The 121,896-nt window shown below is 41.6% G+C and overlaps 4 protein-coding genes across 8 annotated transcripts; all 4 read left to right on the forward strand.

Annotated features, from left to right (window-relative positions):
- Positions 1 to 10,517: 10,517 nt before the first annotated feature.
- Positions 10,518 to 81,178, forward strand: slc24a3 (solute carrier family 24 member 3). Of its 3 annotated transcripts, XM_010892324.4 has the most exons (17): positions 10,518 to 11,022; positions 38,155 to 38,268; positions 66,823 to 66,899; positions 69,152 to 69,226; positions 69,408 to 69,492; positions 69,698 to 69,805; positions 69,953 to 70,023; positions 70,182 to 70,207; positions 70,439 to 70,492; positions 72,688 to 72,815; positions 73,222 to 73,382; positions 73,885 to 74,158; positions 75,110 to 75,276; positions 75,378 to 75,492; positions 76,009 to 76,121; positions 76,844 to 76,909; positions 77,017 to 81,178. In XM_010892324.4, exons 1-17 carry the CDS (start codon positions 10,830 to 10,832, stop codon positions 77,164 to 77,166), a joined length of 1,977 nt encoding a protein of 658 aa, XP_010890626.1. In that variant the 5' UTR covers positions 10,518 to 10,829; the 3' UTR covers positions 77,167 to 81,178. The 3 variants fall into 3 exon arrangements, with proteins under 3 accessions (XP_010890626.1, XP_034148788.1, XP_034148789.1); XM_034292897.1 differs by lacking the exons at positions 10,518 to 11,022; positions 38,155 to 38,268 and adding an exon at positions 38,663 to 38,744; XM_034292898.1 differs by lacking the exons at positions 10,518 to 11,022; positions 38,155 to 38,268 and adding an exon at positions 40,295 to 40,481.
- LOC117594602 lies at positions 70,803 to 72,676 on the forward strand. The gene is made up of 2 exons (XM_034292899.1): positions 70,803 to 72,016; positions 72,056 to 72,676. The coding sequence occupies exons 1-2, from the start codon at positions 70,822 to 70,824 to the stop codon at positions 72,109 to 72,111; spliced, it is 1,251 nt and encodes a 416-aa protein (XP_034148790.1). The 5' UTR covers positions 70,803 to 70,821; the 3' UTR covers positions 72,112 to 72,676.
- Positions 81,179 to 81,474: 296 nt separating the features above from the next.
- On the forward strand, positions 81,475 to 84,484 carry si:dkey-187a12.4. The gene is made up of 4 exons (XM_010892323.4): positions 81,475 to 82,203; positions 82,908 to 83,134; positions 83,250 to 83,409; positions 83,557 to 84,484. Exons 1-4 carry the CDS (start codon positions 81,909 to 81,911, stop codon positions 83,733 to 83,735), a joined length of 861 nt encoding a protein of 286 aa, XP_010890625.1. The 5' UTR covers positions 81,475 to 81,908; the 3' UTR covers positions 83,736 to 84,484.
- A 1,813-nt stretch (positions 84,485 to 86,297) lies between these two features.
- Positions 86,298 to 117,136, forward strand: rin2 (Ras and Rab interactor 2). 3 transcript variants are annotated; one of them, XM_010892321.4, is made up of 12 exons: positions 86,298 to 86,502; positions 97,691 to 97,785; positions 100,398 to 100,489; positions 101,637 to 101,847; positions 102,108 to 102,219; positions 104,003 to 104,075; positions 104,635 to 104,726; positions 107,017 to 108,480; positions 113,840 to 114,148; positions 114,226 to 114,357; positions 114,482 to 114,645; positions 115,219 to 117,136. In XM_010892321.4, exons 2-12 carry the CDS (start codon positions 97,726 to 97,728, stop codon positions 115,687 to 115,689), a joined length of 3,180 nt encoding a protein of 1,059 aa, XP_010890623.2. In that variant the 5' UTR covers positions 86,298 to 86,502; positions 97,691 to 97,725; the 3' UTR covers positions 115,690 to 117,136. The 3 variants fall into 3 exon arrangements, with proteins under 3 accessions (XP_010890623.2, XP_019903151.2, XP_019903152.2); XM_020047592.3 differs by lacking the exon at positions 86,298 to 86,502 and adding an exon at positions 94,649 to 94,682; XM_020047593.3 differs by lacking the exon at positions 86,298 to 86,502 and adding an exon at positions 97,170 to 97,187.
- The last annotated feature ends 4,760 nt before the right edge of the window (positions 117,137 to 121,896 follow it).

Below are 121,896 nucleotides of genomic sequence, written 5' to 3' on the forward strand. Positions count from 1 at the left end.
CAACCATCTGCACGCCATTCTCCCTGCCAGCACTCCGTCCATACTCACCTCATACGCTTTTCTGTTTGACCATTAAACCACCCTTCACTGTCACTTCTCGTCCTTGTCTGCTTTTGGGTTCCTCTCAGGCCCTGACAACAATGAATGTCAGAGCAAAAACCAGTGGAAAAAGCTTTGACATACAGTTGTGTCGAGGCGTAGATCTTGAGAAGGTTAATAAAAAATTGCTACAGCATTGAATGTTCACAGGAACACAGTGGGCTCCATCATTGTAAAATGGAAGAGGTTTGGAACCACCAAGACTCTTCCTAGACCTTGTTGTCTGGCCAAACTAAGGGTGTTGACCATGAACCCATTGGCTACTCTAACAGAGCTTCTGAGTTTCTCTGCAGAGATGCGAGGACCTTCGAGAATAACAACCGTCTCTGTAACACTCCCTCAATCAAGACTTTATGGTTAAGTGGCTGGTCGGAAGCCACATCTGACTAAAAGGCATATGTCATGAGGACAAAGATTCTCTGGTCTGATGAGGCCAAAATCTAATTATTAGGTCTGAATCTGTAAATGGCATCCAATATCTATTTCCATGCACATTCTCTAGCAAGAATGACTGCAGTAAAACAGTAAAACATTTCTATCCTATTTACAGTTTTATTTTTCAGTGGCTTTGGTACTATTATCAATAGTATGGCACAGTGTTTCAAAACGCTCACTAAAAGGCTCCAAACAGATCATACCTGTAAATCATTAAATCCTGCATTCAAAACAACTGATTTTGCTATAATTTGGTTTGTAAACATCTTTCACCACAAAATCAGTGATTCAACTGTACGTTTTTGGTGAAATACAACAAGTACATTCATGAAGTCATCAAAACATAACATAGTGCAATTTTTCAGTTAAGTCAATGTAACAATCAGTTAGTCCAAGACCAAACAATGTCAGACACCGGTTTCAAAATGACTCTTTGAAGTGCTTAAGGTAATCTGCTACAGTTCATTTCATTGTTTTCACATTAGGCCAAACTCTAACTGTACATGACCCATCAAAACTGACAGAAAATAATGTACATAATTTCTGTTCCATAATCAAAAGTGTGATCAATGTAGACTTCTACAATCATTGATGCATTGAACTTTTGTCCTAATCAATTGTAACAAATATTTAGCACACTACAGTATTTTGTGTTAATTCTGTCTTCAGCATTTGGCAATTATATTTTCTCTGTTACATGATGAATATCAGGAAAGATATTTTGGCATTGCATACTTATACATGACATTGGTCACACCAGTGATGTCATGACATGTCTTATCCATGAGCTGTAGGAGGGTGACATGCTCCTGGGGATGACGTTCATAGACCTTCCACCTCTATAATGAAAAGGCCATTATGGGGTTGGGTCAAGGGACAGGAATAAGGGATTGGCCCAAAACCATTCCTGAATCCCCTCTGAATGGTGGAACCTAATGGTTTATTTGGTTCTAAAGTTACCAGTTGTGGTAATTACTTTTATGGATGTACATCATATCTTGTTTAGGACAGTATTGTATGGCACATAGGCAATGCCGTGGTCTTTTGTAGCTCACACAACCAACACCAAGGTTGTGGGTTTTAATCCCACAGAGGTTATATACAAATCTATGGCCTTGTGGCGGGGACTCTGGGTAGTGTTTTTGTACTTTTCAATCTAAATATATTAGGCAAAACAATGTAAAATACATATAGTCTATTCACCAAATGGTTGAGTGATGATCAATTAGGAACAACAAGCATAGTGATAGTTAAAGTTATTTTAACCATAGAGAAGAAAATGTTATCAAAAGTTATGCATGTACTTTGTATGAACATAATGTATTCCAGTGTGAAACGTCTTTCTAAATGTTTTTCTGTACTCCGTCAATGTCAGATGTACTTAGAGTTGTGAAAAACATTGTAAAAACTAGAACCAAATCTAAAAAGCTTCATCTTTTTATTGCAGACCCAGAGATTCTATAATTTTACCCTAATTCTCAAAGTGAAACAGAGATTTGACATAAAAAAAAATGGGGAGTAGCTATGGTAATCATACCAGTGGGGGAAGGGGAAGTGCCATCCTCCTTAAGGGAGAGTCCTCCCTGCTCCCTGAATGCTGGACCTGTGTACCAAACAACATGGGAATCAGCCCACACCGGAAGGTACAGGAGGAGCTCTGGCCAGCTCTCGATGTGGACCACAGTTTTGAGGTAGGTGGCTGCATGCTCCTTGGGGTTGGAGGAGTATGTCCATGAGATGCTGGAAAGTGGCAAGGTTCTTATCAGCGTGTCCATGCACAACTCCAACAGGGGCCAACGTCCACCAACTCCAAGAAGTGTTACCTGGGGTTGTTGAAGGCCACAGACTGCTAAAGCAAAGTAAAAAAACACTGAGGCTGTCATTGCCTTCCCGCAGTCCACCACCAAAACCCAGGCACATGCATTTTTTTGGGGTTGTTTTGTTTTTGCCAAACTTCTAGGCACAAAGTGTGAAGTGCCTTCCAGTGCACTCTGTGGACTTACACATTGGATGGGCCACTGGGCTGCCTCCTGTTTTGGCACTTCACCCAGGTCGCCGACCGCACCCCAAGGCAATGGAGGGCAAGTGCGAAGGACACCAACACAGAAGTAACCCAGTGGTACCTGGTCCTGCAGGATTATAGATTCAGGTGCGGCAGCGGGCAGGGTCTAGCAACGGCCTCTCCTGAATACACACCCTCTGGTTGAGAGCCCTGACCCTCCCCTTGAACCCTACCTGATTGGGCTCTTAGAGGGAGGGAGTGTTTTGCGGCAGTCCAGTCAGTGTCACGCCCTGTGAAAGCGGTTCGGGACCGTGGAGAGTGCACAAGCCTGTCTGTGTGTATTTTTTCTGAAGAATACGACCCAGAATCACGAGAGCAGCCGTTATGGCTGGAAGTCGAGTGCACTGAAGTTAGCTAAGCCAGCCAGCAGCAATTGTGTTTTCTCTTTTGCTTATCGTCATGTTAATGCACACCTTTGGGCATGTTACACTTAATCTGCATTGTGGTAGACCAACTGTCTCACCATACTGAGGTGAGACGATTGGTCTACCACAAACAACACACATTCATAAACACTCAGTTGTCAGAGGAGCCTGGTTTGATGTTGACCGTAATCTACCTAAATTCTTATATGCAAATTATCCAGATATGATTTTTTGGAAACAAAAGGCAGGTGCTGATTTTGGAAGTAGCCTATACTTTATTTAGTTTCTTAAATACCAACTCCATGGTCTCACCCCTAGACAACCTGGGATACAGATGTAGGTTGGTGGTCCTGAAATCTGTCAGTCTTCACCTAGTTCAGGCTAATTATAAATGACCTTCAGACTCCTGGCCTGCCTAAGACTAGACCAAGACAGATGGCTGGGTCTCAACCTGGCTGTGTGGATGAAAAGGCATGTGTGTCTGTCTCTGTGTGGGTGTATCTATGCTTGTCTTTCCAAAAAAGTTGGGATGCTGTATAAAATGCAAATTGAAACTGAATGCAATGATGTGAAAATCATTCATCCCTATATTTAATTGAAAAAAATTAAAACATTGAAAATAAGACAACATGTAAAATTATGAAATTGATTCTTTTTGTTGTTTTTGGAAAAATACATTTTGAATTTTATACCAGCAACACATTTCAAAAAAGTTGGGACAGGGGCATGTTACTACTGTGTAGCATTGCCTCTTCTTTTAACAACATTCTATTAACAACACACTATTTTTCATTTCATAATGCGTTAAATGTTTTCAATTGGGGACAGGTCTGGACTGCAGGCAGGCCATTTTAGCACCTGGACTTATTTACTGTGGAGTCATGCTGTTGTAATATGTGAAGTATGTTGTTTGGCATTGTCTTGCTGAAATAAGCAAGGCCTTCCCTGAAAAAGACATTGTCTGAATGGCATATGTTGCTCCAAAACCTGCATATATTTTTCAGCATTAATCAATCAATCAATCAAATGTATTTATAAAGCCCTTTTTACAACAGCAGTTGTCACAAAGTGCTTTACAGAGACCCGGCCTTAAACTCCAAGGAGCAAACAACAGTAGTGTTGAATTTCTGTGGCTAGGAAAAACTCCCTAAGAAGGTCAAATTTTAGGAAGAAACCTATAGAGGACCCAAGCTCAGAGGGGTGACCAGTCCTCTTCTGGCTGTGCCGGGTGAGATATTAAGAGTCCAATTGGAATAATAAATACATTTCTCTGGGCTAAATCCAGAGTCTATTTGATTTTAGACTAGGTCAGAAGTATGACCAGGTGGACAAGGACAGGGACAGCAACGGGCCCCCCAAACAAGGTAATCCGCAGGTGTGGACCAGGACCTCATCTCCTCCTAAAATGTAAAGCTGGAGGAGACTGAGAAAAGTTAGTAGTGCATTCCTCATATCCCCCAGCACAATAATATAGCAGCGTAACACCTTGGAACTGAGACGGGGGGGTCCGATGACACTGTGGCCCTACCCGGGGGAGGCCCCGGACAGGGCCCAACAGGCAGGAAATCAATCCACCCACATTGCCAGGCATCAACCAAAGGGACACCCACCAACCAAATGGTTCCTTCACAGATTAATGCTTCACAGTGCGCCCATGCCATGTGCACTAATGCACCCCCATACCATCACAGATGCTGGCTTTTGAACTGTGCGCTGATAACAAGCCGGATGGTCCCTCTCCTCTTTAGCCCAGAGGACACAGTGTCCATGAGTCCCAAAAATAATTTACAATTTTTATTTGTCAGACCACAGGACAGTTTTCCACTTTGCCTCAGTCCATTTTAAATAAGCTTGGGCCCAGAGAAAGTGATGACGGTTCTGGATATTGTTTACCCCCATACGGAAAACTCATGCAAAACATATATTCACAAATATAAGAATATGCAGTACTTTAAGCATTTCTCGTCAACACATCAAGGGATTAACCATCAAGACATTATTTTCCAGAGAATCTCTTTGTTATAGTGATTTCAACTAATTATCATTGGCAAAATGGGTAGCAAACCAACATCACCACCAGTCTAGGCCTTATTGCATTACATTAATTACTGTGAAAAAGCCAATTATTATCTTTTACAAACAAGTGCCGATTTGTAAATTCTACAGTTTGTATTTGCCATAATATCTATTAAATACATTGTAAATACAAGTAAAGGAATAACTGATTACAGTCAGTCATCTTCATCTAATAAGGACCTTTTAAAGGCTGCACCGCATGGCGTTGCGTGCTCTCCCCTTCTCCGGCGCTCCACTTCGCCATCTTTTACGCGCTCGCTATCCTCACCATTCTTCTCTGTAAATTCATGATAACACAGTATCATGAATGCCATTCCTCTCTGTAAAAGTACTTCAAAGAAATGACTAGATGACAATGAACACATGACAGGAAACAATACAAATATGGAAATATGTCAGTTAGATGTAAATGCTAAATGCGTATTACCAACTATTATTTTGTCATTTGTGTAAATAAATAAATAAATATGTAAATATATGTATGAAATTTATGGCCATACATTAGTAATACATATAATACATATATTAGTATATATACAAAAAAAATATAGGCAGATATTTTGAAATATATATCAATATATAATACTTCCATGTGTATACCCCATCCTTCTGACAGACCCATCCTCTCCCAATCATGTTACTGACCTGTTGTCAATTGCCCTAATTAGTTGTGTGATGTTCCACCAGGTATATTTTTTTTAGCATTACACAACATTTCTAGCCTTTTATTGCCTCTGTCCCAACCTTTTTTAAATGTGTTGCTGGCATCAAATTCAAAATGGGCATCTCTTTTTCAACTTTTCATATGTTGTCTTTTTACTATTTTCTATTGAATATAGCAATATCATTGCATTCTGTTTTATTTTTTACATTTTACGCAGCATCACAACTTTTTGGGGGAAATAGAGTAAATGAATAAGGGAGTGTTTGTATGTGCATCCAAATGCTATGCTCTGGGGCTCTGTGTTGCTGGTTTCCATTCTCATACTGTCCATCCATGCCATTGTACAACCCCATTCTGTCTATTCTGAGAATAAAGATACCCTACTGTGTCAGATTATTTTACAAGTAGCAGAATAATCTTTTTCTAAGGTATGTGCATGGTTAATATCCAAATGCATGTTTTGTTAATTATCAGGCCCAAGACCCCAGCAACAAATCTGTATCTCAGATGTTTAAAAGGGGTTGAAAGCACTGTGTAAAAATGTTTTGTTCCTGGGTTGTAAGTGTTATTTCCTAATTGCTTATGCCTCAAAAGTATACCCCACAAACTTTGCTTTTGTGACCCGGATAGGAATATTTTTAAATGTACCTATTTAACAGAACATTCCAGATAGATTCATTGCTGAGTAAACTTGGAATAACTTCTAGAAAATGTTAGAACTTTCCAGAAATATAAATAGTAGTATAAATACAGGATTACAACAGCATCAAGACTTTGCTGGATGCCTTGAAGTATGATGAGTTGACTGGGAGGTCATAGGAGACTTCAAAATGGAGGCATCCCTGATGGGTCTCCAAGGCGGTTTTACCAAGTTTCCCTGCTATCTTTGTTTTTGGGACAGCAGGGACACCAAGGTGCACTACCACAGGATGAACTGACCACAGCAGACCGAGTTCTCTGTGGGGAGGAACAACATCAAGTGGGAGCCACTGGTGGACCCCACTGCACCACCACTGCACATCAAATTGGGCCTCATTAAACAATTTGCCAGAGCTCTAGATAAGGAGTCGACAGCCTTCAATTACCTTTAAGACTTCATCCCTAAGCTGTCTGAGGCAAAGGTGTCTTCATCGGACCACAGATAAAGAAGATCCTGGAGTGCAATGAATTCCACAAGAAGCTCACTAGTATGGAGAAAGCAGCTTGGAACAGTTATGTCCCAGTGGTTTGGGGCTTCCTGTGCAATTACAAGGCCAAACACTATGTGGAGCTGGTTGACACAATGGTGAAGAACTACAGCACATGTTCAAGAAGAACATGGGAGCGTACTCGGAGGAACAAGGCAAGAAATTCCACCAGGATATAATGGACTTTCAACATCGCTACCAAGGACAATATAACGAGAACATGATGGGAGACTACATCTGGGGGCAGATTCATGAGTGATTTACAGTGTCATCGTAAATATTGTAAACTACTCACTTCTAAAACATTTGTAGTCATTTCTGTATGACTTTAGTATACATACATCTTCATTTGGATTCATATGCTATTTTTTCCTGACTTTATGTGAATGAAAAGATACAAATTTCCCTGTTTTCTCTTTGGAAATAGGTACATTTTAAAATATCACTGTCCTGGTCACAAAAGCAAAGTTTGTGGGGAATAATAGCCATTTTCTATACTTTTTAGGCATTAACAATTACAAAATAACACTACGCAGGAACACAAATTGTGTTACATAGTGAGGTCATAGTCAGGTGTCATTGTAGTGGGTTGGGTTACTGCCATCACTTCTCAACCACGTTTCCTTTACTGTCCTGTGATGTGAGAAATAAATACACGATACACACAGTGCGAGAGATATTCCTGTTCACTCCACCTCACCCCAGTGTATAGGTATGTACCGCCCCAGAGAATCAATAAGTAGCTGCAAGAACTTACTGATGAGTTACCTTGCCTGAAGGTTGAGGGGAGATATATGCTGAAACACAAAATATGGTTTAACATTAAGTGCTACAAAGACGTATGAACGTGGCAAGAATGTTACTCTCCGTCAAGTCCCTGACCACTTCCTCTTCATCATACCTAAGCATCCGCCCTCAGAGAAGTAGCAATAGACAACCTGAAATCTCAATCTTGTTCAGTACATTCTACCGGTGTTAGCTGTGAATCATTCATGGCAAATTCTTGGCTACTGTCTTTTCTTCTGTAACTCCATTATAGAATTATTGCTCCACTTTTGGGTTTCACTACCCCAAAGTGGTTTGCTATGTTATGTTCTGATAGGTTGGCATGTATATAGCTACCATACAAATGTGAAGATATATATGTATTTAGTAATGAAATTATCTAAACAAGGCTGTCTACAGAAATATAGCCACAACTGAGACACGCATTCACCTACACAGCTGGTCACTTGGATACAGTATGAACCCTTTTAACTGGGTAAACAAAACCTCAGTTTCTATTGATCAAAAGGAGAAAGCTGAGCTGAATTGAACTGAAACCAGGTTCACACAGAATCACAGTTATAGAACAATGCAGGGCTAACAGCACTTCAAAGACTGAACAGGGAGAGGGACAAATAAAGGACGGCCAAAGGGATAGAAAGAGAAAGAGTGTGAGAGATGGAGAGAAAGGGGGGAAGAGAGAAAGATAAAGGAATACGAGAGATCATACACTAGAGATGAAAGAATGAACATCATGGCTGAGAGGGAGGAAAAGTGCACGAGTGAATGAATGCCCAGGAGGATTACAGGGGAAGAGAATAAGAGCGGGATCAACGTGAGGGAAACGAGAGGGAACATTGAGGCTACCTCCCAATGAGGCTAATCTAAACTCTGCAATCTCAGGTTCATCGTGTGTTTAAACCAGACAACCTCCTTGCCACTATGGTTGCAAACATTCTCAAAGGGACTGAATAAAAAAAATCCCTTTCATCATAATAATAGATTCGATTCAATTGTTCTGTGTCCTGAATCACGGCTGTGATGCTCTCTGCAGAAGGATTATGCTCAATCCCCTAAACAGGAGTGTGTGCATGTGTATTTTTGTGTGAGCATATGTGTGTTGTGTATTTGCGTGTGTGTTGTGTGTATGGGCCAAGGGGCTGTTGCTTTAATCTGGCAGCTTATTGGCTAACACTACACTCTCTATCAGAGAGCATTATGGGATAGCTGGGCCAGAGGATGCCTTCCATCCTATGACGACATTTTCAAATATCTCTGCCAATCATACAAGATCATGCTACAACGCACCAAAATCAGTGTTGCCTGTGCTTTAGTTCAGTAATATTAAAACTATATGACCTATTGCACTTAACAGGGGTAAATCTTATTTATAATTTTTATTATTTATTTTTTTATTTAGTTTTTACCATTTTTCTCCCCTCCCAATTTTGTGATGATCAGTTTTGGATTATGGCCTTGCCTCATCACAAGTAAACATGGTTAACAAAGCAGAGGTGTCAAAACGGATCCATGAAGGGCCGAATGTCTGTGGGTTTTCGATCTCACCTTGTACTTGATTGATTAACGAGGTCAGTAATTGGTTAGTTTCTACCTTTACCTGGTTGCTTAGGTCTGAACTGGGAACCAATTTATAGGAAAAATCTAAAACATGCAGAGACTCGGCCCTCCGTGGAACCGTTCTGACACCACTGTTCTAGAGGAAGACATCCAAATCAGAATCACATCTAGAAAATCCTCCCACCCATGTCAAAATCGGTCTTCGTGCTCACTGTAATCAAACTGCTAAAGACTCCTGGCAGTCTTGGTCAACAGGCTGTGGAACAAGTAGTGTCTCCAACCTTAGCATGCCAGAGTGCCTTGCCAGGGATCCAAAACCTACATGGTTCAGAACACCCCTGCCGAGCGTCTCTTACAGTGTGACTGGGCATCAAGCGTCTACGAAATGTTCAAATCGCCTCGAACAAAAGATACAGAGCTTTGTGAACTGTTGAATTGGATGTTGAGATCCAATTCAACAGTGCGCTACGTTGACCACTCCACCACTTGTTAGGCTACAGTTTGTCAACAGTGCTGAGTTGGGTTCACTGTACACTATTCAAAATGACTATATTGGTTACACTGAAACGATGCCTAAATGAAGAAGATTAAAATACATAAAATGATTCAAAGCAAATAGTAACTATGCCAACTGGTCCTGCAGGGATGTTTTAGCAGTACAGTACTACTTGAAGAATCGTGAATCTGGGGATTACATACAGGTCTATTTTTTAAATTTTTTAAAATGACGTTATGCTTTCCTATGATAATTCAGTGCTGTTCGGCCACTGTAGAATATAGCGATCATTATCCAATCTTGCATAAAATAAATCAGCTTTAATCTAACTTTATTAACTGCCTCCAAAGCCAATTTTCTATAGAGAATGAACCTGAGTGACTTGAACATGCACAATAGCTTAAGGGCAACTGGATGGCCGCCCAGGCCTTGGTTAAATCTATGCTCTGGTGTTTTATTGTTGGTTCTATACACAGCTTTCAAGTTTTTTGTTGATAGTCTCTGTGACACCACAACAAAAGAAAAAAGTTGTATTTTATGTTTTTTGATTCAACCCATTTGTGTCCATTGATATAGTTTCTCTAACTCTCACTTCTTCGAGGGCATATCTCTTGGATGTATAGTCTCGACATTAATGTCTCTTTCCCTGTCTGTCTGCCTGTGTGCCTGTCGTTCTATCTTTCCCTTTCTATGTCTGTCTCTTGCTCTCCCTCTCTATCACACACGCACACACACACACACACACACACACACACACATACTCCTCCCCTCTCTCCTCCGCTCTCTCTCTTCAACATCCCCAGCCTCGCTACAGACCGTGTCCTGCGAGAACTGGCACCAAACTGACGCATCCATGGAGCGCTCTGTCCTTTCGCAACATTCACAACGCACAACAACACTTCGGCCTGAAGTAATATAGAAGAGACAACATCGCAACCGACGCAAAATACAAACAAATCTTAACAACATACTATTTTAACCGTTGACAACCCTCCCTTTCCGTTGTGTAACTTTCCGGACCCCACATTCTCCACGCTATCCTCTACTCCTTCGCTTTCTCTGTCGGGTTACCCAGAAACTCTGTCGCCGTGAAAACGTCTCCATGGTAGGGATAGCGTTTGGTATGATGCCCGGGACCGTCCGGGTACGAAGTCGGCGGCTTCAAGTGATGCTGAACCAGCGTAAGACCAAAGCTCGGCGGAAAAAGCGAAAGGAGTTGTTCGGTGGGCAGATGTGCTTCATGGGGGTGCTGCTTGCGCTTGTAACTGGGTTCTCTTGTTTGGCGGAGAAAGCAGGTGAGACTCTCGTTGCCGGAATGTATTCTTAAACAATTGCCGATTTAAGATTGTTTTGGAGAAGATGTTTCATTCGAGTTTTAGCGGCTTCTATACTGTGTTAGATCTGGTTAATTACTGGATCGCTAGGCTATTATGTTTTTGAGTGCATGCGTTTCTTCTGAGTTAGTACTATATCTGAATGTGACGCTTTCGTTTCCTTTAAAATATGGTCGTTGTTATGTCGGCCTAAAGCAAAGATTGTTCAACACATAATGCTCATGTTTGTGTGGCGCAAGAACTCGAGCTACACATCTGCACTTAATCATCCTGGGGCAGCGACGTGCCTGTTTCTCTGTCGCCGAATGTTTTCTGTTCATGCTGGTCTATTGAAAGAAGAACTAAACACGAGAAACTGAACATAATGTGATTCATGATTGATTACCCCTGAAGTGGCGTGCAGTTGGTAGAGCAAGCTACCTGCATAGCCAGGGTTGTTGGTTCTATACCCACGTGGGGCCAGTTAAGGGAAAATGCATGTGAACGTATATGATTACTATAAGTCGCTCTGGATAAGATACGTGCGTCAGCTAAATGACCCCAGTCTTAGTGGAGAAACGTGAAACAATGTACATGAGTATTTTAAAAGCAGGATATAGGTGGCATCTTGCACAATCCACCTTGTAAACTGTGAAGTTAAGATAGCTCATAAAAATAGATTCAAAATGTTTCACATGACATAGCAACGTTTTATCTTTTGAGGAGCAAGCAAAGCTACATTTTAGCGGTGATTGAATGTGTCAAAGAAAATGATGACGCATGACATGGCAGCTCTATGCCTTGATGTCAGATCAATTTAGAGGTAAAGATCAACGTGTTGTTACTGTATTGATGAGACCTTCTCTGATGTGCCTACTTGTCCTTTTAAGCCCCCCTACATTTTATGCTTTATTGTTGAATGGATGATTATAACACTCTTTCAGGCGTACATTAGGCTAAATCATCCCTGATCCGCTGCATTTTTACAGATTTTTGTCCACTGTGGTGGGCTAATTATTTTGCAAAGCGACTGTATGAACGCTGATATTTTCTTTTACTGATAAGACAGCAGTGTTATTGACTGCATGCTTGCCCATTGATCGTGCTGTCTGGTGATGATGAGTCCGAGTACTGTGTACATCATGAGCTCACACGATCAAATAGTGCGTGTGTGTGCCCGTGTGTGCGCGCATTCGTGCCCGTGTGTGCGCACACTGTTAACTCTGTCTACCAAACAACGTCATGTCCCTCGCTCTCTCTTTCTGCTCCATCTGCTCATGTTCTTTCCATTCCTCCCCTTTTTAAAAACAAAGCAATATGCTGTAATAGTTACATAGACAAAGCCACTGGGATTAATATGAGCACAAATGTTTTTAATGGATTTAGTATCTCCTGCTGGTAATGTGCCCTTAACCCCTGTGAGTTGGTTTGTGATCCCTGAAAAAAACATGCTACCTAGATGTCAGTGAAATGGACACAGTTAATGAATGGAGTGGCAACGAGGCACAATGAGCTGTTCCTATGGTCTGCTAGATAATCTCATTGCGTAACACGGTTGTGTTGACCCATACATGATGGCAGAACACTTAAAAACAGCGCAAACCGCGGCAAAGAAGCACTTTATGAATATGACCATGAATAGTTTCGATTTAGAACTTGGTGCAAAGAGAGTGATAGAATAGAAACCAGAGAGGGTACCTATGTCCCAGCGGACTGCACAATGACCAAAGGAGCTCCCCTCTTAAAGAAACCAACACTTGACCCCTCTGTTGTTTAAAACTACTGTCTGGTATCCCTGCTGTCTTTCCTTTCCAAGACACTTGAGCGCGCTGTCTCCACCCAACTCTCTTCTCATCTCTCTCAGAATAATCTCCTCGACCCTAACCAGTCAGGATTCAAAATGGACCACTCCACCAAGACTGCTCTCCTCTATGTAACAGAAGCTGTTCGCACTGCCTGAGCTAAATCTCTCTCCTCTGTTCTCATCCAACTCGGTCTCTCCGCTGCCTGCGACACTGTGTTTATTTGTCTGCTTTGCAGCACTGACCTTTGCCGATAACGAATTCATTGATTAGAATGCACTTACTATTATAGTGTGGTTATTTCACGTGGCTCTTATAAAATGATGCGTGCACTTACTGGAAGTCGCTCTGGATAAGAGCAACTGCTTAATGACTAAAATGTAAAATGTAAATGTAATAACAGAGATGGTGGGATGGAGGGAAGAGTAAACAGGGGAGCGCAGGGAGAATGGTAAGGGCCATAGTGTCTGGAATTGAGAAAAGGTTTAAACTGTCTGGTAAGGGTAGTTGAGAACAGACACATCTACAGATAGTGTTCTACATCGCTTAGCACAGGCTTCTTTAACCTCCAGCCGCCTTAGAAGGCTATTAGTTGGTGCTCGTAAGTTATTGTGACATTATTTGGTTCTTTCTTTGAACGCATTAGGTACCACTTCCCAACTGGTATTACGAATGATAGATTTCCCCTCGGTGACAGGTAAAGGTTCTCAGGTAATAGGTAAATACTGGTTGGTATTTTCAGGTAAAAACTGGTAGGTATTTTTTTTCGGAGATACAAAATGTAACATATAGCAAAGGGGGCGCAATGCTACAGATCTCCTGGAGCTTAGAGGCTAAGCCTCAGCCTGTCACATCCTGCCTGTATGGAGATTACTCATGCCAGGTATCCAAACATCCGTGGCTTGAGATGCAGTCATTGGTTGACTCTAGTCTATAGCTAGCTGCCTAGTTCAAAGACTTCTACTGCAAAGAGGCAGAAATGAACCGTGTGAGGGCAAAAGCAACAAATGTGCTGTTGTGTACATCCTACCACGAAACTAAAATATCCACACAGAAAAGCTTGTCGTACATGTCACATGATTATTGGCAATATTTAATGGAATTATATGCACCCTATTGTTTAAAACTTTGGAGGCACTTAGAAATGTCATGATTTCTAATATTTTTTGTCTGTTAAAATACCATCAAATTGATCGAAAATACAGTGTAGACATTGTTAATGTTGTAAAGGACTATTGTAGCTGGAAATGGCAGATTTTTTATGGAATATTTACACTGGCGTAGAGAGGCCCATTTTTAGCAACCATCAGTGTTTGCTCATCCAAGTTAATGATTTTTCAAGGCTAATTGATCATTACAAAACCCTTTTGCAATTATTTTAGCATATTTGAAAACTGTTGATTTAAGAAGGAATAAAATTGGCGTCCTTCATAGTCTAGTTCCGCATCTTCAACATTAGTGCTTATGGGTTCAAATACAGGCTAAAAATAGGCAGAAACAAAAAACTTACTTCTGAAACTTGATTGTCTATTCTTGTTCTGAGAAATAAAGGCTATTTAATGCAAAATTGCCAAGAAACTGATGATCGCGTACAACTCTGTGTACTACTTTCTTCACATAATAGCGTTAACTGGCTCTAACCAGAACAGAAAGGAGTGGGAGGCCCGGTGCCCAACTGAACAAGTGGACAAATACATTAGAGAGTCTGGTTTCATTAAATAGTACCCGCAAAACACCAGTCTGAACGTCAACAGTGATGAGGCGACTCTGAGATGCTGGCCTTCTAGGAAGATGTTGCAAAAAAAGCTATATCTCAGACTGGCCAATAAAAAGAAATGCTTGAGATGGGCAAAAGAACACAGTTGCTGGACAGAGGGAGATATGTTAAGGACAGATAAATCTAAGTTTGAGGTGTTCGGTGGAGTGCTTGATGTCATCTGTCAAGCATGGTGGAAGCAATGTGATGGTCTGGGGGTGCTTTGATGGCGGTAAAGTGGGAGATTTGTACAGGGTTAAAGGGATCTTGAAGAACGAAAGCTATTACTCCATTTAGCTGCTTGACTATATGGTACATAAGAAGTGCCCATCAAGCCAATCTAACTTGTGGGAGGTGCTTCAGGAAGCTAGGGGGGAAGTCTTTTCAGATTACCTCAACATCTTGACAACTAGAATGCCAAAGGTCTGCAAGGCTGTAATTGCTGCAAATGGAGGATTCTTTGACACAATTATTATTTAAATAAAATATTATTATTTCTAAACTTTTCCATGGCTATATTTCTTTTCCATTTGGTATATTTCCTATTCATACACATTTCATGTATGTTTTCATGGAAAATTAGGAATTTTCGAACTGACCCTAAACGTCTTGAACAGTAATGTATATTTTTAATGATTGACAGTAAATCCCAATCAGTTATAAATTCCAACCAGTAAGAAAAGAAGAAAATGTATGTAGTTAACTAGCAGATTTACATCAGTGATGAGGTTATAGCCCAAACACTTTTCCTGATGTCAGACTTGTCTTTGTACCTGCTCCCTGAGAGAAAGGGAGAGATAGGGAGATTTAGAAGGAAAATTGGTACTAGAGTGATTGTGGAGGAAAGGGAGAGATAGAGAGAGGAAGTGGGAGAGTGAGACGGAAGGGGAAATGAAACAGAAAAGAAGGTACAATTGTGAAGGAAAGGAGTGGTAAAGATGAAGAGGAGATGATAGTGTCAAATAGCTTTGTGGAGAATGGAGAGATTTAGAGAGAAACTTAGCAGCAGCCGCTTTTCTCAGAGACAAAGTGATGTTCACTATTTCTCTACATCTGTTATTCTCTTCTATTTCTCTCTCCTTCTCTCTCTCTCTCTTTTTCTTTCTTTCACTTCCTGTCTTACAAACATTCTCTCTCTGCTCTCTGAGTCTTAGCTGCCTCTGGATCAGCTGGTTTATACAGAAAGCATTGCTGTTCTCCAGCTGCAGTCAGATGCAAACATCTTCTCCTCTCCATCACTTGCTTTGCCTCGCTCCGTCTCTGTCTCTCTCCCAAACTCTATTACTTTCTGTCACTCTATTTGACTTTTTTATCGTTCCCTCTCCCTCTCTCTTCAGCTCTCTGCTTTCTCTTATCTCTTTTCGATTCTTATATTACCTCGCCCGCCCTCTCCAACCTACAGTGAACAATTCGTCTGATCAGTAGGGTGTTGTGTAACAGTCAAAGCTGTGGACACAGGGATACATCACATCAAATCTGTTTCAGTACCTCATGGGGTTAGTTGAACAAGATATGACAAATATACTATAGGTTAAATGTGCCCCCTAGAGACACTTATTAGTTTTGCATTGTGTCCAGTTTTAAGGTTTAAAATTGGGGATGTAAGCTGATCTTAGACCCCTCTAATATCACTGTTCAATCCACTCTACCTGCAGCTAGACATGCCCACCACCATGCTGTATAATATAGCGATTTAACAGCCAGTTGATAGAACAAAGAAGAGAGCTGTGTCCTACACACAAGCGCACACAAGCACACACACAGCTTGTTAGTGTGCTGTATCTACCGTGCTGTCAGCAGAAGGATGGCCTCTATCTGATACAGTATAGCCTCTGGCTCTGACAGCAGCCTTGTAGCGGCAGACATTGGCACTGGAGCCGGGATAATGGGGAAGAAGAGTGTGGGGATGTACAGGTGGAGGTCTAGAAAGTCCCTGGGGAAACAAGCAGTATAGTTCATCCTGCTGCATTTGGTCTACCTGATTGGTCCCACATCACACCTGTATCAGGTGACGACGCCCCCACGCCCGCACACAAACACACGTCACATGCACACCAGTCTCTCTCTTGCTCACACATGCACGCTGTCCGTGTTGGCTGTAAAGGGCTTCATTATTTCAGCTAGTTTCACAATGGTTTGACAGCTGGCCAGCGTCAGATAGCGCCATATTAAGAATGTCCTTCATTAATTAGTTGATTCTCTCTAGGTTGCACCAGGGTCAGCGTCTGGGAAGAACTGCGTTCCCCCCCTCTACATTTATCATTTTAGTCACCTAGGTGGTGCTCCTTTCAGAGCAGCTTAACATATAAGACTTCAGTGCATTTGATCTCTGTCATATCTCTTCTTCTTGACTACTGGGACACCAGTGTCTTCACTGATCTCTTAACCAGACTGACTGTACCCATTGGTTTTATGAATGAAGTTAGATCCTGCTGAGGAGAGTGGTCAGGTATGTTGACCGAGCTAACCTGACCTGATCTAGTGGTTAGGAAGAACTCCAAAAAAGTATTATCCATCCATTGTTTTCTTGTGAAAAAGTAAAGAAACCAAATTAATGTTAGTATTTTCTAGTACACACTTTTCCAACCAAATAATGATATGTCGTACAGTCTGCAGTATATGTTTGTCCTGTTGTTTATAAAGCCTGATGTTTAAAAGCCTGTTGTAAGATGTGTACATTGACTAGATCAGAGAGAGAGGCTCTGTGTAGTTCACCTGTCTGTTGGCCTTTACTCCAGTGCCCTGCTGTCAGCTGAAAAGTAGCCCAGTGGACATTCTCGTTGTGTGGGTGTGTGAGAGGGATTGCTCATGCTTTTGTCATAGAATAATGAGAATTATCATAGCCCCCCAACACACACACAGACACACACACACGCTTGTATTAGTTGTTAGGACCCTTTTGTGGACCCAAATGTAAACATAGTTCTAACCCCTAAACTCCAATCCTAAATTAGACCTTTTCTGATAAAAAGGTCCTTATTTTTCCCCAAATTAGCCGTGGGTTACTATGCTACAGAGCACATCTGGTTCAGAATGACAGTAACTAGAGAAAGAGAGAGAAACTAACACACACCTGCTCTGCTCTCTCTGCTTTTCAAATAGACATGCTCCCATCCCCATTCTGGAATCATCGGCTATTCTCTTTGAAACATGGCAAGGGAAAAGATGTGGAATCTGTGTTAGATTCAGTTTGTCCATTCTACTGTATATTGCAGTAGATATAAAGTACTATAGTGTTTTATAAGCCTCCTGCTAAAAAAGTATATTTTAAACATACTTGACACCTGAGGAAACAGCCTCTCTGTCCAGACTTCCATGATGGCTTCCTTGGCTTCTGGTGGTCCTTAGTGACAGTTGGTGGGTGTAAGACAGTGGTTGCATCGTTATGATTCCCACCATGCTCCCTGACTGTATGTATAGGGAAGGAAGACTTTACTGGATAATCCAACACAATATCATGATCCACTTGAATCACGCAGATTCCAAGTGGACTCAAAACACTAGTGGACTCACTGGTCCAAAGGTGGACAGGTCTGCCAGGCTTCCTTTTTTTTCATATTTTATTTTGCATATATATTTATTATTATTCATGCGCGTGTATAAAACAGAGGGTGAGGACAGGCAGGCAGGATTTAATTAGATTGGACGCAGGGATTGAACCGCAACCTCTGGGCGGGGAGTGTAACCCCCAGACCACAGGCTATGCCCTGCTTCACATATTGATGATAGACCTGCAGAGCTGGTACGTGAGCTCACTGGCTGGGTGCTCGTTTGAGTGACAGACTGAGAAAAGGTAATTTGGACCTTGCTGCTGCTGTGTTTGCTAGCTAGCCACCTTTCGACCAGTGTGGTGAACGTCAACGGGTAGCGTCCTCTGTGTTTGGGTACTCTCTGTGTGTAAATATTAGATTGGCTATCTTAATTGGAATCACAGCTCACTTACCACTGATTACCTGAACTGAGGTAATGTTTGCTTAACTGGCTGTGTGCAATCTTTGGGAATGTGTTGTTTGCTTCATAATTATTATGTAGTCTTTTTAATCATCTGAAATTCATAAACCTGCTGGTCAGTATCTTTTCCATCTCCAGTTTATTTTCTCCATATTGTCTAATTAGTTGTGCAAATTTGATTACATTATCAGTCTAGTGTCTAAAAACTTTTTTTTTTTTACATATGCATAATAATAGTTAACTATATATACTATATATACGTTATAATAATTTAGCAATTAAATTGCCTTTTAGTGTTTCCTCTGCCGTCATAAAAGACAATAGAGTTACTGTTGTGAACATTTGTGGGAGAAATGTTTCTGCTTAAAGGTATCAAATGTAAGTTTTTACTGTGCAGGATTCTATGTAGGGCCCCTTTACCTGAAGATCCACTACAGTGCTGCCCTTTGATGTCATATCACATGGAGAAACTTTGTACAAATGCAATGTAGTAAAACATTTAACTGTGATGTAGTGGAAGTATAAGTTGATAATTTTTTTTTTACCATTTACAGTTTCCAAAAGAAAAGTATTTTAAAGACAACGATTCCTTCCAAGGGAAATATTTTGACACTATTTTTGTCTAGAGTGAAGCAAAAACACCCCTTTCCCCACTCTCTGTAGCAATAAAGCATAAATGCCTGAAAATAAATGCCTTTAAAATATATATGTTAATCTTTAATTATAAGATTGTATACTTAAGTTATATAAATATTTACAGTTTTTTCATGAATTACACTGACACTTGCATTGCTCAAATTAGACTTGGGACAGTTTCGCCAGGTGACATTCTCACCCATGTCCAGTCAGCTGACCCCAACCCAACAATGCTGTATGCAGTTACAATATTTCCCACCTTGAAAGATAAGTCTTTTCTGTAACAATAAGTCTTCTCTTTTCTATAACAAATTGCTTTGCCAAAGTTTGTTATTAAATAAAGGCCTGTTTCAGCTGTAGTTAAATAATAAAAGGAACTCAAGAATCTGAGATTTTGCTGCACTTGTGATTTAGCCTAAACTGTGTTTGCAGCTACATGTCTAGTACATGATAGTGAGTAAAGGGGAACACATAAACAATTTTGTCTCAAGAATACATCATAATAACATTTGATTGTCTGATTAGATTTTCATCTAATATTGTTGTGGGCGCAATTCATAACTGCCTGGCACTTGCCTGGATCATTGGAGCCAGGGTCAGCCCCGAATCCATGGCTATATACCGATTTTCAACAGGATTATCTCTTTTGGATGCAGTTTAAATGAAATTGATGGAGAGAAACACTGAAAGAGGGTTCACGTGTGCGTTGATGTGAAGCAATGATTTTTTGAGTGTCTCAAAGATATATTCTACAAAATCTTTTTCAAAACATTTTTACTTGCTAATGAGAGAATACAGCCAAATTACTGTCAAAAAAAATTATCTGCAATAACATCCTCCTTTTTTAAATGCATCTTAGTCTTAAGAAACCTAGTGTACTTCCATGAACGTCCTTCCTGTTTCACAGGGGTATAGAAACGAGGTAAAAATAACTCAAAATGAAAAGAAGCAAATAGTTGCTGACGTTCGGCAATGGGTACAAAAGAGTTGCTTAAAGATGAATTATCATTATGACCATTACCTGTGTGCTTCATTTCATGCTTCCTATTTTGCTAATCATTTTTAAATAATGCCAGTCCTTTTGGAGGTTACATGCACTGTAATATGCATGCGCTCCATAATGAGCTGGCCTTCCTCAGCCTGGATGTTTAGAAACAGTCATGCAGGCAGCAGAGCAGTAAAGGCTGTGGAGAACACAGAATTTGCAGTTCCATTTCATGTCATACTGTTGTTCATGTAAATAATTGATTTACATTTTTTCTGGTGTCTCTCAGTTATTTCTCTCTGGAAAGTCGTTTCTGGCATTACAACTCTGTAACCCGGTTCCCGCTATTAAACCCTAGTTAAGTCAGCTCCAATGTCATTACTATAATGCCTTTTGATTCTATGGAAGTTCCAGACTATTACTAATTCAGTACCAAATATGCCTAATTAATACTTATGGGAGTTGGTGTAGGAGTTTGCGTAGGAGTTTGAGTGTTAAATCTGTGTTGATTTCTATGCCTGCGAAATCCATATAGGTTATAGTAGTTCTTTCTGAAGTGGGGGATTTGTGCTGCTTTATAGTGCAAGTGGTATTTCTGTAAATATTACAGAGTACTTACGTAGGAGACCATTCATTTCTGTCATTGTGTGAGCAGACAAAATGAGACTAACACACAACACACTTTACATTTTACTCTCATTGTGGTTTTGGTAGAATGAGTGGTTCCCATTCTAAATCATATTTTCTTTATACCTTAACTATAACCTTAACCTTTTCCATAAACCTAACCCCTAATCTGAAAATAGCCTTTTCTCTCATTTGGACTATGAGCTTGTTTACATTATGCTCTATTTTCCAGAAGAAGACTTGAGCTGCTATATTATTTTGTTGTGTAATCTTGCAGATATCGGTAGCTCGAGGCGCCACCTTCCAAGTTAGCAAGCGCCACATTTTCAAAAGAGTTTTGCACGTTTGTTGACAGTTCTGTCAGAACTGTATCAAGTTTCTGTGCAGTGCGCACGCATAGTGTTCGATTTTCCCATGATTGAAGGCCCCAATCCTACACGGTACGTCTCAAACATGCCTGTGTAAAATCACTGGAAATTATTATACAAACCAAGATAAGTCTATCTAGTGTTTGATTCTTTCTAGTGTTTGATATAAACAGAAATCGCATTTGCTTTGTTGGACTTTCTTAGTAGGCAGGAGGAGCAATGTAGTCTTTATTTATTTTCACATTCATTTTGACCGAAGAGTAATTAAGTGTTAGCCAAAGTTTTGTCATTTGAATAACGATTTACTCTAGTGTCAAATTGAGGAAAAACTGTGGGACACTTTTGTCAAGTTAATGCCCTTTCGTTTGAGTTATATTTTAGTCACATCACATTTAATTGCCTCATTAACCTTTTGTACAATATAAATTAGAGTTCCACGTGCACCAACAAGACTTTCCCTACCAAAACGTTTATGCGTGTCCTATCCCATTATTCTATTTCCAGCAGCAGTCTGACAAACACTGAGAAGAATTCTCTGGCCATGTAAATCCTGGATCCAGCCTACATCGATTTTGCACATTTCATGTAAAATGATCTAAATTATCTAAGTCTGAGTCACAAACTCAAAATGAATTATTCACCTGGTTGGTACAGTACCCTTGGCTCCAGAACTGTTTTCATTCTTCATGGCGTGGATTTAACAAGGTGTCGAAGATACACATGTCGGTCCATGCTTGCATAATGGCATCAGACAGTTGCTTAAGATTGGATGGCAGTACATTCGTACTGGGAACAACCTGTTCAATTTCATCCCAAAGAATAAAGATATCTCCATTGGGTTGAGGTCACAGAACTGTGCAGGCCACTTAGTTAACCTAACCGAGGGTTGTCTGACCTGGTCATTTCTTTCCACTGTTCAGTTTTCCTGTGTTGGTTATTCGGTGCCCACTGCATCTGCCACCTGTTGTTTTTAGCTGACAGGAAGGGGACCCATTGTAATGGACCAGCGAGATGTATGTTCTGAGATGCTGGTCCCGCAAACCTTAGTAGCACTGCAGAGTTATTTGCCTGTTTGTGGCTTGCACGATTCCTGCCATTGACCTTCCTGATCAATGAGGACTGCAAATGACTGGATGTTTTTTAGTTTTGTCACACTATTCTTTGTAACCATTCACACTGTCGTGGGTGGGAAGCCCAGGAGGGTGGCTGTTTTGGAGATACTGGATCCAGTGCAAGTGGCATCGACAATGATACCACTCAAAGTCGCTTAGGACACTTGTTTGGCCCACTCTAATGGGCCAAACCCATATCTCAATGTATATCCACCTGCTTTATATAGCAAGACAAAAGTAGTGTCGGTAATATGTGTCATAGCTTTTAAAGTGTAAGGGCTGGAATAAAGCTGTTTTCCCTGAGGAAAAGAGGGACACCTGGCTACATAAAACTGGCTATGAAATGTGGTGGCGAAACTGGGAGGGTAAAGTGGGACAGCGTAGGCAGACTACTCAAGGGAGAGAAACACGGCTGGACTGTTGTTTTGCTGTTACACCCTATACTGTTTGCATGTCAGCCCTCACTCATGCTTCCCCTCAGCTCACCAGCTGATGTGGGCCGATTTTGGTGCGTCCTTCCCACCTCCGAACCGAACGCTGCTGCGTTAAATGTTCCTCATCTAGTTGTAGTTACCTGAAATGGGTCTATTAAGTCACTTATGGTCTTGTCATTCGCCAAGGAAAAAAGGTGAACTGCTGACAAAATTAACACTAGGGTGTCCGTCATCCAATGAGAGCTGGTGATGGATGTGCTGATGAGGGGAGGGGTCAGTGAGTCTATTCCCATTCTGCAGTACAGTATTAACACTGGCTGTGATTAAACACTGCACTGTTCTGCTCCCCAAATACACCCTGCCTAATTTATCATCCCGCCCAGATTAGCACTCTGCATGTATTCTGGGAAGCCACGGGACATGGAGAAGAATAGAGGAAGGAGATGAGGACAGGAGGAGAGGGAAAAGAGGAGGACAGAAGGAGAGAGGGAGGAGAAGACGGGAGGAAAATGGGATGGATGACCGACAGCTGGTTTGAATAGCTCTGACACTGCAGGAGGAGAAACAGAACAGGGTTGTAATTGGGTAAAGATGTGGTGAGTCAAACACAGATACACAAATGTTTACACACTCACGGCATTGTGAGTAATGTAACTAATTCCCAGACTACTACCTGGGGTCAGCCGTGTATGGCTCTGTTAGATGCAACAGACATAGAGGCACAGAAGCATTTGCTGTAACACACTATCAAGCATACTACTACATTCCGTCAAACATGTACTCTTATATTCTATCAAACATGTACTGTTACACAGTATCAAACATGTACTGTTACACAATATTAAACATGTACCGTTACACAGTATCAAACATGTACTGTTTCACAGTATCAAACATGTACTGTGTGCTATAGTAACATACGTCTGGAAAAATTATAAATTATATGATAACAAATGCATATTCTTTCTGTGATTGTACATTCTACATTGCCTGGATATAAATGTTGTTAATAATCTATTAGACTTCATAAGAAAACTGCAAAAGAGAAAAACAATAAAACAATAGGAGACATGACTTGAGCACATATCAAACATGCACTGTAACAAAATATCAAACATGTACTGTTACACACTATCATAAATGTACTGTAACAAAATACCAAACGTACTCTTACACACTATCATACATGTACTGTAACAAAATATCAAACATGTACTGATACACATTATCATAGCATGTTACATAGTTAACTCCTGTCAGGTTTGCCATTGTACAACAAGCTTTGAGATGATACATGTTTTGGAATTCATAACATTGTCAACTGGAGGGGCAGTTTATTGGAAGGGAATATTCAGAACCTGGAGATTACAACCTACTACAGTATCAACGTTATTCACGACATATGTCCAGGTCCCCGGGTCTTCGCCAGATGCCTTCACTACCGTCCACTTGGGGCAACTTGAGCCCTGTTACCATCTGGTGTGCTTGTAGATGGAGATGAATGGGAGGGCTTAAACCTGCTTCCTGTTTTATCCTTATCTGAAAATGTCAGAATTAATGCTACAGTCAGAATTAATGCTACACCCAACCATTTATTTTGGACTTTTATCCCCATAATGAATATCTGCCTCAGGACTTCCTAACCTCTCCTAACTGTCCCTGTCCTAAATCCACCTGGTCCTTTTGATATATATTTGAACACTTGACTAACAAAGCCAACTGATATTTACTCCTAAGGATCTGCTATTCATTTGAATGTAGGAATGGCCATATCTCAGCGACCGGCTCTTTTAGGTTTCTGTCTTGGTTTCACAAGTTCATGAGATCACAATGGAATGGCATATATACTGGAAGCCAGGTCCCATCTGTGTGGAACTCAGAGTCCACACTGACAGAAAGATGCTCAAGGAGGCATGATGTACACAGCCTGACAAAGCCTGACACGACCTGACACAGCCTGACACAACCTGACACAACCTGACACAGCCTGACACCACCTGACACAGCTTGACACAGTCTGACACAGTCAGACACAGCCTCACACAGCCTCACACAGCCTAACAGCCTCACACAGCCTGACACCGCCTGACACAGCTTGACACAGTCTGACATAGCCTCACACACCCTGACATAGCCTGACACAGCCTCACACAGCCTGACACAGCTTGGTACAGCTTGACACAGTCTGACATAGCCTCACACACCCTGACACAGCCTCACACAGCCTAACACAGCCTGACACAACCTGACACAGCCTTATATAGCCTCACACAGCCTGACAAAGCTTGGCACAGTGTGACACAGCCTGACACAGCCTGACATAGCCTCACACACCCTGACACTGCCTGACAGCCTGACACAATCTGAAACAGCCTGGGGCTTATCAGGATCTCCCAGTCATCATCATCAGTCCCATTATCCATCCGTCCTACTGATAGCTAAGTGATAACTATCTCACTATGTGTGAATAAGAGTTCTTCAGCAGAGATTAGCCTGAAGCCTTTGTTAACTTGAACAAAGCAAACACAATCGGAGCATTTCGCTAGCACTTCCAAAGCTAAAGGAAGCCATTAGCTTTTTAATTACTCAGAGCACACTCATCGTCTGCTCTGAGTCTTGGAGGGAACATTAAATGAGTGTGTGTATGTTACTTACTAAGAGGGGTTCTCTACCAGCCAGCTCTTCCCAATGAGAATACTAATTTGCAAGATATTAATCTCTTCAATGGAAGGATGAGGACTGAGACATGCCTTATCTCAGACTGCTCCTTTTTATTAAACTCCACTAATTCAGACAGATTACAGGTAAGCTAAAGCAGTGCTGGATGAGAGACTATTGGGAAAGGTGAAGTTCAGGTCAAACCTTTTTTGGATGATTTGCTCAACTGCATTTATCTGAAGTCTGAAGTATGGGATGCTGTTTTTACAGGGTCTGCTCTGTAAACGTATAGCTGTGCTGGGGTGTAGTTTCATTATGTATGATCAAAACTCTGGGAATTCCTCATCACAATGTTCATGACCTGGACATGTCACATCCCATTTGTATTTGAATCTACAGAATGTGATTGGTCGTTAAAGGGATAGTTCTACAATTTTTACGTGTCCTTATTTTAATTCTTTATCTGCTTCTAGTTTTCCCACTGTTTTTATTTATTTATATTCTTTCGATATAAAAGCATGTTATAAAACATTCTAAAACACGTATTTCAACTCAAATTACAGTACATCAAAATCTTATCCTGGATTATGTCTCTGCATAGAAGTCTTTTATTTATTCCACTTGACCCATGAATCCATATTTGCATATTTTGGTTGTTATAAACAGCATCATTCAAACATGGATTTATTGCACAGTGGAGACATTATCCAGATTAAGATCCTGATGTAATGTCAGTTGGTTTACTGTATTTAAGTGCGTTTTATAACATGCTTAGACACATTTTTAGAATGCATTGTGGTCATCCACTGCAGGGGCCAGTCTAATCTTCCCTTCAATATTCTACCATAAAAACTGAAACATTAATAAAGATGAACAGAAAATGTTCAAATGAGACCACATATAAAAATCTGTGAAATTACCCTTTAGTGCTTGAGCCCAGATGAGACAGTACCCTGCCAAAAATAGAAAACAAAATAAACAGGCTCTGTTGTAAAAATGCTGGTAACTATTGGGCAACCATTGCTTTCAGTTAGTTCTACCCAGCAGAGTTGGGTTGAGGTATGGACCTGGCTGCTGGGTAAATTTGACTGATTCTGTTTGGTTGTGAGTTAAACCCAGAACATTTTATAATATATATTTTTTGCATTTTTGCATTCCATACAGACAAATGCTCACACACACCCAACGAAGAGACACAGTATAAAGACAGTTTTGAATGTAATAATCCATTTGAATTGCTTTGCAGAACATCACAGACATACATTTACAGTCCGTTGTGTTGGACAAAATGTCATTGTTTAAATTGAAAATAGCACTATAAAATATGACATACATTCCATATAATATTTTTTTTATCTCATATGAAGACAATATTACATTCTTGGGAAATATAAGAAGCTAATTAGACTGTTTAGACTTAACAGAAGATGACATATTTAATCTTTCATCACTGATGAAGACAGAAGTACATTCTGAGAAATTTATTCTGGATTCCCAATCATGGCTAAAACGCGCTTTAACGTTGCGCCCCGCTTAAAATGATCTGACATGATCTTGAGTGCTTGTGGACATCTGGTTTGATTAGTTCTATTGCCAGAGAACAGAATGGGGAGAAAACAAACCTGCTTGGATTGTTGTCGGGGGCTGATGCTTTAAACACCTGCTAGTCTCCAGAGCTGTGTAGAGGATTGTGGACATGCAGTCACCAAGGGTGTGTGTTTGCTTGTGTGTGAGATGGAGCAGATGCCTGTATGTAATTATGTTTGATGCTTCTTGTCTAGTCTGCCATGAGCTCCACAGGAGAGAGAAGGAGGATTGTACAGAGCCTGTATAGCCTATGAAACTTCTCCCCCACTGTGGGATGCATCTCCTCAAAGCCTGTGTGTCTTGATGCTTCTGATGGTGATTTAGACGGCCATTAGAAACCCTTCAAACTGACAACACACTCTCTCAGACACACAGTGGGAGGGCTGCTGACTCCGTCAGCTAACGAGCTTATTATCGAACCCATTGAAAGAGAAAACACTAGTAAACTGCCATTTATTCATGCCCTCAGATTGGCCTGTATTTTTAAGCCAAGGCTGCAGATCATGTGATAACAACCCAATCCCGCTCCAAACCCAGACTGGCCCAGCCTCCTTGAAACTCTGTTCCCTAGAGCTAAAGGTCACAAACACGTACAGTATGCTCATAGCCTGAGTTTTTTATTTGATACCTTGATGGCCGCCTTGTTAGCCAATGTTTGCAATGTAAAAAATGTATGGACATTACATTTCTATTTAGATTGCTTGAAAGTGTCTTGCTTGTGTTTGACATGCCGTCTTTAGCTGCGTGTTACTTTTTCTCACATTTCTTGTTTTTGATTTAACCAACCTGAAATATCAGTTAATGTTGAATGCAGGCAATTGCTGAACTGGCCAAATAACTAAATGTGGCCACTAGATGCAGCACCTGTGCCACTCCAGGAACAATCAATCAAAGACAGGAGTCATCCCCAGCCTAAAATCCTAAAGAGTAAGCAGTGTAGATGTTGAAGCACAGTGGGTAGGAAAAGAAACTACAGACGCCTGAAGGGGAGCAAGACGAGGCCCCGTTCCTCTTCTGGTTGTGCTGGGTAGAGGTTGTATGAGTACATGGCCATTAGCACCAGATCGCACGTGAAGTTTAAAACGTTCGGAAGACCAGCAAAATACACCTCAGGAGCCAAGAGTTGTCAGGTGGTTTCGATATGCACAGGTGTATGTAGTGTGCACCCTCCACTGAGCATTGCTCTGTATAAGAGCATCTACTCATGACTTGAATGTAATAAGTAAGCTCCCTACCACATTTTATAGAAAAACTGCAAGCAAGTGACAATGTACGGCATTATATTAGGGTCAATACATCTTTTCTGACCGTTCAGAAGAAAGATGTATTGCCAGCAATCACGTTTGTGTCTTTGTACCTATGAATGTGGTTTGGAATTCAAATCTGAAACAGGAATACATTTGATTTGGCTGTAACAATTAATGGGGGGCAAGTGTAACTGTTGTGAAACGGCTGGTCAGTTACAAGGGGTTGCAGAGGATGTGAGACTGTTACGTCTGTGTGTGAGAATCACATGTGCAGACGTTCTGGACATTGAGCAAATGGGATGAAGGCTCCAAAGAAGTCATTCCCGTGGCCACTCTAAATTTTACTTAATGTTGATGTATCTTTGGCCACCCAGAATTACTTAATTGGTCTCTGTGGTTGCCTTGAAGGATGCTGCTTCTAATTTTATCCGAAAATGTTCATCCCACTTAATTTGATTAATTAATGTGAGCAATGGCTGCTGACGATTCCTAGAGGCATACAGAGCAGTGTCTGATCAGCCTTGTTATGTTTATGTTTTCATGTAACCGGTGGTGTCGAGACGTTGATTACATCTGTTACATTAGCGAGTGGACGTTTTAAGTTAACAATACGTGTGAAATAGGTTGTCTCTTCCAATCTAATTGAGCTTCAGGTCAGGAAATCAACCAGGGCACTTCGGGTCTTCGTCATGCACACATCCAGTTAGAGCATGTGCCTTGCCATCACAGAGGAAGAAACAGGTTTGATTCTGAAACGCCAAATGAGGGCAAGTCTTCCTTTACCTGTTCAGTTGATTTACATGCCTCGATATGATGGACATTGTATGTCAGTGAAGTGAATACCTGATCAAAGTCTAGTTAATTACTCACAAGGTATTGTATGTGTGTGGTAGTGTATTCATGGCAAGATCAAAGATCGTGGTAAATTGTGGGTAGTTTCAGATTAACAAGTGTAAAGGCAAGTATACATTTACATTGTTTAGCAACAGAAACTTCAGTTGTGATCCATGAGAATCGGAATAGACTTTGCAGTTAGGGGCTCTGCCTCCAGGCTTTTTAGGGATTCCCCCTATACTATATATCTTGTGTTATAGTCAAACAATTTGAGCTTGAAGCGTTGTATGCTGTTGGTTTAATAACACAGTTTGCAAAGCTTTATCTTCAAAGCGATGTACTGTATGTGCAGCCGTTCTTAAGGGAGTGATAGACATTTAATCATTTGGTTGTATTCCTGAACTCGCTAATTTGTTGACAAGTTGAATCAAGTGTGCATGCCCCTGGAATTTGAAAAACTGGCGGTTCCTGTTGAGAGGTTTGTGAACCCTTTTTGTTCTGTTCAAAGTGAGCAACTCATAATCAGTAGCCTTGGATTCTCTGTGTCGTCTTTCCACCAGCTATGCAGATGCATCCGCTTGTGTGAAAGAAGTCATATCACATGTAAGATACATCAGAGGCCTGCATTATGGCACTTGCCCTTTTGCTGATTTTCCTCGCTCCAGGGATCTGAAATGAGCTCTAATCTGACTGGATAGTCCAGATGAAGACACACATGCCTGGGATGTTAATGAAGATAAACTACCTGATTAAGCATGGCAGGACAGGAGCCAGGAGGGATGGATGGGTAGCCAAATATATCCCCACCCTGGCTCGTTGTAAACCCGTAGGACTGTAATGGGGGAAGGGTGAAACACTTAGGGCAGAGGTCTCAAACCAGTTCCACGGGGGGCCATGTGTCTGCAGGTTTTTGGGTTTTCCTTTAAATTGGTTCCCAGTTCAGACCTAAACAACCAGGTGGGGGTAAAAATGAACCAATTAGTGACCTAATTAGTCAATTAAGTACAAGGTGAGAGCGAAAACCTGCAGACACTCGGCCCTCCGTGGAACCGGTTTGAGACCTCTGTCTTAGGGTGTTATGGGTCAGTTTACTGTTACGGGGTCATTCTAAACCTATTGGACTGTTATGGGGTCAGGGTGAAACTCTAGGAGTGTTATGGGTCAGTTTAAACCTACAGGACTGTTACGGGGTCATTCTAAACCTATTGGACTGTTATGGGGTCAGGGTGAAACTCTAGGAGTGTTATGGGTCAGTTTAAACCTATATAACTGTTATGGGGGCAGAGTGAAACTCTTGGACTGTTTTGGGTCTGTTTAAACCTATAGGACTGTTATGGGGCAGGGTGAAACTCTAGGAGTGTTATGGGTCTATTTTAACCTATAGGACTGTTTTGGGGTCAGGGTGAATCTCTAGGAGTGTTATGTGTCCAGAGTATAACACTGTTCTTTGCAGACAGTGTTTTGCATGATGCCCCCCTAGACATCTGTAGACAGTATCTTGAATGCTGGGACCATATATATTTGTACATAGTGTCCTGAATTCTGGGCACCCTAGATTATACACAGTGTGTACTCACTTGATCACTCACTTGACCTCAGGCAGCTTTGCAGGAGCCCGGGGTGCCTGAGGGAGGCGAAAATAGTAGGACATAGAAATAGTGAAGTCATGTATGAGTATATTGAAGTTGTGATTTATAGAGCAAGAAATATATGTTATTGATGTTTGCAAAGCATTTCTGACATTTATGTTAATTGCAATAGTATTTCATCCATGTTCAGCAATGGCAGCAATATTGTGTGCCTGTGGCCTCCTGGAGTGCAGCGTTGAAAGATAAATTCCCACTGAAATGAGTGTGTCGGGGGTATTTGCGTAGTTTTGTGTGTGGTGGGTTTTCAATGTCAGGTTCAGATTAAACTGCAATTGAAGACATCAAATTACAAACAGGCATCAGTTGATTAAAAATAATTATATGATGTGTAGTGGATTTCAACAGTGTGTGTCCATATATGTATGATTATGAATGAGAAAAATACTGAGTATATCACAAAATATACAGACTCACAGTGTATCTGGATAATATTGTTTTTTGAGGTCCCAGGAAATTCCTATTGCTTCCCCACTCCCCTTGCGAGGCTGGTCAATTTGCCTCTTCCATTATTTCTATTTTAAAGATCAAATCAACGTTTATTCATCATATTTACACAATAGAGCGGGTGGCAACGGTGCAGTGCAATGTTCATAGTGCCAGATAAAAGTTAAGCAATAAAGCTGATCAAGAGATATAGCAACACATTCCATGTTGACGCCGTCTTCTTCTTATTATATTCTATTGCTGTACTTCTACTACTACTTAGAATGATGTACCTATTAATTGATCTTTTAGCAATCACCCATATTAGCCTTTAATTCAAACATCAGGTTTCATAATTATCTACACTCACCTAAAGGATTATTAGGAACACCTGTTCAATTTCTTATTAATGCATCTAATTATCTAATCAACCAATAACATGGCAGTTGCTTCAATGCATTTAGGGGTGTGGTCCTGGTCAAGACAATCTCCTGAACTCCAAACTGAATGTCAGAATGGGAAAGAAAGGTGATTTAAGCAATTTTGAGCGTGGCATGGTTGTTGGTGCCAGACGGGCCGGTCTGAGTATTTCACAATCTGCTCAGTTACTGGGATTTTTACGCACAACCATTTCTAGGGTTTACAAAGAATGGTGTGAAAAGGGAAAAACATCCAGTATGCGGCAGTCCTGTGGCCGAAAATGCCTTGTTGATGCTATAGGTCAGAGGAGAATGGGCCGACTGATTCAAGCTGATAGAAGAGCAACTTTGACTGAAATAACCACTCGTTACAACCAAGGTATGCAGCAAAGCATTTGTGAAGCCACAACACGCACAACCTTGAGGCAGATGGGCTACAACAGCAGAAGACCCCACCGGGTACCATTCATCTCCACTACAAATAGGAAAAAGAGGCTACAATTTGCACAAGCTCACCAAAATTGGACAGTTGAAGACTGGAAGAATGTTGCCTGGTCTGATCAGTCTCGATTTCTGTTGAGACATTCAGATGGTAGAGTCAGAATTTGGCGTAAACAGAATGAGAGCATGGATCCATCATGCCTTGTTACCACTGTGCAGGCTGGTGGTGGTGGTGTAATGGTGTGGGGGATGTTTTCTTGGCACACTTTAGGCCCCTTAGTGCCAATTGGGCATCGTTTAAATGCCACGGCCTACCTGAGCATTGTTTCTGACCATGTCCATCCCTTTGTGACCACCATGCACCCATCCTCTGATGGCTACTTCCAGCAGGATAATGCACCATGTCACAAAGCTCGAATCATTTCAAATTGGTTTCTTGAACATGACAATGAGTTCACTGTACTGAAATGGCCCCCACAGTCACAGGATCTCAACCCAATAGAGCATCTTTGGGATCTTTTGGGAGCTTCGTGCCCTGGATGTACATCCCATAAACCTCCATCAAATGCAAAATGCTATCCTATGAATATGGGCCAACATTTCTAAAGAATGTTTTCAGCACCTTGTTGAATCAATGCCACGTAGAATTAAGGCAGTTCTGAAGGCGAAAGGGGGGCAAACACAGTATTAGTATGGTGTTCCTAATAATCCTTTAGGTGAGTGTATATCAGTCAGACCTCCATAAGTGGTCTGTTCGAGTCTCACAATCATTTTCTGTTTAGCATTTTTATCTCTAGTTTGTGTGTTGTGTGGGCGCGTGTGAATGGATGCATGTGCTTGTGTGTTTATATCACAACTCTCCCTGGTACCAGCAATGGCAATTACATCGCATCTCCATAGAAACTCCAGCTCTTGGGAGAATTATGGCTCATTGAACAGGTAAAGTCTATTCTCCAAAACAGATAATCGCAAGATGTACTGTTTTGCTACCGTATCTGTTGTGTTTCCAGTCCCCTAACATGAAGAGTGTGCTCTGACTGGTCAGTGCTCTTCCAGTCTAATTGGACCTGTGTATTGAAACAGAGTCACAGAGGGAGCCTTCTGTGTTTTAGCACAGAAGGTGAAGTGGATGGGGAAGGAAGGGAGTGGGACATGGAAAAAAAGGGAAGAAGCGAGACAGTGGGCTTCACTGATAAACCAAGAATGAAATATGCACTTAAATATGCACTCTGGTAGGAAAAACTCCCTAAGAAGGCAGACATTTTGGAAGAAACCTAGAGAGGACCAAGGCTCAGAGGGGTGACCAGTCGTCTTCTGGCTGTGCTGGGTGAACATATTAAGAGTACAAAATGTAATAATTAATAAATGCATGTGGGCTGAGTCCAGAGTCTATTTAAACTTATTCCAGGTCGGAAGCATGACCAGATGGACAAGGACAGGGACAACACGGGGGAGGGGGAGGTGATAGCACAGTGGCAGCTGAAATCATCATGTATCGTCTTGATCTGCAACACAACCAGGAGGACTTTGGACAGGGACAACAACGGGTCTTTCAAGCCAGGTACTCCTCAGGTATGGGTCAGGACCTCATGTCCTCCTAAGTTTAAAACGACATAAGACAGGGAAAATTTGTAAAATGCATTCCTTATACAGTGGGGAGAATAAGTACTTGAACACTGCCGATTTTGCAGGTTTTCCTACTTACAAAGCATGTAGAGGTCTGCTAAAATTAGGTACATGTCAACTGTGAGAGACGGAATCTAAAACAAAATCCAGAATTATTTGCATTTTATTGCATGACATAAGTATTTGATCACCTACCAACCAGTAAGAATTCCGGCTCTCACAGACCTGTTAGTTTTTCTTTAAGAAGCCCTCCTGTTCTCAACTCATTACCTGTATTAACTGCACCTGTTTGAACTCTTTATCTGTATAAAAGACACCTGTCCACACACTCAATCAAACAGACGCCAACCTCTCCACAATGGCCAAGACCAGAGAGCTGTGTAAGGACATCAGGGATAAAATTGTAGACCTGCACAAGGCTGGGATGGGCTACAGGACAATAGGCACCAGCTTGGTGAGAAGGCAACAACTGTTGCCGCAATTATTAGAAAATGGAAGAAGTTCAAGATGACTGTCAGTCTCCCACGGTCTGGGGCACCATGCAAGATCTCACCTCGTGGGGCATCAATGATCATGAGGAAGGTGAGGGATCAGCCCAGAACTACATGGCAGGACCTGGTCATAACCTGAAGAGAGCTGGAACCGCAGTCTCAAAGAAAACCATTAGTAACACTACGCCGTCTTGGATTAAAATCCTGCAGCGCACGCAAGGTCCCCCTGCTCAATCCAGCGCATGTCCAGGCCCGTCTGAAGTTTGCCAATGACCATCTGGATGATCCAGAGGAGGAATGGGAGAAGGTCATGTGGTCTGATGAGACAAAAATAGAGCTTTTTGGTCTTAACTCCACTCACCGTGTTTGGAGGAAGAAGAAGGATGAGTACAACCCCAAGAACACCATCCCAACCGTGAAGCATGGAGGTGGAAACATCATTGTTTGGGGATGCTTTTCTGCAAAGGGGACAGGACGACTGCACCGTATTGAGAAGAGGATGGATGGGGCCATGTATCGCAAGATACAACCAACCGCAACCACCCTGAATGAGGGCTTAGTATTGCCAGCGGAGTACAGCCCAATTGCACAAGTGCGCAACAGAGAGTCAACAACAAGCCAGTGACTCCGCCCCTGAATGTCATTGGAGGGAGGGCATCCCAGTGGCGATGAGAGCCCACCTGGCAAGACAGCAAGGGTGGACAGTAACAAGCCTTTCTGGTCACCTTCACGCCCCTGGGCCAGACCACACTTAATCATAGACCGTGCTGTAGAGATGAGTCTTTAGTAGACACTTGAAAGTTTGCACTGAGTTTGCATTCCTAACCTTAATTGGCAAATCATTCCATAGTAGTGGAGCTCTATGAGAGAAAGCCCTGCCTCCGGCTGTTTGTTTAGAAATTCTAGGTACAATTAAAAGGCCTGCATCTTGCAATCTAAGGATACGTGTAGGTATGTATGGCTGGATCATTTCAGCGAAGTAAGTAGGAGCAGGTCCATGTATTGATTTATAGGTTAACAATAATACCTTAAAATCTGCCCTAACCCTAACAGGCAGCCAGTGTAAAGAGGCTAGTACTGGATTAATGTGTTCAAAGGATTTTGTTCTAGTTAGGATTCTAGCAGCCGTGTGCAGCAATAATTGAAGTTTATTTATTGATTAATCACGGTAACCGTAAAGAACACTGCAGCAATCTAATCTAGAAGTAACAAAAGCATGGGTTAGGTTTTCTGCATTTGTTTTTGATCGAAAGTTTCTGCAATTCTTGCAGTTTCGTAGATGAAAATAAGCAACTCTTGAGACATATTTTATATGTTCATCAAAGGAGAGGTAAGGGTCAAGGGTAACGCTGAGATTTCTTACAGTTTTTTGGGATACGACCATGCAGCCGTCGAGGTTCACAGTGAGATCTGCTAACAACGCTCTTTGTATCTTGGGTCCTAAAACAAGCATTTCTGAGTTTAAAAGCAAGAAGTTCTCTGTCATCCACTTCCTAATATCTGAAAAGCATGCTTCCAAAGTATCCACACATATGAACGGATATCTTTCAGATAAATAAGATTTAAACCAGGCTAGAACATGTCCACATAGCCCAATATGGGTCTCCAGTCTCTCTAAGAGTGGGGGTGATCAATAGTGTCAAAAGCAGCACTAAGATCAAGAAGCAACAGGACGAATGAGGAACCTTTGTCTGAGGCCATTAGAAGGTAATTCGTTACCTTCACAAGTGCAGTCTCAGTACTATGATTGGGTCTGAAACTGGACTAGAGCATTTCATAAATGTTATTTGTCTTCAGGATGGCATTCAGTTTTTGGGAAAGACATTTTTCTAAGATTTTTGAGAGGAACGGGTGGTTCGATATTGGCCCATAAATGTTAAATATGTCAGGATCCAGCTTTGATATTTTTAGAAGAGGCATAATTTCCGCTATTTTTAGTGAGTTTGGTACACATCCAGAGGAAAGGGAGCAATTTATTATGTTCAACATTGGCCGACCTAGCACAGGAAATAGCTCCTTAAGTAATTTTGTTGGAATCGGGTCTAGCTGACAATTTGTGTGTTTAGAAATCACCATGTGTCGAGCGATACGGGATCAAAAAATTTACAGTGTCCCCATTATCACCTGGTCAGGGAGGTTCAGGACATTCTCAGGACAACTGAGATTTTGGAGACTATAACTATTTAAGGAGGAGTCAGTTATTTGTTTTCTAATGGTGATGACTTTTCATCAAAGTAGTTAATGTATTCATTACAGCTAAAGTGAAGACCCACTTCTCTTGTTGAGTGTTGCTTTTTGTAAACTTTGCAACTGTATCGAAGAGAAATGTTGGATTATTTTTGTTCACCTCAGTCAGGTTGGAGAAATAAGCTGATCGAGCAGATGTGAGTGCTTTGTGGTATTGTAGTGTACTGTCTATCCAGGCTAGTCTGAATACTTCCAACTTGGTGGAGTGCCATTTTCGCTCCATATTTCTGGAGACTTGCTTGAGTGCTCTAATATTGTCTGTGTACCAGGGAGCAAGTTTCTTTTGTTTTTAGTGGTTCAACTGTATCTAAAGTACAGTGTTGTGTTGTGTTTTGATCGTTTGCAGATTTATTTACTCTGTCGTTGATGAGCGAGCTTGTAAGAATATCAAGAAATCTATTTGTAGTCCGAGAATTTATCGGACTACAAATACAGGACCCGGGGAACATTGTGTATGTCCCGGGGGGCCTGTAAATAGTAGCTATGTGAAACGATTAATCAGCCTGGTTAACTTTCATGAGTAAAACTTCAAAAGAATGAAAACCAGTGATGTGTCTGAGAGTTAATTTGTATTTACTGTCATAAATATTAGCAACACCCCCTCCTTTTCGGGATGCACGAGGGATATGATCACTAGTATAACCAGGAGGAGAGGCCTCATTTAGGGCAGTGAATTAATCAGGCTTTAGCCATGTTTCACACAAGCCAATAACATCTAGTTTATCCGAGATTAATTAATTTACTGCAGCTGCCTTTGGAGCAAGGGATCTAACATTTAGGAGTCCCATTTTGAGATGCGATGTGATTGTCATTTTTATTTGTGACCGAGGTGGAGGAAGGCTTTAGTACCAACCCCAGATTTGCAGCTACGTCGGTGGCTCTGCCCCCTGGTAAACAGTGTACGATCGCCGGCTGATTTTTAGTCTAATACAGAGGATAATGGAATCGCCGATGACTAAAGTTTTCAGTTTTTCCAGGTCACTGGTAGAAAATGCCGGCCGATCATTCCCCTCCGAAGACGGCTCGGGCCTTGACTCCGACTCCAGTGGGGAAAACCTGTTGAAAATCTCAGTCGGCTCTAGGCAGCGACACAGGTTGACGGCATTCATTCCTAGTGACCAAGAGAAAGTTATTGCCCGGCTGCAGGAGCTGTGCCGGGGGGCTAAAAACACTGTTGTTTCTTCCTGGTGGCACAGACGCAGTTTTTTCCATTTGTACACTAACATAATCCTTGCCTGACATTTGCGTCTGAAGCCGTAAGGGCTGTTATTAGCGGACATTGCCAAAATTCTAATGTCAGGCCCTGTTGCATCATGGGAACTGCGCTGAATTGAAGGCGGTGGCCTGAGGACATGGTGACCCAGTTGACTGAGCCACCGGAATGATCCCCCCAGGGATCCTAGAGCCGGCCACTGTGGACCTTGTTTCCGTAGGAACGGTCCTAATGATGTCACCAGCACTATGTCTCGTCTTATTCCGACACATCAAGCCAGGAACGGTTGGAATTGGAATTTGCAGAGTGCTGGTAACTTATAATGAGAATGTCCTCCTCGGGATTCTTCTGAAAAACGCATTATTCATAAACCGTGCCGGGCGAGCTCCGATCCGTCCTCACGGGAATAGATGATCACGTGTGTTGTATCTCATGGTCATGGTGGTATTTCTGTACAGTATGTGGCATGGGATGCATTAGCTCTGTTGTGAAAGCTCTGTTGTGAAAGCTCTGTTGTGAAAGCTCTGTTGTGAAAGCTCTGTTGTGAACCTTGTTGCTTCACAGGTAACGGTGATTTTAACAATTAACGCTGCCTCTTTTCTTCCCAGGATACGATGTCTCTAGCCCTATTACTGATGAGGGGGCGAGATGGGAGACTCGGAAACTACTACAGGAGTCTTGGGACAACGATACAGACCCGTCCAAAAACTGCACCGAGCCAGGTATGTCAGGCCCGCATTGGAATCAGTGATTCAAGGGTTTTCTGCCAGGTTGGTGAAACTAGTTCCAAAATTCAAGGTGGCGGCACTTTTTAATACGTCATAATAAACTGGGGAGGTTAGGTGGTGCTGTTTTTCGCACACACACACACACACAAAGACGTGTATATGTACGGACATGCATAAACACTCAGACACACACACACACACACAAACTAGAGCATCTCCAATTCCTTCATTCATCCGCCAGTGCGGTGTATGTTGTTTACAGGGATACATCTTGCTGCATTCGGTCCTGTATTTGTCCTGCAGAGGCTGTGATATGTTGGTTGGTCTATCATCCGTGTATTAAACCAACAGCTCACAGAGATTCCGTAGAGGAGTAAAACTGAAGCTTTCGGATCCGCTTGCATGGAGTCCCGAGGGAAGACTGGTGTAGATGGGGAAGGAAAGTGAGGGCTAGCGGGTTGAGAAATCAGGTAGGGAAAGTCTTTCTGACATTCACGTTGTAGCTCTGGCTGTCTTTCTGCTCTTTGAGCTCGGGTTCATTGCAGGGGTCAGTAGAGTCTGTGGTGGAAAGTTAGGGGTGTGTGGGTGTTGTTTTTTCCGTGGGTGTGGGTGTTATTTTTTCCGTGGGTGTGGGTGTTGTTTTTTTCTCCCGTGTGTATGTGTGAGAGCATTTTTCTTGTGGAATCCTGGGGCTTTACTAGATTGTGCTCCTGCCAAGCGTTCTCTTGATCTCACTGTTAACACACCGCCTCCCAAAACTCACCCCTGTCCTAAATACGACCCGCACACACCCACACACACACACCTAAGCTGAGCCCACACACCCTTCCTCACACACAGACAGGCACGCACAGATGCTCACACGCTGCAGGAAGCTCTTTACCCTGTTGCCTGCTTCCTAGCCCTGCTCCCCCTGACTGACTTATATGGGAGTTATATTTAGACAGAAATACTTAACAGCCTGTTTCCGCTTAATCACGTTTGGCCCCCTGAAACGCTGTCATTATTTTAATAAAGATTATTCCTGCTTTTCTGCACAAAGGAGCCAGTCTCTCAGTCCCTCTTCATCATTTAGTCACTCTCTCCCACTCTCATTCTCTCAGTCCCTCGTAATCATTCTGGCCCCCCTCTGTCTTTCTCTGTCTTTCTTTCTCTTTTCTGCTAACAGACGTTGCCCTGCTTGCTTAGTGACACCCGCTTCCACATTATTTGGTTCATATGGAGGCTCCGACTCAGGAGGTCTGTCTGTCTAGCACACACCCTCCTAAAGACTAAAAAAGACTCTCACCAGTCAGCACCACTGAAAGTTAGCTATTATGCCATGCAAGAGAGGACATGTCAGGTTGGTATAATGATCTCTCAACTTGGACCTGTAGGCCAGGCTCTACAGAAAAGTGGAGCTCATATTTATGACACAACAGTAATAACTATCTCAATATCCAGCTCCTTCTTCTCACTCAATCCAGTCAATTTTTATTCATCATGAAGTAAATGGTTAGTTATTCCTTTCTAGAGCTTTTCCATCAGAGGACACAGAAGGACACAAAATCACACAAAAATACACTAACCCAGGTACACAGATGAGCACACAAGCACCACACATGAACACACACACACACACACCCCGCCTGCTTCACTGCCAGTGTGTGAGTTTTTCCTGTGTGTCAGCTGCATCCATGCTGACTAGAGGAGCTGAAACTGCTAATTGTTTGTGTTGTTTCCATTGAACCATGTAGATACGGGGCATTAGAGGGATATTTGTTTTACGTGGACCTTATTCAGTTTTGGGGCTTCTGTTTCAATGATGGTTAGGTGTATTTGATACATAAATCGGTCACTCAAACTAACGGCAGCAAGTCCCAGTCTCATGGTATCCAGTTATTGATAATGGCCTTTCAATAGCAATTATTTGCCAGCTCTGGAAAATCAACGATTGTGTCATTCCTCCTCCGAAGCGCATCTGGCCAAGCCGTTCTGCGTCATAACGCTGCTCGTTCACCGAGAAACCCAAGTGGTACCAACAGTTTGGAGAAGAGCGCTGCTCCGGGTTATACTCACAGTTGGCTGGCAAGCAGAAGAGCTGGACGGCAACACGGCATCCCTATCGCCATCCCTCCCTCCGGCCTGGACGTAGCTGAGGAACATCGGAGCGTTGTGAGGCTGCACTGGGACACAGGGCCGGGGAAGACACTGTGTTAAACTCTGAGGTAGTTCAGCAATGACTGGTCTGCGCTGTGCAGCCCTTGACTTGAACTCAGAGAGCTTGTTCAATTACACTATTTTCTCTTCTCACACACACCTCTGTCCATTTTTCCTTCATTATTCAGGATGTAGTGTGGTCTGGCTGTGTCGGTCTCGGTTGGATTCGAGATAATTATGTTTACGTCCACTACATTCTCGTCCTCATTCACTGCAACCAAAAGGCAAAAAAAATGTTTTGCTCTCTGAGTGTGTGTGTGTGTATGTGTATGTGTCACACAACTCACTGTGACACATCTCATGATAGTTAGCCTTGCTTCCCTTCACTGCGCTGACTAATGTGACATTTAAACCTGACACACATACCCCCAACACACCCTGCTTCACGCACGCACACACACACACACGCACATTTTAGGTTTTACTATCCTTGTGGGGCCCCCAAAAAGTATTCCTATCCAAAATCAGATTTTCCTTAATGCTTAACAAAACAATAACACCAAACCCCTAACCATAACTGTAGCATCAACTAGAGGGGTTTCTAACTGGACTAACCTATGCCCCTTACTATTCCAGGCAGCACATTATATGGGCCAAATTATCACGCACCGTCCGACCCTCCTGTTATTCTGAATGCTTTCTGTGTGTCTCTCATTTGAATGTGTGTGTTTTTGTGTTTGTCCTTTCCCTATTAGAAGAGCTGCAATAACAGCTCCTATCATCACACATATTACTATTGACTGAACCTGAACAGTTTTTCAAGATACTTTATATTGTAGTGTGTGCTGGTAATACCACATGCATGCGTGGAGCAGACGTATTTTTGTTTTCAAATTGGCATAATCTTTAAGTATCTCCAAAGTGTCCCTGTTGTAAAATGGTTTATTCATGCAATAGTACAGGAAATATATATTTATTCTCGACTCACCTCAGCAGTACATTTGTTTTCTTCCCCCATGGTTCATCAGACAAAGAACAATTTGAGAGGCACACAAGTCATGTTCTGCTCAACAGCATCCCCCAATGACAGTGTGCTTTCCCCAGTGGTTAGGCTTTCCATTCCCCCTGAAGAGGATATTCTGAGGTTGACGGTCCTGTGAGGGAAAACAGTACTGGAAGTGCTTTTCCTATGTGTCTACCTCCACGAAAATGTAGTGCGTGCGTTAGTCTACACGGCCTCGTCCCTGCCCACGGCAAACCTGTCACTCCGGTAAACCTTACAAGCATGTCACAGCCTGGTGGGGAGGGAAGTTACGATGTCACTTCCCATCGCATCACATCCTGCAAGAAATTAAAAAGTAGGAGACAGGAAAGACACGCAGGAAGCATGCAGAATGTCCACCAGGAGGGTCTGATGGTGTGCGACTCTTTGGTTGTGTGTGTTGTCTGGAATAGCTAGCTGAAAACTAACAGTGCTTGTAGGTAAGTAAAGTTTGAGACCACCCTAGTTGTAGGGCTCTAGTCTAGAAGTGGCTTGGAACAGCAGATGTCTGTTCAAGGAGCGTGTGTGCGTGTGTGTGTCTGTGTGTCTGTGTGTCTGTGTGTGTATGTAGCAGGGTGTGTTGTGGTCTGTGAATGTGTGTGTTTTTGGCTTAAATGTCATTTTACTCAGCACAGTGATAGGAAGCAAGGGTAGCTATCTTGAGAACCCATACCAATAAAGAGTTTAGCTCTTGTGTTTGTTAACATTCAGTTTTGGCAATTGGACCTGATACAATGCCTAAACAGATTAAACCCATATATATCCGATGCCTTTGCAAGCTGAATGCGGTCTTTCATCGCACTCATGCAAGTCATGCATGCATGACTGATTAAACAGCCTCTCTGGTGGCTGTATGGCACCACGTGACCTTGGTCTATATACCGTTTTACTGTGTCACTGGAATGTCTCATTAGGATTTCCTGTCGTGATCTGTTATTAAAGGAGAACAATAAATCACAGACACTCACATGCACCGTCTCTCCTTTATGTTTTCTCTTTTCTGATGGAAATCAATGTTAATTGACTGTAGCGTGGTTCAGTCCGGCAGGTCTTGGGAGAGTAAGATGCATTACCAGCTAAAGAGGCCTGAGGGACACCCCTTCACTGGAATAAATTGAATTCACCTGCAGGTCAACTTGGAGGTGTCTGGCTACACTAAACCTATTGAATCTTTTAACTGAGCAAGTTCCATTATGGACAGAGAACCTAATTCACAGTGGAAAATACTTTCTTAATGCTAAACTGTCTACCATGTCATTTTCTTTAGAGCTAGATGTAAACCCAGTCTGAGGTCTGCATAGTTATTGTTTCCACTCCACTTGGTGCTGGAGAAGAAGCTATGCCCTAGCTGTCAATGTCTCTAATATAAACCATCTCCGATCTAACACACACACACCTATGTTCATGCATTGAGGGACAATGCATCTCTCCACGCAGTCAAGATGTTTATTGTTATGGCTTGAACTTTGACACCTCATGTTCTTGACAGAATTACCTGTGCAAAGACTTTCTGTCTTCTTCAGTTTCCCTCACTCTCTTTTGAGGACTTGTGATTTCCTCTCAGATCAGTGTTTGTGCTGCCTGTGTGTGTGTGTGTGTGTGTGTGTGTGTGTGTGTGTGAGGGTGACAGATTTAAGGCTTTAACAGTATTCTGTTCCCCTGTTAAGACGAGTCAGCAGCTCCTATCAGGTATGCACACACTGGCTGATGCACTGAATAAACCCCTCATTCCCCCTCTGGTTACCATGGCAACCTGCCATGACCCTAGTCTCCTGCCAGGATGTGTGTGTGTGTGTGTGTGTGGACACAATCCTCTCTACTGCAGAGTGCCAACTGTGCATGGCCGCAGCTGTGTGTTACTCACGCATCCAGGCATTCACTGTATCTCCCTCTGACTGAGTCTGTCTACGTTCACTGTATCTCCCTCTGACAGAGTCTCTCTACGTTCACTGTATCTCCCTCTGACTGAGTCTCTCTACGTTCACTGTATCTCCCTCTGACTGAGTCTGTCTACGTTCACTGTATCTCCCTCTGACAGAGTCTCTCTACGTTCACTGTATCTCCCTCTGACTGAGTCTCTCTACGTTCACTGTATCTCCCTCTGACAGAGTCTCTCTACGTTCACTGTAACTCCCTCTGACTGGTCTCTCTACGTTCACTGTATCTCCCTCTGACTGAGTCTGTCTACGTTCACTGTATCTCCCTCTGACTGAGTCTCTCTACGTTCACTGTATCTCCCTCTGACTGAGTCTCTCTACGTTCACTGTATCTCCCTCTGACTGGTCTCTCTACGTTCACTGTATCTCCCTCTGACTGAGTCTGTCTACGTTCACTGTATCTCCCTCTGACTGAGTCTCTCTACGTTCACTGTATCTCCCTCTGACTGAGTCTCTCTACGTTCACTGTATCTCCCTCTGACTGAGTCTCTCTACGTTCACTGTATCTCATTTTGATTGGTCTTCTCTACATTCACTACATCTCCCTCTGACTGGTCCTCTCTACATTATAGAGGCAGAGCTTAAATGGATGCCATGCGATTGGCCCCCATGGCAGCCAATCAGAGGGGCCCATAAGCTAATCTTACAGTTGAAAAAATTATCGCAAGCAGTGTAAAATGAAGTTATGATTTTTTGCTAGAACCTGTTTTTGTTGACATTGAAGTGATTAACATCTATATTTGTTTTGTTATTCCATAATGCATTTGTATAATCGACCAATATGCGAATGTAGGGGTGTAACCAGTGTTGCCAAATACAGAGGTTTCCATGTGGGGTTGTATGGAAGAAAAAGCCTTTGTGCTGTTTTTATGTGCAGCCCGCCGGTTGATTGTCCAGTATATTGTCAGTGATATATGGCAACCCTGGGTGTAACGGCGTATCTAGTCGGCTCATTTGCTAAGGGTTTGAACTGTGGAAGAGAGCTAACTTAAGTAACAAAACATAAAAATGGAACGGAGATGTCTGCCACTCAGAGGAAAGAAAAGCAATACATTATACAAATTAAATATAATAATGTGTGCTCTTAAGAGAGGTCTTTAGTAAAGTTGTTGACCAGCCGAAGAATGAGAAGATTTATAGATCTGATATTACAATGACGGGAGCAGCATCGCAGCTTATAGCGAAGATGGAAATACAGTTATGATCCAGGTCCAACAGTTTAAGTTTTTTTTATCTTGCAGGTACATATTGTTGTAGCCTAATAACACGCTTCTGTTCATCATGGTACATAAAATTCACATATTTTGGGGGGAGATTTGTATAAAATGTAAATTTTATCTGCCACTATCTTATAGTTGAGAAATCAGGTAGCAGTAAGATTTAGGGCGGCATACGTGGCTAAAGTTTGCACCCATGGGAGAAAAAGCGAAGTTCTGCCCCTGCTACATTCAATATATATACCTCTTACTGAGTCTCTCTACATTCACTACATCTCCCTCTGACTGGGCCTCTCTACGTTCACTGTATCTCCCTCTGACTGGGCCTCTCTACATTCACTATATCTCCCTCTGACTGGGTCTCTCTACATTCACTATATCTCCCTCTGACTGGGTCTCTCTACATTCACTATATCTCCCTCTGACTGGGTCTCTCTACATTCACTATATCTCCTTCTGACTGGGCCTCTCTACATTCATTGTATCTCCCTCTGACTGGGCCTCTCTACATTCACTATATCTCCCTCTGACTGGGCCTCTCTACATTCACTGTATCTCCCTCTGACTGGGCCTCTCTACATTCACTGTATCTCCCTCTGACTGGGCCTCTCTACATTCACTGTATCTCCCTCTGACTGGGCCTCTCTACATTCACTGTATCTCCTCTGACTGGGCCTCTCTACATTCACTGTATCTCCCTCTGACTGGGCCTCTCTACATTCACTGTATCTCCTCTGACTGGGCCTCTCTACATTCACTGTATCTCCCTCTGACTGGGCCTCTCTACATTCACTATATCTCCCTCTGACTGGGCCTCTCTACATTCACTGTATCTCCCTCTGACCAGGCCTCTGCTCTCTACATTCCACCTTCGTGTATGATGGTGTGAGGGGCAGCGGGGATAAACATGTTTTTCTGTGGACAATGAAGTCATATTAAATTACATAATATCCCATACGTCTTTGCATAAATGCCACTGGTCATATTATTCAGTTTATTATTAAAGCTTAGGAATATGCGCTATTGAAAACATGCTTTACTGTACTTTAGATGTGTTTCACCCGTGGGGGAGGTTTTCATTCCAATAACTGCAGTAGGAAGGTGAGTTGAACAGGGTTTGAGTACCTGTGCATCTCTGATTTGAAGACATGCTGTACTATAATTGTGAAAGATCTCTCATGTTCTCTCTCTCTCTCCCTCTCTCTCTCTCTTTCTCTCCCACTGTGCATGCCCCCCCCCCCCCCAAGCCAAACTTAAAATAACCCATACAGCTATTTCCAGTCGTCTTTATGAAATCCCATCCTCCAGATCACATGTGCATTGGTTCATTGTGTGCATTACAGCGTCGACCACTTCTAGAAAGATGTCCAATCACCATCGCAGCTCTGTTTGAGCCGTCAAAGCCGAGGAGCTAGATCAGATCACAGTGATTATGCAACACCCTGAGGCTCAGTGCTGGCCATGATGTCACCGTTAGGGGAGCGAGGACAGGGGAATAGAGAGATTATAATCTAATCCTATGGAATAAAAATGCACATTAGATGTGGTCATTATTACACATCTCTGTATCTGACAAAACAGAAAATCTAATGCAACAAGCATGAGCTTTGAAATTATCCTTAGGTTAACATACTGTAAAATGACCAGTATACCAACTGTGTTTTATGTTGCTTGATGGTGGGAAATAAACTAGTCTGAAAGAAAAGTGAGGGGAACAGATTAGTCTGCGCAAAGCAAGTGTCCAGTATGCAAACTAAACCATATTCCAAACACTTCTTTTCTATTGTACCAAAGCGACGACTGAGAACAAAAAGGACTTTCAAGGGCAGCCTTCCTCTGAGCATCTTCAGGAGTATGGTCTGATAAATAGACACAACTTTGTAGAAATAATTAAGAGCGGGCTAGTCCACAAAAAGTTGCATTCGGGTAGCCAAATAGTTGACTAGGACCATTCAGCTCAATCTCCTACAAAATGGTGTGTGTCTGTGTATGCGATTCTATGCTTGTCTGCCTGTCCCATAAAAGCATTGGCAAGGCATTTGATTTGCGTCAGCTGTTATAGCTTATCTCTATGAACAATGTTTTTAGTTTCCAAGCCTCTGTAACTATTGAAATATCATGTTCTTACATGTCTCCGCGTCAGCTCCTTGCCGTGTTAACTCTAAAATAGATGAGGGGGACTGTCTAACTTATTTAGCTTTTTGGAGGGACGTGATTTTAGTTTTTTTTCTTGTTTACCTTATGCATTTAGCAGGTTTAACAATAGATTTTATAATTTATAATGTATGTGTTTAACCCTAATTGGGCAGATTTTGGCTAGGATACTTTGAAATATGCAGGTTCAAACAATTGCCTTTATGGTAAATTGTTATTTAAAATATGCTATTGGCCTCCATGCTGATTGGAAAGTTAATGACATATTCTATACAGCAGTGAACAAGCACTGGCCTTTCTTTCCAACCATTTCATCTTGAAACAATCGAGTATGTCAACACAATGAATCGGACTCTACAAAATTAGAAGTAACATTATAACAACATTTTTACAGTTCTCTTATAGTTTTTTTCAGTTGCTTTGGTACTATTATCAATAGTGTGGCGGATCATACCCGTAAATCGTTAAACCCTGCATTCAAAACAACTGATTTATGCTTTTGTTTGATTGGGAATGATCTTTCACCACAAGATCAGTGATTCAACCCCTAGGTTTTTGATGAAATCGAAACATAACATAGTGCAAGTCTTTCAGTTAATTCATTGTAACAATCAGTTAGTTCAAGACCAAACAATGTAGGTCACGTGTTTCAAAATGACTCTTTGAACTGCTAAAGGTAATCTGTTACAGTTTATTTCACTGTTTTCACATTACGCAAAACACTAACTGCATCACAATTGACAGAAAATACTTTCCAAAATGTCTATCCCATAATCAAAATGTAATCAGTACAGACATATTCTACAATCATTGATGCTAAAAAAGTTACTTTAACTGCAACATGTTTATTTTTTCTCAATTGTAACAAATACTATCAGAAATAAATCAAATAAATGTCAATGTTTAGCACACTACACTCATTTGCGTCAATGCTGTCTTCGGCATTTGGCCATGACATCTTGTCCATGTCACAATGAATATCTTCATTTTCACATGCACTGCAGGAAAAATATTTTGGCATTGCAAACCCAAACGTGACATTGGTCACCAGTGATGTCATGACATGTCTTATCCATGAGCTGTTGGAGGGTGACATGCTCATGGGGATATGTTCATAGACCTTCCACCTCTATAATGAAAAGGACATTATGGGGCCGGGTCAAGGGACAGGAATAAGGGATTGGCCCAAAACCATTCCTGAATCACCTCTGAATGGTGGAACCTAACATTATCACACAGTTTCCTTGAGGAACTCAATGAGGTGTGCAGCCACTTCATTTTAAGACCCAAGAAGTGTCTTATGTCCTACCACCCCATCTTCAGATGTGGGGGATGCGTATCACACATGGATACGTATCACCCATGTTGTCCAGGCACATAGACAGTTGCTCATTGGTCAATGATATTGCACCAACACTGTTGAGTTTTGGCTCGGTAGAAGCCTGCTTTATCAACAGATGTACTTGTGATGGTTCACAGCAGCTCAGTTTGTAGTTTTGACCCTGTTCTGGGGCTCTCTGATTTATTCTTCCGCCTTGCTGTCTGTTCTGCTCAATTTTGAAAGACATAGCCAGTGTTCACATGGTTTATATGGTTATATGGTTACCAGTTGTGGTACTACTATGGAGGGCAATCATGTCTTGTTTATGACAGTATTATATTGTACATAGGCAATGCAGTGGTCTTTTGTGGCTCACACTACCAACACCAAGGTTGTGGGTTTGAATCCCACAGAGGTCACCTACAAATCTACAGCCTTGGGGTTGCTCAAGATCAAGTTCAAAAGTTTATTTATCAAATGCCCCGAACAACACAGCGTCATCCTGCAAAAGGAAATTCTTGTGACATGGCACTCGACGGCTACGTAGTGAGAATTAAGAGATATATAAAGCTAAGATATAGCAAAATTACAGCAAATATATACATAACAATGTAAACTAGCAGCAATTTAAAGAGGAATAGGATGGGGAATATGAACAATATGGGTAGAAGTATTAAATGTTATACAGTAGATACAATATGAGTGTAATATGCCTATGAATGGTACATACCAAGGAATATTCAGTATACATTGAATGTACATTGAGAGACATTAGAACATCTAGAATGTTTGTGTGTTATAAGTATGATCATGGATCGGTGTTGCTGGTTGAGGAGCCTTATGGCCTGACGGAAGAAACTCTTTGTGAGTCTGGAAGTGCGTGCCCCGATACTCCTGTAGTGTCAACCAGACGTCAGCAGTGTGAACAGACCATTGCCTGGGTGGCTGTAGTCTTTGATGGTGTTTCGTGCTTTCCTGAGGCATTGTGTGTGGTAGATGCCTTGCATGGAGGTGAGATGGCAACCGATGATGCGCTCCACAGACTTCACCACCCTCTGGAGCAGCTGCCACAAAAAGCAGTAATGCATTCAAAGAAGATGCTTTCAATGATGCGCCTGTAGAAGTTAGTGAGAGTTTATACAGACATCCTAAACTTCTTGAGTCTCCGAAGGAAGTATAGTTGTTCATTGGGCAGTTTTCACTGCCGAGTACGCTTTTCTGGACCAAGTGAGGTCATCTTTGATGAAGAGGATTCTGTAATCAGTCTGAAAGTTGTAGGCAAAGCTATGTAAAATACATTATACAGTATATTCACCATATGGTTGAGTGATGATCAATTAGGAACAATGAGTTTAGTGATAGAAGAAGGCATTTTAACAATAGAGAAGAAAATCATATTGATAGTTATGCAGGTACTTTGATTGAACAGTCTGGATGTTTTTTGTACTCAGTCAGTGTCAGATGTACATGTTTATAGTTAAAAAAGGCCTTTTTCACTGTAAAAAATAAAAACTACCATTAAAATTATAGACTGATCATTTGTTTGTCAGTGGGCAAATGTACAAAATCTGTTGGGGATCAAATACTTTTTTCCCTCACTATATATATTCTAGATTCATTGCACATAAAATGAAACATTTCAAGCCTTTTTTGTTTCAATCTTGATGATTACGGCTTACAGCTCATGGAAATGTCCAGTATCTCAAAATATTAGAATAAAAACTGTATAATACAGAAATGTCGACCTGAGAAGAGTTCTAATCAGCTAATTAACTCAAAACACCTGTGAAGTTTTCCTAAGTATGTTAATTTATGCACTCAATACTTGGTCGGGGCTCCATTAGCACAAATTACTGCATCAATGTGGCATGGCATGGAGGCAATCAACCTGTGGCACTGCTGAGGTGTTATGGAAGCCCAGGTTACTTTGATAGCGGCCTTCAGCTCGTCTGTGTGGTTGGGTCTGGTGTATCTCATTTTCCTCTTGACAATACCCCATAGATTCTCTATGGGATTCAGGTCAGGCGAGTTGGCTGGCCAATCAAGCACAGTAATACCATGGGCAGCAAACCAGTTACCAGTCGTTTTGGCACTGTGGGCAGGTGCCAAGTCCTGCTGGAAAAGCAAATCAGCATCTCCATAAAGCTTGTAAGCAGATGGAAGCATGAAGTGCTCTAAAATCTCCTGGTAGATGGCTGCATTGAGTCTGGACAAAAAAAACAAAAACACAATGGACCAACACCAGCAGATGACATGACAGCCCAAACCATCACTGACTGTGGAAACATCCCACTGGACTTCAAGTAAGTTGGATTCTGTGCCTCTCCACTCTTCCTCCAGACTCTGGGACCTTGATTTGCAAATGAGATGCAAAATGTACTTTCATCTGAAGTAAGGACTTAGGATCTGAGCAACAGTACAGTTCTTTTTTTTTTACTGTTTCTCAGGTGAAAAAAACTGTAACTTCTAGATTAAACATGCTGTCAGCTTATTTAGTATGGTTATAAAGGTTTTAACTAATTTGAACCATTATACGGCCAGTAGTGCAGTTTTATTAACCATATGTAATCAAAATGTATATCACAAGTGGAATGAGAATAACAAAACTCACATTTAGGGAAACACAGCATATCGTACACTTTTATGACATTAATTCAAGTTGTTTGACATGTTATAATTTAAACAAACATAGGTGAACAAATGGATACATTAAAGGTTATGGTGTGCAAACAAAATTCACTGAGGCATAAATTGCTTGCATGCTATCTTTACAGGGTAATGCAATACATTTTAGTGGATGGCCTATCTACTGAGGTTTTATCAAAAACAATGTATAAAGAGGTTATATCACATATATACAATAGTATAAGACAGATAGGTGTCATATTAAACTTATCAACAACTCATCACAATATCAACAGGTAGTAATGGGAAATAAGACACAGAGCTGTGGTTTATCAAACAATATAGAGTTGTGTGACTATACTCTGCGGAGTGCTTAAGAAAATGCCCTTGACTGTGGTAAATGTTCTCTATACTACAAACCCTAGTGCCTTACTGCTTAAATATATCAGCAGGTTGTATTTAAACAACTTAACCAGTGGCTTTCAAACAGGCCTACCATTTGAGTGAATGAAATCATGCAATTAGTGTGCATGTCATATATGTCCAGTTCACCTGTAAAGTGTCTCTCATTTTTTCTCTCCCTCTATCTGTCTGTCTGTCTGTTACTCTCTGTCAATTTTGTTTAAAGGACTTGATGGGATTAGGAAACATTTGTTCACATGGCCAAATTAAGTGGAAAATGAACACATTTCAAATATTTTAGTGTTATCTATGTGCAGTGTTGTAACTAAATAGTTAATATTATGACAAGGGAAACTACAGTAAGTATGCAGATGAATAACGCTGGGGTTTACCATTTTGTTTGTGCTCCACTGGTCTTTATTTTTATAATGGCATCACAAATCTTGTTGCGGTGATAGGACATTGCAGCATTTTGCCTAACAGTATATAATTTGTCTCTAATGTGGGAATACATTTGTCAGGAGATCAGGAAGTGTAGTATCATTTCCATGGGGAGTGTGTCGAGCAGTTACTGATGCATTTTTTGACTGTGTATTTAAAGTTTTGGCCAATCTAGCGTTCCAATTTCATTTCGATTTTTGGTTGATTCTTTTCAGTGTGCGAAATACAGTATTTATCATTTTGTTTTCTCATGATTTGGTTGTGTAAATTGTGTTGCGGTCCTATCCAGTAGGATTTAGGGCTCTGTTCACAAACCCAAACTGACACCACAGAGCCCATAACAACTGGCTTGGGACAACTGGTTTCTCTCTGTCTTCATCTCTTTGAATGTTAAGGATTTGTTTTGAAGGTTTGAAAATTCATTTCCATTAGGTGGTTGTGAAAAGTAACAGCTTTGTTCTGGATTTTGGATCATTAGCGGGCATAGTCCTAATTCACTTCTGTATCGTTTTTTGGAGGTTTACAATTGTACTCTGAGGATGCTTTTACATAACTCTGCATGCAGTCTTAATTAGGCTTTGTTCTAGGTTTTTCTTTGATAAGTAGACTCCGGACCTCACAAGAGCAATAGTTTCTTTAACATATAATGTTTTAAGCCAGATCCTAATTGGTATGTCTAGTTTGACATTCTTTTTGATGGTGCAGAAGGCCCTTCTTGCCTTGTCTGTGAGGACGTTCACAGCCATTGTGATGTGACACGTGTTGATGTTTAGGCTGAAATAGGTGTCTTTATTTCTTTGCTTTGTTTCTCTCTCTCTCTCTCTCTCTCTGTCTTATTTTCCACAGACCTCTAGCATGCAACCTTTCCTTTACAAGCATTCCACCTCCATAAATGTGTTTGTAATTTAAGCACTAGGACTGTCACACAATCTCTCCCAAATAACAACTCTGACACATTACAGTAAATTAGGATGCCCATCACCCTTTACTCCACACTGCCTTCAGGGGAAGCACTTTTACATCATATGCCCATTTATGGACCAGTAGGAAACTATGGAATGACACAAGAGGCCCTAAGGCACTGACCTAAGGTAAATTTAGTGTTTTGCTGTTTGTTTTGTAGTAGTCTTTGATGTTGTATTATACACCAGGACACAATTCGTTTTTTTCACGTAAGCTGAGATTTATTGGAGCTGTACAGTACTTATTCCGTCATTCATTTTTTATTTACACACTTTCACATAAGCCTATCTTATTTTGAGCAGTTTTTTTACACAGTGGGAAAATAATCCTGCAGCAACCTGTAAAGTTATCTGTTATATTGATTATCAATGATGGACATCTTATGTAATGGGTTTTTCCTTATGGCAAATCCAATTCAGATTTAGATTGGCATGAATACACCATACTGTAAGTTGGTCTTTCCTGTCATGCAGGATCATATCTACAATAACTTGATGATTGAATCAGATAAATATTTCCTCAATAGTCTCTATTGACACATAAATAGATGTTTTCATCCAGTACTGATTGGGAATACAATTGAGGTATCAAAAGACAACCTAATCCCACCTCTACTGTAAGTAACAGCATTTAGACTTGTTTTTTTGAACACCGTTCGACTGTTTACCTGTGGCCTGGGTCAGTGGAGGGACCTCAGCATCCTCATCTCTTTCTGCCCACGCTGGCTGGTTAAATGCCAGGATGACTATGTAAACGTTCACTGTTCCCCCTAGCCAAGCGCTTCGCCCCGTCCAACCTCCTGACAACGCAGTCAAACGTGTCTCCTCAAACACACACAAGTCGGTGCACAATGGTCCTCTTTCGGTCTCTCCATCTTGCTCTTTCTGCGTCTCTTTTAAACGGACACACACACACAATCCCTCCCGGTGGCATTAGCTGATCTGACACCTGTGTTGCATGATTTATGATCCCTTCTCTCTCTTCTCCATGTCAGAAATAGCTGTTTTTCCATGATTATGACACCCCTGGGGAACAAGCCTCCTTAGGGACGGAAACGCTGTAACTTCCGACGAGGCGTGAGTGCCTATTTCAGGCTTGTGCTGCAGGAGCTAGAGCAGCTAACCTGTCGCCACGGAGACATTGACGAAGTCAGCTCTCTGGGTGGGGATGTCGTTTTATGTTATGCGAGGCACTACTTTAATTAATATGCTCCATTGAGAAAGACGTGAATCTTAATGCTTTTGGAACGTAAAATGAATATTTTGTTGAGACCTGCATATTACGGATTAGATTAGCTCACAAAATATTGTCATCCTCTGGAGTTGGATGGCACCTTGCCTAAACATCGTTGAAGCTCACCTAAACATCAGACTGTTACCTGGGTTTCCATGGATGACTAGAAGACTACAATCATAAATCCTCTAGACTTTGAAAAGATGATGCGTCATCACAGGAATGAAATGCTCCATAGGCCAGAACGTTGAGTACATTTATGTTGAGTAGGGATGTACCAATAAGAAAATTTATTTTGGTCTGATACCAATTTGCTTTTATCAAATGCCAATTCAATCATACAGTACAAAAGTGATGCGAAGCGTGCTCGCCTTCAATGCAGAGTTGCAAAGAGAAAGCCATAACTCAAACTTGCCAATAAAAAGAAAAGATTAAGATTGGCAAAATAACACAGACACTGGACAGAGAAAGATCTTTGCCTATAAGGCCAGCATCCCGAAGTCGCCTTTCGCGGTTAATGTTGAGACTGGTTTTTTGCAGGTACTGTTTAATGAAGCTGCCTGTTGAGGACCTGTGAGTCTGTTTCTCAAACTAGACAGACTCCTACTCCTCTTTCTATTCTGGTTAGAGACAGTTTGCACTGTTCTGTGAAAGAAGTAGTACACATCATTGTATGAGTCCTTCAGTTTCTTGGCAGTTTTATGCATGGAATAGCCTGTAATTGAACCCATTCTCACTGATGCTCCAGATACCAAACTTTTTATTGTTGTTTTAACCAACAAAGCAGTTTTCAGGCGGTGTCCAACATAATTCCAACATAAAACCAATGATCAATTAGCCATTTAAATTTAAAAACTTGGATTAGCAAATGACATGCCATTGGAACACTGGGAAGAGAAGGAGAGCTTGAAGACACCTAACTGGCTGCTCCTCTCTCCCCTCTCCTCTCCTCTCTCCTATCCCCTCTTCTCTTCCCTCATCGCCCTCTCTTCTCTTCCTTAATATGCTCAAATCCCCCACCATTCTTCTTCCCGGTTCTGCACAGTTAGAAGAATGTCTGACACATTAGGTAATGCCACCCAGTGGTTTTTAAGCACTTTTAAAGCAAATGAAATGCAACCACATGTTTCTGTGTAAATGTTTTCAGGAGCGTCATGGAGAATGGTTGGTCGTTGGGAATGTAAGAGATGGGAGACTTTCAAAGGCTGGCTGTGTGTGTCCATTTTGGTGTGTGTGTGTGTGTGATGTTGGTGGTCACTCTTGTCTCATCTGAAGATGCTCATATGAAGTGGTCAGCTCCATTTAGTGGATTATATGTTATACCTTCTGTAATTGTTTAGCTAGTATTTTTTAAGGGTGAGTGGTGGATTTGTGCTTCACTTCACGTCAGTCCATCTTAAATGACCTAGGGCCCAGAAAAGGCATCAGAAAATGGTTTTTGCAAGTGTTCCTGAGCCCATGCAGTGATTTCCACTACAGAATTGTGTCTGTTTTTAATGCAGTGTCGTTTGAGGGCCCGACGATCACGGCCATCCAAAATAGTTTTTCAGCCTTGTCCCTCGCATAAGGAGATCTCTCCAGATTCTCTGAATCTTTCATGATATTATGTACTGTAGATGATGAGATTCCAAACTCTTTGCAATTTTACATTGAGAAACGTTATTCTTAAGTTGTTTCTGTTTGCCCACGCATTCTTTCACAGAGTTGCGAACCCCTCCCCATCCTCACTTCTGACAGACCCATCCTCTCTGGAATGATCTTTTAATACCCAATCATGTTACTGACCTGTTGCCAAGTGACCTGATTAGTTGTGTGATGTATTCCACCTGGTTTAGTTTTTTAGCTTTACACAACCTTTCCAGTCTTTTGTTGCCTCTGTCCCAAATGTTTAAACATTTTGCTGGCACCAAATTCAAAGTGTGGATACATTTTTCAAGAAACAATAAAATGTCTCAGTTTCAACATTTGATATGTTGTCTTTCTACTATTCTCTATTGAAAGTAGTGTTTAAATGATTTGCACATCATCGCATTCTGTTTTTAGTTGCATTTTATGCAGCGTCCCAACTTTTTTGGAAACAGGGTTGTACTTATTGTTAGGTTGTGTTTATAACCCCTGTTCCCTGAGTGAAGGAACAAGGTACAATCAAACCTTGAAAAGACAATGTGAAAACGTTAACCCTAACAGAGACCTAAAGATGCTAAAAATACCGCCCAACCATCTGGTGCTGTATCTGTTCTCCCCCACCCAGGGAAGCAAGGTGGTGGACATCATTTCTTGTTTCCTTTCGTTCAGCCATTGGTAACAACACTATGGGTTTCAGCCTCTCCCTCCCCAAGCCGTCCCGGTGGTCACTTGACCAGATGGCTGCTACCCTAAAAGCAGTGCATATGCCACTGATCCACATCATGCGCAACCTGCGTTCCACCTATCCAGCCTCTACCCGCAACCCTACGCACCAGGTTGGGAACCATGACAGAGAGCAGAGCAGAGTCCAGTCTAGTTAGATGTAAACTCAATTGCTCCTCCGAAGCAAACAGGGTATTTGAAAAACATAACCAGCTCACCGGTTGGACCTTCCACAAGCCACATTCATAGGTTTCAATACTCCAGCCCTTGCACGTGACACAGCAAGGTCTGGTCGACATGGCTGTCTGCACACAGGTAATCTTTTTCAGCTAGTAAATTCAGTCAAAAATGGCTAGCTAATGATGCAAACGTTAGCTAGCTCAAATTCAGTTGATACCCAAGCAATCTCCCTGTAGCTAGTTTGCTGACATTACACTGCAGTTTCAATCTGGTGAAATGAAAATGATGAAAATGGGTTGAACTACCAATTCACTTAACATTAAATCATCAGCACCCATTTGGGAAGCACTGAATAGAATGCTCAGCTGGACAACCCCAGAACACTGCAATGCGCCACACCTGAAGTGATGTGTTTGCTTGACTGCCAACAGGTTATGTTATAAGTCTCGTCTACCAGGGTTAGCCAGCATTGTGCTCTGTGTTAGTGAAAGAGCAATTTGCATCACTGGAAATATTTTTGCGAGTGTACACTCCCAGTGATGTAATTTGATAACGGAAACGTTATTTAGTAGTCCCTCACACAAGGCCAACTTTGAATGGTATGTTTTCCAGGCTTATATGCGCTTGTGCATAAGACCTCTATTGGGAGACCAGATTGCAGTGACTGTACCAGCCGTTCCGGGCCCAGACCCAATGGCTTGTTACTGAAGTAGAGAACACATGTCCATAAGTTCCCTAATGCAGATTGGTGATTTTCTGTTGACCCATAGCCTGCTTATCTGAGCCATGTGCTTGCACTACTAGTCCTTGCGCTGTCCGATCTCACTTCAGCACCCACAACGTTTAACCAAAGGTGGCACACCGCAACCACAGACGTAGCCATACGCTTCCACATGGCCTCAACTGTGAAGAAAAGGAGAATCTCTCAATGAAATCAACAGTAGCATGAATTTCACCAAGCAACTCTGAAAAGGAAAGCCTGTCTGCCAGAAAGCTATTAAGCTCCTCTAAAACGTAGGTTGGCACACTAAGATGAGGGACCAGGCTCCCTTTAGCCCAGTACACATCAACCAGTTTCTCTCATAATAACTGTATTTGTTTGTTTGGGCAGTTGAAGTAGCAACAAACAAGACAGCAATCATGAGCATAGGTTTCTGAATGACTGAATGCGCATCCACATATTTAGATATTCTAATGGCTCAGGCCATATGAAAAAGTCTACACACTCCTCTTAAAATTTCAGGTTCTTGTGATGTAAAAGAATGAGACAAAGATAAATCATGTCAGAACTTTTCCACTTTTAATGTGACCTATAATGTGAACAATTAAATTGAAAAACAAACAGATTTTTTTTTTACCTAACAATAACCTGGTTGCATAAATGTGCACACCCTTAAACTAATACTTTGTTGAAGCACCTTTTGATTTTATTTCAGCACTCAGTCTTTTTGGGTGGGAGTCTATTAGCATGGCACATCTTGACATGGCAATATTTGCCCACGCAAAAGTGCTCCAAATCTGTCAGATTGCAAGGACATCTCCTGTGCACAGCCCTCTTCAGATCACCCCACGGGTGTTCAATTGGATTCAGGTCTGGGCTCTGGCTAGGCCATTCCAAAATGTTAATCATGGTGAAGCCATGCTTTTGTGGACTTGGATGTGTGCTTTGGGTCGTTCCTCTTCATCTTCGGCTTTGTAATGGACGCCTGAAGGTTTGGAGCCAAAATTGCCTGGTATTTGGAACTGTTCATAATTCCCTCCACCTTGACTAAGGCCCCGTTTCCAGCTGAAGAAACAGCCCCAAAACATGATGCTGCCACCACCATGCTTCACTGTGGGTATGGTGTTCTTTGGGTGATATGCAGTGTTGTTTTTGCGCCAAACATACCTTTTGGAATTATGTCCAAAAAAATAACTTGGTTTCATCAGATCATAACATATTTTCTCACATGCTTTTGGGAGACTTGATGTTTGTTTTTGCACACTTCAGCCGGGCTTGGATGTTTTTCAGCCAAGGCTTCCGTCTTGCCACCCTACCCCATAGCCCATTCAAATGAAGAATTGGGAGCTGTTGTCATATCTAGCACACAGCCAGTACTTGCCAGAAATTCCTGCAGTTCCTCTTTGAAGCCTCCCTGACCAGTTTTCATCTCGTCTTTTCATAAATTTTGGAGGCGACGTCCAGTTCTTTGTAATGTCTCTGTTGTGCCATATTTTCTCCACTTGATGATGACTGTCTTGACTGTGTTCCATGGTATATCTAATGCTTTGGAAATGATTTTGTACCCTTCTCCTGACTGATATCTTTCAACAATGAGATCCCTCTGATGCTTTGGAAGTTCTCTGCGGACCATGCGTTTTGCTCTGAGATACAACTAAGAAAATGTCAGGAAAATCCTACTAGAACAGCAGAGCTTTATTTGTGATTAATCAGTCACTTTAAATGATGGCAAGTGTGTAATGACTTCTATTTAACATGAGTTTGAATGTGATTAGTTTATTCTGAACACAGCCACATCCCCAGTTATAAGAGGGTGTGCAACCAGGTTATTGTAAGGTTTTTAATTTTTCATTTTTCCCCCTGGAAGATTTTAGTTAGTTTTTCAATTGAATTGTTCACATTATAGGTCACATTAAAAGTGGAAAATGTTTTGACATGATTTATCTTTGTCTCATTCTTTTACATCACAAAAACCTGCCATTTTAACAGGGGTGTGTAGACCTTTTATATCCACTGTATATACATCAGTTGGAAGATATTTTATTAGATTGGTTAATAAGAATTTTGAAGAGGGTCCTCATCAATATCATGCTCATCTTTATCAAGGTCCTTAATAATTCTGGAAGGCACTGTATGTTTGAAAAACATATTTAGTAACATTCAAAGGCATGTGTGGCCTAATGTTGTGTTAACAAATCTCTTGTGAACAGAAAAAGGGGACATTTGACCCATAGAAAATTAGAGAGAGACTGGAGGTCTTCAATCCGCCTCCAATTGCATCTTTTATCAGGTATGGTGCCAGAACTTAATGCTGTATCTGAACAATTACGCAAGACTTTAGTTTGGGATTAACTAAGATTATGTTTATACAGTTGGTGGATTAGAGCTATGAAAGGATCTATGAAAAACTAAATTTCCCAGCTGCCCCAACACAACAATGCTAGTGTGATGTGTGCATGCATGTGTCCATGTGTGTGTGCATAACTGCAAGCCTAGATCAAATCAATGTGTATTTATAAATTGCACATTTCAAACAAAGCTAGTTCAATCTAATCTGTTTCACATGAAAGGAGGAAACTATGAATAGGTGAACCGTGTGTGTGTGTGTTTGCATTCTGTGATGTAGACAGCTAGCTCAGCCAAGTCTCTATAACAACACACACTCCATCTTCACATCACAAAGGAAAACCAACCACACCACAGGGTGAAAACCATCAGTTGTCTGTAACTGCACTTAATGTGCTCTTTTCTACTGCCCTTAAAAAGAGACCTCTTTAATATACAGAGGATTGGAAGGAATTGTCTCTCTCTGTCCCTTTATGTGTCTCTCCCCCCATCTCTTTCTCTGTCCCTCTCTCAGTCATTATATGTGTCTTTCTCTCTGTCTTTTTCTCTGTCTCTCTTTTTCTCTCTGTCTCTCTTTTTCTCTCTGTCTCTCTCACTGTCTCTCGGTAACATACAGCCTTATGTAATCACTGTGATGCTGCTTATGTAAGTAGAGAGAGAGACAGAGAAAGAGACTGATAGAGACAGAGAGAGTGATAGAGACAGAGGCAGAGACAGAGAGAGAGAGAGAGTGAGACCAAAAGTGTCTCTATTGTTCCTCAGCAGCCCTCTGCCCCAAGCAAGTCATCCCAGCTCCCAGCTCAGGCCAATCCTGCCTGATCCAGTCCAGATTTGAGTCAGGGATTTTAGGTGTGTGTATGTTTGTGGTGGCAGACATAAGCATGGATGCGTGCTCATGTGTTTGTCATGTTAGGCTTAAAACAGAATAGATTAGAAAAACAATACTAACACAGCATTTGTCATTGTTGTCCTGCTAGTGTATCTGCATCGTGTGTAGAGTAGGCTGCATCTGGGTTTTGAATTAAGTTGTGATAAATGTTTATACAATTTTCTTGTAATATGTACAATGATATTATGTTTGTCCTTCATACATTCAGTTCTTTCAAGGGGACGTCCTGCCTGATCATCCACCAACTCGTGAAATTAGGACGGATGTGGTCAGTGTCCACACACATAAACACACAATCACACACACACACAAACTCTCATTACAATCATAAATACAGTGTCGTGAAAAATATTTGCCCCCTTCCTGATTTCCTCTATTATTGCAGATTTTTCCACACTGAAAGGTGTCACATCAGGTAAACACAAAATTCACTGTTGATTATAATTGTATTTATTAAAAGATAACAGCTATCCAACACCAATTGGTCCTGTGTGAATAGATGATTGCTTCCTTGAAATTAATAACAGTTTATACCATGTTTAGCAGCAACAACTGTAACCAAACACATCCTAAAATTGAAAATAGTCTTGGCCTACTCTTCTTTACAGAATTGCTGTAATTCTACAGCAACAGGTTGTCGAGCATGAACTGGCCGTTTAAGGTGCTGCCACAGCATCTCCATCGGGTTCAAGAGCTTGGCCATTCCAAACCTTTAATTTTGAGCCATTCTGAGGTTGATTTACTCTTGTGTTTCGGACCATTGTCCTCCTGAATAACCCAATTACACTTCAGGCTCAGATCATGGACTAATTACTGGACATTCTCTTTCAGAGACAAGAATGTATGGCTCCTTCAATAAGTCTTCCAGGCCTTGAGCAAGCAAGCAAATGTATTTATATAGCACAATTCATCAAAGCAATTCAATGTGCTTTACAAAGAAAAAGAAAAACATGTAAAAATACAATAACATAAAAATAAATACTCAAATGAAAACATCAAAACAACATCATAATAATAAAAAATAGTAAGAAAATATGAAAATAAGAAAAACAGGATAAAAACATAGGAAACTATAAGGCTAAACAGTGTGGTGATGTTTAAGTGCTCAGTCATAGGCACGTGAGAAGAGAAGTGTTTTTAACCTGGATTTCAAAATTCTAAGATCTTCTGGTAGTTTATTCCAGTTGTGTACAGCATAACTGCTAAACACAGCTTGACCATGTTTAATTTGGGCTCTGGGCTTTACTAGCTGACCTGTGTTTATGGATCTAAGAGTCCTGCTTAGTTTATATTCTTCAAACATATCAGAAATTTATTCAGGTCCTAAACCATTCAGAGATTCATAAACTAAAAGCATCACTTTAAAATCTATTCTGTACCTGACTGGAAGCCAGTGCAAAGATTTAAGAACCGGAGTTATGTGCTCTGTTCTCTTGGTCCTGGTTAACATGTTAGCAGCAGCATTCTGAATGAGCTGCAGCTGTTTTATAGTCTTTTTGGGGAGTCCAGTTAAGAGGCCATGTATAAGCTTCTGTCTTTTTGGGACACCAAGCCTTTGATTCTGGCTATATTTTATAGAATGCTGTTTTGGTGACCATTTTGATAAATGTTAAATGTGAGGTCTGAGTCTGTTAGAACACCAAGATTACGCACTTGATCCCTGGTTTTAAGGGCCAGAGAATCCAACTCTTTACTAATACTTGTTCTTTTATTTTTGTTGCCAAACACAATAATCTCTTTATCTTGGTTTAATTTTAGAAAATGTTGGTTCATCCAGGTATTAATGTGCTCTATACAGTGACACAGAGAGTCTATATGTTGTCATATGGTTCTAGAGCTATATATGAGTATCATCGGCATAGCTGTGGTAGTTAATGTTGTTGTTCTGTAGAATTTGGCCCAGAGGGACCATATAGAGATTGAACAGAACTGATCCCTGTGGAACTCCTCTTGTCATACCCACCCTATCAGATTCATGATTACCAGTGGTGACAAAGTAACTCTGGCCATCTAGATAAGATCTGAACCAATCAAGGACTGTCCCGGAAAGTCCTACCCAATTTTCCAGCCTATCTATAAGTGTTTTATGATCTACAGTGTCAAATGCTGCACTGAGATCTAATAGAACCAGAACTGTTATTTTATCAGAATCAGCATTCAGCTGTATATCAAAACTTTAATCAGGGCCGTTTCAGTACTGTGTTGAAGTTGAAGCCTGACTGAAATTTGTCTGAGACTGCTTGAGATCACAAAATTGCTGAGTTGATTGAAGACAACCTCCTCAATGATCTTGGCTCTAAAAGGGATATTTGATACAGGTCTATAATTGTTCATTATAGATGCATCCAGTGTTCTCTTTTTTTAATAGGGGCAATCACTTTTTCGCTTTAACTAAGGCGGCAATCACTTTTTCACACAGGGCCAGTTATTTTTGGATAACTTTTTTCCTTCAAAAAATAGAAGTATCATTGAACATTGAATTTTGTGTTTACTTGGGTTCCCTTTGTCATATTATGATGATATGAAACCATTCAGTGTGACAAATATGCAATAATAGAAGATATCAGGAATGGGGGAATAATTACTACTGCCTCTGAGGACTCAGTGGATTGGATTCTAATTCTGAATAAAAAAGATTTCCAGATGACTCGGATTACAGGAGTAGTTTGACTGGAGAGGTGAACCGTAAAGTTATACTGATGTTACCCGCTGTGCTCTGAGACAGATTTTGGAGTAGATTTGTGTGAATGTGAGTTCACGTTTTACTAACCTAAAAAGGGGACAGAAAATCCCCACAAAGCAAGTAAGACAGTCTAGGGCAAAACCTACATTTAGGCGGTTAGTATATAGAGTTAGGGGAGATAAGGATGTTGAATGAGAATATCTTTCTCTGTCCACAGAAGGATAGAGATCTCACAAAAGTGTGTATGTGTCCATTCGTGTGTGTGCGCGCCCATGTGTATACAAGTATCTTGTGTAATGTTCTTTAGAGTAAAACCAAATCGTATCATACCTCTAATGGTTTTTCACTGAAGACGCAACAGCTGTTGCTCCTGTAACATCCATTACGCTATTTTGTGTTGTCCTGAAACAATGTGATTCTCCCTAGCCCTGCTGCTACGTCCTACAGACCAGAGGATTACACATGTTCCAGTAAGGCACTATACCGCAAACCAGACTGCAGTAGGTACGGTACATTATGTATTTAGTAAGGGACAGGGCACTTAATGCTATTACCGTGGCATCAGACTGTTCACAGAATATATGATGAGACTGACTACAGCCATGGTGGCTGTACAACTGTTACCACGTAGGGAGATGGGTTCCATGGTCTTAAACTAAGTACCATAATGTATGCGGATGTGAAGCAGTGTCCTTCCTGCAGGGGTGTTTTGTCTCGGCGCTGGGCACCTCTCCAGTCTATTACAGGACTACACACCCTCTATTCTCCAGCCCTGCACACTCACACCTCTTAGGGCTTCATCCTGACTGGAAAACACATAGAAGTCATGTTTCTCGAGGTAGAGTTCAAACCTTTTCGTGTGTTCCTTCTTCCTGGCGTTGTGGTGCTCAGCTGGGTGGTCGTGGCTAGTGTGTTTCATCCCCGGACCACCCGTGCAACAGCCTAAAGGTTCACGCTTGACTCTTAAGTCGCTGCAAATAAAAGCATCTGCTAAAAGGCATTTGTGATTGTTATTGTGGTTATCATTATTCTGCTTCAAAACTGTTTGAAAACAACATAGTACAAAGTGCCATGCTTAATATAGCTTGACATAATCTTACAAAAGCTATTGTCAATGAGCGATTCATTCGGTAGATTCAGGGATTCAATGAACCCAACCCCGGCTATGACCAAGAATCATTGAACCTAACTCACCTGGACTGACCTAGTACATAATAAGACTGTGATTGGGATGGAAGCTACAGCATTTTGTTTATCTAAGTCTCTTGGCGGCTCTCATTTCAGTGTTTGTGTTTGTCTGTTGTTGTCGATGTCGTTGATTTATTGTTGTTGGTTTGTTTTTGTTAGTTGGAGTACGGTTTGGGTATTTAAAATGAGCCGCACCCGTGTGCCTGTGTGTGTGTATTTATATTTGTGTGTGTGTGTGCATGCGTGCGTGTGTGCGCGTGTTTGAGTGTGTCTGAGTGTGTCTGTGAGTATAGTGGAGCCATACTTATTTGTTGCACTGTTGGCAGACATTTGGTTGGCTGCCTGGCTCCATGAATGATAGCCCTGTATAGTGATGGGCAGCAAAATGGGCACTAGCCTTGGCACTGGTAGCTTTGTCTAATTCCAGTCTGTTGCTGTTCTACCAACTGAATAATACAGTAGTGCCCACTGGGAGAATGTCTCTGTACAGGGATGGAGGAACAGAGGGATTTAATGCACTTGCTGAGAGACACGCAAGGCTGTTACTAAGATATAATGTCTTACAAACCTCCTCAATTTCCTCTCCCTACATACATACAGTGGGGAGAACAATTATTTGATACACTGCAGATTTTCCTACTTACAAAGCATGTAGAGGTCATAGGTACACTTCAACTGTGAGAGACAGAATCTAAAACAAAAATCTTAGAAATTCACATTGTATGATTTTTAAATAATTATTTAAAAGTATTTGATCACCTACCAACCAGTAAGAATTCCGGCTCTCACAGACCTGTTAGTTTTTCTTTAAGAAGCCCTCCTGTTCTCAACTCATTACCTGTATTAACTGCACCTGTTTGAACTTGTTACCTGTATAAAATACACCTGTCCACACACTCAATCAAACAGACTCCAACCTCTCCACAATGGCCCAGACCAGAGAGCTGTGTAAGGACATCAGGGATACAATTGTAGACCTGCACAAGGCTGGGATGGGCTACAGGACAATAGGCACCAGCTTGGTGAGAAGGCAACAACTGTTGCCGCAATTATTAGAAAATGGAAGAAGTTCAAGATGACTGTCAGTCTTCCACGGTCTGGGGCTCCATGCAAGATCTCACCTCGTGGGGCATAAATGATCATGAGGAAGGTGAGGGATCATCCCAGAACTACATGGCAGGACCTGGTCAATGACCTGAAGCGAGCTGGGACCACAGTCTCAAAGAAAACCATTAGGAACACACTACGCCGTCATGGATTAAAATCCTGCAGCGCACGCAAGGTCCCCCTGCTCAAGCCAGCGCATGTCCAGGCCCGTCTGAAGTTTGCCAATGACCATCTGGATGATCCAGAGGAGGAATGGGAGAAGGTCATGTGGTCTGATGAGACAAAAATAGAGCTTTTTGGTCTAAACTCCACTTGCCGTGTTTGGAGGAAGAAGAAGGATGAGTACAACCCCAAGAACACCATCCCAGCCGTGAAGCATGGAGGTGGAAACATAATTGTTTGGGGATGCTTTTCTGCAAAAGGGACAGGACGACTGCACCATATTGAGGGTAGGATGGATGGGGCCATGTATCACAAGATCTTGGCCAACAACCTCCTTCCCTCATTAAGAGCATTGAAGATGGGTCATGGCTGGGTCTTCCAGCATGACAACGACCCGAAACACACAGCCAGGGCAACTAAGGAGTGGCTCCATAAGAAGCATCTCAAGGTCCTGGAGTGGCCTAGCCAGTCTCCAGACCTGAACCCAATCGAAAATTTTTGGAGGGAGCTGAAAGTCTGTATTGCCCAGCGATAGCTCCGAAGCCAGAAGGCTCTGGAGAAGGTCTGTATGGAGGAGTGGGCCAAAATCCCTGCTGCAGTGTGTGCAAACCTGGTCAAGAGCTACAGGAATCATATGATCTCTGTAATTGCAAACAAAGGTTTCTGAACCAAATATTAAGTTCAGCTTTTCTGATGTATCAAATACTTATGTCATGCAATAAAATGTTAATTAATTACTTAGAAATCATACAATGTGATTTTCTGTATTTTTGTTTTAGATTCCGTCACTCACAGTTGAAGAGTACCTATGATAAAAATTACAGACTTCTACATGCTTTGTAAGTGGGAAAACCTGCAAAATCGGCAGTGTATCAAATACTTGTTCTCCCCACTGTACATGCTCTTAAGTAGTGTGGTCACATCAACTACATCGCACCCTTGGCAATCTACTCTCTCATTCTCTCTCGCTCGCTCTCCCTTTTCTCAGCCCGCTCTCCCTCTGTCTCCCTCTGTCTCTCTCTGTCATTGTCTCCCTCCCTCTGTGGGGCCTTGTGGGTTCCTGTGAGTTGACACACGCTGTGTTTTGTGGGGCCGTTTTGTATCATGATGTGCTGTGTTGTACAGCGTTGCATTGGGGCACTGAGGGCCAACTGAGGCTCACTGACTCACTCAACCTCTTGGCTGTTCAGAGGGAGAATGTCACTGCACATTGCGCACGTACAGCCATCAACGCGCACATAGAGCCCAAACACACACACGCCGCAAACGGGTGCACATGGCTCCACGCAGGAATACACGCCGACACACACTGGCACGCCATGGCTATATTTAGGTCCTGTCACTCAAACGGACTCGGCATGACTGTGGCGGTGCACGTGTCTCTGCTGCAGTGAATGAGACGTTGTTCCTCCCCCATTTAGTAATGTGCATTTTCTGTTTTCTCCACAGCGCTGCACGAGTTCCCCACTGACCTGTTCACCAATCAGGAGCGCACAGAGGGAGCAGTGGCCTTGCACGTCCTGTTTGTGAGTGCCGTTCTACGCTCAGCACACACGCAACAAAAAAACATCTACAGTACACGCGCCAATACAAAAAATTACACACTATACTACACACACCGCTGCCATTACCTGCTTCAGTCTGACTCTTTGAAGTCTGTACTGCAAAGTTACCATACATTTAAGAGCAGAGGCCTCTTTCATAGCACAAAGCTGACTAGCACAGTCTCGGTTCAAGCCTTGACTCTGCCGCTAGCTGTCGGGTGGCCGGGAAGCCCAATGGGCGATGCTAATTGGACAGTATCAACCAGGAATGTGGGAAGCATTGTTTACAGTTTAGCAATTTTGCCTGAAAATCTGATGCAGAGCAGTTTACAGTAATGCATACATTTTAAGAAGCTTGGTGAAGCGCGCTACTCAGTATGTACATTCTTCTCTATAATTTAGCTATCGGCATAGGTGTGTGCTGGGAAGAAGGCAAAATAAATGATAAACATAATCAAGAATAACAAGCATTAGTACATGGAGGCAACAGAAAGGATGGCTGTTGGATGGCGATTTTCTGAAAATTGGCTTAGCCTCAAGGGAAAGCTCGTTCCACTATTGGGTGCAAAGACCGAGAAGAGTTTTTACTGGGCAGATCCAGAGCTGCCTCCCATAGGAAAATGGGACAGCTAAAAGCCGAAAAGTGGCTGAACAAAGAGCTTGGGTATGGATGTAGGTTTGAGCATTGCCTGAAGGAAGTGAGGAGTATCTGCCCTTGCTGCTTTGTTGGTAGGCACCATGGCCTTGGAGTGAATTAAATTTAAACTGAAAGCCTGTGGAGTGAGAGTAGTTGGTGACATGGGAGAACTGGGGAAGGTTGAGCACCAGGCACGGTGCAGTATTCTGAATAGGTTGCATGGGGTTTGGTGTCACACGACGGGAGACTAACCAACAATGAGCTGCAATAATCAAGACATGGATGGATTAGCACCACTGCATCTTGAGGTTGAGCTTGTGGTGGTGGGCCGATATCCAAGCAGATATGTCAGCCAGACATACAGAGATGCGTGTTGCCATCTGGGTTTGAGTAGAGTGGAAAGAGAAGAACAGTTGAGTTGTCATCCACATAGCAGTGATAGGAGAGACCAAGTTAGGATGTGACAAGGCCTAGAGGCCTGGTGTATATAATCAGAGAGGAGAGGGCCTAAAACCAAGCCTTGGGGAACACCAGTATTAAGATCCTCTCCAGGTCACATGGTAGGAGAGGCCTGCCAGGTGGGAAGCAATCTAAGCGTGCAGAGCCCAAAATGCCCAGATTTGAGAGAATGGGATTTCCGGGTCTCATCGCACTCTAGTGACTCCCTCAGTTGGCTCAGGGTCTGCAATGCTGTTTTAAAAACCTTTTATTGGACACAGCAAGTAGAGAGTTTGGTGAACACATTTGAGCTCCCCAAATTATTTATGGATGTGCCCTATTTTTTTCCGCTTTGTTAAAAAATGCGGAATGGAAAATATGTGTTTCATAAACAAAATAAAAGTAAGCCCAGTCTCCCACCCAGCACTGCCTCCCCACCCAAGAAACTCCACATACCACCTCAGGACTAATAGATTCTCTAAGACATCCAAGAGAAGCCTAGTGATTCCAGATGAGTAGCCACGTAGGTTAAAGAACAGGGCAAAGCAGTGGAGTAGTTTTACATTTGTCATGTATCATGGAATATCCTATGCAATTTGGTTTTTAAATAGTCTAGTCATTTAAGACCTTGTATGGTATATGATGGTCTTTTAAAATTGAACAATTACAAATGTATTCCAAGCTACAACACCTGCACAGCTAACCGAATGAATGTGGAAAAAGGTGAATGGCTTGGCATGGATGCCTTGGAAGAAGGCATGGATGCATTGGAAGAAGGCATGCCACAATCTCTAACTCTCTCAAATCCATTGGGATTTGCAATTAGACAGGGCCATGGATAATGATTTAAATGATGAATTTTGGCGAAGGGAGGAAAATGTGGTGAAAAGGGCTGCGGCCAAAAGAAAAAACTGCATTGTGTCTTTAAGACAGTTGGTAAGCCTCCATGCAGGGTTTGTTTCTGGCTTCCTGGCTCGCCAGATGTTGGACAGAAGCTTAGCTGGCAGCTTAGGAGACTTTCTCAGAAAAGACTGACACGTTGAGCTGAGGAACTCTAACAATGCACCACACGGAGGGAAGGTTTCACAGGACTGCAGAGATCATTGTGTTAGTTGATGCATGTGTATTTCAGACTGTGTGATGTCTCCTTCCTTTCCAGGCTATGTACATGTTCTATGCACTGGCCTTGGTGTGTGATGACTACTTTGTTCCCTCTCTGGAGAAGATATGTGAGGTAAAAATGTAATATACTATTCTATAAATGACTTTGAGTCCATTCATTGGCGGTGGATTTCAAGGACACAGTTCTCCTTTGGAAAATGGGTTTTCTGCTCACCCTCTAGGTTTACCTCCCTCTGTCGCTCGGCCATCCTCTCATTTACTTATCTTTCTGTCTCTCCGTCTGTCCGTCTCAGCGTCTCCATCTAAGTGAAGATGTGGCAGGTGCAACCTTCATGGCGGCGGGCAGCTCAGCTCCTGAACTCTTTACCTCCGTCATCGGTATGATGCGCACAAACGTAGACACCTTTGGCATTGGACACCCACATACCTCTTTCGTCCCTTTAATCATCAGTCACTCTACGTTTTAATGACTGACAGTGAAGTGCACTGCATTAGTCATGTCCATATTTAACATGTGCCAGTGTGTATCCCTCCATGGCTGACTATAGTTTTACCCTGGGGTCTTTTCTGTGTCCCTGTGCAGGTGTGTTCATCGCTAAAGGTGATGTGGGGGTAGGAACGATTGTGGGCTCTGCCGTCTTCAATATTCTCTGCATCATCGGAGTCTGTGGAATATTCGCTGGACAGGCAGGTTTCTGTACCTTGGCTCATATAGGCATGTGTGGACATACACGCACACAGGAAGAGATGAATACCTAAGGTTGAAGTGTTGGCTCGTCCACTCTTGCTGACTCTTTTCTATTTTCCTATCTTCCTCTCTCTTTTCTCTCTCAGGCAGTGCATCTGTCTCGTTGGTCTCTTATGAGAGACTCCGTCTACTACACCCTGTCCATCACTGCTCTCATAGTGGTGAGTGAGCGCAGGCTGAACACACCAAACTAGTCAACTTAATGTGGAATCTATTCACTGACGTTTAGGTGCATCAGAGGAAAGTGAAACCACAAGCATTTTGCTGTCCTTCCAATTGTCACATGTTTTCAGTAGCGTTCTTATTTTTTTCCTTACAGTTCATATATGATGAAAAGGTTTCTTGGTGAGTACACCTTTCAGTTTCTTGTGTACAGTACGTATGTCCATACATTATGGGTGTGTTTCGCAGAACATGGACAAAGCCTAGTCAGGGATAAAAAATTCAAGGACAGTGGAGAAGTCTTATTTTTTAGAAGTAAACTTGGTTTATTTAAATCCATGAAATTGACCCTATGTGTTGCAGTGCATAGTTCTAAGATCTGATCAATTGAATCCCTTTGTGTGTGTGTTCCAGGTGGGAGTCACTGACACTGGTTCTGATGTATTTTGGCTACATTGTGATAATGAAGTAAGTCTGTCTGAAACCACCAATACCAAACATCAACATGTAAAGAGGCTTGAAAACAATTTCATTTTTCCGGAGTAGAGGTATAACATTTAAAATGACGTCATTTATCTTGAGTAGAGGTATAACGTGTAAAATTACATCATTTATCTTGAGTAGAGGTATAACGTGTAAAATGACGTCATTTATCTTGAGTAGAGGTATAACGTGTAAAATGACGTCATTTATCTTGAGTTAGAGGTATAACGTTTAAAATGACGTCATTTATCTTGAGTAGAGGTATAACGTGTAAAATAACGTCATTTATCTTGAGTAGAGGTATAACGTGTAAAATGACGTCATTTATCTTGAGTAGAGGTATAACGTGTAAAATGATGTCATTTATCTTGAGTAGAGGTATAACGTGTAAAATGACGTCATTTATCTTGAGTAGAGGTATAACGTGTAAAATGACGTCATTTATCTTGAGTAGAGGTATAACGTGTAAAATGACGTCATTTATCTTGAGTAGAGGTATAACGTGTAAAATAACGTCATTTATCTTGAGTAGAGGTATAACGTTTAAAATGACGTCATTTATCTTGAGTAGAGGTATAACGTGTAAAATAACGTCATTTATCTTGAGTAGAGGTATAACGTGTAAAATGACGTCATTTATCTTGAGTAGAGGTATAACGTGTAAAATGATGTCATTTATCTTGAGTAGAGGTATAACGTGTAAAATGACGTCATTTATCTTGAGTAGAGGTATAACGTTTAAAATGACGTCATTTATCTTGAGTAGAGGTATAACGTGTAAAATGATGTCATTTATCTTGAGTAGAGGTATAACGTGTAAAATGACGTCATTTATCTTGAGTAGAGGTATAACGTGTAAAATGATGTCATTTATCTTGAGTAGAGGTATAACGTGTAAAATGATGTCATTTATCTTGAGTAGAGGTATAACGTGTAAAATGACGTCATTTATCTTGAGTAGAGGTATAACGTTTAAAATGACGTCATTTATCTTGAGTAGAGGTATAACGTGTAAAATGATGTCATTTATCTTGAGTAGAGGTATAACGTGTAAAATGACGTCATTTATCTTGAGTAGAGGTATAACGTGTAAAATGATGTCATTTATCTTGAGTAGAGGTATAACGTGTAAAATGACGTCATTTATCTTGAGTAGAGGTATAACGTGTAAAATGACGTCATTTATCTTGAGTAGAGGTATAACGTGTAAAATGATGTCATTTATCTTGAGTAGAGGTATAACGTGTAAAATGACGTCATTTATCTTGAGTAGAGGTATAACGTTTAAAATGACGTCATTTATCTTGAGTAGAGGTATAACGTGTAAAATAACGTCATTTATCTTGAGTAGAGGTATAACGTGTAAAATGACGTCATTTATCTTGAGTAGAGGTATAACGTGTAAAATGACGTCATTTATCTTGAGTAGAGGTATAACGTGTAAAATGATGTCATTTATCTTGAGTAGAGGTATAACGTGTAAAATGACGTCATTTATCTTGAGTAGAGGTATAACGTGTAAAATGACGTCATTTATCTTGAGTAGAGGTATAACGTTGTGTACTGTTCCTTGTTCTTTTTTTCTGTATCAGTGTAACTCTTAACATTGTTTGTGTTTCGGTTCAAACATACTGCTGTTTTCTGTGTCTAAGTTTAATTCCAACATTCCTGGTTTTGTGATTAGGATTAAAGGGATATTTCAGTTTGTAGCTTGTTAAACCTAATTTCTCACTTACTTTGTGTTGGAGCATCATCGAGACAGTTGTTTTGTCTAGTTGCGTGCACAAGCCATATAAAAAAAAATCTGTAAACATCACTAGTTGAAAATGGACTTTTATTTTATTTTGGCGTGTCACGTGACTGCAGTATATGTCTTGTGCACACAACTGGACAACCAAAACAACTGTCTGGAAGCTTCAACAAAAGTACATGGAAAAATTATGTCTAACATGTTAAAACCCCAAATATCCCATTAACTCTAACATTGTTGGTTCTGAGTGTCTAGATTTAACTCTAACATTGTTGGTGTTGTGTGTCTAGGTTTAACTCTAACATTGTTGGTGTTGTGTGTCTAGATTTAACTCTAACATTGTTGGTGTTGTGTGTCTAGGTTTAACTCTAACATTGTTGGTGTTGTGTGTCTAGATTTAACTCTAACATTTTTTGTGTTGTGTGTCTAGGTTTAACTCTAACATTGTGCGTTTCCTGGAGAGGTGGAAGAAGAACCCATCCGGCCTGGGGAATGGCACAGCCAGTAACAATGACCTGGGCGACAACTGTGATGCCACCGTTGTCTTGCTGAAGAAAGGTACACACTTTTATTAGTCACACCCGTTATAGCAAATACCAATGATTAACTCCAGTATATAAGTGATTTAAATAATGTACAAATACAATTCCAAACTACAGAAAACAGTAAACAGGACATAATAGAAACAAGATAGAACATGAGCTGTGTTGTCAATGTACATTTTATGGATGCATGAATTATAAACCTTAACTTTTGCTATTTTTTATGTAGCCATACTATATGGTACATTATGGATGCATAAATTATAAACCAGAACCATAAATTATGGTTCTGCCATACAGATGTCTGTGACTATATGTCTGTCTAGGTTTGTCTCATGTCTTTCCATCTATCTTTTCTTTTTTTCCTCTCTACTACATTCTCTTTTACTTTCTCTCTTTCTTTCCCACTTGCTGTGCTTTAGCTAACTTTCGTAGAAAGCCATCGGTGTTGATGGTAGATGAGTTACTGTCAGCATACCCCCACCAGCTGTCCTTCTCTGAAGCGGGCATGAGGATCATGATCACCAGCCACTTTTCTCCGCGCACACGCCTCACCATGGCCTCACGCATGCTCATCACTGAGGTACGACCATCAACACACACACAGATAACCAGGGCCACCTGCATGCTCATCACTGAGGTACAACCATAAACATACACACAGATAAACAGGGCCAACTGCTTGCTCATCACTGAGGTACGACCATAAACACACACACAGATAACCAGGGCCAACTGCATGCTCATCACTGAGGTATGACCATAAACACACACACACACACACAGATAAACAGGGCCAACTGCATGCTCATCATTGAGGTATGACCCTAAACACACACACAGATAACCTCATAACTGAGGTACAACCATAAACACACACACACAGATAACCAGGGACACCTGCATGCTCATCACTGAGGTACGACCATAAACACACACAAACAGATAACCAGGGCCAGTGGCATGCATGATTGGGCTTCAGTTTGCTTTGTGAGAATGAAATGGTTCTGTTTGTACAGCGTACTTATTCTGAACCTAAACCTAATTGGTACAGTGTCATGATATGTGTTCCTGCATTTGTGCAGCGACAGCGTCTGATCAGCACCCGGCCATTCACTAACGGAGACTCAGAGGTCACAGTTAAGGTCGCCAGCAGGCGGTGCCTGGAGAATGGACTGGGCGGACCAGAGAGGGGCGTCAATGGTCGTCGTGGTCACCATGGAGAGGACGACGGGGGAGAAGTGGAGGCAGATAACGACACGGAAAACGAAAATGAAGACAACGAGAATAATGAGAACGACGAGGAAGAGGAGGAGGAGGAAGGAGGAGAAGGGCCATTTATACCCTTTCACGTCCCAGGTACATTTCTCATAACATAAACAGGTTTTGACACAAATGCTGTCTCTCTGAGTTCTCTTTATTGTGACTCAACCACCCGAAGACAAGGCCACAGAGTTCTGTTTAATCGCACAAGCTCCAGAATGGGCGCAAAGCCGGACAGGAAGATCTTGTCAGTGACTCAGTCCACTCGCGTCGGGAATGGTGGAAAGCCTAACACGACCCGATGAACCCTCTTAGCGATGGCATGGGGGAACGAGGGTTAAGTCAGGGACTCAAGCCCCGTGATAGAACTTAGGAGACAGTATCCCAGTGGAGAGAGGGGACCACCCCAGGTAGAGAAAGCATGGGTGTTTTGTAGGTTCAGTGACTTACACCTACAGGGCCAGATTCTTGGTCACGGTCCCTGCTGAAGAGATGCGTGTTCAGTAAAGACTTAAATCCGGGCCTTCAGCTGTTTGTTAACTGTGTTTGTTAAACGGTAAAGGGCCTTCATTAAGTGAGCATAGCATACGTACAGTATTGGCGGGACCAATTCAGAGAGATAAGTAGGAGCAAATCAAAATGTAGTGCTTTGTAGATTAGCAGTAAAACCATAAAACCAGCCCTAGCCTTTACCAGAAGCCAGAATAGACGGGTTAGTACTTAAATAATTCTTCCAACCTTATTTAGTTGACATTTATTGAATGTCTCTTCCGGGTATCCGGAGAGAGTAATGGTCAAAATGTTGAAATAAAAGAATATTATTATTATTTTTGGACAGTTTAAAATGTTTTCAATTTTACAGAGATAGAACAAAGCTGATCTTGACATTTGTTTTATATGTTTTATATATTAGTCCAAAGAAACATCAGGGTCTGCAGTATTAATGCTGAGGTCCTTAGAATATTGTACAATATTGTATTGGGTCCTCTAAACTAGCATCTCTGTCTGGGTTTAAAAGTAAAAACATTTCTCCTTCTCTCTCTCTAGCGGGGTGCTGTAATAAGATCAAGTGGCTGTTGGCCTGGCCTCTGTGCCTGATGTTGTTCTTCACGGTACCTAACTGTGCCATCCCTCGCTGGGAGAGGTGGTTCATGGTGTCTTTCATCACCTCCACCCTATGGATTGCCGCCTTCTCCTATATCATGGTCTGGATGGTGAGAACACACTTTCTATCATGAATACACACACACGTACAGCTAGCCAGATCGACACACCCAGACCCATCATACACACATCTGTGTGTTTTTTCTTCCAGGTGACAGTGATCGGGTACACTCTGGGTATCCCTGATGTCATCATGGGCATCACCTTCCTGGCAGCCGGCACCAGTGTCCCTGACTGCATGGCCAGTCTTATAGTGGCACGGCAAGGTGAGGACACAGTATCACCAGGGCTGTTTTGGCCTGCTGCTCACATCGCCCAATGAACAGTCAGACACCCAGGAGCCAAAGACATCCACCTTGGCTGTGTTACTTGCAACAGTGAAGAGCCATGAGGTAGAACTGGAGAGTTTGATATCTGGCTGGCACCCTGCCCTCTTCCAGCGTCCCCCCTGAATGAGTCACAAATGGGAGGGACGTGGATGGAGGAGTGAGCGGCGTGGCCCCTTCCTCCATCCTTTTATCTGTGTTTATTCTGGCTCACCCCATCAAATATGAATCTGTCTAAGAGAAAAGGGAAAGGCATTTACTGACAGGGTCTGTTTTGTTGTCATTGGGTTTGGGGTGATCAGAATAACTCAGCGAGTCAGAATTCTTTATTGATGTCACCGATGTTGACCGACTTCTCTCTCCCTCCCTCTCCTTGGTTTGGTCCCTTTTTTGCTATCTCTCCTCTTTTTGTCTGCTTCATCCCTTCCTCTCTGGCTGTCTCTCTTGGTCCGTTAGGTCTTGGGGATATGGCTGTGTCTAACTCTATAGGCAGTAATGTGTTTGATATCCTTATTGGACTCGGTCTACCCTGGGCCCTGCAGACTATTTGCATCAACTACGGCTCCTACGTAAGTAACACAGCGTTTCTCCTAGCGCTGGGTACCTAACAACTTCGCTACCTCTATCAGCAACGCACACTCTAAACTGACATGAGCCACCACTTTGACCCTTACCTGGTCCGGCCATTTCTGTGAAAGCAATATTGATGTTGCTCTATCATGTGAGAAATGACACAATTGATCTGCCCAGGACCCGTAAGGCTCCTGTCAAATTGTACCACTGTTATGTAGGCTGTGTCTAAGCACGGTACCAGTCAGTCGTTTCATGTTCAGGCAGTCATGGGAGTGTTTTTTTGTGAGCTCTGTAGATAAACATATCTTCCAGCTTGACATGAGAGCCAGGCTCCTAACAGCAGGAAGAGAGGTGAAAAGTAGCCGTCAGCGGTCCGAAAGAAATACAGCACTCTGTGCACCTGTAACCCAGTGTATTAGAACCCCTCTAGATCAAACACACATGTGGCTGCCAAGGAATGCCTACAGAAATCTGTTCCCAGGAGCACACAGGCAAGCGTTGCTGCCTTGTTATTTTCCTAGTGTTGAGTATTGCATGATTATTTTCAATGAAGGCGTTTACTGTGTGCGTGTTCGGGAACTGAGCTGTCCACTGTGGGTCTAGTGAAGGATTGAGATTCGCACGGAAAAGCTGAACTGTATTGAATACATTGCAAAAGTGCAGGTGACGCAAAAGTGATGGAAATCGCTTTAACTATGAACTGTTTTTCATCCCTCAGATTAAACTGAACAGCAAAGGCCTCATCTTCTCAGTGGCCCTTCTGCTGGGGTCGGTGTTCCTCACGGTGAGCGCCTGCGTCATGCTTGTCTTTACCAGTTAAATGAAACAGACTTGACATCGCAGTGAGACAACAGTAAATACCATGTCCTTCTCTTCCCACCTCCCTATCAGGTCCTGGGTGTTCACCTGAATGGGTGGAAACTGGACCGTCGCCTGGGCCTCTTGTGTCTGCTTATGTACTCAATCTTTCTCTGTTTCTCCATCCTCATCGAGTACAACATCTTCATCTTTGTCAATCTGCCAACCTGCAGAGACCGTTGAGATCCACTTCTTAATTTTCTTTCTTGTCCCTGTCTGTCCTTGAGACGGTCCTTCCCCTTCACGTTTGGAGACAGTTATGTCCCATCTCTCCTGGAGACAGTCCTCTTTAGGAGAGATCAGTCTGCCACTCAAATATTTTTTATTTTTCAAAGCATAGCATTTTTATTTTATTTCGTTTTTGTCTTTATGGTCGGTGCAATATGGAGTGGTGTGTGTGTGTGTGTGTGTCTGCCCACACATATGTGTGTGCGTGTTAAAACAGGTTGATAGAAAACACATGCAAAAACACAAACTGACTGGTAAAAACCTCTCACACAGTACAGAACTTGTGGACAAAGCTATCATGTTCGACTACTGTCTGCTTTGATGTGAATATTTAGTTTTTGATTTTTTTGTAAAGGTTATTGAAACTGCATTATATTCTAAAGTGTGATCTTGCTGATATTTTATAATGTAATGTGTTTATTAGCTGCTAACTGGCTTAGAGAAAGCAGGTCTGATGAGAATTGATACAATCTACTGGAATAGTTCTGTTCTTTGAACAATATTTACAATTCTTAGTGTTGATCCAATCAATGGAAAGGATTTCTTAAGGTGAATGAACCATGTGACTTGATGTAAATAGTTGGCTGAAGACAAATGGTTAAATATGACTCTTCTGTATACGCACACACAAACCATGTTTTTCAGCAATGGTATCAACACCAATACACTTCTGAAACCTTTTTATTAAATCTGGCCAATGAATTTTATATATGGATTGGATGTCAAGAGAGGGCATAAAGTTTCAGCAGAGGACATGATAAATGCTCAGTTTGGTTGGTCAAGATATGCTTTGTTAAATATATCTCTAAAATATATAATGTGCAATGAAATAAGGAGAATTTCCCTTTTTTCCAATTTGATGTTTAATGGTTCCTCAGCCTGATAACAAGTGTATGTTAAGAGATAAATGAGTAAGAGAAACTGTTATCCATGTTTCAGGTTTTTTATACAGACCCATTACAAACTTCAGCTAACTTTCGACATGCTCAGTTTTGATTGCCCAGATCACCTGAAATTAACAACTAACCAAATATGAAGTTGATTTCGTGTGTAATACATTACTAATAAGATTTTTTTAAACATGCTCATACAGTCTGAAAAGTTCCATAGAGTTTTATCTAGCGGTGGCTGAAGTTTTTCATGGCTGTTTAAAAATAGCTATACCATTGATTAAAGTAGGCTGGCCCACAGACTACTTTCAGAGCAAGAACCATTTAACATTCTGCAAGAGAAATTATGTTTTAATGAGGGGCATGTATTATTTTTTCCCTGTGTAAATGCACCCAGACAGATATACAGATTATATTTATTAATGTTTTATTATTTATTTTCAACCATAACCAACACACCTTGTTTTTGAAGATTATTTTGGGCCTTTTGTCTGCAAAGCATAGAGTCACAAATACTGCTGGGCATGTTGTGAAACTCAAGTCTAAAGTCAATTTTGGGGTGAACATCCTTTCAGCATTCAACTCTTGCAGTGGAGTTCTGAAAAGTTACTTAATGGTGGACTTGATTTAGATTTTACCATACATAGATAGAATATTGTTGTCCTTAGCAGAGAAGCTGCATCTATATTTGCATTGAAGTATATTATATCTGGTATCTGTCCAAGATGGGAGCCAACCTCAGATTCAAAGACCATCAGTGTCCCCTCTTGATGATTATCAGGACAATCTCTGGGTAAAATGAAGCAGGCATTTGTAAAACAACGAACTCGTTCTTTCCACTCATGGAGCTCAAGAGACAGATATGTGCTGCCACCTAAGGGCATAACTATGAACTACAGCAGAATGTTGGTTTCCTACATATTTTCTCTATTCAAATTAACATTTACCAAATGTACTTTGCCTAGCTAGTCTTCCTGTTTGAACAATTATTATTTTTTGTTCTGACTGGAGCACAGTGTACTAATGAGTACTCCCAGCCAGAATTATCATTCATAGAGTTAGAGATGCACTTTAAATAAAGCATCTGAACTTTGACATTAATTGAATGTGGTTGGGGTGGTAATTTGTATGTTTTCTTAAGGAATAATGTTTTATGTTCGTCAAAATGGTTGTGCAACATTTAAAGGAATACTTCTTTATCTTTATGTTTTTTTCAGTTACTCAGTTACCCGAAGTCATTACTAATTTGTGGATACCATTTGACATTCTCTCCATATAGTTTGAATTACCTCTAGTTGTAGCTTAGCTGTGACTGAAGATAGTTGAGATTTCTGGCTGTAATTTCAAGCTATTAGTTAGCTTACGTAAGCACGTAGTTAGCTTGCCCAAGCAAGTCTGGTCCAAAATAGTTCGTTTTATTTCCCTGGTTTTGTGAAGAGCCGACTAAGTATCCACTAAAGACTTACAGCAGTTGCACTAAGATAACCAAATGATACCTACAACATTCTTCAAATGATATGCAGAGAAGATCTAACCTTATCCATGACTTTGTCTGACTTTGTGTACGTAGGACATAGAAATATCCCTTTAAATATATGCTTATTTCCTTAGCACCCTTGGTTTAAGGGAACTCTTCAGGTGGTGTATAATAGAACTTCAGGTGATTCTAGGACACTAATCACATTGGCTCTTGAAAATGTATTATATTTATTACACCACAGTAAACATATACAGCAGGTTAACACACCACTATTTGTTGGAACTTCAAGAGCTGATATGTTTATTTTATTCATGCAAATAACATTTATTGAAGATGAAAATAATGTTTTATCAACCCTTTTGAGAGACTTGTAAAAACAAATTTAATGGACCAATCGCACAATATATTGTTATGGGGTAAAAAAAAAAAGAGAATGTACAAAGTATTGAAATTATTTAGCATTTATTTTTAAGAATGTTTGATCATTTATTATTTATTTGCCTTGGTATATGAGTAGTTATGTCAAAGGAAAACAGGGTTTTAAAATGTCAGATTATTTATAATGCAATAATTGAGAGCTTTACAGTGTAAATGTTGTTTTTTCCATTTTTGTTTGAAGGCAAATGGCAGATTTTCAGATGTTACATATGTTGTAGCATTTCCCTCTACTATTAGAGGGGAAAGCACCTTCTAGGGCAGAATAAGGTTAAGTGGTTTACACAGGTCTGCCCTGAAAAGCTTGGAATTAAAATGGGACTGTTATCTAGATATCTACCAAGCAAGCCTACACATCAGTGGCTCCCAATTGTATTATTTGGTAAATATCTTATAAATATCCCTATGCAGCATTCAATACATTTAGGTAAAAAAGAAATCTCCATTGGCACCTCATAATTAGGCCATGTTACCGCTTACAATGGGGTCAGATATTGTATTGAGCTGCTATTCATTTGTCTCTACGACAGGGTCTATGTTTGATGACGATTAAGTTCTGAAAACAGGTACTATGTTCATGAGCTTGCAATTGACCAAACTATGACCAAGACTCTCATATCTGTAAATGAGCTGTCTTAAAAAAAAGTCATATTTTAATAATTTGTGATATTCACATGGTGATATATTATTTATGTACATAGATCTACTGTACATACATGTATTTATGTACAGTATGTGTCTTAAGCTATGTATCTGTTGAATATATTTTCATAGACATGATATTAGGCCCCTCTTGGTAACCTCCTCAGTCCGTTGTTTGGTTGTGTTTGAGAATTTGATTATATCACCCTGTCCTTTGTTAGCTCGCATGGAAACATTTTAATAAAACATAATTTACAATAATTATAATGTAATTTGAATTAAAATGATATATTAAAAACAGCACTGGATACTGCAGCTGAACTGGACCTCATAGATGACTGTATGGTGTTGCGTATAGGATTGCTGAGTTTGATAATGTAATGTTAATCAAATGACACAAGGTATGCCTCCTGAACTGGGAGATCTAAACAAAATTGTTTACTCTGTGTACCAATGTAATTTCAGATGTAATTTAGAATACTTCTGCTACTTGAGCATAAAATAAAAATGCTTAAGGTAATATGTGTATCCCTTTGTTGCTTTTTCATCACTTCTGCAAAAAAGCATTTATTTTTACAAAATCGACTATATAAATTTAGATCTAACAGAGAAATAGTGGGAGTGGGAGTTAAGTATTACAAAACCATAACAAAATAGTTAATTTTAAATGTGTAATTTCTCAATGAATACAACCCCTTCCCACACACACACTTGGTAAATTATCACACAATGTGTTTGTACTCGGCTCTTGACATTGTTAAAACAAATATTAAGAAAAAACATTTTGCAGGCTACTCCCACAGTCAAGTACAAGTACACGCGGTGCTCTCCAAACTCATTGCTGGCAATACAACTTTCTAAGTAATCGGAGAACATTCTTCATCACTACATCTCATCGTCTACAGCGTTTCATTTTACGTAGCCTAGCCTACAATATCATGAAGTATCTTTCCAAGAACCAAAACACGTTCAAGGTAAACAACTAACGCGGTCAACCCGTGGGAAAGGAATTTAGCATAGTGTCTCTTGGTAAATGTAGTTCTTTTGGTCTTACCAACGTTCTCGCAACATTATTGTGACGTTGCTGCAACGTAATTTTGTGCGCTAGCCGTGGACTGTTCGACAACCACTTCCGTGTTTTCCACTCAGAACGTCCCTTTTGCGTTTACCTAGAAAGATAGAAATACATTGTAGAAAGGTTTTTGTTGGTTAAAACTAACGTTAAGGAGATCGACAGCTTCCTACATTTCATGGAGCATAATAATGGAGACACTTCTAGCTGGGCAATGCAGCAACGAGTGGAAGGTTTGGTTAACAAACACATGGCAGACATAGCACTAGAAACACTCCAGCAGAGACTATCAGCTGTGACCGACGAAATGAATAATCTTGCGGAACATGTTTCAAAACGCTCGGAGGATATTGCTAAAGATGATATTCCAAGACGCACCGATGTCAACTTTAACGTTGAGTCGCTCAGTGCCACGTTTAGCACGGGTGCTGTTGGTGAAAAGTTTTTGATGCCAACAACCTCATCACCAGCAGGTAACGTTTATACCAGATTTACCAGAGTTTAAAGTGAATTCCTCAATTTTGAACCTTCTTGAAAGTAAAAGGGAGCGAAAGAAAATGCAAGACAGTATTTAGATGTATCCAATCAGATTTGCAGGCGGAGTAACACTGCACCCCAGACTACATTCATAATTGGCTGAAGAATATGAGAAGCCTTTGACACACATTCTCCGGTTTATATTGATGGTGAACACAACTAACTCGAACTAAGTACGTCATTTCCAAAATGTGATACCAAATAACAAAGACAAACACAACTTTTTAATGACAGTCTAATCCTTGATTAGTGGGCAATAACTTCAAAATAAAGTACTGAAATTAAAGCAAACTTATTGAACTAACTGTGAATTCATTATGATAAACACTGCATTAACAGGCACAACCAACCCAAAAATTATTTCATAATTAATGTAATGTAAAAATATTAATCAAAATACTGATTTCAAAAAAATATATATATTATTAGTTTAACCAACATTCAATCGACCTCAGAAAGACCAAAAATCAGCGACATTCCATGTCGATTCAGTGAATTGTTTAAATTCTAATTAGCAAAAAAATAAATAATAATCCAACACAAACAACACAATTAGTATCCCACTGAAATGTCAAATAATAATCCCTTTCCTGCGATGTCCTGTGCCATCCCAAATCCGTTTCCATCCCCTGTTGCTCAGAGACGGCTGCACAGCGTAAAATAATCTCCCTGCTGATGGAGATCAAGGAGGAGCAGCAGAGACAATGGGCTGTGTTGAGGGAGCTGCAGGCCAGAGTTCAGAGCCAGAGCTTTCCAGAGGTAGAGGAAGAGGTGGAGGCTCTTGACATCGACATCCCCCTGAGGACCATGGAGCAGCTTGACGACACTGAGAGGCACCTGGAGGATTCTGGAGCACAGAGGAGAATGGTAAGTGGACTACATGACCTACAAAGGCTCAAACCAGCGACACGCACGTTACCTACTCTGGTACTGTAATACTGATAATGGTGTGCGTGTCTGTCTGTAACACTGCCTCTGACAGGTGTCTCATCTGTCGCGAATGGGCGGGGCTACGGTGGATGATGCAGTACGAAGGCTCATGCAGGCGGTGCTATCTTTTGCTGTGGGCTCCGAACTCAACTGGGTGGGCCGTGGCCAGAAAAGGAGCTTCAGAAACACCCGCCTCCAAGGAGTTCTCTTCCGTAAGAACCAGTACCATATATACTTGGAGGGAGAGATGGGTTGTGCGAATGTCTTAGTACAGTCTCAATACACGCAGAAAATAGACGTTTGGAAAGTAAACCATTGAATTGGGGCACAGCACTGACTGTATTTCTCTATTACTATAGGTGCTCTGAAAAGAACCCCAGTAGGCAAAGAGGCCACACATCATCAGTTTGCAGATGTGGTAAAGAAATGGCTGCGGTTCGCCCCCTTCAGACAGGGAGGGAGTGGTCGACGGCATTACAAACCACCTGAGTTCATGTGTCCAAAGGAATGTGTAGGTCTGCCTGCACATCCGGAGTAACCCACAATCATCCTATTTAAATATTGTAAATTCCACTGTCCACATGTCAGTATTTTTCTAAGTTTGTAACATTGCGTAAAAAAAGGAGAAATGTCATTAAAATGTGAAAACATGCAGGAGGGCCCATGTTACTTCTTGGAAGGGCCTGGGATTTACTTGAGTAGCTTAGACCCCTGCAGAAATATGTAAAACATTTGCACTCAAAGTATAGACCTCACACAGTTCTCAAGAGTCTGCCTTCAACGTCTAGACTACTGTAAAGACCCCATTAACTCATTAACATCACACATATGCCTGTGGTGGTGGTAGGGGGTAGGTTATCACGGACCAGTGTAATACCTGTGTAATTCATTCAAAGCAAAAAAAATTCCCTTTTGATAAGTTCAAATTAATGCTTTGAAAATATTGATTAGAAAGCTTGCCTTCAGTCTTTGACCATGGTAATGAATATTAGCAAACATGGATAAGTATATACTGGATGTTAATTGACCTCTATAGCTAAAGATATTCTATAGACATTACAGTTAATAGAAGGGCTATGGTATTTTCATCTTCATGAAATCGGATGCTTCCTGGTATTTCAAATTACTTTTGTGCAAAGTGTTTTTCATAATTGGCTCATTCAAAGGATTTGGAGTGAATGTTACAGAAGAAAGTTACTGTGTTAAAAGCTAAACTGTCAATAAAATGTTATTACTTGTAACAGCCATTATACATTGTAAATGTTAATAAATACATATTTGAAAATACTTGATTCACATTCATTTGTTCCATTCATTTGTATTAACTATATTCACTGATTAAAAAATTAAGGGAACACAATCATAACAGTATGACACCAAGTCAATTAAACTGCAGTTTAATCAATCTGTCCAGGGAGGAAGCATAAGCGATTGTGAATCAATGTCACCTGTTTTGGTGCAAATGAAAGTGACAATAGGTGCACTGGAGAGGCAACAGCAAGACAACCCCCAAAAAGGGGGTTATCCTTCCTGGTGGATTCTTAAGTTTTGCATTTTGCTAGTGTCCTTGTCACTACTGGTAGCATGAGGCAGTAGCACCAGCCCATTCAGGTTGCACAAGTAGTCCAGCACCTCGAGGATGGCACATCCATACGTACCTTCGCAAGAAGGTTTGCTGTGTCTTCCAGTACAATCTCAAGGCATGGAGTAGATACCAGGAGGATGGGCCGTTACATGAGGAGAGCTGGACAGGGCCATAGAAGGGCATCAACCCAGCCCCAGACCTGAATCCAATTGAGAACCTCTGGGATGTTATGTATCAGTGCATTCGACGCTGCCAAGAAGAGCCACAAACGGTCCAGGAGCTCACTGACGTCCCTGATCCAGGTCTGGGAGGAGATCCTCCAGGACACCATCCGCCATCTCATCAGGAGCATGCCCAGAGGTTGTCAGGAGTGCATACAGGCATACACACTACTGAGTCACATTGTGAGTTGGTGTGATAAAATTCACGCAAGTTGGAACAGCCTGTGATTTCTATTGTTTGCTTTGATTTTTGGTGTGAGTTTGAATCCAGCCCTCAATCGTTTGGGGATTTTGGTTTCCACTGACTGTTGTTATACTTCATTTTGTTCTTAAGGTATTACACAATTTACAGTAAAGGTTTTGATCTTTAATATATTTCATTAAAAAAATTAAGGGAACACTTAAATCACACATCGGGTCTTCATGAAGGAAATATATTAAAGATCAAAATCTTTACTGTACATGGAGTAATTTGTTGAGAACAAAATGATGCAACGATGGTCAATGGAAACCAAAATTGGAAAAACGGCCAGAATCCCAGAGATGCCCCTACACATTTGACATTGAGACCGGTGTTTTGCAGGAACCAGTTTGCGCTGTTCTTTCAAGGAATCAATTTCTTGGCAATTTCACCCATTTCTCAGAACAAGAGTAGACTGACGAGTTTCAGAAGAAAGGTCATTTTGAGCCTGTAATCCAACACACAATTGCTGGTTTCAGATACTCAACTAGGTTAAAGGCCAGTTTTATTGTTTCTTAGTCACCACAAATGTTCATCTGTGCTTGGATTAGCAAACACAACAAGCCTTTGGAACACAGAACTGATGGTTGATATGTATGTAGGTATTCCATAAAAATCTGACGTTTCCAGCTATAGCCATTTCCAACATTAACAATGTCTACACTGTATTTCTGATCAATTTGATGTTATTTTAATGGACAAAAAAATGCTTTTCTTTCGCAAACAAGTACATTTCTAAGTGACCCCAAACGTTTGAAGTAGTAGTAGTTTGTATCCTCAAGATATTATGTCAGAGGGTTAACACTAATTCTGAAAATTATTGCAAATGTATATCATCATAGTTGAGCCTTCGCTAGCCGAATGAATAGTATTTTTTTTAATTAAGTAAACAGGAAAATACCCTTCTAGAAAGTGAAGAAAAACAAACAGGCATCACTACAAACCGTGCGATCTCCTGCCCAAATGCCCAAGTAATTAATGGAAAAGACACGTGACGTGAAAGCCAAATTGTACTTTTGTTCCTCCTGGAGATGTGGCATGCGCAGAGGAGGAAGAAAAGAAAAGAATTGGAGGAAATCATGGACGGAACGTATTCGGCAAAGGAGCCTAGACAACTTTTCAACGACAAACAATGAATTCCCCGTCATTTCAGTGACGCAAAGTGACTTATTACTTCAAAATGAAAGACAATTATAAACATACCCCAGGCCTGGTTCTTTAGGCGTTTATTTCTGCAGACTGGACACGTCGGAAAGAGGTAGGCTAAGTTTTCATTGTGTTGACAGCTTGCGTGATCGAAGGGCTCAGTTCACAACTTTTCCTAAAGGTGTTTCTAGATTTACATGTCAACAAGCGTAGAAATGCAATGTTTTTACATTGACTGCCTGTTTTTTAGTCTACATTAGTCTAAATTGTTGTTCTCGAAAATACTTCCTACTTAGGTTACTATGCCAGGATAGTTTATTCTTGTGTTTCCCAGCTCAATGATTTGAGAATGCCAACAGTAGTTTACTCATTTAAACTACGGACAAGCACACATGATTCAACCTGTCCACTAATCACATATTCCATATGAGCGGAATCAGAAGTATTAGCTACAACCATTTTTTTTGCAATTGGGGCTGCGGTATCCAAGGACTGGAGTGGAAATATAACACTTGGGCTAACACTTAAGGCACTTAAAGTATGTACGGCAATTTGCGTATTCAAAGTGTGTTTTTATATTTTACATGAATGGTAGTTATGTTATAACCTAGTTATTCAACACCTGCTGCCTGCTGTGTTATTTTGGAATAATCGACGAGATGCTTCAGTAAGGGATAGCGATTTGGAGACGAAACCGTACTGTACTCACATAATATTAATTACGTGGAATGCAGGCTCAAGGGTTGGGAACTCTCAAATACCTTGTGTATAGGCCTGAAGCAAAAAGAAAAAGCTTTAGAAAAGCTTAACTAGGGTATCAAGGGATATGAGTTGGCTAGCCAGTTGTGCTGCTATTAACGAGGGACTACGAGCTGGTCTATGCAGTACACAGGTATATATTGATGTAGGCCTGGTTTATTAAGCCTTTATGATATGTGTATGTGTGGAATTTTTCTAAACAGTAATTGTTTTTGAAAATACAATGTATAACATTGCACTAAACAAAATAAGCATTAATTCAATGAAAGCTAGCATAAACTAATCTGTGTTTATGTGGCCTCCCTTAGAATGTATGCAGTTTGCTTTGCTTGATTGTTGTGTAATTTGTTAAGTAGTCTTGTGGTCATTTCTTTTTGCGGGATTTGCCATACATTTATTTTTGGCTTTCACTGCGTTTTCGGTCTTCAACTTGCCCAGTGTCCTCAAATGACTTTATGACATTTCTTGTAACCTTCCCATATGATATCAGTTCCCCAACAATACATTATTGTTCATTTGCATTTTGTATTTTCACTTTTATTTGTATTTATGCTAATGTTATGTAGTGTTTTTGCAAGCAAATAAACACTTAATGCCCAGATAAATAAAGTGGTCAACCAATTAATTTTCTGTTTTAAAAAGTATATTTAAATGTTTCGATGACCTCCAGACCCCTAGATTTTCCAAACTAGACTGAAAAATTGTTTCTTTTACCACAATCATCTGAATTGTTCCACTTTCTCAGAAATCTTTTTTTATTTTGTTTTCCAGCTGCAAACTTGCTAAGGTGCTAGATTTCCAGTCTCCTCTGAAATATGTAAATATGCTTATGCTTGGCTTTGGTGGGTAAAAATTGAAGCTATTACGTAGGGCTTTAGTCACAGTCAAGGAATTTAAGAAGTGTGTCAAGACTGGCAGATCATTACTTAGCTAATGCCCCCCCCCCCCACCCACCCACCCAGTCTGTAAGAGAACAGGTTCCCTGTCTTCAAAGCTCCCTGCAATAGAGATTTGTTCTAAATCACATGTTGTCAAGGTTACAGTGTAGCTTAGGATGGGATTGTGGATTTTCTTGGAGCAGGGGGAACCAGGGTCCTTGCTCTCTGGGAGTCTTAGTTGGTCACAGGAAAGGTAATTACACACACATTTCTGATTATTGCATGCACAAGAGAGCTTCATTGTGGAATAGAGAATTGGCCTGTAGATGTAATAAGGCTGGACTTCCCTAGTAATTAAATCATGATGGTGGCATGATATGGTAAAATGTGGTCTGGTTGCAAAACAAATATCACAGTGAAAAACTTTGTGTGCAATTTCAAGCAAACTGAATTATGACTTTATTTTTCAAACCATAAAATAATACAATTAAATGGACCAGATAGTTTTCCTTTTTATTTTCAAATGTGATCTTTGATAAACTGCAGTAAAATAGCAACCACTAAAGACAACATGAGTCAAGTTATGTTGGACCTAAAACCAAATGCTGCATTCCACAATATTGACCCAAAATGTCAAGCATGGGGAAAGTAGTTGAATGTTTTTGGGGATGGCTTGCTGTATGAAGACATTTGAGGACTTGCCATCATTGAAATACAATACATTCTAAAAGAGAATGTCGGGAAAACCACCCCTGAACTGAATCTAAAGCATACCTCGGTCATGCAGCAAGATAAAAGTACAAAACACACATGCAATTCTACATCAGAATGGCGGAAACTAAATACATTTTAACTTTTGGAACAGCCTAGTCAATAGCCAGACCTTATCTTCTTTAAAGCGTTGTGACAGGACCTGAAACATGCAGTTCATGCTAAAAAAAACTGAGAGAAGAGATGGATGCAGTCAGAGAGTAGAGAGAGAGAGAGTTGGAAAGGTGACCTGGTTTTCAGTCTTGCTTTAACCACTATATGATAGAACGAGAAAGAAAAAAGATAATCTGTACACTCAGCTGTACCACAACAATGTTTACATAACAATTGGTGACCAGCGGGGCAGTGTGTTGTGGTGGATGATTGGTTAATAGACTAAACTGATCACCACAATCTCTGTCACCCAGGGAATTTGTATTATTTTTCTTAGTGGCTGATGAAGGATAAGTTGGACGTATTGTTCCACCAGACCTTGTATTTGGTCAGAAGAGTCTGTGCACAAAAATCATCTTTTCTAGCTACTTATGTGAACCTTGACATTTACTTTAACATTATCCTGTTTTGATAAACAGTACCACTCCAAAGTTTGGAATGACCTACTCATTCAAGGGTATTTCTTTAGTTTTACTAGTTTCTACATTGTAGAATAATAGTGAAGACATGAGCTATGAAATAACTCAAATGGAATCATGCAGCAACCAGACATTCTTTGAAAAGATAGAATTACATTTCATATTGCACAATTCTTCAAAGTAGTCACCCTTTGCCTTTGACAGCTGTGCATCTTTGCAATCTGTCAACCAGCTTCAGGAGGTAGTCACCTGGAATGCTTTTAAATTAACAGGTGTGTCTTATTAGAAGTTAATTTGTGAAATTAATTTCCTTCTTAATGCTTTAGGGTGGGTATACGGAGGGTGACAAGGTAGGGTTGGTATACAGAAGACCATCATCATGTCTGTACGGTAGTAGTCCATATCACGGTAAGAACAGTTCAAATAAGCAAAGAAAAATGACAGTCCATCATTACTTAAAAAAATTAAGGTCAGACAATTGCTAGATAATTAAGATTCTAGCAGCCATGTTTAGCACTAATTAAAGTATTTTTATTGTCTTATCAGGGTAACCGTAAAGAAGAGCATGAGCAATGGTGCAATCTTGAAGTCACAAAACCATGGATTAACTTTTCAAACAGGCCTTTATGTCAGAATGCAAGAAAATAACCTGAAGGACACCAATTAGAAGGAGATACTTGCTTTGGCCAAGGAACATGAGACATGAAGATTAGCACCGTGGTGTGTGACGCTGAGTTGGTGAATGGATGATCTCCGCATTTGTGGTTCCCACTGTGAAGCATGGAGGAGCTGTGATGGTGCTTTGCTGGTGACACTAGGAGTTCATTAGAATTCAAGTCACACTCAACCAGCATGGCTACCACAGCATTCTCCAGTGATACACCATCCCATCTGGTGCATGCTTAGTGGGAGTATTATTGGTTTTTCTAAAGGACAATGACCCAAAACACACCTCCAGTATGTGAAAGGGCTATATGACCTAGAAGGAGAGTGACGGTGATGGTATACATTTTAATTGGCCTAAATTAAAAGAATCTCAAATGATATTTGACATGTAGTCATTCACCTGCCCCATCTGCTCACCCCAGCTAACTGCTACTGTAGCTGTGCCAGCCTTGTGTAGGAGAAACTAGTCTGTTCACATTTGAAGAAACAACAAAAGGAACCAGACAAGCCTAGTTCGGCCAGCCCACGATTAGAAGGGGATGAATGTTGTTGAATCCTCACTGGATTCGAACCTGGGTCTCCCATGTGAGATCTCTAACCACTACGCTGTTTAACAAGGTGTAGTCAGTCGGTCAGTCAATCACTCATTAAGAGACATTCATTCTTCTTGGCCAGCTCCACTTACGCGGTCCAGCAAAAAAGCAGGGCAGTCAAAGTATTTTCTCGATCAAATGCACTGAATAACACAGTGTCATTCTGAACAATGGCATGCGGCATCTACGCAGTAAGAATTATGAAATATATAAAGCAAAAATATAGCAAAATATATACATAACAGTGTAAACTAACAACAATTTTAAGTAGAATGGGGAATATGAACAATATGGGTAGAAGTATTGAATATTCTAAATATAAGTGTAATATCCCTGTGAATGGTACATTCAAATATTATAATGTACATAATGTACATATGTATATAGAAAGACATCAGAGCATTTGGAATGTTCATGTGATGAATGAGAAGCCTTATGACCTGGTTTTGAAGACTTATGGCCTGGTTATGAAGCCATATGGCCTGGTTGAAAAGCCTTATGGCATGGTTATGAAGCCTTATGGCCTGAGGAAAAAAACAGTTTGTGAGTGTGTGCCCTGATGCTCCGGTAGCGTCAACCAGACAACAGCAGTGTGAACAGACCATAGCCTGGGTGGCTGTAGTTTCTGATGATGTTCCATGCTTTCCAGAGGCATTGTGTGTGGTAGATGCCTTGCACGGAGGAAGGGTGGCAGCCGATGACACGCTACCTGTCTCACCAAGACTCTGCTTGCCTGGACACAGTGAGGTCATCTTTGATGAACACAGCGAAGGAACATGAAGTCAGAGACTCCACTTCAGCTCCATCGATGTGTGTGGGGGCATGACCCCCCCTCTGCCACTTCCATGATCCACGATCATCTCCTTAGTCTTACAAAAGTTGAGAGCGAGGTTGTATTTCTGGCACCATGTAGCCAGGATCGCTACTTCCTCTCTTTAAGCGTTCTCATCATTGTTGGAGATGAGACCCAGAATGGTTGTGTCATCCGCAAACTTAAGGATGATGTTGGAGCTGTGTGTGTGGCCGCGCGTTCATGTGTAAACAGGGAGTAGGGGAGGGTACTTAGTATGCAGCCCTGGGGGGCTCCGGGTGCTCAGGGTCAGTGCAGAGGAGGAGAAGTTGCCCGTTCTCACCACCTGGGGTCTGCCCGTCAGGAAGCCCAGGATCCAATTGCAAAGGGAGGTGTTAAGTCCCAGGGTCCTGAGCTTAGGAACATGCTTAATGGGCACAATAGTGTTGAATGCAGAGATGTAGACCACAAACAGCATCCTTGTGAATGTGGGAGAGGGCGGGGTTAGTCGCCAGGGTGATTGGCACCGTTTGTAGATCTATTGGGGTCAAATTGAAAGGGGTCCAAGGTGTAAGGAAGGGGGGAGCAGATGTGGGTCGCTCGAAGTACTTCATGATGATGGAGGTCAGTGCTACAGGGCAATAGTCATTCAGGCAGGTGATGGAAGGTTCAATCAGTACGGGAACAATGGTGGTCTGTTTAAAACAGGTGGGGACGGCAGACAGAGTCAGGAAGAGGTTGAATATCGTCTTATTGTACAACCACACTGTCTTTTCCCAGAGCAGCCTGTATTTCTCCTGAGGTTACTTGTGTGTTTCTCTTTGTATCCTAAACAAATCTTTTGGCAGTTTTGGCTGAAATCTTTCTTGGTCTACCTGACCTTGGCTTGGTATCACGAGATCCCTGAATTTTCCACTTCTTAATAGGTGATTGAACAGTACTGACTGGCATTTGCAAGGCTTTGGATATCTTTTTATATCCTTTTCCATCTTTATGAAGTTTCATTACCTTGTTACGTCTTTTGAGAGTTATTTTCTGCTACACATGGTTCAGTATCTAGCCACGTGAGAGCTGACAATTTCATTGACTGTACACAGACACTACTTGGAATAAAAAAAGTCACCTTGTGTGTCTGTAACGAGGCCAAACATTCAATGGTATGTAAACTTTTGATCAGGGCCATTTTGGTGATTTCTGTTATAGTTATGATTAAAAAAGGAGCCAAACATTTATGTGATAATAAGATAATAATAACATATGTTCAATTTCCTTAAATAAAAGACAGTCATGGTCAGTCATATTTTCTAAATCAATGCCACAATTTCTGCCAGGGTATGCAAACTTATGAGCACCACAGTAGGTGTTGAGCTCGTTGGGGCGAGAGGCGGCAGACTGGGCATCACTGCTGTTTCTTCCTTTTATAGTCTGTGATGTGCTGCAGTCCACACCACATGTGTCTCGGGTCTGAGCTGTGGTTGTTAGACTCCAACTTGTAGTCTCTTTTGGCATCTCTGATGGCCTTCCGTAGGTCGTATTTGGACCTTCTCAGTCCCCGGGAACTATGGGCAGAGGACCGTGCTCTGAGCATAGCACGGACTTGACCATTAACCCAGGGCTTTTGGTTTGGGAAAGTCTGAACATTTCCCCTTGGTACGACATCATCGATGCACTTAGAGATTCATGCTGAGACAGAGTCTGTGTATTCATCAATGCAATCTACTTTAGTGTTATTGGCTCAGTTTGTCTTTAGCGTTTGCACTCTAACTTCCACAGGTTGGCTAGAGGTGTAATACCTACATTAATTTCAGGACTTACTTGAATTACCTAATTCATTTTTAATTAATAAAACAAGCATTAAATTCAAATGTACTAATCCTTCCTATCGTTTTAGAAGAAATAAACATCCAACTATTAGGTATTTTGTTTTGTGTACATGTCAAGTCTCAAAGTCAGATATATAACCAATTGCACGTGTCATATAATTAGGCACGCCTTCCATTCTTTTGTGTACAAATTGTGCAGTATCTAAAATGAAGCGTTGACTAAAGAAGCGGGATTCCACTTCGCTAGTTAAGGTTGCGTCGTTGCACATTCGTTCAAAGAGGCTTCTTTAGGGTGTTGTTAGCACCACACCCTGGAACATTTTCACTCCCTCAGCTTTGGAAAACTTGATCAAGGTTCTATCTCAGGTCCCCACAAGGATGAAAAGACTAACTTGTGTGTTTGTGTGTGTATGTGTGTTTGTAACAGGGATTCCTGTGTGCCTGTGGCTATGATAAGACCTCTGATTGAATAGCATCCAGCCCAGGGGGTGTACTTGTACATCAAGCTGCCTCGTGCTACAGGAACAGGAGGCTCCGTTGAGGCTTGTGCTTCTTAGCCGGTGGAGGTGACTTTCTTTGCAAACAGAGACACACCCAAACCAAGTGGTGAAAGCTCACTGAATCTGTACATAGTCACGTTTCTTTGTATGTGTGTTATGGGCTTCTCTTTTGTTTCTTTCTCAAGACAGCTTTGTGCTGTATTTTATGTGTGTGATACTGAATAAAACAAATAATTGAATACATAACCTATCAGGCTACCAATGGCTTTAATAGGCGCCCTATCACAAATGTGTCTTTTCTGCTTCAGAGCCAAACATTTTACATCTTGGCCACTCATCAGCTATATCAGCTGTCATCGGCTCTACAATTTCATGGATCCTTTTTACATTTGCTATGTCTTTGGAAAATCACACTGCCTTCAACAATAAGGGATGAAGAGAAATACTCGGAGGAATAAAAAAATGCATTGCTATTTATGTCAATCAAATCACAGGCCACATTTGAACAGAAATTGTATGTTCGCATGAGACCTCAACTGTAGTGTAACAATAGGCTATGCACTATATATTGCATCATTCTCACTGAGGGTCACCACATTACTACTGCTTTGATTTGTCGAACATTAACAACAAACAAGTATGAAGGAGTGAATGTTATAAAAATGACTAAAAAGGTTAAAATATATTGTCATAGTGTATGATCATATGTAAAAGGTATATTTATTTAAACCCCTAAAATGCATATATGTAAAAAACTAAAATGCGAGAGGTCACAAATAGTTTGATAATCTTAATGATTTTCACTTAACCTGTGACCTCACTGTGTTGACCTCATCGTGATGACTGGGCTGTCTCTGTGAGCTGGGTCTCTGTGAGCTGGGTCTCTGTGAGCTGGGTCTCTGTGAGCCGTAACTCCCTGGGATGCACCGGAGTCTTGATGGTGAGGCCTGGTTGAGCAAAGAAGAGAAGAGCGGGTTAGAGGGGGGTTGTTCTTGAAGATTCTTTGGCTGTGTTGACCTCACTGTGTGGTGAGGTCAACTTAGTGTCTTTTACAGGACAGTTCAAATGAGTGGAAGGTGGATGTTTCTTGGAACGTTTTGAGTCTTTCAGGTCCTCACAAGGCGATGTCTTTGCAGGTGTTATAGGCCAGCCTGTTGTATGTGTAATGATTTGGCATTTTATATAGGTCACTTACATTTATGAAGTGCTTGAAAAAGGTGCAAAATAGTGCAGTTTATCTTCCAGTATAACTTCTGTAATAATTGGATTGGAATTAACCTGAACCCTGACAGTGAATATTGTTTTGCCACTCTTAGCCTGTTGTATTCTGACTATAGGCCTGTCGTGTTAGTTACTTTTTTATACTCATTCATGAGTTTTGACTCATAGTTCAGGTTATAAATGGCCATTTACTGTAATTAGCAGCACAATTTATTTTTGCTTCAAATGTCAGCTTCTTTCCTGTTTACTCTGCCCTTTGTAGTCTGTGTGTGTAATCTTGGTTCTGCTATTGATGTAAGGACCCTAATCCACAAAGATAGTAAACCCTGTCCCCACAAGAAACAAGGTGCCAGTCCCCACAAGAAAAAAGGCTATATCCAGATTGTCGTTTGGAAACAGGTTTCATTGTAATTTTGCTGTACAGCACTCTTGCTCATTCCATGCGCCACATCACAACATAAATAACACCACATGCAGTTTAAATCTGTCTATTCGAAAGATGTTCAGATGTTGACGGATTTTAATGACAGCCATGCTGAATGGAAATCAGTTGCAGCAGAAGTAAGATACCAGATTTATTTGTTTCCTGAATGTCTGTCTCATTGTAGATTGGTGATAAATATTCAGTCATCTAGCTAGCATACCATTTTGGGTATGAAAATGTTCTTTGCAAAATATACCTGAAGTACATTCTCCCGCAATTAGGGCCATTAGTTTTGTTGCAAAATTGGCATAATACATTTATTGATAGAAACACATGGGCTGGATAGAAACGCTTTTTATTGTCAGAACAAAGAAAATAGGCACTAGCCATTCCATACAGTTGGCATGCAATTTTCATGATTTTCAACCACTTTTTCTGTCCTGTGTTGATTTACTCACTTTCAACTACTGTCCATTTTGGAGTGCTAAAAATGCCAAAAAATTTGGAACCATTGATTATAAGAGGCATGAAGTTCTGGCCACTGTTGCTCTTAGAGAATTATCTATACAATGAAAGCATTTTGTACCCATTAGTGAAAGGATGGATTTTAGGTGCTGGCGACTACTTTGGTTGTCTGAGCAGTGTGAACAGAAACTCAAGGGCTTGGCGGATGTGCTTCAGAGGACGCGTTCAGTTGTCCCGCCTTCAAGTTCCCTTGTAGTTGCTGGGATAAGACAGTTGTGATTGTGTATTAAACATTATGAAAGACATACTACAAAAATACATCTGTGATGTATTTAAGAAGTTGACTTTTAAGAAGAAAGAAAACTATGAAAAAAATGTAATTGTTTATCAGCTTAATCTTTTCAAAGCCTTTTTTGCTTAACTGTAACAAGGGGGCAATCATTCTGGAGGGTACTGTAGGTTGTCTTCCGTTCAGGGCTCCTATGCATTTGTTTAGCTAATTTGTTGACTAGCTTGCAAAATCAAGCTTTTTGGTTACCGCAGAGACTTGTCAACCCCCTCTTGAATCAAGTGTGAGTAGCCTTTTGAGGTTTAGTCTTTATGAGCTGGGTTTAGCATTTTGCTGTCTTCTGCAATGGTTATCAGAAAGTACTCTGTTAGCATTTATTATTGTAACACATATATATATATATATATTTGGAAAGATAGCACCCCTTGTGTGTACTGCCAGTAACACACTCTGGTATGGTAAAGGAGTTGTCTGAAGGTAATGGAAATCTGGATTCCTCTCAACCTTAACCTCCCTCTCCCTCCCCTGGTATTTCCTGAGGAATGCACCATAACATGGATATCTGACTCTGTTTTTCAGTTTCTTTTTCTGACCCGACAGCTGGGTCCATACAACAGCATGCTATGATTGCCAATAGGTCTGGCCAGACGCAGGCAACCGAGAGGGAAAGTCTGGAGTTGTGTGTGTGTGTGTAAAAGTAAGAGAGTGCGTGTGCTAAAACAGCCCTACTCATCGGCAGCAGATCAAACAAAGCTAGCATGGGCAGCTGCATATGTTTTCCCTTGGTTTCCCTAGAAAAAGCAAAACTATCCGTCACCATTTGGACTCGTACAGTAGCCACTAGCGGTCGCTGTGACGACAACATAAAGACAGATGTTATCTTCGGCAGGGACAACACAGTACGCCTGGTTAGACCGCCGTGATGACACTGTTTCATTCTCATATCATCTCTGGCCCACTTGAAGGGTGTGTAGGGAGGCTGTATGTCTTGGAGCTGGGCAGTGGCAGTGTCAAGATGAGGGTGTGATTGGATCTCAGCCTTCTGGGTCAGGCATGGTTTGTGTGTTAACACTCATACGAGTTAAAGTTTTTTTGTTTTAGTGTGTTGTTTATTTTGTTAATCACCTTGTCTGATTGCTTTCTCGATTCTAAACCTTTCTTTTTGAATAAGTCCTGCGAGTTAACTTAAATACATTGGACCATGTGAAAACTTGCCATTTAAAGGCAAATAGCCAGGAGAGTAGTCACCTTTGTATAGCAGCTGAGTAAATGTTATTTTGACAGGATTAAGGAGAGGCTGGACAGGGGTCTTTTTGGGGTGTTGACTGGGAAGAGTGGCTGGAGGGATTTCTCTTTTCTGCATGAAATTTAGAACATTGAAGGGGGTTTCTGAAAGTAATGTAATGTAATGTGTATTTGATAAATTGTCTGGGTTCTGGGTTATATATTATACCTGGCTGTAGGTTTTTGAATTTGCACTGGATGAGCTCAATTACAAATATAAATATGTCTTACAACGCTAAGAATGACACATCTTTCTCCCTCACAGAGAAAGACAGAAAGGACAAACGACAGGGGGATAGCATGTCCAGCAGCGCAGTCATCCAACCCAGCCAGGGGGACCAGACAGGGAGCTTCTTCAAGGTATGGAGGGAGAGGGCGAGTTGAAGGCAACACAAACAAAGGAGAAGATTAGGGAGGAAGAGGTGGATAGGAGCACCCTGGGAGGAGCCTTCCTGAAACTGTCCTTGTGGTTTTTGTTCTGTTGTTGCCAATCCTTCCATTGGTGCTCATAACAGCCTGTTCTAGTAGTTTTGTCTGTTAACCCCTTACACTCGTGGGAATTGGACTGTGTAGCTAAATCTAAGTGTTTCTTCCACAAGGTAAAGGCAAAGCAGATGAATACCATCGTAACAATGTGAAGGGAACCATGTGGAGACATTGGGAAAATTATTAGAACAATGGCGATAACGGTTCACCTTTTAAATAAATAATTCCAACATTAGACTTGTTTTTATACTGAAATTGCTGTACTTGTACTGTACATTTTCATCCATCGTCTCTCTTGTAATAACGTTTAACAAATGCGAAAGAGACGCTCTTCTATGGAGAGACAGATGTTACAGGAGGAATGCAATGACTCAGACCAAGGCCCGTGTCCCCAGCCAGGCACGTCTTATGGCTGAGTAAACAGTGTGCTATCTCACTGTGGGTAGAGAGCATAATTATAGACCTGAACACTCCACTCCCACCACTGCCATCCCACCCCTCCTCAGGGTTCTAAAGAGGCTACACGATCTACCGACTCCAGATAACCTCCGACTATATATCCTCTCTCTGAATGGGGAGGTTAAGGGATTTGGGAGATAAATGGTGTGGTGTGGGGGAGGTTGCTTGGCTGTTTGAGATGGGGCGGTAGGGCACGCTTGTATGGTCTGGGGGAGGGACGAGTCCACCTTAGCTAGTGTAGGCCCTGGGAAATATGGATGAAGACTGCTTATCACTGGAATATGAACATTTAAATGACAGAATTTAAGTTAAAATTAGTGAGAGGCTGAAACAACAAACCGCTACTTCATGTCTGATAAAAAAAATAAGAAATTACCCATCTACCGATCACTTCCCTTCTTTTTGATTCTTTCAAAAAAATAAACTCCATGGTCTAAGTCAAGTCTGTGATTAAAATGCAATCCTTTCCTGCAGGGGTTTTATTCATGGGGGACAGAGGACGGCTTAGTCATTCATTAGAAAGCACAGACTTTTGTATGCATCTCTTGCTGTAGACTAGGGGGCCTTGCTCTTTTATAAATCGCCTGAAGAGGTTTGTGAGTCAGTATTTTTGGCCTTATCAATTGAATCTTGCATATTGACATGGTGTGTCCAGGCTCACAATAGATCTAGTCACTATATCAGTAGGAAACATTATATATTTACAGCATTTTACTTTTTCTTTGCGGATCCTTTTTGCATTTGCAAAGGTTTTGTGCCTTTTCAAATATATTTTATGAGGCATTGGATTAGATATAAGGTTTGTTGTATTACAGATATCATATGGAGCATTTGTAGCGTGCGCTATTTGCAGAACTCCTGGTAAATGTGGCATACTGACTGACTGTCTTCCTGTTTAGCTGGTGCCTAGTACAGGAGTAATTTTCAGTTCTCTTGGAAACTATTAAGCTTGTTTACACAGGCGGACGGATTCTGGATGTTTGTCTAAATATTGGCTAAAGAGATCCGAGTGGCCAAAAGAGAAAAAGAATGTTACAGAATAATATTACGTTTTCTTGAGAGTTAGTCACCTGCCTTTTAACTTTGCTAAGTTACACAACACCTACTGTATGTTACATTGTTAGTCATATTATTTGGAAACTGAAGTGACACTTGTCCTTGTGAGTGTGTGCAAACATGCACTTCGCCAAAGACGTAATTGAGCAATCAAATATATATTTTTTGCATCATGTGAAATTAAAACACCCAGTAGTGACAGTTGAATTTGTTCAGTTCTAATGCCATACTATAACCAACACACCTTCAAGATGAGTAGAAATATGCACACTAGGTGTATTTCTGTTCTAATTCCCTACATTATCTGATGTAGTTTAAGCATAGAGGATGCTTTTATTCAAAGGAAGTTGTTTTTTGTATGAGTCGTTTGTCTATGTCATCAGTTATCTTTTCCCTGGGTGTGTGTGTGTGTTCAGCTGGAACCTTGTGAGTGAAAACCTAATGGTTACAGAAGAACAGACTCCGCGGTAGCAGTAGTTTGTGCTTTGAGTCCATCCATTTCCCAGTAGTGAGAGATCCAGTCAAGTGTTTACAGCAGTGCCTTCTGCTGGAGTTGCTGATGTCTGTCCACAACCAGACAGGTGTTTGTTCTGCATGGCTGCATTTATTTCTGCTCATCAACTTGTAGTATCAGCATTCGATTTTCAGACTGAAGGGCGTAATGTGTCTCATGATTTTTGTTTCCAAATGAGCTTCCTCTGATTTTCTCTGTTTCTCTTTCTTTGAAGGCCCACTGGCAAAGGGGAAGTGGGTTTTTTTTCTGACAAGGCTGGACACACGCACGCACACACACACACACACATACTGGAAGGATAGTAACTTGTCCTTAGCTGCTGAATCTGCAGGAATATATGGGAAGTTGAATTATAAGCAAGTACCAGAAACACGCTCATCCTCTGTCTCTGTTCTTTGTCTGAACATGTTGTTCTCAGTCTATCATTATGGACCCACTCGTTTTTCTGTCTCTGTAGCTGATTGACTCATTTGCCTGGGAGATCGGGACTCTGAAGAAAGAGATGGTGCAGAAGGCTGCGAGAGACCCAGAGCCTGACACACTACAGGGGTATGTGTGTGTGCGGGTGTGATCCATAACTATGCATTCATGCGATTTCCACCTCTGAGGTTTTGGGTAAAACATCCAAATGACAGTGTTACAACTGAGGTTATTTGTAGGCATTTCCAGGTTAGGTTAAGGCATAAAGATTGTGTTATTGGGATTGATGTTAAGGTTAGGTTAACGTTGAGATTTAGGGCTAGCAGATAAGGAACATGGATTTCTGGGTTTAGGATTAGGCTTTAGGTCACCTGAGTGTGTGTGTTAATGCATGACTGTGAGCTTGCAAAGCATGTTAGTCAGTTTGTCTATTTTCCTAATGTTTCTGTTCTTGTTGTGGTGTGAGGAGTTCTTGTATTACTTAGCCTCAAAACTAACCTTGGCTATGCATGTTAAAGAGGGAAAAACAGGAAGATATTAAAATAGTTATTGTTTCCTTGAGGAATAAATAATCCCCTTTCTGGACACTTTCCATTTATTGACTGTATTGTTACTAGATGTTTGACAAGGAGGATTGATGATAATGAGTGTCAGTTTTGTAACATTAAAGTTTGAGTTTATGTGTAGTTCCCTGTGTCCACCAGCAAGTGGGGATATGTGCTCTGGCCATTCTCCTTAGCTAGTTTCATGATGTCTTGATGGGTTGACATGACATCAGAGGGATCTAGGTTTAACTGGAAAAATAGTCAGCTATCAGCAATTTTCAAACGAAACATCAAGCATGTTTAAATTCAATTGTGGGTTACAAGAAAGAAAAAAATGTTGGTACCTGACTTTAGGTACACGATGACCATGCACAGTATACTCTATTAACCTTATGTCAGGACTGCTAAATGACCAACTATGCCTTAACGTGTTGATTCACTTTCACTGGCATTAAGAAAAAACTTGCAAATTGGCCTTAATCACAGGCTTAAAATACAGACTGACTCATTCAAAGGTTTTCAGTTGATTTAAAATCGCTGTAGCCAAGTTAACTCTACGATGGGTCATGCCTAAGAGCAGCTCTTAGCCATTGTATATTCTCCAACCTGTAAACATACCACATTCTCTCATGCCTTATTGATTAAATATGCCATGAGGTTTATCCAATCAGCCTCCAGGACCCAAACTGCCCGTTTGTCCCATTCTAATTCAGTGTCTTCTTCTCTCCAAGGCTGGATGTGGAGTTAGGGGGTCTGTTCTTCCACGCTCCTCCCAGTGTCGGCTTGGGTGCCGGGCCGGCTGGAGCTGGGGACTCGGGCTACCAATCGATGCGGAGCAGGATGAGTGTGCTGGACCGGCTGGTGCAAACACACACTGTGTGGCTGCAGCTGGGGCTAAGCCATGCCGAGGCCACGCGCATACTGCTACCACAGCCCACCGGGGTAAGACCTCAGACACACAGACTGTGGTTTATTTTACTGCCATTCTCTTGTAGGTTATAGGAGGGATACAGCAAAGAGTTGGTGGCTGCGTTAGCTGGACTGGAGAAAGAAACTCCGGTTTCCGCATCAATATTCAAAGACAGCCTTACAGTCTCGCGCGACGGAGGACCTGGCACCTATAACGTAGAATTGCTTGTTATTGCCCCGTTTCACAGTTTTTACTGTTTCAGTCTGTCAATGGGTTTTTCCTCTGACTGCAGACGTTCCTGGTGAGAAAGTCGACCACCCTGCAGAGGAAGGTGATCTCTCTGCGGATGAGCCTTGACTCTGAGACGCCAGTCAAAGACTTCCCTGTTACGGAGAGTCAGTACAGTAAGGACATTGCCTGTTCATTTCTGTTTTGTTACATTTATGTTAACAGCACTTCTAGTTTTGCAAAGCCTTATTCCACATTCCAATGCCAAAAAGTGTTTGTACTCTCTCTGATTTCCTCTATTATTGCATATTTCTGTAATTGAATGTCACAGATCAGACCACAATATCACTTTTTGGCCTCAACACTGAGCACAAACACCTCATATCCTCCTGAGAACACCATCCCAACAATTAAACCATGTTTTCAAAAATTTCGAGATTCACAGTAAAATGTGAAGAAAAACAGAATGCAATGATGTGCAAATCATTTAAACCCTATATTCAATAGCAAGTAGTACAAAGACAACATATCAAATGTTGAAACTGAGAAATGTTATTGTTTCTTAAAAAAGATATGCCCACTTTGCCAGCAACACGTTCCAAAAAATCTGGTACGGGGGCAACAAAAGACTGAAAAAGTTGCGTAATGCAAAAAAACAACATGCTGGAACATTTCACAACTAGTTATGTTAATTGGCAACAGGTCAGTAACATGATTGGGTATAAAAAGAGGATCCCAGAAAGAATGAGTCTTTCAGAAGTGAAGATGGGGAGGAAGGAGCGCGCAGGAGTTTGGGGATCTCATCATCTACAGAACATATCATTAAAAGATCCAGAAACTCGGGAGAATTCTCTGTACGCCAGGGACAAGATCCAAAAACTATTATTGGATGGCCATGATTTTCAGGTCCACAACCGGCACTGAAACGTTGCTGCCTTCCATGAGCCCGAGCTCATTTAAAATGGACCGAGGCAAAGTGGAAAACTGTCCTGTGGTCTGATGAATCAAAATGTGAAATGATTTTTAGGAATCGTGGACGCCGCATCCTCCGGAACTAAAGAGGAAAACTGCCTGCAGTCCAGACCTGTCACCCACTGAAAACATTTGGTGGCTTATGAAACGTAAAATATGAAAAAGGAGACCCCGAATTGTTGAGCAGCTGAAATACTATATCAAGCAAGAATGGGAATATATTTCAATTTAAAAACTACAATATTTTGTCTACTCAGTTCCCAAACGCATACAGAGTATTGTTAAAAGAAGAGGTGATGCAACACAGTGGTAAACATGCCCCTGTTCCAACCCATTTTGAAACAAAATGGGCATGTATATTTCCAAATACAATAATATTTCTCAGTTTCAACATTTGATATGTTGTACTATTTTCAATTATTTATAGGGATACATGATTTGCACATCATTGCATCCTGTTTTTATTTGCATTTTACACAGTGTCACAATTTTTTGGAAACAGAGTTGAAAATCCATTTTGATTTCATCTTGTAACAATAAACATGTTTGAAAAGTCCAAGGTGTGTTTTCCTTTGAGATGTATGTATGAGAGGTGTGTTCTCCCAGACAACAGCCTGCCAGGTTGTCTGATGTAGCCTGGTAGATGTGAGGGCCTGTTACAACTTGTACTCGGATTACCTATAAATGGTTGTATGTGTTTGCACACTGGGCGTAGGTTAGCTTTCTACTAGCTGGCGTCTACATTTAACCCAATTCCACTAAATCTAAACACTCCCTCTATCTCACATCTACCATACATCCATAAATTCCATACTCCCATAAACCCCAATTATCTTGCTACTTGAGATAATGCTACTATCTCCAGTCGGTCTAATCCTGTAGGAACATTGCCATGTTTTTGTTCTAATTCTGCAAACACAGCTTCTCTCCTGGTTGAAGAATGAAAATGGCACTCAGTTCCATAAATATAAATGTCTCCCTTAACAGTGTTCTCCCTGGAGGGATCGGGCCTCAGCTTCGCAGACCTGTTCCGTCTTGTGGCCTTCTGTTGCATTAGCAGGTAGCAAACATGAAACTTAAACCAAAAACGTACTCATCTTAACAATAATAATCTATTTCTTAAAAGCTCAGGTGGTAGTGAAAGAAGCATGAATCACTTCAAAAGAATATAATTTACTAGTTGCCTTACCACTGGTTATTGCATGGTTTCTATATTATTGTTTTCTACTGAAAGGAGATTTTGTGTGCCTGGCTAAATGGTATCAGTTCTGATAATAGGAGCCATAATTCAGCTCACTAAACACTGCTGGTGCTTTTTTGCCCTAATGCTGTTTTGCTCAAGAGCATAGAAAATATGCACTTCCAACTTGTGTACATTCCCTAAAATACAACAGGATAGATTTTAATGGCCCATGGAAGTGGATGAATCTCTGAGATTTGCCACACACACACACACTCCCAGAACCACACAGGGGACAACAACTAGTTAGGGAAGGGCTGTTTGATCACCGCAATTAATGATACGGGACGAGGATTACTTCCTTCTTCTGTCCATTTTATCTCTGGCTTCTGCGTGTCACTCTCACTGATGTCCATCTTACAGACTGACTCTATTTCAGGGATGTCTTGCCGTTCACTCTAAATCTGCCTAAAACCATCTCTGCAGCCCAGACGCCAAACGACTTAGAGGAGGTGGCCCACCTAGGAGCAGGTGAGTGTCCACCAGCATGATGCGTCACATTTGTATTATGAGTGCATTTCTAAAGATGAAAACTGAATGAGGGTTAGCCTCACTCTGTTGCTATGGCCATTGACTGGCTGCCAGTCAAATTTAGTATAAAAGAAACATCTTTTACTTTTGGCCTAATCCCTAATCTGTTCTGTGCAAAACCAAGCAGATTATTTTCCCAAGGCTGTTGTCGTAATACCCATTCAACACATTCTCCAACTTAAACTAGTTAAAGCTCAAAATGGCATGGCTTGTTGAGTCACCCATAGGGACAATGCCTCTCTGAAACCCAAATGTGTGCTGCTCAGCTGGGCACATGATCAGGAGAGTACTGAGGCTCTGGAGCCCCCGAGTAGGCCTCACTGGAGGCTTAAACCTCAGACTTACTCATGAACCATTCTCTCTCCGATGTGCTTTCCTTGCCAAAGCCGTAATGTCCCTCTGCCTGGCTGCCTCTGAAAGAGTGGATGTATATACTAGCCTCTGGGACACACTGGTTGGATAACAATCTTTCTTTGGAGCGGTTTCAAGTGATGTTCACACACAACAGACCTACTGTATAGCTTTCCCCCCTGAGGAAGGTGAGGAGAGTGCATTGACACGTACACAATGCTTTGGTTTGTGTGTGTGTGGAGGTAGATGCGCGTCAGTGTAGGTTCACATGGATTTGAATGACGTTGTTCTTTGTGGCCAATGCCTGAAATGAGCAGTGTGTTTGTGTGCGGGGAGGCTGTCCCGCCACTGAAACATGACTTCGGACAGAACAAGAGACCGTTCTGACGTCTGCTCGGTAACCATACCTGTGACGTGGTTATGGTTCAGTACAGTTGGGTTGTGTCCATCTTCAGAGACTGGTGTCTCTTTCATCTGTCGCTGTCTGTATGTTACCATCTGGTTAACACACCAGAAACATCTGTATTTCTTGGTTGAACTTTAATGTTTAGATTCTTCTCATCTCAATGCAGACTTTACCTGGCCACAGTTTTAAGACCAGGAAATATTTCGGATTAGGTTTGATCCTCCCAGGGCCAGAGATGCTTTACCTGGATGGGGATTTCCAATATAACCCTCTCCTCCCCTCATCTCAAAATCCACCATTAATAACTGTTTTGGAAGTTACTTTTTATCCAAGCCGATACACTTCTCAGAAAACGTTTTCAATAATATTTCCCAGAACACAGGACATCTGAAATGGAATGCTGCTGTGCTAGTTTGTTGACAAAGAACAGAGTGTGGAACGGGTGGAAATGTACATTTTCACAAAAGGGCGAGGGCTGGTTCAGTGGAAGGGGAGGGACAGAGTGCACCATTGACAGTCCGCCCCCATGCACTGATCAGCATGTGTGAGTCATTACACGGTTCATGTGTGTGAAAAACAGCAGAGAGGCTTCGGACGGGACAGAGGCAGCAGTGTGCTGCTGGAGGCTTATCTCACACTAGTACAACTACAGCAAGCTTAAATCAGAGTTGGGTCTTTGTCTGCTGTAAGTGGATGTGAGTACACTAAGTCAATGTTTCTCTAGCACTGTGACATGACTTTGGCTGTGTCTGGTACGGCTTTCTGTCTGGTGTTTTTCTAGAGGGTCTGTCTGAGTTTGCTCTGTCTGCCACTGTTTGAGCTTTTCAGTTGGATGTGTCTTATATAGCATTAGTTGAGATCTTCCTAGACTCATTGTTTGGTAATTGGTTGCTATGTTGGTGGCTGTGACCAGTGGTGTCTAGTGCTGTTCATCCTAAGTCTTACAGTTCAATCCTACTAATTGGAATGTTTCTGTGTTGGCGTTATGCGGACAGGTGTATTTGTATTTATGGGCATTCTTGTTAAAATGTGTTCATTTAAACAAAGTTAGACAGCGGCTGCATGTTATGATAACCATTGCTTGATTTCGTTGATGTTGTAATGAGAGCAGCAGACGACTTAGCTAATATCTGAACGGGAAAAGTTGCTAGACCGATCCCTAAGCTGACAGGGTCAAAAACCTTGTTCAGTCCTTTCTTTTTTCAGTGATTGGTATTATCAGTGTAGCGTCTGTTTGTCATTTTAATACTTGCTCCTTTGTGATTTATATTATACTGTAATACAATGTCATAATGTTATTCTGTTTTTACTCTGTTAGATCAAATCTGTCCACTGCGGAGTGTGTAAAATGGTTGTGAGTTAAAGTGTTAGCATTACATTGGCCCAATGTTCATGTAATCGTGGTGTTATGTTGCAATAACGATTTAGCATCTGATTGATCAGATTCCCCTCTCTCCTGTCACCACCTGACAGGGTTCTGGGACTCCGAGCTCGGCAGACAAAAGAAAAGCTATGCCTCCTGGTCGTCCGGGACGAACCCCCAGCGCCAGTCACCCAGCCTGAGGCAGAGGTCCGTTACCACCCCCCTGGTCACCCGCACCCCGTCCCAGCTGGAGTGTTCCCAGTCCAACGGGGCTCTCTGCTTCATCAACCCCCTATTCCTAAAGGTTCACCACCCAGAGGGGGTCAACCAGACCCATCAGCCCTGCGCCTACAATGACCCACACCGCCTAAACGACAGTACCACAGCTGAAGTTACAGTTGTGCAGCAACAACAGTATTGTACCAGGGACCCGGGGCCCCTTGGCGACGGCACCTGCGGCCCTGTGCCCCACAGCCCCGGCAGCAGCCCGCAGAATCATGACAACGGGGGCATTGTAGGTGTAAGCCGCTCGAACAGCGTGTCGCGCCCCCCGCCTCCTCGCCCCCCACCTCCGCGCAGTGTCCCCACTCGCCCTGCCCCCCTCGGACGCCAGCTCAGCATGCCTCAGAAGATATCCTGGGTCAACACCCCCAAGGAGAGGGAGAAGGGCAGTAGCCTTCTGTCCCGCCTGGGCTCCTCGCTCAGCATCAGCCCTTCCTCCTCTTTCCTGTCCTCCTCCCCTCCTAAGAAGCTCAGTATCAGTGCCCCCATCTCCATCCCCCTGTCACTCTCCTCTCCCACGAACCGGCTCAAACCCACACAACCACCCGACATCGACTGCCACCTGGCCCTTGATGACCGGACTATTGAGAATGCCATATCTCTCAGCCTGGCCAAGATGTCACTGAGAAACGCCGACAGCCCCAGTGACCACAGAGATCCGGCCCCGTCCAATGTTGAGGACGAGGGAGGAAGAGATGGAGGACGAGGGGACAGTGTCCAGCGCCTTAGCGACATGAGCCTCTCCACCGACTCCTCAGCCGACTCCCTGGACTTCTCCCAGGGCTTCTTCCCCCCCCTCCCTGAACCCAGCCCGCCGACCACCGACAACCTGGCCCTGCCCCCCCTCAACAATGCCTACAGCAGCATGGAGGACGAAGACGACGACGATGAAGACGAGTTGGGCGCGAGCCCGGAGAGCGACCAGGACCTGACCGTCACCCCCCCCGGGCTGCGCGGCAAACGAGCCGGGGCCATGGTCATCCAGCGGGCCCTCAGGGGCCACCTGCGGAAGATGAGCGGCGTGTTTAACTCACTCCTGACCCCGGAGAAGCGGGCCGTACGGAGAGTCATGGAGCTGTCCAGGGACAAGGGCTCGTACTTTGGGTGCTTGGTGCAGGACTATCTGAGCTACCTGCAGGAGGGCGGGGGCAGCCAGGTCTGTCAGTGTCACGCCTCGGGCCTGGAGCTCCTGCAGACACTGCGCCAGTTCATCACCCAGATGAAGAGCTACCTGTGCCAGAGCTCCGAGCTGGATCCCCCCATACAGTCCCTCATCCCAGAGGACCAGATTGGTGAGTAGCACGGGCGCATCTACATTGTCTTTTTATTGTCCTGTTTAAATAGAAGATGAACTTGTTAAGAATTGTTTTGAAATGAAATACTCACAGACATTTTTTGTGAAGCGTCATATTTGAGTTATAACATACTGTTTAATTGCCTACTTGCCAACTCAGCCAAGGTCAGAGCAGCTTAGTATACAACTCAATTTGAGTTGGGTTTTGTGGTCAGTATTGTTACTGTCCTTAGGAATGTACTTTAGAAGAGATGTTGTGATTGGGCAAGTCAGGTTACAGACAAACCAGTCTAACAGTGGGTTAGAGGAACTTGGAATACTTTCCTTCATTGGAGACAATGGAGTGTTTTAAAAGTTTTAAGTCAGTTTAAGTGTTAAACTTTGATACTGTGCAATGTCAATATGACTGTATACATTTCAAGGGGAGGGATTTAATTATGGTTATTCATTGCAATTTGCATGAATTAATTCATAGTTTTTTTGGGAGGGTCAAAAAGTGTCTTTTGTTAAATTGTGAAAACATTGTCAGTTTCAGCTGATGAGTCTATGAGCTAGCTAATGGGAACCAACCTGTTCCCAGTGGTTAGAAGACAATAACAGTATTGTAAATCAGTGACAACCAGGAAGTGGCTTTCATCCTAACAAAACCATTCTGCTCGACATCATTAATCAATCAACAATGAGAGGCACATGCCGTACAATGCTCCTAGTTCCAGAAAATATGGATAATTTACAACTTTAGGACTTAACACATATTATTACTATTTTCTGCCATGTTTGGTACTGAAATTATTTCACAATGTTTTTGTTTTTGCTGCACAAAGTGTTTTCAGCTTAGCTGAATGAATGGTCTCTCCAGATGTGCTTCAGTGGCTGTTGACCAAGCAGACAGACCTCTCCCTCCACCACCCTGGCTTCTCTTTTCTCCTCCTATGCCTTCCCATCCCTCTGCCAATCACAGGCCGAGGCTTTAATGCGAGCCCCTAAATCTTCCTGCCTGGTTTTCTCTCCCTCCCTGTGTGGACAACCCTTGCATGTGTCTGTGGGGATGTGAGGCCGGAGCGTGGAGAGAGGGGATGGGGTGACTGGGTGAATGGGAACCTTGTGTCCCCTGAACTCACATGAGCGTACTATTTCTTCTTTTGGCATCATTTCATCGCTCTGTGCCAAGTTGAGCAACAGCGGGTTTGGAAGCTTTGTTTACAAGCCTGCACCACTAGAACAAACGTAGGCACCTCTGGAAGGATTGGAGTAACGCTGTTGGCCATGGGGCTCGCTCCGCCTCCGTCAGGCTAGGGGGAATTCTCACCGTATTAACACCATTCACTCATGACTTCCTGGTCAGTGTTGATATGGGACAAGGTACAGGGAAGTGTTGGCGGGAAGTCCGGTAAACCTGTCGTCGGGCAGGGTTCTGAGGAAGTAAACAGGGTCCACGTCAGCCACAGCCTTGACCGGGGTGACGGATGGGCTAACCTCTCCATGCTGGGATGTTACACGGCTATTCATACACACTGGGACTTTGGTCAAACTTTGGCAGGAGTGGTGGGTCTGGAAATAGTCCTTTTCATGTGTTTGCGCTATTAGACCTGGATACAGTCGTATGCTGAAATGAATTGGCCACACTGTCAGGGGATTTCTGTTTGAGCTGTGCACTCGTGTTTTGTTTTCCGTGCTTACGCACATCAAGACTATGTGTCACTGTGGTTGGGGACCACAGTATGGCGTAGTGGTGTGGGATGTGTGAATCTATTCACTTCTCCTTTCCAGCTCTCTCTCTGTCTGCCTGCCTGCCTCTTAGTTACAGCAGCAGCTTCACGTAGCTCGGCAGGGACCATGCTCCGGGTTAGATCCGGGGGTGAGGGTGTTTTCATGGGGAGATGTTGATTTGAAGCGGAAGGGGTTGTGTACTCAGTTGTGTGCTTGTGGAACGTGGCTTGACTATAGCTGGCAACAACTTCCTGTTAAGTGGTCTGGCTCCTCTGTGTCTCACAGGCCCAATCCCAATGTCCCCCCTAAACCCTAAGCCTTGCACCCTCACAAACTTAACTGACATCACCTGGTAAGTGATTGAGTACAAGAAGCAGTAAGGGCTCAACATGCTGTAAATAGTAATAGGGCAGCTCTTTGGACATGTTGCACATTATTGTGGGTTCAGGACTTTTTATTTTACTGTTTTAGAATTTATCATCATGCCTTCATATAACAAACTTCACACAGTTCTGGCTGTATGAACCATCAGTGAGCTTTGGGTTCATACTTTTTCTAACCATGTTAAAGTCAGAGTTGGTTGCTCCTTCCGTGCTTGTTTGTTTAGCGTTCTTCTTCTTTCCTCTCAAATAAGGAATGTTTCGCACCCCTCTTTGTGTGCTCAGGGGTCTGACAGATACCACTCTAAAGAACAGATCAGCATCAAGTGTGGATTCTCATAGCACGTCCTCTTGAAACACTTAAGATTAGGATGTATCTATATCCTTTTCTAAGGCCTGACATTATTTTGAGTTATTTTAACATCCACAGAGATTCGCTGGTGATATAATGTCCAGACGTGGACATATATTCCCATTGTGATATTCCTGTTTACTGAATCAAATAATATGAGGATGGATTCCATTTGTTTTGTTGTGCTGAAGATAGTTTGTGGTTGTGGTTATTTTGTGAGTAGCTGATCACTATACTGTAAACCTGCCACCTGCACACTTGAGAGCTCACACTCCTGACTCACCACCTGATCCATAACCCCCCGCTAGGCCCTACAGGAGTAGGTTGCACAATAGCCAGAAGCAGTTCTCACCACTTGAGTGAGCCCACGGTATCTCAAGGTCTAGCCAGACACGAGTCTGTGCTTTGAGGACTGCACCTTTTTCAGTTTATTTCTGATGAACGATAATGTGGAATTTTCTGCAGTACAGCCTTCTTTATGAACATTAGCCAATGTCTGGCCCTTCTGGAACTCAGGGAGTCTCAGCCAACTGAACTGTGTAAAAGATGGTAATGATTGCAGTTGTTATCACCAGTAATAAAACACAATGCTACATGATAGGCTGTATCCAGAGGTTGCAGATGCATGCTTCAAAGCAGAGTCGTCTAAAGCAATGTTTCCCAATCCTGGTCCCCGGGACCCAAAGGGGTGCACGTTTTTGTTTTTGCCCAAGCACTCACAAACCTGATTCAAATGAAAGACCTGATGATAGGCTGATTACGTCAATCAGGTGTGTGAGTGATAGGGTAACATTTGAATCAGGTGTGTGAGTGGTTGGGTAACGTTTGAATCAGTTGTGTGAGTGGTTGGGTAACATTTGAATCAGGTGTGTGAGTGGTTGGGTAACATTTGAATCAGGTGTGTGAGTGGTTGGGTAACGTTTGAATCAGTTGTGTGAGTGGTTGGGTAACATTTGAATCAGGTGTGTGAGTGGTAGGGTAACATTTGAATCAGGTGTGTGAGTGGTAGGGTAACATTTGAATCAGGTGTGTGAGTGGTAGGGTAACATTTGAATCAGGTGTGTGAGTGATAGGGTAACATTTGAAACAGGTGTGTGAGTGGTACGGTAACATTTGAAACAGGTGTGTGAGTGGTTGGGTAACATTTGAATCAGTTGTGTGAGTGGTTGGGTAACATTTGAATCAGGTGTGTGAGTGGTTGGGTAACATTTGAATCAGGTGTGTGAGTGGTACGGTAACATTTGAAACAGGTGTGTGAGTGGTTGGGTAACATTTGAAACAGGTGTGTGAGTGGTTGGGTAACATTTGAAACAGGTGTGTGAGTGGTTGGGTAACATTTGAAACAGGTGTGTGAGTGGTAGGGCAAAAACAAAAACGTGAAGCCCTTTATGAAACACTGGATTATGAAACACTGGTCTAAAGTATGTGAACACATTACAGTGAAGGATAGCAGAGGCTACACTTAGACTTTTAGAAGGTATTGTATGGCTGTGTATGCATTCATGACCTTCCTCACTGGGAAATGTACACTGATCCAGACTGATGTCTTGGAACACTGGTACTGCTCAGATTTTAACCACTTCACTAGAAATACAGGCACCTGGCTGACTCTTTTGAAAGACAGTATGGACTTGATATCCAAGCAGGTCAGTTTGTTTAAATTGATTGCCTGGAGTCTGGTTTCACTTTTTGGTTACAGCGTTTACTGGAAAATTATAATTCAATTGTCACAGTCTATTTTTAACCACCTGTCTAATCTATTCATTGTTCTTATGATGATAAAAAATGAGGAAGAAAAACGTAAAGTATCCATTTTCTCAGAGCAGGTTCAGATATCAAGTTGGAACTGGAAAGATTTCCACAGGACAGTAGACTGGCACAAGAAAAGGGATAGAAAGAGAAGACATGTTAACTCAAGAGAGCGCAGAATGAAGGAATGGATTTAATCACAGCGTTGGAACTTGAATTAAGCTGTGCCTCAGTCAGACTTCAGATGTCTTCTGTAGAATTCTGCTGAGTTTGCCCCATTCTACTGCATAGTCAGCACCAGTCTCTCTTGCTCTACCTTTTTTCTCCTTCCCCCATCTCTCTCACGCTTTGTCTCACACCACATCTCTCTCTCTAGCTAGGTTTCCATTTAATTAGCAGTAGACTTTCATGCAAATATACTGATGGTAGTTTCCCACTAGTGGAGTTTTTCCACCAAACTGTAGATAAAAAGCAGGGTTCTAACATCTCACACTAAACCTACTATTTTGCTTACATTTTCATAATAAATACACACCAAAAATAGAAAATTTTTCCATCCCATTTTGAGTAACAAATATTTCAACTCTGGTCTTGGAACCTTTGCTGTAGTCAACAGCTTGCAGGTCGGCTGTCCTGTATCATGAGATCGTTATTAGATAAGTGGATGGTTATTGCGATTTCACGATAGGCATCAATATCACCTCCATGCACTTCAATCAGCCTGTGAAGTATTCAACTGTGTTTTCAGAAGTTATAGGCACACAGAACTATTATTCTGTGGCTCCCAAGTTCACTTTAATATGATGGTTATTCCATCAAAATATGCGCAGAAAAGAGTTTCCATCACTGTTTTTCGCATAATTACATTTGCAGACCAAATTAATTCACCATGTGAAAAGACAAAAACTCAACAGAATTTGACTGAAAAAGTCTCCATTAGTCTACCATACGGCATGTTTATTACAGTTTGGGCTCACTGCATTTAGCCTGTTTGTATTAGACTCATAGGAAATGGGAGATCATGTCTCCTTTGAATGAGCTTGTAAAACCTGAGGTATGCATAATAACCCGCATCTAAACCCACTCCAACCAGAAACCTAGTAAGCAAACGCTTCTGTTCTTCATTCAATCAGAGTGGCCCTTGTTTGTCCCTTTCCCCTATACAGACTACGTCTTAGAGAAGGCCATGCATAAGATCGTCCTGAAGCCCCTGAAAGGCATGGTGAGTGGGGCCCTCCAGGAGTTCCAGGTCCGCAGCGGGGCATGGAAGATACTAAAAGAGAACCTCACATTGGCCAAGGCTCGGCAGCCACGGGAAATGGGCGTGGCCGACACCCTCCCCCCGGATCCGGTTGCCATAGAGAAAATCCGGCACAAGTTCTCAACCATGTGTAAGCTGTACTCCCCCGAGAAGAAGGTGACCATGCTGCTGCGCGTCTGCAAACTCATCTACACCATAATGGAGGACAACTCCGGTAAGTGCAGGGAGATCCCATCGGGTGTGGGGACATACTGCGTACAGGCTGTCTCTGATGGGAACACTGTGTTTCAGGTCGGATGTACGGGGCGGATGACTTCCTCCCCATGCTGACCTATGTCCTGGCCCAGTGTGACATGCCCCAGCTGGACAACGAGATCCTCTACATGATGGAGCTCCTCGACCCCTCTCTGCTCCACGGAGAAGGTACCGAGCACGTCGGTCCCTTCTTGCTCAGTTTGACTGTAATGTTGGTATGAAGTGAGTGTCGGGATGTCACATCGGTGTCAGCCTGCAGGGGTGTTTAACCCCCATGTTTCCTCTCATCCAGGTGGCTACTACCTGACCAGTGCATATGGTGCCATGTCCCTTATAAGGAACTTTCAAGAGGAGCAAGCAGCTTGTGTTCTTAGCTCTGAAACCCGTGACACACTCCACCAGTGGCACCGTCGGCGAACCACCCAGCGCACTGCGCCCTCTGTTGACGACTTCCAGGTAACACATGCAGAACACTTCATCCCTTCTAATAAATACAGGGAATGTTCTGTCATTTAATTGGCTGTGTTTTCTGTGTAACCAAATAACTACAACCAACTATGAATAATGAATTTTTTATAAGAATATATTTTTTCAAACTAATTAAATAAAGGCTAGACAATTGCTGCGGTCATTCAATGGTGGCACTATGCTACAGCAAATTCAATGTCACCTGATCCCAGCAAAAATATGTTTCTGCCCATGCGCACTTTGAAGATGACAAAACAGTTCACATTTACTTTTCAATACGCAAACAAAACAAATAATGAATTGAAAGTCACAACCTCATAGCAAAGTTGATATTTTTACTTAGTTGCCTTGTTTTTTGTACAGAGGTGACAGCAGATTTGAGTGTATAAATTAGATCAGACTTCTTTCTCGAGCTGTAAATGATCAATTAAATGGTTTCCACAACATAAAAATGTATCTTCTCAGTCCTTCTATGCATAATTTCATCTAAAAGTAAAATCAAAAAAATCCGCACCAGATTTATTTTTTGCTCAAGAACCCTACTTGTTTTATTTTCCTCAGAACTACCTGCGGGTGGCGCTCCAGGAATTGGACAGTGGCTGCACAGCAAAGACCCTGCAGGTGCAGCCCTATGCTACCACTGAGGAAGTCTGCCAGATCTGCGCCTACAAATTCACAGTTCCTGACCCTGAAAACTACGCTCTGTTTCTGCTTACTGAGGGCTCCAGCCAGCAGTTAGCCTCCGATACGTACCCTCAGAAGATTAAAGCTGAGCTCCACAGTCGACCCCAGGCCACGCCTTTTTACTTCGTCTTCCGTCGAGTGGCTAACCTCAATGACCTGGCCGTGACCTCTCTTGACCCCCAATCCAATCTCAATGTTATACTTTCCACAGACTCTAAGCCAGACCTCACTGACATAACTCAGACCCGTTTGGACCCCCAACCGAACCTCAACCTAGGTCTTAGTCCCAGTCTTAGCCTCAGTCTACCCCCCAACCAGCACAAAAGCAGCAACTCCATATCCATCTGAGAATGCTCACCTGTAACCCAACAAAACTGGAATGAGCTGTATTCAGCTGGTCTGAAGTACGCTGAAGTGGGCCTTACTGGTTTAGGCTGTGCGTGCTGAGCTTCTCCATAACAAAAATCCCCCTTTGTTTATGTTGTGTCTCACAGGATATACTCTAAATAGAATGCTCCGAGTACAGGGACACGGCACATGGAGGCAAAATGAACTTGCAGAGAAGATGAATATAGAGGCTTTGAGATCATATTGTTACAGACACGACTGAGTCGCTGTGGTCGTGCTTCATAAGTATCTGAATGGGTAGATTCAGGGTGAGATTTTAGTGTGTCATATCTAATGGTGATAATTAGACAGAACACTAATCTCAGATCTGTATGAAAATCTCCAAGCAGTAGTGCCTTCACAGCAATTTCTTTCTGGGTTAATGACTGGGTTCAGCTGTTGCATTGTAATTAATTTCAAAGGTTGCAGTTGCTGGCAAACTGCATTGTGTGTTTTTATGGAATATTGTTATATAATGGTATGTTTTTCTTCTAAGTAAAATGTTAGAAGCAGGCATTTCTGCCAGTGATTTTTTGTTTATGACTATCCAGGAGATATATCTAATACTTCATTGCTAATCTTTGAGTTCAACAATACAGTAGTTTTGATGTGTGATCATTAGATGTATGATGGAATGACTTGGTCTATGGCACCAGAGTCAAAGGTCTGACAAGGTCATGAAATATTGTACTACTGACTAATATTAAACGTAGGCCTAAGTTGCCTCACGAACTTGTGAAATTTGAAGTGCAATGTCTCAAGCTGGTCTGAGATTAAGCACTAACACACCAACTTTTTTTAGTTTGGATTTCGGCTCTTGGCTGGTAAGATATTGAGCGCTGGGTGCGACAGGGCATGAAAGAAAGATTTGTACGAAGAAAAGAGTTGCTAGATGGAAAGAGAAGGGAACGGAATGAGGGAAAGAGAACTGACGTATTGACAGAATCTAAAGTTACTTTAGACAAATGATATGTTATTAATGTTTCACTATCAGTACTCTTGTTTACATGAAAACATTCCTGATGCTGTAGAGAGGTAACAGAAAAGTTTAAGTAGCCAGAGTGGTGTTGTTAAACTGTAGCATTATTTTTAGAAACATTATGTAGCCTATAATGTTAGTTCAAATATATGGAAATATGTTAAACTATTTGGGGACTGTAGAGGTGTTATCCTGTTTGTTTTTATTGACTGTAATACAATTACTACTCTAACAAGATATTCAATCTTATTTTGAACACATTTGAGTATTTATGTATCTGTGCTGGGATTTTTCACAGATGGCTATTTTTCATGTCATATTGCTGTCTTCACAGATCAACAAGACATCTCTATGTGTTCCTATGTTAAGGACTGTATGTAGGTATCATTGAATTATATTATTTTGCACTCAATAAATGTTGGTCATGGATTTGTGTGCGTGTGTGTTTATAATTCCAGAATCTGACTTTTTATCTGAACATAACCCACAATCTAAAGGCGTGTTAACCTATTCTGTTATCTGTATTTTATTAATGTTTTTTATTGTTTCAAAACATTGTTGAAAAATAAATACATTTGCCGAAAAGGGTATTGACATTATTGTATATAAAAATATCCGTAGCTTTTTGCGTGTACACTAAATCTGCAGTAGTCTGATGTTTTGCTCCACAACCAACATTGTCAAAACGTTGCAGAAAACTGGGGTCACTTGTTATAGTCCCTTTTTTGCATTTCTTTGTCAATTAAAATAACATAAAATCGAAATTTTCCACATGTACATTCAAAACCCTATATTTTCTGTCCCAGGTGGGGCGGTGGTGGGGGGTGGGCTAAGCCCCAAATGTATTGTGATTCTAGCAACGCCTCTGAATGGCTACATCATTAAATAGTATCCGCAAAATACCAGTTTAAACGTCAAAGAATTGAAGGTGACACCGGGATGCTGGACAATGACCCAAAGCACAGCTCCAAACTATGCAAGAACTATTTAGGGAAGAAGCTGGTTTCAGCCACAGTTACTCAGCCACAGTTACTCAATGTGTCCCCCAGGGCTCAGTACTTGTTCCCCTACTCTTCATCATCTACATCCTTCCCCTTGGTCAAATCCTCAGTCACTTTTTTCCATTGCTATGCTGATGACACACAAATATATCTAGCCACCAAATCTCTCACCAACCCACCTCTGACCCATATTGAATCCTGCCTGACAGGGCTCAACCTAACAATGGCCCGCTGGCCCCGGGCCAGTAAGACCTAACATCGGGCCAGTAGACAAAGACAGTCACTGGACTGTTAATGTATATGTGACACAAAAAGGCAATTATTTTGGCCCATAGAAAATATGCTTGGCATGTGGATTTTGTCATTTACCAGTCCCCTTGGCAAAAAGTTAGTTTCGGACACTGTTGACAACCCTGCGGCTGCACCAATGAATGTCTACTGCTGCGAATGAATGAGGTGACGTGTAGCCAAAATAAAAACGAATTACGATCGCCTTGTGAAGTGGAAGAAACCATTCACGGACAACAGCCATGACATAGTCTGTTGAATACGGATAGAGAAACCATACAGTCAAATCTTCATTCTTCCATCTTCGCAACATGTTCATTTTGTGAAGTGTCTGTGGGTCCTGGAAAAGCACTATATAAACATAATGCATTATTATTGACCTTTTGTGGGAGCAGCTTGACCGTATGGCACATAAGAAGTGACCATCAAGCCAATCCAACTTGTGGGAGATGCTTCTGGAAGCATGGGTGAAATCTCTTTAGATTACCCCAACAAATTGAGAATTAGAATGCCAAAGGTTTACAAGGCTGTAATTGCTGTAAACTGAGGATTATTTGACTATAGCAATGTTTGAAGGACACAATAATTATTTAAATTAAAAATCATTATTTCTAACCTGGTCAATTACTATATTTTCTATACATTTTTCATATTTCTGATTCAAACTCATGTATGTTTTCATGGAAAACAAGAACATTTCTAATAGACCCCAAACTTTTGAATGGTTGTGTACATATGTGTGTATATATATATTTATATATGTATGTATCTACAGTGCCCTCCACTATTATTGGTACCCCTAGTAAAGATTAGTAAAAAAGGGTTACTAATGGTGAATTAGCTTAATGTCACAATGGAAAAAATCAAGAAATAATTATTTCTAACAAAACCACATTAATACTTTGTACATCCTCCCTTTGCCAAAAAAGCAGCACTGAGTCTTCTGTAACATCTAACAAGGTTAGAGAATACAGAGCTAGAAATCTGAGACAATTCCTCTTAACAGAATCTGTCCAGATCATCCAGGGTACTCTTTTATGCACTCTCCTCTTCAGCTCAGCCCACAGTTTGGAGTTTAGGTCTGGGGACTGAGATGGCCATGGCAGAACCTTGATTTTATGTTCAGTGAACCATTTTTGCGTTGATTTGAACATGTGTTTAGGATCATTGTTCTGCTGGAAGATCCAACGACGATCCAGTTTTAGTTTCCAGGCAGAGGCAGCCAACATGATGGGACTTCCACATGCAGTGGGGATAAGGTTCTTTTCGGTATAGCCATCCTTCTGTTTAGGCCAAACCCACCTTGTTTGTGTGCATATGGTTATCCACAGAACAGATTAGTTCCTTTGCCGATTTATAATTGACCTTGACCAAATTCTACTACAGTGGTTTTAAAGCCTGACAGGAGGTTAAGAGTATAATGTGCCTAAAGCCCCATCTTGTGGATTGATATGTTCATTTCATTCATTCTGTTGCAGTGTTCCAAGGCTCTGTACATTCAGGGGGAAATTATAGACTAACAAAATTACTTAAAATTAAGTAAAATACTTAAAAAATGGGAAAATATATAATTGTACATTAACACTGTAGCTCAGAGAAAGACATTTTTCTTTGTTTATTTAAATTCTTTATTGGGCTTATGTCTTGCTGGAAGCCCTACTTTTGGCTAGATATCATGCTCCTGGCAGAGGCAACCAAGTGTTTGACCAAAATAACCTGGTATTTAATAGTTCATGATGCCTTTGACCTTACAAGGACCTTGGGACCAAAGTAGCGCCATAAACATCAAAGATCCACCACTATTGTACATTATGAGTTTCTTTTCTGATTTAGGCTAATTCTAATTTCAATGCAAAACTTGGTCAAACTCAAGCACTTAATCCAAATAATTAAGGCAGATTATTCATACATGAACCATGTTATTAATTCCACCCTGTTACAAACATACATGTACCTATCTGAAAATGAGAACAAGGCATGGATATATATATTTTCAGATAGAGTAAGTGTCCCTAACAAGCAGAAACTATGGGCGGGATGTACTTAAATCCAGTAAAATACTACTACTAGTACTACTAGTACCGAAAAGGCAGAGGAGAACAAAACACTAGGGTAAAATCCTACATGTAAAAAAAAAAATCAAATATGTAACTTACTAATACATAAATCATTTTTGGGTTGCTATTGTATTAGGGAGGACATTGTAGTGTGCATTAGCTGTTCACTTATTAAATAAGTATATCACAGAGGTAGAGTGCCGGGTAGCAGGGGTTGGTGTACCACCTTTGATTAATTTTCAGCTAGGAAAAACCCTGTATGTAATAGACCCATTCTATTTCTACAAGTTACCACAAATTTATACATAATATTTAATACCATTGTCAAAATATGCTTTAAACACTAACCCCCGACCTAACAGCGTGGAATGAAGCAGAACAGGGTGGAACTAACACCATGAATGAAGACAAAATGTAAACAATTAAATATATTTTATTAACTTTGAAATCTGTGAAATGGTAAAAGAAAAACATTACATATCTAATAAGAATAACTTTATATTTATTTCATTTTCTTTTTGCCAGACCACGTAAGCGGCATTCAAAACAAATTATGCATTAGGATTTGTGCAGCATAGACAAAAACTTAGCTGGCTACAACCTTCAGTAGCTACATTACAGTAAGCCTAAAATAAAACTGTTTACGGTTAAGTGAAGTGAATAACGATGATTATCTTGTTATCAGGGCACCTGTGGGTAGGATATATTAGGCAGCACGTGAACATTCTGTCCTCAAAGTTGATGTGTTAGAAGCAGGAAAAAAGGGCAAACGTAACGCTCTGAGCGACTTTGACAAGGGTCAAATTGTGATGACTAGACGACTGGGTCAGAGCATCTCCAAAAATGCAGCCCTTGTGGGATGTACCCGGTCTGCAGTGGTCAATACCTATCAGAAGTGGTCCAAGGAAGGAAAAGCGGTGAACCGGCGACAGGGTCATGGGTGGCCAAGGCTCAGTGATGCACGTGGGGAGCGAAAGCTGGCCCGTGTGGTCCGATCTAACAGCTACTGTAGCTCAAATTGCTGAAAAAATGTATGCTGGTACTGATAGAAAGGTGTCAGAACACATAGTACATCACAGTTTGCTGTATATGGGGCAGCGTAGCTGCAGACCAGTCAGGGTGCCCATGCTGACCCCTGTCTGCCAAAAGCGCCTACAATGGGCACATGAGCATCAGAACTGGACCACAGGGGAATGGAAATTCGTGGCCTGGTCTGATGAATCATGTTGTCTTTTACCACACCAGGATGGACCTGGATGGCCGTGTGATTCACTTGCCTGGAGAACACATGGCATGAGGATGCACTATGGGAAGAAAGCAAGCCGGCGGAGGCAGTGTGATGCTTTGGGTAATGTTCTGCTGGGATATCGTGGGTCCTGCCATTCATGTGGATGTTACTTTGACACATACCACCTACCCAAGCATTGTTGCAGACCATGTGCACCCTTTCATGGCAACGGAATTCCCTGATGGCATTGGCCTCTTTCAGCAGAATAATGTGTCCTGCTACAAAGCAAAAATGGTTCGCAACTTACAGGACTTAAGGGATCTGCTGCTAACATCTTGGTGCCAGATACCAAAGCACACCTTCAAAGGTCTACTGGAGTCCAGTGCCTCGACGGGTCAGGGTTGTTTTGTTTCAAAAGGGGGACCTAGACAATATTAAGCAGGTCATAATGTTATGGCTGATCAGTGTATATTGTGACTGGTGGAAGTAAAAGAGGAGGGGTCTCCACGATTCTCTCGTCTTTTCACTTGATGAAAAAGTAAGTTATTGTCAGTTATATTGATAGTTATTGTATCAATGTCATTCACAAATGAAAGAAAAAACGTGCGTTGTTGT

Source organism: Esox lucius, chromosome 6 (genome assembly GCF_011004845.1).
Source record: "Esox lucius isolate fEsoLuc1 chromosome 6, fEsoLuc1.pri, whole genome shotgun sequence".
In the NCBI taxonomy this organism is placed as follows: domain Eukaryota; kingdom Metazoa; phylum Chordata; class Actinopteri; order Esociformes; family Esocidae; genus Esox; species Esox lucius.

What these genes read in the sequence shown, in the direction of transcription:
- rin2 (XM_020047592.3), top strand. An exon ending in GAGCCTGACACACTACAGGG is followed by an intron (nt 100,490 to 101,636) that starts GTATGTGTGTGT and finishes CTTCTCTCCAAG; the next exon opens with GCTGGATGTGGAGTTAGGGG. An exon ending in CATAATGGAGGACAACTCCG is followed by an intron (nt 114,149 to 114,225) that starts GTAAGTGCAGGG and finishes ACTGTGTTTCAG; the next exon opens with GTCGGATGTACGGGGCGGAT.
- slc24a3 (XM_010892324.4), top strand. Translation starts at nt 10,830, where the DNA reads ATGGTAGGGATAGCGTTTGGTATGATGCCCGGGACCGTCCGGGTACGA. An exon ending in TCTTATAGTGGCACGGCAAG is followed by an intron (nt 75,493 to 76,008) that starts GTGAGGACACAG and finishes TTGGTCCGTTAG; the next exon opens with GTCTTGGGGATATGGCTGTG. An exon ending in TGGGGTCGGTGTTCCTCACG is followed by an intron (nt 76,910 to 77,016) that starts GTGAGCGCCTGC and finishes CCTCCCTATCAG; the next exon opens with GTCCTGGGTGTTCACCTGAA.
- si:dkey-187a12.4 (XM_010892323.4), top strand. Translation starts at nt 81,909, where the DNA reads ATGGAGCATAATAATGGAGACACTTCTAGCTGGGCAATGCAGCAACGA. An exon ending in AACAACCTCATCACCAGCAG is followed by an intron (nt 82,204 to 82,907) that starts GTAACGTTTATA and finishes CCTGTTGCTCAG; the next exon opens with AGACGGCTGCACAGCGTAAA. An exon ending in CCTCCAAGGAGTTCTCTTCC is followed by an intron (nt 83,410 to 83,556) that starts GTAAGAACCAGT and finishes CTATTACTATAG; the next exon opens with GTGCTCTGAAAAGAACCCCA.
- LOC117594602 (XM_034292899.1), top strand. Translation starts at nt 70,822, where the DNA reads ATGACGTCATTTATCTTGAGTAGAGGTATAACGTGTAAAATGATGTCA. An exon ending in GTCATTTATCTTGAGTAGAG is followed by an intron (nt 72,017 to 72,055) that starts GTATAACGTGTA and finishes TCTTGAGTAGAG; the next exon opens with GTATAACGTTGTGTACTGTT.